The sequence below is a fragment of the Parasteatoda tepidariorum genome, chromosome 12, assembly GCF_982258835.1.
Source record: "Parasteatoda tepidariorum strain Cologne lab strain chromosome 12, Ptep-v5.0, whole genome shotgun sequence".
NCBI lineage: Eukaryota > Metazoa > Arthropoda > Arachnida > Araneae > Theridiidae > Parasteatoda > Parasteatoda tepidariorum.
The window spans coordinates 12,868,345-13,012,523 of NC_141766.1; the positions used below are offsets into that span (position 1 = coordinate 12,868,345).

Genomic DNA, 144,179 nt, shown 5'->3' on the forward strand with positions numbered 1-144,179 from the left:
GTTTATCTTTTATTTTCATTAACTTAGAAAGAAAAAAAACAGTAAAGGAACACTTGTTCCTTCACTGGTGTTTCATCGTTTGGTGATCCAGTTAATAAACAGTACTTTATTATGCTATGATGCTTTAAAAAAATAAAACGTAACTTCAATAACTATATTTTGAATTCTCTTTCTCATAGTGAGAAAAATAAAACTATTACATGCAATTAATTCCACTTCAAACATATAAATACAAACACTCACCTTATAATTTTTTCAAAGAAACAAGGTGCTGCAGAGATAATAACAAATTCAAAAGATTTTTCAGAGAAGTCTATTTGACCAGGTAATCCAAAACATTGCTAGATGACTTCCTATTGTTTGGCAGTAAGCTATTGTTACCAATCAATCTACAGAAAAACTTTCAAATTCTTTTTTTAAATCGATATATAGGAAATGTTCCTTCACTGGGTCGTGTTCCTTCACTGGTTGGTTTACCCTATTGCTTATAAATATGTTTTGCATGTACGCTAGTGCTTTTGATGACTAGTTTTTTTCCCTTTTGTCTTCTTTTCGATAACACTTGAAATGTAATATCTAAGACTATTGTTATTTCTTGTTATAGCTCGTTATTCATGTGTTTAAAATTGCCTAAAAAATGATAACAGTATTTATATTTATTAGTATTTAATTTGATAGACTGCATGCAGGGTAGGACAGGCCATAGACCTGAAAAAACAATCGTCCTTTGGGCCCCAGCCAAAGTGCGGGGCTTTCTGAATCCATGTTCCTTTAAGCAAAAAAGAAGCATTTAAAAAAATCAATATTGCTTTCAAACATACTTTGTCGTAATTTTTTTCATTATTAGCATAATGAAAAGATTATTTATTTAGAATTTTATTTGATGAATACGTCTGAAGTAGTAAAACGTCACAATATAAATAGCTACATGGAACTGTATCCTCAGCCTAATGAATGTGTATAAAATTCTGAGTTTACAAACTTTTGGATGTACAAATCAGAGCCCCACCTACAAAAGTTTGAGACCAAGGGGCCTCTTACAAATCAGCTCCCCTTTAAAAATATGAAGAAAAAAAAGAAAAAATATTTCCACACAAAATGATACTTCATCTTCGCAACAATGAATTATGAAACAAAAAAAACGCTTACAATTACGGCATACTATGAATAAAATTATGAGTTAACAGACTTTTGATTGTACAGGTCGGGGCCCCACCCGCAAAATATTATAAACCGAGGGTCCCTTAAAACCTCTCCCCCCCCCTCCTATAAAATAGGAAGAAGGAAAAATACTCCTAGGTGAAATGATATTTCAACTTCGCATTGATAAATTATGAAACATAAACATACTTAATTTTGCGACATAATGTGCATTAAATTCTCAATTTACGTACTTTTACTTGTGAAAACTATCAAATGTAATATAACTTTTACTTGTGACCTTTTACTAGTTAAATATTTCTCTCCCTTCCCTAAAAATGGAAGGAAGAAAAACACTTCTTCCCAAAGTGATGCTTCACTTTTACAATAATGAATTATGAAACAAAATCACAATTAATAATGCGGCATGATGATATGCATTAAATTCTTAATTAGCGACCAATTGGTTGGAGGAACCGAGGTCTAACTTACAAAATGCTTAAAACCATGAGGATTTTAAAAGTCAGCACCCACCCTAAAACTGATATAAGGAAAAGTACTTCTACGCAAAATGATACTTCAACTTCGCAATGATACGAAGCAAAAGCATACTTACTATTGCGGCCATAATACTTATTACTGCTTAACATCTTAATGACGATTATTAATTTCTGTTTAATATTTTAACATTAAACAGAAAAAAATCTATATTATGAAATTGGTGAAGATTGGTGAATTGAGATTGGTGAGGAGTCCGGGAGCGATGGGGAGGGGGGTGGACCGATCAAGACCCATTTTATGACTGATAGTGCCCAACTCCAATTAAAAATTTATAATGTCCTACATAAATCAACCTGTAAGATCTCGATGGCGGATAGAACGGAAGCTCTAAAGATAGTCAACGACCTGCTTGTTGTCATCAGCAAACAGGATGCCAACCTCGCCGTCAAATGGACAGTGTCTTGGACCAACTAGACACTACTGAAAGCGCAATCATGGACGTGGCATGCACCGGTGATCGCACTTATGCAGACGCACTGAAGCACAACAAGAACAACTTGTACAGAAATAACAAAACACCAAGAGCCAAGGACCACATTATCCTCATTAAACCCACGACCGGTAGTACGACTTCAGACAAAACCAAAAGTGACATCATCAGGGCCTTGGATTCGAATAAACTGAAAATAGGTGTTAAGAGATTGGTCAAAACAAGGGAAGGCGGCGTTCTAATCCAAACTAACAGTGAAAAGGAATTGCAGATATTTGAACAAGAATTTAACAACAATGACATAAAAGAAAACTACAAAATCTCATCAAAACCAAAACTTGTCAATCCGTCCATAGTCTTTGGTGTCGACGACGATGACAAGTGAGGACTTTCTGGAGGCACTGGTTAACCAGAACGACATCATAGAGAGTGAAGATGTTGAAATCAAATTCCCCCTACGAGGCGGAAAAAACGGAAACAATTGGGTCGTCGAGGTTAAACCAGGACCGTTTAACAAAATAATAGAAATGGACAAAATTAACATCAGATGGCGACGGCACTTCTCCCAGGAGCATCTTAGAATCAGGCAGTGTTTCAAGTGCTCCGAACACGGACATTTAGCCAGGGACTGCACTATGGAGAAGGTTTGCAGGAACTGTTCGCAGCGCGGACACCAAGAGAAAGACTGCACAAACTGTGAGCACTGCCTGAATTGTGCAACAGCCAATGTTAAATACAGGACCACACATGTTGTTAACCACAGCCCATTCGATAAAAACTGTCCACAAATAGTACGGGCTAGGGACCAGCAATCCAAAAGAACGAATTATGGATAATCGTCATCAATCACCCTTACTATTCGGCCACCTCAATCTCAATCGATCCAGGGCTGTAAATATCCAACTTAGCCGGGACATCTCGGAACTAAAGCTTGATATTGTAGGCATTAACGAACCATACTTCAACCTGCAATCGATTATCACTGACTTGTCTAGTAATATTAAGATTTATGCATTTGCCGATAAGCCAAAAGTGGCCATACTTATAAACCGCACTGACTTAGAGGACTTTAGTGTCTACAGCGAGCAGTGTATTCAAGCCATCGGCTTCACCTATGGCTGTAAGAAATTACTCTTCGTTTCTATTTATATCCCGCCTAATGATAATTTTGAGCTTCATATCTCAAAACTCCAGTCCTTGGCTGCCCGTTTTACTGACCGCTCAGTGCTTATCACCGGCGACTTTAACGCTAAATCACCTATCTGGGGAGGTAGCACCGTGCACCGGTCTGGACCAGGGCTACAATTTATCAATTAATTTGATTTTATTATTTTGAATGACCCAAATTCTCCCCCTACCTACTGTACATCTCTGGGTCAAAGCTGGATTGACCTCATGATCACCAATGATACACACTTTGGCCACTATAGTGTTGCAGACATCATTACTGCCTCCGACCATGAGCTCCTCACTTGCACCTACACACCCGATACAAACCCGCAAACCTCTTATAACCAAAACAGGGTACCACGCTATCATTATAATAAATTAAATTGGATTACTCTCAAAAGCGGCCTAACAAATCTTCCAGAGCAATATGACCCCAATACAATAAACGATAAAACTGAACTGGAAGCTTTCATCACTGACGTCACGAGTGATATCGCAGCGATTTGTGGAAGGGCAACCCGCAAATCTAACGGCCAGAAAAGGAAGATAAATAACTACTGGTGGACTGACGAACTAGCGATAACTAGAAAGAGAGTGAGAGCCATGAGGCGGAGGTACCAAAAATGCACGGAGGCTGCTGGAAGACAAAAATTTCTAGTTGATTATAAATCAAACTTAGCAAAATACAGAAAGCTGATTAGACTTCAAAAAAGAATAGGGATCAAGAAATATGTCGAAAGTTTCACAACAGAGTCGGCTTTTGGGAAGCCATATAAGATTGCAAAAAACTTGAACATCAGATCACAAGAAAACATCCATACCGTCACTTGTGATAGGAACGAAACTTCCGACTTCAAGACCTCAATTATTAACATTCTGAACCATCATTTTCCAATGATGCATAATCCAGAGGTTGATATCAGACTCAGTGGTACTGATGCGGACGAATTCACTGTACCTGAAATTGAACATGCTATCAGATGTCTTAAACCTAACAAATCTCCTGGTCCTGACGGCATTCTAGCTGAGGTGTACAGAGAATTATACTACTGCAATAAATCTTGGTTTAGGGCAATGCTCAACAAATGCTTTCAACTAAGAATTTCCCCCACATGTTGGAAAACCGCCCTGGTATGCCTTATCCCCAAAGAGGGAAAAGATCCCCGACTACCACAGAGCTATCGACCTATCTCCCTGCTCTTTACCTGGGGTAAGATATTAGACAAACTATTAACAGAACGTCTAGTATATTTCCTGGAATCCAACAATAAGCTAAAGTCCAACCAATATCTCTTCAGGAGAGGCAGGGGGACAGAAGAGGCCTTAGGTGCAGTGGTTGATTTTGTAGGTCAGGCTAAAAGTGAGGGGAAACATACCGTGGGGGTAGCCTTGGACTTCGAGAATGCTTTTAATACAGCTAATTGGCAAGTCCTGAAGTACTGTCTTAATAACCTTGGGCTCAGTGATTCGGTGTTGGCACTTGTTTACGATTTCCTTAACAACAGACATGCCTGTTATTATTTTAATGATCAATTTGTTATTTTACCAATTAATACAGGTGTTCCACAGGGATCATCACTGGGACCAATTTTATGGCTAATTTTAATTGATTCTCTTTTAACCAGCTTTGATTTTAACGATTGCAAACTACTGGCCTTTGCTGATGACGTCTTCCTTTTAATGAAGCACACCATTCTTTATAGTCTCGATAAGCTGGGGACCGAAATTATTCAAAATATGGTTAATTGGGCCGGAAGCCACAAATTAAAATTTTCACCCGACAAGACAAAACTTATAAACCTTCCCCAAAGACGCGAAATGTATAAAGAGAACACGTCGCTTAAAAATGGAGGGGACCAGGACGGCCTATGTAAGATGCGACAGGACATTGAAATACCTTAATGTAGAGCTCGATCCTCGGCTGAGCTGGATCCCACACCTGGAGTATCTAAGAACAGATATCATCACGTTCTATGACAGACTAAAACAGTTCAGTGGAGCCACATGGGGACTTATTCCGAATATCTTGAAATTGATATACCTGCAGGCTATTGAAGGGAAAATCATTTATGGTGCCTCCGTGTGGTATAAGAATAAAGTTAAAATAAACCAGAAGCTCCTAACTATCCAAAGAATTCCATTGCTCAACATCACTAAATGCTACTCTACAACTAGCACGGAGGCACTACAAATACTTGCAGGAGTCATACCTATTGACTTAAAAATTAGAGCAACTATTTCAATTAAACGACATACCTGGTCACCAGAGGAATTTAACGACAGCGATTATCAAACAGATGAACTTAAAAATTATATCCCTTACTCAGTCCCTGTGTATGACCCTACGAAGTTAAAGATCGTTAGTAGGGGTTTCGGCTCACCGAGGGGCGTTGACTACGAGTTCTACACTGATGGCAGTAAGAAACAGGTGACCAATGAAAGCACAGGCGCTAATGAAGATCGGGTGGGTTGTGGTTTCCTGGTGAAACTGGATAACCATATTATTTACGAACAGACCGCATGTTTAAATAATGAGTGTAGTATCTACTCCGCCGAACTTACGGCAATCAAATTGGCTACCCTTTGAGCAAACAATAACAATATTGAACAATACACCATCTTTTCCGACTCTAAGTCCTCGTTGCAGGCCCTTGAAAACCCAACCCTAACAGACCCCCTAGTAGAAGAAATTAAGGCAATTGTCCAAAACAAACAATGCTTATTCAATTGGCCCACTCGGGGGAGCCTGGCAACGAGGAAGCAGATATTTTAGCCAAAAAGGGCACCTTATTGGGCGGGGTGGACTTTCACTACACCATAACAAAACCCCAGGTCAGACATAGACAGAGGCAGATCAGTAGGATGTTATGGCAGGACAGGTGGAGCAGCTCTGCAAACGGGAGACACACACACTATTTGATACCTACAGTTAACGAACGTTTTTTATCCAGCGATTTTTATTTTAATCAGTTCTTAACTTCCCATGGTGTATTTGGCGATCACCAAGCTAGGATGTTTCAAAAATCCTCCACGTGCAAATATTGCGGTCACTATCAGACTATTAAACATCTGATGCTTGACTGTCAAAAATTTGCAACCATTAGGGGAAATAGTTTTGACAGAAGAGGCGACATAAGATCTTGGTGCAGGACTAATAAACATAGGCAAATTATTAAAGACATCATTAAACGCACCCTGGAGGACGCACTCGCCCCTGATGACATTTTGGATCCGCTCTACACGAACTAAACTCAATCCCGGTTGTTGGGCTGCCCGCCTGTACGTTTCCCGTTATTTTGACAATGTTTTGTTGTTTTATCTATCTCATTAGCTTTTTAATTCTGTTTTAATCTATTTATTCACTACATTGTGCTTTTAAATGGCTTATTTACATTGCCTTTCCTTGCTTTGCAAATTTTAGAGTCGCCTTTTAATTGTATTTGATAATTGTTTGCTTTACCACTTTACATCTTTATCTCCTTTTGTTTCACATTTGAGATTTTCTTGACTCCTTACGCCTTGCTCTGTCTTACCTGTTGTCAATTTGTCATCGACTGTATTGGTTCTTTGACCTGTATTAACTTGGGACCTCCGTTTACCTGTGACCTTTTAATGTTTTCTTGTGTTCACTTCAGGTACACGTTTTTTAATGGTTCACTTCATGTTTTACTGTTCTTGAATACATCAGTAGTTTATACTTTGCGTCATTTATTAACCTGCTACAATGTTAATGATCGCTTTGGTTTAGCGACGACCCAACTTACTCTGTATTATTACTCGTTTTAATCCTATGTACTGCCTGCACATGATGCATTGTATGTCATAATGCACTTTCCTGCGATGTATTGTAAAATTTCTCATTTGTGTCTTTGATTCACTATAAGGGAGGTCCCGTCGGCTAAGGCACTATAAGGCGGGACTCTCGGAGCATTTTAATTGTTTTACTGCCCTTGCCATCAGACTCTGTAATGTTTTCGTATTTTTGCACTTTTTGTATTTTATGTACTTTTTCTGTTTTTCTTGATTTTAATAAACATTTACCCGTATGCCCTAAATTGGGACAGGTCGGGGTAAATATTTCATATTTTATGAAATTTATACAGCCTTAACAGTGGTAAATAAAAAAAAATGATAAGCTTAAACTTCTTGAAAATAATTACATCATTCAGAGTAAATTTTACGTAATTATTTAGACATGCGCACAGAACAGATCAGATGGTCCCCCTGCCCAATGTATTTTTAAAATCTTCAAAGCTAACTTACAAGTATTTATAAACTTTAATCAAATTTAGTTAAAATTATTTTGTAGTTCTTCCTTCTTTTCTTCCTATTCAAATCTTTCTTCACTTATTCATTTGACTGATTTCAAGGTAATTAACGCCTTTTCAAGAACGAAGGGAAAAAAGAAAGGAAGTTCAGGAGTTGTCACTGTGTTTTTCGGAATTCAGGACCCCCTAAGAAATTGCTTAACTGATCAGATCAAATTTTAAAAACGTTTAGGTCAAACTTAAATGGAAAAAGTACAATGTTTTACAATTATAATTAAATTTTCTCTCACACATAGTGCCAAGAGGGAGCGAGAGGGTATTTATTTAGGAACATTTTTTAATTAATAGCAGGCATATCATTTTAAAATTTAAAAATAAAATTATTAAAAATTGAGCAAGATATTAGCATGTTAAATATTTTTTTCATATTGTACATGTTCGGAAAAAACTAAAAAGAAAATTTTTTCGTCTGAATTTTGTAGTGAATTGTATTTGGTATCTCGTGAAAAAAAAAACCCGCTTCGAATATCTTGAATAAATTATAAAAAAAATTATGGTGCAAAATTGTGAAAAACAATTCCATCCGCTATTCTCCCTCATGCGCATGCGTAAAAGAATTACTTTAAATGCTCATATTGTGATATTTTACCTTCTTTCCTTCACCTGATGCTTCCCAAGTGATATAACTCAAAGAAAGGGCAATCAATTTGTAACACGAAAAAAATCTATTTATTAACAATTGTAAATGAATTTAAAGAAAATGAAACATAATTAAATCGCTAAACCAAAACTACTAGCATACACCTCCGCTCTCCATCAGAGCCCTACCTTCTCTGTTTGTTTTTGTTTTTCTCTTTTCTTTTATGGAGGGTGGCGCCACCAGACATCACACCCCCCACCTAAAATTGGATCTAGGCTTTCCAAAAGAATTAGATTCAATAAAAAAAAAACAATGTCTGGTGATGTTAACTCCTTAGCACTCAGTATACTTAATCAGTTCACAAAACAAAACACTATCCTGGAATACAAAAATATTATAAAGTTAGATACACATATGAAACAAATAATGTTCAGAAAAGTTTTTCTCAAAAGTGTTCACAGTTCAAAGTTTTTCAGTTTCTAATCTAGACAAAGCGTCCACGTTTGTCAACTTCGCACCTGGACAATGCGTAATCGAAATGTTATACTTCTGTAATGCCAGAGCCCATCGTTGAAGCTTAGATGATTGAGGTGCATTCTTAGAAACAAAAGTCAACGGATTATGGTCCGTAATCAGTTCTATAGGCGATCCAAATATCCAGGTCTCGAATTTCTTTAAGGTGACAAGGGACTTTCAAAGAAGCAAAAATTTGTGAAAAAAATCTATATTTTACATTTTATATTTCTGAAATCTTGGCATTTAACTGAACATTTAAAAAAAAAATTTCTGGAATAAGAGCAAAATTAATGAAGTTATGACCATTTCAGTTTTGACCACACCCCTTTGTTTACCTTTTTTTGAATGCACGTAACTGTTAAAATTAGTTTAGTTTAAAATTAATTTTAAATTAGTTAAATATTTTGTTAATTTTTTTAAAGAAATTTAAAGTATATAATTATTAAACTATTTCATTAGACAATATTTATAGGTATTTATATTAAAAACAAGAAATATTTGTTCAGAAGTAAAATTTGCAATGAAAAAGTAGTAAATGTCATTTTTCTCAAAATGTCTTTTTTGACAAATTTACAAATTTCAAACTGTTCCAGCGTAATGAATTTTCATTCTATTGACCTGAGAATTTAATGCTATATATTGATGAATATTATTAACATTTTGTTGGAAATGTTTTTTGAATTAAGTGAATAGAATTTTTTTTATACATAATATTTTATAGAGGTATGATGATTTTTTCCTAAAAATGTAGGTTTTTTACTGTTTTTTTAATGTTATTTGTTTCTATAATAAAAAATAAAAAAAGTACTCCCAACAATTTTTTCAATATTACCTAATATGTAATATTTTAAAAGAATTTTGTCATTTTGACAAAATTTCAGACGCGTGGAGTAATATAAAAAAACATAAAAAATTCAAAAATTTTAATTTCTTAATTTCTTAAATTTTGAAATATTTCTTTGAAATTTTGTATAAAAGTTGTTTTTAACAATATAAATGTATTCTGAAAATTTCAGGCAAATCCCTTCATAATTTCAAAAAAAAAAATTGAAAGCCCCTTGTCGCCTTAAACTCCAAATGACGGCGTAGGCCTCTCTTTCGATAGTTGGCCAAGCTTGCTGGGCTTTGGTCAACTTCTGACTGGCATAGCTTATAGGATGTAGCACACCATCCTTACGTTGAGACAAACAACCACCGATCCCTGTCGATGACGCATCACACTGTATCACAAAAGGTACTCCGAGTACAGGAGTACTGAGGCTGGTTGCCTCCATAAGACAACGCTTCACGCTTTGAAATGCAATTTCGTGGTTTTCCTTCCAAGTAAGTTCTTCCGGACATCTTTTCTTCGTCAATTCCGTTAATGGCAATACTACTTCTGAATAATGTGGAATGTAATCTCGATAATAATTACAAAGTCCTAAGAAACTCTTTAACAGATGCTTTGACTGAGGCCTCGATAGTTTCTGAATCGCTGCCACTTTATCTGGGTCTGCACCATGGCTGCCGGATCCGACGATGTGTCCTAAGTATTTGATATGAGTTCTTGCAAAGGAACACTTTTTTAAGTTTACAGAAAACCCTAATTCTAAAAGCTTTTCAAAAATAATGTCAATGTGTACCAAATGTTCATCCCACGATTTTGAATAGATAGCAATATCATCAATGTACGCCCTTGCAAAATCTTGATATTTCACAAGTGCTTGGTTCATGACCCTCTGGAAGGTTGCTGCGGCGTTTCTCAATCCGAAAGGCATAACTTTAAAACGATACTGTCCTCTATGAGTCTTGAAGGAAGCTAAATCTTGGCTCTTTTTTTCTAATGGTATGGCCCAATAACCCTTGAGCAGGTCAACTGTTGATATCACGTTGGCTTTCCCAATTTCAAATAATAAATCAGTCTGATTTTCCATAGGAAAATCGTCGGGTATTGTCACTGCATTTAGAGATCGAAAGTCAATACATAGTCGAAGAGCTCCGTCCTTTTTCATGACACACACTATAGGATGAGAGATTTCAGCATCGCTTTCTTCAATTAAACCTAGGTCTAACAATTCCTCAATCTGCTTCTCAACTTGGGGTTTCAATGCTTCTGGAATTCTATATATGTAAGGCTTCTTCCTTTCAGCTTCGTTTATTCTTATCTTGTGTTCTCCGACTTTAGCAATTTGAACTTTTTTTGAAAATACAGTTTTGTACTTCTCTAACAAATGTAACAGTTCTTTTCTTTTATCATCCTCTAAATGATTCAAATTAATCTCCTCAGGATAGGAAAAATTTATAGAGTCGTTCATACTAGGTGTGGATTGGATCTCCCCCATCTCATCTTCCCTCTCAAATACTACACCCACTGCCTGTACTCTACAAATAAATTTCCTTATTTTATTTACATGTACGTTCTTAATACTTCCATCTACCAGCTTTACTTTATAAGAATCGGGATTGCAACGTGCAACTATTTCTGCGGGTCCCGTCCATCTCGCATATAATTTGTTACTAGAATCAGGTATCAGTAAATATACTTGGTCACCTGGGTGAAACTCTTTATATATCGCTCGCCGGTTAGCATATTTTGCGTAGGACCCTTGCCTAATTTCTGCTACTAAAGATGCCTCCTCTGCAGCCTTTTCTAAGTTCAATTTTAATTCCTGAAGATACTCGATCGCGCTCTTTCCTATATTTAAGGGCAGTGGAATTTCCCCTGACCATGAAGATTTTAATACTGCAAGTGGTCCCCTCGCTTCTTTCCCGTACATCAACTTAAATGGTGATACCCCGGTTGTCAGTTCGGAATCTCCCTATATGCAAATAATAAGTAAGGTATATATTTATCCCAATTTTTCGGATCACTACGAATAATGTAATGTAACATGCGCTTCAAAACTTGATTATATCTTTCTACTAAGCCTGAAGATTGTGGATGTCCCGGTGTTGCAAACCTTGGGGTTGTACCTAACCTATTATGAAATTCTTGTGTTAATTTCGAGGCAAAATTTGTGCCCTGATCACTCGAAATTACCCTAGGTATTCCCGTTCTCATAAATATTTCTAATAACGCATTGCAAGTAGCTTTTGCTGTTATCGTTTTTAAAGGTACTGCCTCAGGCCACCTAGAATGCAAATCAACTAAACATAACACATATTTATGTTTACGAGCTGACGGAGGATCGATCGGACCGATAATGTCACATATTACCTGGTCAAACGCAAATTCAGGTCGATTGATCGGAGTAATAGGTATTTGATCACTCCCCCTCTCCCTACTCCGTAACTGACAATCTTTACAACTCCTACAATACTCCTCTATTTCTTTTGACATGTTTGGCCAATAAAATGAAAGACGAATACGCTCTTTTGTTTTTCTCATGCCCAAATGATTTGCAAAAATTGATTCATGTGCTAATTTTAATATTTGTTCCCTTTTTACCTTTGGTACAACCAATTGTGTTACCTGGTCCCCTGAAATTTTTTCTTGGTGATAAAGTAAGCAATCCATGATTAAATACCTATTTTTATTTTGTTTCGCATCTTTAAAAGCTTCACGTAAAGTATCACAATCCCTTTGCTGTTTTTTAAAAATCTCCGTCTCTGAAAGTTGACCCATATTTTCCTCTTTATTTTGATTCTCAGATTCAACGCAACAGATCATTAATTCATTGTTTTCACTTTCCAAACCCTTTAACATAAACATCTCTGCGTTCCCTGCCACACCCTCTGATATTTCTTTCCTTTCATGACGTAACGGCGACAAAGTTAGAAGATTGTTTTGCTTTCCCCCCTCATCAATATTCGCTGCCTTCAACATCTCATATACTACTGGCGTCAAAATGCAAGGAACGACTAATTTGTCTGTTACTGAAAATAATACATCTGCACTACTGCTTAGATTATTAGGATATTCAGATTTTAATGAAATCGAAAACGTTTGTAAATCTGCTACTATATTTTCTCCAAATGCTGATATTAAATGAACTTTCGTGCAATCATTATTTTTTAAATGTAACGGAATTTCGTTTGAATTTAAAATTGGCATGTCTGCGGCACTATCAATGAGGGCTTTAATTTCTTTTCCTCCCAAATAAATGTATTCATATTGTAAGGGTTGAGATTTAATTGAATTGGGGTCAATATACTCAATTTTAACTCTAGCGATTAATTTATCTTCCGTTTTGGGTTTACTTACAGCTGGGTCTCTTTTTGATTGAATTGTTCCCGTTTTAGTTTTTTCCCTGTTAGGACAATAACGTAAATGAACGATTTGTTTACATAATTTACATTCTTTTCCCGAACTCGTATTTTTATCATTAAAATTATTTCTCATATGAGGTGGGACATATTTTCCACCTGAATTATTTGGGAATCCAGTTTCTATCTGATTACGGAATTTGTTTGTCGGTTTATCGTATAACTCTGAAAAAGTTCTACCTTTCGAAGTGAACCAATTGTCACAGAGCTCCGCTATTTGTTTCGGTCGGAACCACGTATCTAACTGCTTAATTTTAATATAACTTCGCGCTTCTGGGTCTAATGCATTCAATATTCGGTCGCTGACTATTAATTCATTAAGCATTTCAAAATCACTAACTTTTCTAAGTTGGCAGTAGAAATCCCAATTTGCTCTAATTCTACTCGCGAATTGCATATGATTCTCGTTTCTTAACCTTTTAGCGGACAAAAAATTTTCCAAACATACTTCTGGTGTCGGTTGAAACTCTTTAAGAATTATATTCTTAACCTTTTTATATTCTTTCATCTCCTCAACGTTTACATACGTTAATAAATTCGCCGCTCGCTCGCCTAGCAAATTAAATAAAATTTCAACTTTAAGTTCTTCATCGACATTTTTAATTTTAAACGCCTTTTCTAAAGAGGTAAAAAATAAATTCCACGTTTCCGGTCTACTTGGTACAGGAAGAGTTAATGTTCTTACGCTTTTTATGAGAGATTCTAATGACTTAGAATTCGCGTTTAGTCCATCCACACCAGTATCGAACCCTCTACCCTCCGCTTGAATTTTAGCTCTTTCTAATTGAGCTCTCTCAAGTTCTAGTTTTGTTTTTTCGCGTTCTAAAGCAGTTTGCTCAAGTTGTAACGCTGCTTCTTGCTCTACTTTTAGGCGCTCTTTTTCTTGTTCTGCTTTTAGGCGCTGCTCCCTTTCCAATCTTTCCGTGACTGTTGAATTTAACAGTTCCGAAACAAAATCGTTGTCTGCTGTATATTGTGAGCTCTTTTCTATTAATACCTTTAAATCTACAATTCTGTGACCTGGCTCAACCTTTTGCCCTAACTCTTTAGCAACAACAGCTAAATCTTCTTTCTTTAAACCTTTTATACTAAACATATTTAGTTACTTCCAATAGACAGTTCTTCAAATTAAACTCAGCAAAGTCTATTATATATTTCTCATTAAATCACAGTTCATGCACTAACAATCAAACTTGAGATTTCAAACAAAGCCTACCTCATTTTTCGCTCTTCTCCTCTAAGCAAGCTCTCAGGTTCATCGAAAGAGAGCGTGTGATATTTTACCTTCTTTCCTTCACCTGATGCTTCCCAAGTGATATAACTCAAAGAAAGGGCAATCAATTTGTAACACGAAAAAAATCTATTTATTAACAATTGTAAATGAATTTAAAGAAAATGAAACATAATTAAATCGCTAAACCAAAACTACTAGCATACACCTCCGCTCTCCATCAGAGCCCTACCTTCTCTGTTTGTTTTTGTTTTTCTCTTTTCTTTTATGGAGGGTGGCGCCACCAGACATCACACCCCCCACCTAAAATTGGATCTAGGCTTTCCAAAAGAATTAGATTCAATAAAAAAAAAACAATGTCTGGTGATGTTAACTCCTTAGCACTCAGTATACTTAATCAGTTCACAAAACAAAACACTATCCTGGAATACAAAAATATTATAAAGTTAGATACACATATGAAACAAATAATGTTCAGAAAAGTTTTTCTCAAAAGTGTTCACAGTTCAAAGTTTTTCAGTTTCTAATCTAGACAAAGCGTCCACGTTTGTCAACTTCGCACCTGGACAATGCGTAATCGAAATGTTATACTTCTGTAATGCCAGAGCCCATCGTTGAAGCTTAGATGATTGAGGTGCATTCTTAGAAACAAAAGTCAACGGATTATGGTCCGTAATCAGTTCTATAGGCGATCCAAATATCCAGGTCTCGAATTTCTTTAAACTCCAAATGACGGCGTAGGCCTCTCTTTCGATAGTTGGCCAAGCTTGCTGGGCTTTGGTCAACTTCTGACTGGCATAGCTTATAGGATGTAGCACACCATCCTTACGTTGAGACAAACAACCACCGATCCCTGTCGATGACGCATCACACTGTATCACAAAAGGTACTCCGAGTACAGGAGTACTGAGGCTGGTTGCCTCCATAAGACAACGCTTCACGCTTTGAAATGCAATTTCGTGGTTTTCCTTCCAAGTAAGTTCTTCCGGACATCTTTTCTTCGTCAATTCCGTTAATGGCAATACTACTTCTGAATAATGTGGAATGTAATCTCGATAATAATTACAAAGTCCTAAGAAACTCTTTAACAGATGCTTTGACTGAGGCCTCGATAGTTTCTGAATCGCTGCCACTTTATCTGGGTCTGCACCATGGCTGCCGGATCCGACGATGTGTCCTAAGTATTTGATATGAGTTCTTGCAAAGGAACACTTTTTTAAGTTTACAGAAAACCCTAATTCTAAAAGCTTTTCAAAAATAATGTCAATGTGTACCAAATGTTCATCCCACGATTTTGAATAGATAGCAATATCATCAATGTACGCCCTTGCAAAATCTTGATATTTCACAAGTGCTTGGTTCATGACCCTCTGGAAGGTTGCTGCAGCGTTTCTCAATCCGAAAGGCATAACTTTAAAACGATACTGTCCTCTATGAGTCTTGAAGGAAGCTAAATCTTGGCTCTTTTTTTCTAATGGTATGGCCCAATAACCCTTGAGCAGGTCAACTGTTGATATCACGTTGGCTTTCCCAATTTCAAATAATAAATCAGTCTGATTTTCCATAGGAAAATCGTCGGGTATTGTCACTGCATTTAGAGATCGAAAGTCAATACATAGTCGAAGAGCTCCGTCCTTTTTCATGACACACACTATAGGATGAGAGATTTCAGCATCGCTTTCTTCAATTAAACCTAGGTCTAACAATTCCTCAATCTGCTTCTCAACTTGGGGTTTCAATGCTTCTGGAATTCTATATATGTAAGGCTTCTTCCTTTCAGCTTCGTTTATTCTTATCTTGTGTTCTCCGACTTTAGCAATTTGAACTTTTTTTGAAAATACAGTTTTGTACTTCTCTAACAAATGTAACAGTTCTTTTCTTTTATCATCCTCTAAATGATTCAAATTAATCTCCTCAGGATAGGAAAAATTTATAGAGTCGTTCATACTAGGTGTGGATTGGATCTCCCCCATCTCATCTTCCCTCTCAAATACTACACCCACTGCCTGTACTCTACAAATAAATTTCCTTATTTTATTTACACGTACGTTCTTAATACTTCCATCTACCAGCTTTACTTTATAAGAATCGGGATTGCAACGTGCAACTATTTCTGCGGGTCCCGTCCATCTCGCATATAATTTGTTACTAGAATCAGGTATCAGTAAATATACTTGGTCACCTGGGTGAAACTCTTTATATATCGCTCGCCGGTTAGCATATTTTGCGTAGGACCCTTGCCTAATTTCTGCTACTAAAGATGCCTCCTCTGCAGCCTTTTCTAAGTTCAATTTTAATTCCTGAAGATACTCGATCGCGCTCTTTCCTATATTTAAGGGCAGTGGAATTTCCCCTGACCATGAAGATTTTAATACTGCAAGTGGTCCCCTCGCTTCTTTCCCGTACATCAACTTAAATGGTGATACCCCGGTTGTCAGTTCGGAATCTCCCTATATGCAAATAATAAGTAAGGTATATATTTATCCCAATTTTTCGGATCACTACGAATAATGTAATGTAACATGCGCTTCAAAACTTGATTATATCTTTCTACTAAGCCTGAAGATTGTGGATGTCCCGGTGTTGCAAACCTTGGGGTTGTACCTAACCTATTATGAAATTCTTGTGTTAATTTCGAGGCAAAATTTGTGCCCTGATCACTCGAAATTACCCTAGGTATTCCCGTTCTCATAAATATTTCTAATAACGCATTGCAAGTAGCTTTTGCTGTTATCGTTTTTAAAGGTACTGCCTCAGGCCACCTAGAATGCAAATCAACTAAACATAACACATATTTATGTTTACGAGCTGACGGAGGATCGATCGGACCGATAATGTCACATATTACCTGGTCAAACGCAAATTCAGGTCGATTGATCGGAGTAATAGGTATTTGATCACTCCCCCTCTCCCTACTCCGTAACTGACAATCTTTACAACTCCTACAATACTCCTCTATTTCTTTTGACATGTTTGGCCAATAAAATGAAAGACGAATACGCTCTTTTGTTTTTCTCATGCCCAAATGATTTGCAAAAATTGATTCATGTGCTAATTTTAATATTTGTTCCCTTTTTACCTTTGGTACAACCAATTGTGTTACCTGGTCCCCTGAAATTTTTTCTTGGTGATAAAGTAAGCAATCCATGATTAAATACCTATTTTTATTTTGTTTCGCATCTTTAAAAGCTTCACGTAAAGTATCACAATCCCTTTGCTGTTTTTTAAAAATCTCCGTCTCTGAAAGTTGACCCATATTTTCCTCTTTATTTTGATTCTCAGATTCAACGCAACAGATCATTAATTCATTGTTTTCACTTTCCAAACCCTTTAACATAAACATCTCTGCGTTCCCTGCCACACCCTCTGATATTTCTTTCCTTTCATGACGTAACGGCGACAAAGTTAGAAGATTGTTTTGCTTTCCCCCCTCATCAATATTCGCTGCCTTCAACATCTCATATACTACTGGCGTCAAAATGCAAGGAACGACTAATTTGTCTGTTACTGAAAATAATACATCTGCACTACTGCTTAGATTATTAGGATATTCAGATTTTAATGAAATCGAAAACGTTTGTAAATCTGCTACTATATTTTCTCCAAATGCTGATATTAAATGAACTTTCGTGCAATCATTATTTTTTAAATGTAACGGAATTTCGTTTGAATTTAAAATTGGCATGTCTGCGGCACTATCAATGAGGGCTTTAATTTCTTTTCCTCCCAAATAAATGTATTCATATTGTAAGGGTTGAGATTTAATTGAATTGGGGTCAATATACTCAATTTTAACTCTAGCGATTAATTTATCTTCCGTTTTGGGTTTACTTACAGCTGGGTCTCTTTTTGATTGAATTGTTCCCGTTTTAGTTTTTTCCCTGTTAGGACAATAACGTAAATGAACGATTTGTTTACATAATTTACATTCTTTTCCCGAACTCGTATTTTTATCATTAAAATTATTTCTCATATGAGGTGGGACATATTTTCCACCTGAATTATTTGGGAATCCAGTTTCTATCTGATTACGGAATTTGTTTGTCGGTTTATCGTATAACTCTGAAAAAGTTCTACCTTTCGAAGTGAACCAATTGTCACAGAGCTCCGCTATTTGTTTCGGTCGGAACCACGTATCTAACTGCTTAATTTTAATATAACTTCGCGCTTCTGGGTCTAATGCATTCAATATTCGGTCGCTGACTATTAATTCATTAAGCATTTCAAAATCACTAACTTTTCTAAGTTGGCAGTAGAAATCCCAATTTGCTCTAATTCTACTCGCGAATTGCATATGATTCTCGTTTCTTAACCTTTTAGCGGACAAAAAATTTTCCAAACATACTTCTGGTGTCGGTTGAAACTCTTTAAGAATTATATTCTTAACCTTTTTATATTCTTTCATCTCCTCAACGTTTACATACGTTAATAAATTCGCCGCTCGCTCGCCTAGCAAATTAAATAAAATTTCAACTTTAAGTTCTTCATCGACATTTTTAATTTTAAACGCCTTTTCTAAAGAGGTAAAAAATAAATTCCACGTTTCCGGTCTACTTGGTACAGGAAGAGTTAATGTTCTTACGCTTTTTATGAGAGATTCTAATGACTTAGAATTCGCGTTTAGTCCATCCACACCAGTATCGAACCCTCTACCCTCCGCTTGAATTTTAGCTCTTTCTAATTGAGCTCTCTCAAGTTCTAGTTTTGTTTTTTCGCGTTCTAAAGCAGTTTGCTCAAGTTGCAACGCTGCTTCTTGCTCTACTTTTAGGCGCTCTTTTTCTTGTTCTGCTTTTAGGCGCTGCTCCCTTTCCAATCTTTCCGTGACTGTTGAATTTAACAGTTCCGAAACAAAATCGTTGTCTGCTGTATATTGTGAGCTCTTTTCTATTAATACCTTTAAATCTACAATTCTGTGACCTGGCTCAACCTTTTGCCCTAACTCTTTAGCAACAACAGCTAAATCTTCTTTCTTTAAACCTTTTATACTAAACATATTTAGTTACTTCCAATAGACAGTTCTTCAAATTAAACTCAGCAAAGTCTATTATATATTTCTCATTAAATCACAGTTCATGCACTAACAATCAAACTTGAGATTTCAAACAAAGCCTACCTCATTTTTCGCTCTTCTCCTCTAAGCAAGCTCTCAGGTTCATCGAAAGAGAGCGTGTGATATTTTACCTTCTTTCCTTCACCTGATGCTTCCCAAGTGATATAACTCAAAGAAAGGGCAATCAATTTGTAACACGAAAAAAATCTATTTATTAACAATTGTAAATGAATTTAAAGAAAATGAAACATAATTAAATCGCTAAACCAAAACTACTAGCATAAACCTCCGCTCTCCATCAGAGCCCTACCTTCTCTGTTTGTTTTTGTTTTTCTCTTTTCTTTTATGGAGGGTGGCGCCACCAGACATCACACCCCCCACCTAAAATTGGATCTAGGCTTTCCAAAAGAATTAGATTCAATAAAAAAAAACAATGTCTGGTGATGTTAACTCCTTAGCACTCAGTATACTTAATCAGTTCACAAAACAAAACACTATCCTGGAATACAAAAATATTATAAAGTTAGATACACATATGAAACAAATAATGTTCAGAAAAGTTTTTCTCAAAAGTGTTCACAGTTCAAAGTTTTTCAGTTTCTAATCTAGACAAAGCGTCCACGTTTGTCAACTTCGCACCTGGACAATGCGTAATCGAAATGTTATACTTCTGTAATGCCAGAGCCCATCGTTGAAGCTTAGATGATTGAGGTGCATTCTTAGAAACAAAAGTCAACGGATTATGGTCCGTAATCAGTTCTATAGGCGATCCAAATATCCAGGTCTCGAATTTCTTTAAACTCCAAATGACGGCGTAGGCCTCTCTTTCGATAGTTGGCCAAGCTTGCTGGGCTTTGGTCAACTTCTGACTGGCATAGCTTATAGGATGTAGCACACCATCCTTACGTTGAGACAAACAACCACCGATCCCTGTCGATGACGCATCACACTGTATCACAAAAGGTACTCCGAGTACAGGAGTACTGAGGCTGGTTGCCTCCATAAGACAACGCTTCACGCTTTGAAATGCAATTTCGTGGTTTTCCTTCCAAGTAAGTTCTTCCGGACATCTTTTCTTCGTCAATTCCGTTAATGGCAATACTACTTCTGAATAATGTGGAATGTAATCTCGATAATAATTACAAAGTCCTAAGAAACTCTTTAACAGATGCTTTGACTGAGGCCTCGATAGTTTCTGAATCGCTGCCACTTTATCTGGGTCTGCACCATGGCTGCCGGATCCGACGATGTGTCCTAAGTATTTGATATGAGTTCTTGCAAAGGAACACTTTTTTAAGTTTACAGAAAACCCAAATTCTAAAAGCTTTTCAAAAATAATGTCAATGTGTACCAAATGTTCATCCCACGATTTTGAATAGATAGCAATATCATCAATGTACGCCCTTGCAAAATCTTGATATTTCACAAGTGCTTGGTTCATGACCCTCTGGAAGGTTGCTGCAGCGTTTCTCCATCCGAAAGGCATAACTTTAAAACGATACTGTCCTCTATGAGTCTTGAAGGAAGCTAAATCTTGGCTCTTTTTTTCTAATGGTATGGCCCAATAACCCTTGAGCAGGTCAACTGTTGATATCACGTTGGCTTTCCCAATTTCAAATAATAAATCAGTCTGATTTTCCATAGGAAAATCGTCGGGTATTGTCACTGCATTTAGAGATCGAAAGTCAATACATAGTCGAAGAGCTCCGTCCTTTTTCATGACACACACTATAGGATGAGAGATTTCAGCATCGCTTTCTTCAATTAAACCTAGGTCTAACAATTCCTCAATCTGCTTCTCAACTTGGGGTTTCAATGCTTCTGGAATTCTATATATGTAAGGCTTCTTCCTTTCAGCTTCGTTTATTCTTATCTTGTGTTCTCCGACTTTAGCAATTTGAACTTTTTTTGAAAATACAGTTTTGTACTTCTCTAACAAATGTAACAGTTCTTTTCTTTTATCATCCTCTAAATGATTCAAATTAATCTCCTCAGGATAGGAAAAATTTATAGAGTCGTTCATACTAGGTGTGGATTGGATCTCCCCCATCTCATCTTCCCTCTCAAATACTACACCCACTGCCTGTACTCTACAAATAAATTTCCTTATTTTATTTACACGTACGTTCTTAATACTTCCATCTACCAGCTTTACTTTATAAGAATCGGGATTGCAACGTGCAACTATTTCTGCGGGTCCCGTCCATCTCGCATATAATTTGTTACTAGAATCAGGTATCAGTAAATATACTTGGTCACCTGGGTGAAACTCTTTATATATCGCTCGCCGGTTAGCATATTTTGCGTAGGACCCTTGCCTAATTTCTGCTACTAAAGATGCCTCCTCTGCAGCCTTTTCTAAGTTCAATTTTAATTCCTGAAGATACTCGATCGCGCTCTTTCCTATATTTAAGGGCAGTGGAATTTCCCCTGACCATGAAGATTTTAATACTGCAAGTGGTCCCCTCGCTTCTTTCCCGTACATCAACTTAAATGGTGATACCCCGGTTGTCAGTTCGGAATCTCCCTATATGCAAATAATAAGTAAGGTATATATTTATCCCAATTTTTCGGATCACTACGAATAATGTAATGTAACATGCGCTTCAAAACTTGATTATATCTTTCTACTAAGCCTGAAGATTGTGGATGTCCCGGTGTTGCAAACCTTGGGGTTGTACCTAACCTATTATGAAATTCTTGTGTTAATTTCGAGGCAAAATTTGTGCCCTGATCACTCGAAATTACCCTAGGTATTCCCGTTCTCATAAATATTTCTAATAACGCATTGCAAGTAGCTTTTGCTGTTATCGTTTTTAAAGGTACTGCCTCAGGCCACCTAGAATGCAAATCAACTAAACATAACACATATTTATGTTTACGAGCTGACGGAGGATCGATCGGACCGATAATGTCACATATTACCTGGTCAAACGCAAATTCAGGTCGATTGATCGGAGTAATAGGTATTTGATCACTCCCCCTCTCCCTACTCCGTAACTGACAATCTTTACAACTCCTACAATACTCCTCTATTTCTTTTGACATGTTTGGCCAATAAAATGAAAGACGAATACGCTCTTTTGTTTTTCTCATGCCCAAATGATTTGCAAAAATTGATTCATGTGCTAATTTTAATATTTGTTCCCTTTTTACCTTTGGTACAACCAATTGTGTTACCTGGTCCCCTGAAATTTTTTCTTGGTGATAAAGTAAGCAATCCATGATTAAATACCTATTTTTATTTTGTTTCGCATCTTTAAAAGCTTCACGTAAAGTATCACAATCCCTTTGCTGTTTTTTAAAAATCTCCGTCTCTGAAAGTTGACCCATATTTTCCTCTTTATTTTGATTCTCAGATTCAACGCAACAGATCATTAATTCATTGTTTTCACTTTCCAAACCCTTTAACATAAACATCTCTGCGTTCCCTGCCACACCCTCTGATATTTCTTTCCTTTCATGACGTAACGGCGACAAAGTTAGAAGATTGTTTTGCTTTCCCCCCTCATCAATATTCGCTGCCTTCAACATCTCATATACTACTGGCGTCAAAATGCAAGGAACGACTAATTTGTCTGTTACTGAAAATAATACATCTGCACTACTGCTTAGATTATTAGGATATTCAGATTTTAATGAAATCGAAAACGTTTGTAAATCTGCTACTATATTTTCTCCAAATGCTGATATTAAATGAACTTTCGTGCAATCATTATTTTTTAAATGTAACGGAATTTCGTTTGAATTTAAAATTGGCATGTCTGCGGCACTATCAATGAGGGCTTTAATTTCTTTTCCTCCCAAATAAATGTATTCATATTGTAAGGGTTGAGATTTAATTGAATTGGGGTCAATATACTCAATTTTAACTCTAGCGATTAATTTATCTTCCGTTTTGGGTTTACTTACAGCTGGGTCTCTTTTTGATTGAATTGTTCCCGTTTTAGTTTTTTCCCTGTTAGGACAATAACGTAAATGAACGATTTGTTTACATAATTTACATTCTTTTCCCGAACTCGTATTTTTATCATTAAAATTATTTCTCATATGAGGTGGGACATATTTTCCACCTGAATTATTTGGGAATCCAGTTTCTATCTGATTACGGAATTTGTTTGTCGGTTTATCGTATAACTCTGAAAAAGTTCTACCTTTCGAAGTGAACCAATTGTCACAGAGCTCCGCTATTTGTTTCGGTCGGAACCACGTATCTAACTGCTTAATTTTAATATAACTTCGCGCTTCTGGGTCTAATGCATTCAATATTCGGTCGCTGACTATTAATTCATTAAGCATTTCAAAATCACTAACTTTTCTAAGTTGGCAGTAGAAATCCCAATTTGCTCTAATTCTACTCGCGAATTGCATATGATTCTCGTTTCTTAACCTTTTAGCGGACAAAAAATTTTCCAAACATACTTCTGGTGTCGGTTGAAACTCTTTAAGAATTATATTCTTAACCTTTTTATATTCTTTCATCTCCTCAACGTTTACATACGTTAATAAATTCGCCGCTCGCTCGCCTAGCAAATTAAATAAAATTTCAACTTTAAGTTCTTCATCGACATTTTTAATTTTAAACGCCTTTTCTAAAGAGGTAAAAAATAAATTCCACGTTTCCGGTCTACTTGGTACAGGAAGAGTTAATGTTCTTACGCTTTTTATGAGAGATTCTAATGACTTAGAATTCGCGTTTAGTCCATCCACACCAGTATCGAACCCTCTACCCTCCGCTTGAATTTTAGCTCTTTCTAATTGAGCTCTCTCAAGTTCTAGTTTTGTTTTTTCGCGTTCTAAAGCAGTTTGCTCAAGTTGTAACGCTGCTTCTTGCTCTACTTTTAGGCGCTCTTTTTCTTGTTCTGCTTTTAGGCGCTGCTCCCTTTCCAATCTTTCCGTGACTGTTGAATTTAACAGTTCCGAAACAAAATCGTTGTCTGCTGTATATTGTGAGCTCTTTTCTATTAATACCTTTAAATCTACAATTCTGTGACCTGGCTCAACCTTTTGCCCTAACTCTTTAGCAACAACAGCTAAATCTTCTTTCTTTAAACCTTTTATACTAAACATATTTAGTTACTTCCAATAGACAGTTCTTCAAATTAAACTCAGCAAAGTCTATTATATATTTCTCATTAAATCACAGTTCATGCACTAACAATCAAACTTGAGATTTCAAACAAAGCCTACCTCATTTTTCGCTCTTCTCCTCTAAGCAAGCTCTCAGGTTCATCGAAAGAGAGCGTGTGATATTTTACCTTCTTTCCTTCACCTGATGCTTCCCAAGTGATATAACTCAAAGAAAGGGCAATCAATTTGTAACACGAAAAAAATCTATTTATTAACAATTGTAAATGAATTTAAAGAAAATGAAACATAATTAAATCGCTAAACCAAAACTACTAGCATACACCTCCGCTCTCCATCAGAGCCCTACCTTCTCTGTTTGTTTTTGTTTTTCTCTTTTCTTTTATGGAGGGTGGCGCCACCAGACATCACACCCCCCACCTAAAATTGGATCTAGGCTTTCCAAAAGAATTAGATTCAATAAAAAAAAAACAATGTCTGGTGATGTTAACTCCTTAGCACTCAGTATACTTAATCAGTTCACAAAACAAAACACTATCCTGGAATACAAAAATATTATAAAGTTAGATACACATATGAAACAAATAATGTTCAGAAAAGTTTTTCTCAAAAGTGTTCACAGTTCAAAGTTTTTCAGTTTCTAATCTAGACAAAGCGTCCACGTTTGTCAACTTCGCACCTGGACAATGCGTAATCGAAATGTTATACTTCTGTAATGCCAGAGCCCATCGTTGAAGCTTAGATGATTGAGGTGCATTCTTAGAAACAAAAGTCAACGGATTATGGTCCGTAATCAGTTCTATAGGCGATCCAAATATCCAGGTCTCGAATTTCTTTAAACTCCAAATGACGGCGTAGGCCTCTCTTTCGATAGTTGGCCAAGCTTGCTGGGCTTTGGTCAACTTCTGACTGGCATAGCTTATAGGATGTAGCACACCATCCTTACGTTGAGACAAACAACCACCGATCCCTGTCGATGACGCATCACACTGTATCACAAAAGGTACTCCGAGTACAGGAGTACTGAGGCTGGTTGCCTCCATAAGACAACGCTTCACGCTTTGAAATGCAATTTCGTGGTTTTCCTTCCAAGTAAGTTCTTCCGGACATCTTTTCTTCGTCAATTCCGTTAATGGCAATACTACTTCTGAATAATGTGGAATGTAATCTCGATAATAATTACAAAGTCCTAAGAAACTCTTTAACAGATGCTTTGACTGAGGCCTCGATAGTTTCTGAATCGCTGCCACTTTATCTGGGTCTGCACCATGGCTGCCGGATCCGACGATGTGTCCTAAGTATTTGATATGAGTTCTTGCAAAGGAACACTTTTTTAAGTTTACAGAAAACCCTAATTCTAAAAGCTTTTCAAAAATAATGTCAATGTGTACCAAATGTTCATCCCACGATTTTGAATAGATAGCAATATCATCAATGTACGCCCTTGCAAAATCTTGATATTTCACAAGTGCTTGGTTCATGACCCTCTGGAAGGTTGCTGCAGCGTTTCTCAATCCGAAAGGCATAACTTTAAAACGATACTGTCCTCTATGAGTCTTGAAGGAAGCTAAATCTTGGCTCTTTTTTTCTAATGGTATGGCCCAATAACCCTTGAGCAGGTCAACTGTTGATATCACGTTGGCTTTCCCAATTTCAAATAATAAATCAGTCTGATTTTCCATAGGAAAATCGTCGGGTATTGTCACTGCATTTAGAGATCGAAAGTCAATACATAGTCGAAGAGCTCCGTCCTTTTTCATGACACACACTATAGGATGAGAGATTTCAGCATCGCTTTCTTCAATTAAACCTAGGTCTAACAATTCCTCAATCTGCTTCTCAACTTGGGGTTTCAATGCTTCTGGAATTCTATATATGTAAGGCTTCTTCCTTTCAGCTTCGTTTATTCTTATCTTGTGTTCTCCGACTTTAGCAATTTGAACTTTTTTTGAAAATACAGTTTTGTACTTCTCTAACAAATGTAACAGTTCTTTTCTTTTATCATCCTCTAAATGATTCAAATTAATCTCCTCAGGATAGGAAAAATTTATAGAGTCGTTCATACTAGGTGTGGATTGGATCTCCCCCATCTCATCTTCCCTCTCAAATACTACACCCACTGCCTGTACTCTACAAATAAATTTCCTTATTTTATTTACATGTACGTTCTTAATACTTCCATCTACCAGCTTTACTTTATAAGAATCGGGATTGCAACGTGCAACTATTTCTGCGGGTCCCGTCCATCTCGCATATAATTTGTTACTAGAATCAGGTATCAGTAAATATACTTGGTCACCTGGGTGAAACTCTTTATATATCGCTCGCCGGTTAGCATATTTTGCGTAGGACCCTTGCCTAATTTCTGCTACTAAAGATGCCTCCTCTGCAGCCTTTTCTAAGTTCAATTTTAATTCCTGAAGATACTCGATCGCGCTCTTTCCTATATTTAAGGGCAGTGGAATTTCCCCTGACCATGAAGATTTTAATACTGCAAGTGGTCCCCTCGCTTCTTTCCCGTACATCAACTTAAATGGTGATACCCCGGTTGTCAGTTCGGAATCTCCCTATATGCAAATAATAAGTAAGGTATATATTTATCCCAATTTTTCGGATCACTACGAATAATGTAATGTAACATGCGCTTCAAAACTTGATTATATCTTTCTACTAAGCCTGAAGATTGTGGATGTCCCGGTGTTGCAAACCTTGGGGTTGTACCTAACCTATTATGAAATTCTTGTGTTAATTTCGAGGCAAAATTTGTGCCCTGATCACTCGAAATTACCCTAGGTATTCCCGTTCTCATAAATATTTCTAATAACGCATTGCAAGTAGCTTTTGCTGTTATCGTTTTTAAAGGTACTGCCTCAGGCCACCTAGAATGCAAATCAACTAAACATAACACATATTTATGTTTACGAGCTGACGGAGGATCGATCGGACCGATAATGTCACATATTACCTGGTCAAACGCAAATTCAGGTCGATTGATCGGAGTAATAGGTATTTGATCACTCCCCCTCTCCCTACTCCGTAACTGACAATCTTTACAACTCCTACAATACTCCTCTATTTCTTTTGACATGTTTGGCCAATAAAATGAAAGACGAATACGCTCTTTTGTTTTTCTCATGCCCAAATGATTTGCAAAAATTGATTCATGTGCTAATTTTAATATTTGTTCCCTTTTTACCTTTGGTACAACCAATTGTGTTACCTGGTCCCCTGAAATTTTTTCTTGGTGATAAAGTAAGCAATCCATGATTAAATACCTATTTTTATTTTGTTTCGCATCTTTAAAAGCTTCACGTAAAGTATCACAATCCCTTTGCTGTTTTTTAAAAATCTCCGTCTCTGAAAGTTGACCCATATTTTCCTCTTTATTTTGATTCTCAGATTCAACGCAACAGATCATTAATTCATTGTTTTCACTTTCCAAACCCTTTAACATAAACATCTCTGCGTTCCCTGCCACACCCTCTGATATTTCTTTCCTTTCATGACGTAACGGCGACAAAGTTAGAAGATTGTTTTGCTTTCCCCCCTCATCAATATTCGCTGCCTTCAACATCTCATATACTACTGGCGTCAAAATGCAAGGAACGACTAATTTGTCTGTTACTGAAAATAATACATCTGCACTACTGCTTAGATTATTAGGATATTCAGATTTTAATGAAATCGAAAACGTTTGTAAATCTGCTACTATATTTTCTCCAAATGCTGATATTAAATGAACTTTCGTGCAATCATTATTTTTTAAATGTAACGGAATTTCGTTTGAATTTAAAATTGGCATGTCTGCGGCACTATCAATGAGGGCTTTAATTTCTTTTCCTCCCAAATAAATGTATTCATATTGTAAGGGTTGAGATTTAATTGAATTGGGGTCAATATACTCAATTTTAACTCTAGCGATTAATTTATCTTCCGTTTTGGGTTTACTTACAGCTGGGTCTCTTTTTGATTGAATTGTTCCCGTTTTAGTTTTTTCCCTGTTAGGACAATAACGTAAATGAACGATTTGTTTACATAATTTACATTCTTTTCCCGAACTCGTATTTTTATCATTAAAATTATTTCTCATATGAGGTGGGACATATTTTCCACCTGAATTATTTGGGAATCCAGTTTCTATCTGATTACGGAATTTGTTTGTCGGTTTATCGTATAACTCTGAAAAAGTTCTACCTTTCGAAGTGAACCAATTGTCACAGAGCTCCGCTATTTGTTTCGGTCGGAACCACGTATCTAACTGCTTAATTTTAATATAACTTCGCGCTTCTGGGTCTAATGCATTCAATATTCGGTCGCTGACTATTAATTCATTAAGCATTTCAAAATCACTAACTTTTCTAAGTTGGCAGTAGAAATCCCAATTTGCTCTAATTCTACTCGCGAATTGCATATGATTCTCGTTTCTTAACCTTTTAGCGGACAAAAAATTTTCCAAACATACTTCTGGTGTCGGTTGAAACTCTTTAAGAATTATATTCTTAACCTTTTTATATTCTTTCATCTCCTCAACGTTTACATACGTTAATAAATTCGCCGCTCGCTCGCCTAGCAAATTAAATAAAATTTCAACTTTAAGTTCTTCATCGACATTTTTAATTTTAAACGCCTTTTCTAAAGAGGTAAAAAATAAATTCCACGTTTCCGGTCTACTTGGTACAGGAAGAGTTAATGTTCTTACGCTTTTTATGAGAGATTCTAATGACTTAGAATTCGCGTTTAGTCCATCCACACCAGTATCGAACCCTCTACCCTCCGCTTGAATTTTAGCTCTTTCTAATTGAGCTCTCTCAAGTTCTAGTTTTGTTTTTTCGCGTTCTAAAGCAGTTTGCTCAAGTTGTAACGCTGCTTCTTGCTCTACTTTTAGGCGCTCTTTTTCTTGTTCTGCTTTTAGGCGCTGCTCCCTTTCCAATCTTTCCGTGACTGTTGAATTTAACAGTTCCGAAACAAAATCGTTGTCTGCTGTATATTGTGAGCTCTTTTCTATTAATACCTTTAAATCTACAATTCTGTGACCTGGCTCAACCTTTTGCCCTAACTCTTTAGCAACAACAGCTAAATCTTCTTTCTTTAAACCTTTTATACTAAACATATTTAGTTACTTCCAATAGACAGTTCTTCAAATTAAACTCAGCAAAGTCTATTATATATTTCTCATTAAATCACAGTTCATGCACTAACAATCAAACTTGAGATTTCAAACAAAGCCTACCTCATTTTTCGCTCTTCTCCTCTAAGCAAGCTCTCAGGTTCATCGAAAGAGAGCGTGTGATATTTTACCTTCTTTCCTTCACCTGATGCTTCCCAAGTGATATAACTCAAAGAAAGGGCAATCAATTTGTAACACGAAAAAAATCTATTTATTAACAATTGTAAATGAATTTAAAGAAAATGAAACATAATTAAATCGCTAAACCAAAACTACTAGCATACACCTCCGCTCTCCATCAGAGCCCTACCTTCTCTGTTTGTTTTTGTTTTTCTCTTTTCTTTTATGGAGGGTGGCGCCACCAGACATCACACATATATTCCACAATTTTTAACCATTTTTTTTCTCCGCATTTTAAAATGATAAGCTTGTTATAAGTTAAAAATTGCCCCTAAAACTTTTATTTTTGATGTTTTAGGAAAAAAACGTAGGACAAAAAATAAAAAATAATTTTCTTTATAAAAATGTCCATATTTCCATAAATATTTAAGCTAAGTATGCGAAATTCTATGCAATATGTTTGAGTTAATAAGTTAATTGTTAAATTTTCTAGCATTAAATGATATAATGCTTGTTTTCGTTTGCAATTTATTGCCGGTCCCTCAAATCACCTCTGAGGGTTTCAAAATTTATTACAATCTTGAAAGTTATAAAGTAATCCTTTAGGTATTATTTGAGAAATTAAAAAAAAAATGTCAAAAACTGGAAGTGTCTCATTTATTATTGCACGGTAGTGTGTATTTAAATTTCCTTAGTTTTATTTCAGAGTTATTTCATTTGTTATAAACTGTTAAGTACTTCGATGAACATAACTGTTCCGTGTACATTTTAGAAATATCCCAAAAAATTTTGTCAATAAATTTAAGTAAAATTAAATTTTTTGTCAATCAATTTAAAGAAAATTAAATTAAATTTTTTGTCAATCAATTTAATGAAAATTAAATTAAAATTTTTGTCAATCAATTTAATTAAAATTAAATTAAAATTTTTGTCAATCAATTCAATTAAAATTAGATTAAAATTTTTGTCAATCAATTTAAAATTCATAAAAGACTATCCTGATTCATCACAACAGAATTAAATAATAAAAATGTAATTTTTTTAATACAAGTGATAAATGGTATCGAACGAAAAATGAACACTTTTAAAATGTTTTGAAAAGGAATTTCTTTTAAATATTTTGCGCTACATTTACTGTAATTCATGGTTTGTCATTTTTTTAATAATTTCCTTTTTTTTAAATGTTACTTAAAGACTATCTATGAGTAGTTTTTCTACAATTCATTTTTGTCAAGAATTCTAAAAAAAGTGTCGAACTCGCAATTATGGAACAATCTACATGCAATTAAATTGCGCAATAAATTAATATTTAAAAATGTGTGGTGAAAAGGATGCTGTTCCTCGCCCTGTTCAGTTCCCAGCATGTGAATACATTGAGTCACAATAATTTACAAATTTTGCTCTAAATAATCAATAAATAAGTTTTAATAATAAACAAACTAAAATAAACTGTCCAAAGAAATTCCATATTTAATTTACTTTATGATTTATAAAATGTTGTGTGTAAAGATGACTAAAAATATTATAAAATAACTGTGGATTTTTTTTAATTACAATTAATAATCAATAAATACATTTTTAAAATTAATCACTCTGAAAAAAAAAAAGCTATCTTAAGAAATTCCGAATTTAATCTACTTCATATTTTATAAAATCAATACATTTTGTAAAAAATAAATATTTTTTTAATAGTACACACTAAAATTCTGTCAAAAAAGTTCCTTATTTTATTTATTTTATAATCTGTAAAATGGTATGTACAAAAATGCTTAAAAATATTTTGAAATTACTCCAGAATATGACGAAATGACGTTAGCATTGGCGCCCAAACCTCTGACTAAAGAGAGAGTGAGGGGGGTAACGTCTAGTGTTGAACACATGTGCTTTTGGAAGAAATATAACTCTTCTCTCTTATCGTTTCTTCTAAGTCTTTTTTCTTGTTTCAAGTCTCTTATTACTCAAGTTTCTTAGTTAAATTTGTTAATGTATACAATTATTCATATTAATTCGTGAGTATTCGCATCTAATATTTATTTCTGATAAATCATAATAAAATAAATTTTCTCGTAAAATTAAATAATTAAGAATTCGTTTCTTCTCTCTCAATATGACAATCATAAGTTTTAAAATTTAGACTGCAGTGTTTGAAACTGTTTGACAAAAGTTTTTGAAGTATAATTTAATTACTTCATTATCCTTACAATAATGTTATTAACAGAGGCGTCCTGAATTTATTTTTTCAGGGGGGGGGGACTCTCAATTTGCTGAATGAAATTTTTAATTTGATCAAATCATAAATACGCATGTAATTCATTTGCTTTAATAAGAAAGAAAAAAAAAACATTTTGTTGCTAACGCATTCACAATATGGTAAATTTTTTCATCAATATATTATTGATTTAATGATTTTATACTTGATTAACCTAGTCAATAAGCCTCAATTGGTCAGTACTTTTATTCTTTATTTCATAATCGTAGTTGAACAGCCAACCCAATTTTGGGTTTACGACTACTAAAGTTCAACTCCGCAGCCTTGTAATTTTGAACCCAATCCAGAAGACAGGGAAACTCCTAGATCAGTACCCCCAGAGGTATGATTTGTATGGGAACATGGAGGACTTCGTGACTTGACCGATTTAACGTGCATTAGTCACCATTTACTTCACGGGGAGTCTTCGCCGGGCCGGGATCGAACCCACTACCTCTTGGACATGGGCCAAGTGGCTTACCAATTAGACTATCCCAACTCTTGGTTAGTAGGTAACTTGGTGTTTTATAACCGTCGTTGAACAGCCGGCCCAATGTTTTTAGGCTTACGACTACTAACATTCAACTCCGTAGCCTTGTAATTTTGAACCCAATCCAGAAGACAAGAGAAACTCCTGGATTAAGTATGGGGGGGGGGATTTGCCTTCGTGGTGGACTTTTTGATGGAGCTATCCCAAATTTGTGTAACAAGGAGAGGAAAACCACGAAAGCCCCCCACTGTTAGCCTGACGGCAAGGGGACTGTAACCCATGATCCGTCTACCACTGAGGATATTTTACGTCTGCTCAGTGGTCAGTGCATGCCGGATGCGGAATTCGTATTGACTGGGATTCGTCCCGGTCCACGTCATTGGAATGCGAACCCTCTATCCCCTGAGCCATTTTGGTTAGTAGTTAAGGCACTTAACTGTTGTGATGAACTGCGGTTCAATCTGCAGTAACTGTCCAGCTTGTCTGGAAAGTACAGACGGCCCATGCGCGATGCTACCCACATTGCTCCAATCAGATCGCTAGTCACGAAATTATGTAGCCTTAACTTTCAAGAACCTCTGACGGTCCAAATGAGGTGTTGTGATGTGGGAATGCTTTGCTTTTATTCCATGCAATTACTTTTATTCCATTTGATAAATAAATATTAAAAAAAAAAGAAAATAAATTAATTCACAGCTAAGATGAAGATGCAATAATATCCAAACCGAATAAAAAATATTTTGATAATTATCAAATCACCTCGAAAACCGAATCGAAATAATATATTCTATCGTACTTTAAAATTAAAATATAGTTTCAATGGCAAATAAAGACAAAAAGATTTTAAGAAAAAGAAAGAGATTAACGAAGAAAATTGAAAAAAATAATAAGTTTTATTTACTGCGCATAAGTCGGAAGTTCATAGAACTCATAACATAAGTCAAAAATATAGAGAAAACATGAAAAAATACAAAGATTTATTTAGAAGAGGAGGAGAAAACTAATTATTCAATAACTAATTATTTGATAAATAATTATAATGAAGTATTTTAATAATTTTTCCTTCTTCTTTATATTTTTTCCATGGTTTCTCTAGATTTTAATTGACTTATATATATATATATATATATATATATATATATATATATATATATATATATATATATATATATATATATATATATATATATATATATATATATATATATATATATATATATATGTGTGTAATAACAGGGCTCCAACCCTGTTATTAGTGTTGTATTTAGCTTGAAATAATTGCAGTCATAAGCCATCAGACGTTCTAAACAGGTTTATTAAATGTAGGCTGGCATGGCTAACAGTTGACGTCCAAGCTCCCTACGGGAGGGGAATGGACAAGACTCCGGACAATTCCGGCACAGCTTATTTGGATCACATCATTATGAAAAGGACACGCAAAACTATGCGCTCTTACGTTTTATACTAACATAGATTTGGAGTAAAAAGGCACATTCGTACATTCCTTGTAACCTTACGCATTAAGGAAAATCATTTCTGCTTCCTTATATGGAATTGAAAAAGGGAACGATTCTAAAAATAACTCTTCCCTTGAAATATAAATCTATTTATATTTCAATGGTATGTTTTCAGCCTTGAATTCCCAAAATAGAATAGCTTTACGCTTATTCTTTAACAAAGACATTTTATGAAAACGAAAGAGTTTTAATTCTTTTATTAATACAAAAGCATTTAATTCTTGTATTACATCCCCCCCAAAAAAATTTTTTGGTGAGTCAAAATAAAAAATTTAGAAAACTTTAAATTTAAAATTTTTAGGTTTGTACGACTGTTCCTTTTTCCTTACTACAAACATTTTTTCAATTAGGTAAAGAAGAAAAAAATTATTTACAATGACAAAAATATTAAAAACATGATTATGCAATTTATCTATTTAGTAACTAAACAGAAAGAAAAATTAAACATTTATAAAACTAATCTACTAAAATTTTCAAAAAAAATTTTTTCACACAAAAATATACAACATTTTATAGAAACGAACTGGACAACAAGTGTCATTAAATCAGAATTTAAGATTCTGTGTGGTTAAATGATTATTTACTTGATGAAATAAAACTATTCAACTAAAAATTTTCAAAAAACATTTTCACACAAAAATATACAACTTTTTATGGAAAACGAACTGGACAACAAGTGTCATTTAATCAGAATTTAAGATTCTGTGTGGTTAAATGATTATTTACTTGATGAAATATAACTATTCAACTAAAATTTTCAAAAAACATTTTCACACAAAAATATACAACTTTTTATGGAAAACGAACTGGACAACAAGTGTCATTTATTCAGAATTTAAGATTCTGTGTGGTTAAAAATACTTCCTAAGCTTTGATACATGTATTTTTTCAAAATTTTGTTTACTTAAATTTCTTTTCATTTATTTTGTTTTTGTAATCAGTTTCTTGGTCATTCTTTCCTTTTCCTATTTTTCCTTTTATTTTTTGTTTTTGTTACCCTTTACATATTTTTTCGTCGATATTAACCTGATAATGAACGCATCCATTACCTAGATCTATCTTCGAATCATTTGAACTTTTTGGACATTCTTTCTTTCTATTTTTTGATGTTTACTTTTACTGAAACATCCTTAACATTCATTTTTTCGATGCTTACTTTTTTGAAGCATCATTCTTTTCTTTTTTCGATGTTTACTTTTTTTGAAACATCTTTTTCACCATTTTTAACCATAACATTTTGAGAATTATGCTGCTTAATGTGCAAAGATAAGTTGTCACTTTTAGAATTAGCAGAGATGATCAGTCTCTTACCAAATAGAATAACAACTGGCCCGACACAATCAATAAACAAACAAAAATCCCTGCAAGTCTACAACCCTACTAAAGCATATGGTAAATCAGTATCAAGTATAAAACTTTGCTGAGTTAAAAATTTGGCCTATCGTAATAAGGGAGTCTCACAAATTTTGTTAAGTGTTAACTGTCCGTTTGTTTGGGTTTCACATTTTTTTAAAATAGGAATATTCATTTTTGACCAAGTCCGAAAAATTAAAAGAATTTCAAATTTCTTTAAATTTTTATTTGAGAACTCTTCATTGTTAGGTTCAAAAGAAAGTTTTGAAAAATTTTACTTTTTATGAGGTTAAATCTTGAAAAATCATTAGAAAACAAAAGTTTAAAAAAAAATTTAATTTAGTTTGCCGTCACTAGTTTAATTGACGTTTGAATCACATTTATTTTTTTTTTCTTCAAAAACATTTTAAATGCACTAAACAATATTATATCAATATTATATATAAAAAAAATATATATAAACACAAGAAATTCAATCTAATCATAATAATACTCTATTCCATTATTCAAAATAAAATATTTAGATTACTACTCATATCTAATATTACTAAAATTTTTAATCACAACATTGAGAAAGAAAAAAAAAATGAGAGAGAAAGAAATATATATATCTACAGTAAATCCTTTCCATTAGCCACACTTTTCTCCCTTGACTTTCATCTATTTTTCTTTGTCGAGAGACAAAAAAAAATATCACTTTTTTTTCTTCTTTTTTTTTATTTTTTTTTTTTTCGCGCACTTAAATCGTAGCAATTCATGAATATTCATGATTAAGATTCGCGCACATTCACTTTTTATTTCACAACTTGAGTAGAAAGAATTGTAGGATCACTCGGTGTCGAATCACTACTTTGGATGATGTTTCTTCCAACTTATAGGCACTATGGAATTGTAGGGTCATCGGATGGGATACTTTCACTGGTTTCAGGGGGACACTCTCCAGCATTCCAGGCGCGACGAGGTACCAGTAGTACGGGTGGAAAATCGCCATCCTTCCTTCCTTCAACGTTTTTTTCACTGCCGATTTTTTTCTCCTCCGGGGGTGATGGAAAAATTCAACGTAGCCGTCACAGCCGGTCCAAAGATTTCCTCAGCAAGCAACTATGCTGCCGGTTTGTAATAACAGGGCTCCAACCCTGTTATTAGTGTTGTCTTTAGCTTGAAATAATTGCAGTCATAAGCCATCAGACGTTCTAAACAGGTTTATTAAATGTAGGCTGGTATTGCTACAGTTGACGTCCAAGCTCCCTACGGGAGGGGAATGGACAAGACTCCGGACAATTCCGGCACAGCTTATTTGAATCACATCATGATGGAAAGGACACGCAAAACTATGCGCTCTTACGTTTTATACTAACATAGATTTGGAGTAAAAAGGCACATTCGTACATTCCTTGTAACCTTACGCATTAAGGAAAATCATTTCTGCTTCCTTATATGGAATTGAAAAAGGGAACGATTCTAAAAATAACTCTTCCCTTGAAATATAAATCTATTTATATTTCAATGGTATGTTTTCAGCCTTGAATTCCCAAAATAGAATAGCTTTACGCTTATTCTTTAACAAAGACATTTTATGAAAACGAAAGAGTTTTAATTCTTTTATTAATACAAAAGCATTTAATTCTTGTATTACATATATACATATATATATATATATATATATATATATATATATATATATATATATATATATATATATATATATATATATATATATATATATATATATATATATATATATATATATACGAAAAAAAAATGTATATTCCCCTCGATTTGAAAGAAAAAGGTGAAAGGGAATTATTTTCAACAAATCTTGTATTTTTTATTCGATTATAGTAATTTTCGTTAAATACGCCTCAAAACCAATTAAAATTACATTAAGTCCAGAAAACGTCGGCAACAAGAAAGATTATATAAGCAGGAGGCAAACTTCCGTAAAATACCAATCAGATTAATAAGGCGGGTTGACACGATCAAAGTACTTTGATCAAAGTAAGCGCGCGCAATCAAAGTAAGTCATAAAAGTAAATAAAACAAAAATGGGAACTGCGAAATTTTAGGGAAAAGGGGAAATGCGAAGGGGTAAAGGGAAATGCGCGCTTACTTTGATCAAAGTACTTTGATCGTGTCAACCAGTGTCAACCCACCTTGAGTAATAGCTGTCCGCGCTCTCATTGGCGAGATTGTAATGCGCCAAGCGTAGCTTTCTAGCGTTCTTTTCTCAAGGTGGGTTGACACGATCAAAGTACTTTGATCAAAGTAAGCGCGCGCATTCACCAGTAGGGAAATATTTTTGGGGAAATGTGACGATTTAGAAGAAGTTGTTTTTGTTTACAGGGAATATGTTTATTTTGAATGTTTCTTTCAAGAAATTTGGACATACTAATAGGATTTGAAAACTTCTCTATATTATCGGGTAAGTGAGAATTTCTTCATTTATAATCAACTATATGTGCTTTTATAATGAATATTACGTTTTCTATTTTAAATACTACTAATTATATCACATGCTAATATACGTTATACTCATGTATATATGATATCTTTGTGTAGTTAATAGATTATTAGAAGTATTTCTGAACTGAATAATCAGAATAAACACAAAATATGTATTCCATGCCTAATAGTTCATTTATTCCCGATCTGTTTGTGCATTAATAATTTTTATTAAAGTTTATAAAATATTTAGTTTAACATTTTTTCAGCTCTATCATTTTATAGTATAATTGATTGCTTAACTTTTATTACTGTGTAGATATTAATACTGATTATTTTCTGTCAAAATTTTATATAAGTAATTGTTGTTTTTGGTTACTTTCTGTCTATATTTAATTAAAGAAAAAATTGCTTATAGAGAAAATTTTGTGTCATGACAAGTGTGGAATTTAAAAAACATGGAGATCCATATGTCTCATTTAGGAATTAGATTAGTTGTTAATTCTATATTGAAATTCAGTTATTTTAAATATTTGTGCATCTCTAGCTTAATATTAAGATCTTTTTACATTGGTTTGATCTTTATACAAATTTGCTTGAGAGTTTTAAAATGTCTGTTTGTTTGACCTTATCTTTTTTGCCAAATGTCTTATGTTTTATTTGACCACATACACTCTAACTTACTTGACACTAAAATTGTTTCAGACAGAGAATATCTTATTTCCATGTATAATAATTAAAAGTTATTTTCATGAGTTATCTTGATGAACTATAGAAAGTTTTGTTGTTGAATAAAAATGTTTAATATTTCTTTAGTCAACTTCATTTTGGACTGTTCGTGATGCTTTATGCTATGCTACAGTTATTAAATTGAAATCCTATGGACTTGCTTTTATTACTATTAACTTATGTAATAGAATAGTAAATTTTTTTTGTTGTTCAAAGTACATTATTTGCTCTAAGAAAGAGCAAAAAAAAATTTCTTTTTCTCTTTCTGGAAACATACAATATGCAAAATCTTAAATAATTTGATTAAAATGTGCTAGGTTTACGAACATAGATACAATACTTAATATATAATATACAGTGTGTTCTATAAACACCGCTTTTGATATGTATTTTTATAATCCTTATCAAAAAGGAAAACAAAAAGTGTGTATGTTACAACTAGTATAAAAGTATGGGGAAACCATATGCACTATTGAAATCTGACTATTTACATTTAAAAAATGTAGATGGTATTAACATCAAAACAGGTTTAATTGGGTGTTGAAACTTGAAGATGTGTTTTTTATACAGTCAAATGTGTCTTGTTGTATATTTCTTTTTTCTTTCAGAAAAGTGATTTGTCATTTTTCTGTGTTTATTTTTTCCTTCCTTAAATACTAATTCGCTAATACTAATTTTTTGATAAGGTATTTGAAAAGACATATTAAGAGCAATCCTCATGAAATACCACATATATAGCCTATGTCTCATTGTGCTCATCAGATTCAAGTTTTGTCAAAGTAAATTGAAACTTTTGATTTATGCATTATATAAATATTGTTTTAATATTAATGAAGAGTTGATACTAATTTTGTTACTTGATTGTTCAAAATATACAAATACTTCATTCTCCTCAAAAATATACAAATTGGAAGTAACAGTCAACACAATTCAAGTGCTCATTAATAGGCAGTTTATTTTTGAGTAGTAGGAAGTTATTTCTTTTCAAATTTAGTAAAGTAGTAACTTTGTGTATTGTGAGTATAGTTTAAATTTATTTATTATTTTTTCTAAATGAATATTCAATAAAGACAGTTTAATTTTATGTGGTGTAGACCATTTTGAAACACTACTACTATTACTTTTAAACAATTTTACTGAAATATATTAAAAAATTCAGAATTTTTTTATGTTTGAAGTTTTGTTAGAATTTTGTGAAAATTTTAAGGGGGAGTAGTCGAAATTGTATTCGGAAAAAATTTTATACTATTAGTTGATTGTATTAGGAGAAGTTGATGGCGTAGCAGATGTTAATCACTAATTCCGTAGAAGACACAAAAAAATCGAATGATAATAATGTAATGTAGCAGTATAAAAAAATTAAATCAATTGTAAAGAAAAGATTTATGAACCTTTTATTTATTTGCTTTTTTTTTTTTTTTTTTTTTTTTTTTTTTTTGAATAATGTATTTTTTATCTCTTACAGGTTGACAGAATGTATTCTTCATCTCCTCTTCTGCATTTAAAATAGCCTGTATTATATCACAGCCGGAAATAATTACAAGCTTTCATTTTCTAAAAACAATAAACAGAAGTAGAAAGAGCAGTAGTGAAAGTGTTCAGAGAAAAATGTTTTGACCTTAGGAAGCTTTCATAATCATTTATAACTTTTTATCTTAATTTACTTAATTACCTTAATTAATCTTAATCTTATCAGGACTTTTATAATCTTAGTTATGTATTACTTATTTTTATTCTAAAAATTTTTGGGGGTTATTGTGGTAGCAATTTAAAAAAAAAAAAAAAAAAAAATTCTTGTACTGGATCTTTTATTGGGTTAATAACATTTTACTATGGCCTATTCAAAACTGTTATACAAAAGTTTTTAAATATATTTTCTAAACATTAAATCTGAGGAAATTTGCTATTATATATTCTTTGTAGATTAAAATTCAAATTATATTTTTATTATTAAACAGTTCAAGATTCTTTCTTTAAATTTAAACTTCTTCTAATTGTTTTATATTGTAAAATTTTAATGTTGATACTGCATAATGTATATGCATGTTACATAAAATATTTATAAATCTTTGTGACAGTTTCCTTCAATCTTTTTGTTCTTATTCTCTTCTTTTTAAGTACTAGAAATTAGTCAAAATAGTTTATGGGTGAGAGCTTATAAATTTCTTCATTCATAGTTTCAGTGTATTCCATTAAAATTATTTCCTTAAACTAATATGTTTAATTTACTATAAAAATTATTTCATTCAATATATTGTTCTTTCCCATTTCAAATGATTTGTAATCCAATGATGTTTTTACCAATAAAATTTTTTAAACTAAGAACTATTGCTTGTATGTGCAAAAAAATAAAATTAGATTTCAATGGAGTTGTATAATAAATTTTATAAATAGTATATTTTTCTGTATTAGATGTAAAAGGCTTCAGCATGCAAAATTTATAGAAATCAATACTTTTCTTGATGTAAAAGTTACTCTATAAATAACAATAATAAACGATGTAGGAATCAAATAGCAAATGCCTAAAGTTATTGAATATCAAATAATGTTTCTAGAACTTTCTGGAAGCTTTTTCTCAAGTTGCTAAAGTTTCTCATCAAATATCACTGAAATCCAAATTTATTTACATTTATTGAAACAGTCTTTTCGTTTTAACTATTTCAATTCATAATTTAAAATCAACAAGTCCAATGGATTACCAGTAGGACCAGGTTTTACTTTTGATATATGACGAGGGATGTCAGAGAAGAATGATGAAAAGTTAAGGTTTATTTATGTACAGTTTATTTTTCTAAAAAAAAAATTTTTTTTAACTCCTATATCTATTTACAATATCAGTTGTTAAAAAATTTGGCTTTAAAAGAGCATGATATAGCATAAGCTTTTTTATAAAGAGTTTGATAATAATTATTACAAAATAATAGCTTGCATAAGGAATACAAATTGAAAAATTTGTTTGAGTAAATTAACATTCTTTAATGATGGTAACAAGTGGTATATATATATAACACAATAAAAAACAAAAAGGATTACGAGAATAATAAAGAAAATTAAGAAAAAATAATAGCTTTATTTGCTACACAAAAGTTGCTAGTACATAGAATTAATAAATTGCATCAAAAATACAGAGAGAAAAATATAATAAAAATTCATGAAAAAAGAAGCTATTAAATGAAAAAAAAAATTTTTTTATTAAAAAGAATAAATTAAAAAGCCGGAAAGCAAAAACAATAAAAAAATGTAATATATATTTTTGTTTTCCGACTTTTTAAATTTTTTTTAAATAAAAACGATTTTTTAAATATTTAAAACTATTTTAACCCAATTAATTTAAATAATTAAATTAATTATTTAAATTAATTGGGTGCTTCAAAAGCAATCAAACTGGTTTTGATATTCTAATTTTTGCATACATTTTTTTAAATTTTGAATAAAATTATAATAGCCACCAAGGTAGACCATTTATTGGAGAAAGAAAAGACATACAGATGGAAAAATACACATGCTAATACCAACAAAAGATAATTCGACTCCTGTGCCCTTTGCATTCTAAGTGTGAAACCCGCATCAGAAACTAAATAAGAAAGAAATATGGAAAAACTATCAGCACTTGTGTGCTTTATTTACGTCGCACAACAGCTGCACAATGGGCTACTGGCGACGGTCTGGGAAACATTCCTGAGGATGATCCGTAGACATACCATCGAAATTTTGATCCTCCACAGAGGGAATGGCTCCCCTGCTTTAGTAGCCCGACGATCTACTCGCGAAGTCAAGCACTTTACAGTAGAACAGTTTAACGAGGACCAATACCGCTTGCCCTGGGTCCCTACGCAGGCTGCTCAAAGTGGTCAGTCCACCCGTTTGATGACCGCAGCCAGTGATGCTTGATTGTGGTATTCTACTGGAAACTGTGTCTTTACGATCAGTCCACAGCGGGACTACTAGCACAAGTATTGTACAGAATGTAATGGAAATGGTTCCTCAGAGATCGCTAGCACAATATTCAAAATTTCGCTTTATGTTACCCTCCAAATTCACCTGCTATTTTGTATACAGTGAGAATGGGCTTGAGAAATAATTATTTTGAATTTTTTCTGTGATTAACTTGATTGTAACCGCGAACGTGAAGTTAGGATCGAGCTTTCTCACCCCACGAAACTGGAAAAATTCTATTTAACGCATCTTTGAAATTGACCCTTATCATTTTTAGAATCCTCTTTGAAAAATACGTCATGGATAACAATCAATTACCGATACCCACAATTGGCACAATTATCGCTGTTTGAATCAAAGTAGAAATTAAAGTTGAACACCCATCAAAGTAAATTACGTCACATCCAGAAAGATCAATCACTCGACCAAACGGACGTCACGGTGAACGTTGACATCACTGGTCTAGTAACTAGTTTGTACTCTATATCCACGCCCTCTAGTGAACTGCGGTGCTTGTTTATTGCAGCTGTACATAATTTGTTCTTTTTTTATTTGATTTTTATAAGTTGTAATGATTAATAATAATTGATAACATTCAGTCTCTTTGCCAGAAAAATCTGAAATTCGCAAATTTTATGACACATTTTTTTTCCAGATTTTTTTAAAGATTTATAATTCGTAAATTTTAAAATTAAAAAAAAAAAAAAACTAATATGTTTTTAAAATTTAATTCTTTATATCATTCTGAAATTCAAATATTTGAAATAAAATAAAACACACAATTTATGTACTTACAAAAAATAAATAAATAAATAACATAAAGAACATTTTAGTAAACATTCCAAGCTAGCCTGTTAGCGTACAATTACACTGGTTATCATAAATTAAGGAAAAATCACAAAAATAGCGATAACTCTTTCAAAAGTAAGCCAAACCGTGCAAAATTTGCATATGTTGTCCACTAAGAGTAGCTGAGTAAAATTGCAATATGCAAATTAGTGGCGCTGCACTCGGCTTACGTCATCTGCCTGGAGCATAAAAGTCCAAGTTTGAGAGAAAGCACACAAATTTTACTGTGATTGCGACATTGAAAATCTGAGATAGCCAATTCGTAATAATGACCTCTAGGCATCATTTGCCTGAAGAACTACGATGGAGAGCCATCGGGAGACTAGAGGCAGGGCAGAGTCAATCAGAAGTGGCCAGATGGCTAAATGTGAGTCCATCTGTGGTTCATAGACTTTGGAGGCAATTTCAAACCACAGATTCGGCATCTAGGAGGTTCAGTCAAGGACGACCAACTGTTACGACCAGTGCCGATGACCGATATTTGACATTAAGTGCACGCAGGAATAGAACCGCTACTCCGACACATCTTAGATCCTCTCTTGCTGCAGCCACCGGAAGGTTGGTGTCAACGTCAACTGTGCGCAGAAGGCTCCACGAAGGTGGTCTGTATGCGAGACGACCAGCCATTTGCGTGCCGCTCACATCACGCCATAGGAGAGACCGTTTGCAGTGGGCCCGACAACATGTCCACTGGACGTCAGATCAATGGAGGCCTGTTCTCTTTACGGATGAGTCCAGGTTTAGTCTAGAAAGTGACAGTAGACGTTATTTGATATGGAGAGAACCTGGGACCCGTTATCATCCATCAAACATCCGTGAAAGAGATGCATACGGAAGAGGCAGTGTCTGTGTTTGGGGAGGCATATCCTTAGGAGGGCGCACATACCTCCATGTCTTTCCAAGGGGAACCGTGAATGCTCAGGTTTATCGAGACAACATCCTTGATGCTTATGTGCGCCCATATGCCGGGGCAATTGGTGATTGCTTCCTGTTACAGGACGATAATGCAAGACCACACAGAGCTCGCATTGTTGATGATTATCTTCAACAGGAAACAATTACTCGCATGGAGTGGCCAGCTCGATCCCCGGACTTGAATCCTATCGAGCACGTTTGGGATGCTCTAGGGAGGCGTGTATCTGCCATCAATCCGCCCCCTCAGACCCTTGCCACGCTTGCAACTGCTTTACAAGAGCAATGGCTCTCACTTCCTATTGAACTGATAGACCGCATAATTGAAAGCATCACACATCGCTGTTTGTGCTGTATTGCTTCTAGAGGCAATCATATTCCATATTAAAGGTACTTTTTCTATTGCAAACCGATACTTCCAATTTGTTTATTTTATACATGTGCTAATTTCTATACTACTATTAATGTCTGATAATTTCTTTTTATGTTGTTTAATACCTTACTATGTGTTGTATATTGTGGGTAAGTTTCATAAAATTCCATGTGTAATTTCTTGAGTTATCGCGATTTTTGTGAATTTTCCTTAATTTATGATAACCAGTGTAGTTTGCTAGTAAAGCGTTTTCTTGGTTTTCATTTGTGTGTAATGGAAATTCTAATTATTTTCATTCAAAAAGTTTTTCAAAGTACGATTTTACTCCTCTATTTCAATAACAAGGTACTTTGATATCTGGGTCGTGTTAAAAGTTAAAAATATAAGAAAAGTATTTCACAACATCCACTAAGATGAGAAATTGTCTGTCAAGGATGATAAAAAAATTAATGGTTAAAAAAATAATTCATTGCGATAATGAACATACAGCTGTAACGTTATTATTGTTCAGTTATCTAAAAGATTTCTTCGTGGTTTTCCTTGCATTTAACGCAACATTTGATTTGTCTAAATTTTAATTTAATTTTAAATAATATATAGGTTACTACAAAAGCTTTTATAAACATGATTTTACTCTGATATTTAAATTGCAAGTTACTTTGATATCTGGGTCGTGTTAAAAGTTAAAAATATAAAAAAAAGTATTTCACAACATCCACTAAGATGACAATTTGTCTGTCAAGGATGATAAGAAAATTAATGGTTAAAAAAATAATTCATTGCGATAATGAACATACAGCTGTAATGTTATTATTGTTCAGTTATCTAAAAGATTTTTTCGTGGTTTTCCTTTGCATTTAACGCAACATTTGATTTGTCTAAATTTTAATTTAATTTTAAATACAATATAGGTTACTACAAAAGCTTTTATAAACATGATTTTACTCTGATATTTAAATTGCAAGGTACTTTGATTTCTGGGTCGTGTTAAAAGTAAAAAGTGTTTCACAACATCAACTAATATGACAATTAGTCTCTCAAGGATGATAAAAAAAATTAATTGTTGAAAAAATAATTCATTGCGATAATGAACATTTAGCTAGAATCCTATTACCGTTCAGCAATCTAAAAGACTTTTTTGCCGTTTTTCCTTGCATGTAACGCAAAATGTGATTATTTCTATTTAGCCTTAATTGAAATAAGTTATTTTCATAACTTTAATGATTATGATTGTACTCCAAGTAACTTATGAGTAATTTTGATTTCTGGGTTGAATTAAAAATAATAAGGACGTTTCCTTATATTCACAAAGATGTTAAGCCACCTATCAAGGATGGGAAGAAAAAAAATTATTGATTATTTAAAAATAACTTCTTTTAGATAATGAGCATTTAGCTGGAATACCTATTACCGATAAAAACAATCTGAAAAACGCATTTGTAGTTTTCTTTAGCATGTAACGCAAATTTGATAATTTAATTTTATAAATTATCAATAATAGATTATTTTATAACTATAGATTATTTTTATAACTTTCTTTTATAACTTTAATAAAATAGATTATTTTTATAACTTTCATAAGTATATAATTGTAATTCGATACTTAAATTGTGGCTTATTTTGTTTTACTGGTTGAGTTAAAAAGAAGAGCTTTTCGTTTATATTCAGCAAGTTGATACCTTATCTATTTCATAATTTTATAACCGTCGTCGAACAGCCGACCTAATTATGTGCTTACGCCTACTCATGTTTAACTCCGTAAATTCAATTTTAAATCATATCCAAAAGACAGGGAGAGTCCTTTATAAAGTATTGAGAGAAATTTGCCTCCATATTGGACTTCTTGATGGAACTAGCCCGCATTTACGTTACATTTTGAGGAAAACATCCCACGGTTAGCCTGACTTCAAGGAGACTCCTGATCTTCTGAACCACAACGGCTAGGCCTGATTAATAATAAAAAATGGCTGCTTATAAAAAAATAATTTCATTGAGATAAAGATGAACATATAGTTGAAATCCTATTACCGCCAAGCAATCTGAAAAACATTTTCTAGGTTTTCCTTTGCGTGTAACGCAAAATTTTATTACTTTAATTTCAACTTAATCTTGGTTAAAATAAATTATTTTTATAGCTTTTATAAACATTGTTTTACGCCGATATTTAAATTGCACGTTACTTTGATTTTTGGAATGAGTTAAAAATTACAAAAAATATGAAGAGCATCTCGCTATATTCACCGAAATAATTGACTGTATGTCAAAGACGCTAAAAAAATTATTTATTATATAAAAAAAATTCATTACGATTACTGAGCATTTCGCTGGAACTCCTTAAGCGTCAAGCAATCTGAAAGATATTTTCGTGGTTTCCCTTTACGTGTAACGCAAAATATGATTGTTTTCTTAAAAAAAAACATTCATAAAGGCAGCAATGTTTAAATATTTACATAAATTATGAATTATTTTATCTATATTCCTTGTAAATCAAAACAAAATGAAGAGCATTTGATTGTGGGCAATTAATTAGCAAGGTACATAGTCTTACGCGGACATTAAGTAATGAATTGGGAGATTTTGATACTGATATATATATATATATATTATAATAATTTGAATAATTATTTGTGCAAAGGCATTAATAAAGATCGGAAATTAATAGATAATACAATCGAGTTCATAATAAATACTACGAATAATTATTTTCATGAAAAAGATTTTTATTTTTAATTCTCATCGGAAAATTTAACAAATTTACGGTTGCATGGCTTTAAAAAAATGTGTCATTGATGTGCATTTTTAATGATTACGATTTTAAAACAATAATAGTAAACTTATAAAATTCAAAGGATTTTAGTTTCGAACTCCTTCTGTTAAATCATATTTTTAAATATAAAAAAATGCTAATATAAGCATCTATACTTCAGTTATAATAGAACCAGACGCTTCAAACTAATAACTATGGATAAGTAAATATCCTTCCTTCGGTTTTAATTAATCTAAGTTCTGAAAACCAAAACTAAACAAAACCGAAACTATAGTATATAATTGCTCGTAATCTGAATGATCTCTGCTTTTAAAGCTTCAATAAACAAACAAATAAATTATGAGTAATGAATAGACATCTTTAAGCAATATACAAAATAATATACTGGTTTACGGAAATGAAAAAGTTTTAGAATTTAAATTAAATTGCTTTTTAATGATCAACACTGATTACGCGCAATGCAAAGGTACGGCGGGGATGTCGGAAAATAATCACTACGACGACGCGAACGCCACTTTTTGTGCGTAAAACCGGTCTGTCAAAAGCGTGTTGCTTTTCTAAAACCCCCCCGGGAAAGTTAAATGTCCTTATCCCCTATATTAGTCCCTGGTCACATCAAAGTGAGAGACAATTACAAATACAGGCAACATTTTATATATTTATTTAATTTCAAAAGCAAATATTTTCCTCTTTTCATTAATATAATCACATGGTTGGTTAAAGTACCTATATCAGTGTCTAATAAAATATGATTTTATTTTTTAAACTTCATTAAATAATTTTAAAATTCGAATGAATTTTAAGAACACAGAGGCCGAGATTATTTATTTGATATATCATACTCTCAACAACAGTGCGTGACTTTTTTTCCCCTTCGCATTTTCCCTTTTCCCTAAAATTTCGCGGTTCCCATTTTTGTTTTATTTACTTTTATGACTTACTTTGATTGCGCGCGCCTACTTTGATCAAAGTACTTTGATCGTGTCAACCCGCCTTCATTCAATAAAGAAAAACCAAACGTTACAGTCCAGTTGACTCTATTAGCTCCGACAATAGCAAGATTAAGTGGTAGATGTTAACAAACAACTATTTTTGCAGAAATTTTATTTTTTCGTGACAAAACATACAGTAACGTAATAATAACACAAGGTTGCTTCAGGTTTATCCTTATGTTACTCCTCTATTTTAAGAAGTTATCAAAAATTAAACCCAACATATTTACCGTAAACCGGGGCGAGTCTACCCATCCAGGGGCGAGTCTACCCATCCAGGGGCGAGTCTACCCATCCAGGGGCGAGTCTACCCATTTTAGTTTTATTTAATTTTCACTACTTTAAATTGCAAATAAAAATTTTTTTACCGACTGAGGACTTAGTTCAGACTCTAAGGAAGATGGCGCTGTAGTAGTTTGATCCGTTTTTATTTATTTGGTGTCTTTTTAACCGACCTGTTCAAACGTTTTTTGAGAGATTCGTATTGAAAATCAGCAAACTTTTAGCTGGTGCTCCGTAAGTATATTATTATTATTACTATTTTCACTTTGGTTAAGTGATAAACTTATCTAAGACTAAGATTACATTAATTTTATATGAAAAAAAACAAAAAGAATGTAAGTTTTGCTGTTGTAAACAAAAAGCCAGAATTCGAGGGGCGAGTCTACCCATTCGTATTTAGCTTTAATAAAGCATAATAATATAATTTAGAACTTTGTTTATATTAAAATTAAGTCATTTTAAATGAATTTGAGTATATTATTTTAATTCTGCATTGATAAATTTATCATTAATAAGAAAATTTATAGGTTAAATATAAATGTAAATATAAATTCATTTTACCTAATTTTTCAATTTTTATATTACAAAATTAACTTTTTTTATTTAATGCAAGTTAAATAAATTATTATTTATAAATTATTATTACCTCCCAAAAGAATGGGAAAATGATTTTTCATGATTCCCAATGTTTGAATTTCGATTTTGTTAATAATCCTTAATTATTATTATTTATTAATTATTTAATTGTAAATTTATATTAATTTTAATTTATTTTTATCAACAATAATCAGAAAATTTTTTTATTTTATAATGTTAATGATTATAAAAACAAAACTTTGATCAAAATGTGATAATCGATCAAATACTCAATTTGTGTTATTTTATGAATAAAAAAATGGAATTTATAATTAAGTTATGAATTTTTACTTCATAAATATCCTATATAGTAACTAAAATAACAATTTAATAGTAAAATTTGATTATTTACAATGTTAACATTCATTTTAGTAGAATGGGTAGACTCGCCCCATACGAGAGATTTGTCAGCAGTTCTATAAAAATATACAGTAACAGCGTAACTGTTAATATTTTCTAAAATCGATTTCACGGCTTTAAAGAGGGATAAATAGCAATTCTGAAACACCTATTAAAAGCCTTTTTTCTTTAATATTTAAAAAAGTTTGACCACTTGAAAGTTGACAAATTGAAAAAATGGGTAGACTCGCCCCGGTTTACGGTATATGTTTCTTATAAAAATAATAACATTTTATCAATATTTTTTTTTTATCTTCTTTCCCATTTATTGCTCATTTACTCCTCTCCAACAGCAAAAGAACTCTTGATTTGAATTTGCATGTTATGAAATAATTCAATTTATAGTAAATTTGTATTTTGGTTTGAAATATTTTCCATGGGAAAAAATCAATCATAAAAACTTGTTAAGATTTTTCCTTTGGCTAAGATTTATTTAAGTTATATTATAAGCTATATTTTCCCTTAATATTAGCCTATAATTTTGAAGCTCGATCAGAAATTATATCAAAAAGATATAATAACAGAGAAATTAGGGGCACCAAATGGTGCATAATATGGTTCCCTCGACAAACCACGGAAATTATTTACCAATCTTGGTATAAGTTTGGTTCACGGTTAAACGTGCAGCAATAAGTGGTTTGAAACATCAATTGGCTAATCCCGAGGGCCCGTGGTTCAAATCCCGGCTGCGAATAACTTTTAAAAATTATATTTAAGAAAAATAATTTATTTTTATTTATTTTATAACATGGTAATGTAAATAAAATATTCCTTTACTTACTTTATTTTAGGTGAGCTTTTAATAAAAGCGTTAGAAATAAGAAAATGTTTGTTCATCTTCTGAATATATATAATGCCACAGATATCACTTGATATTAACCTGTAATTTTGTAACTCGTTCAGATATATTATTCTATATGTAATATACTACCACAACAAGCAAAATAATTATAGACAAATTAGGGGGTGCTGAATGCAGTAATACCCAGTTAAGCATGTAGATTGTAGAAATAAGTAGTTGGAAGCAACAAATCCGGTGGAGGTCAATTTCCTAAAAATAATTTTATGAAAAATAAATTTAAGAAAAATAATTTTTTTATAATAAAAAAAAATAAATTTAAGAAAAATAATTTTTTTATAATAAAAAAAAATAAATTTAAGAAAAATAATTTTTTTTTATATATTTATTTTACAATATGGTAACGTACATAAAATATTCCTTTACTTATTTATTTTAAGTGCGTTTATAATAAAAACGTAAGAAGTAAGAAAATGCTAGCTCATTTACTGTATATATATAAGGCCCCATATTTACCCTTAATATTAACCTATAAACTTGGACAGATATTATATTATGATATACTACCATACCGACAAAATATTTATAAGAAAAATGAGAGGGTGCACAGTGGGGTATACATGGTCCCCTGACAAACAGCAGAAATTACTTTAAAAGCTAAATTGTAACATAAATAAAATATTCCTTTAATTATTTTTTTAGCATGTTTATAATAATAGTGTTAGCTCATGTTTTGTTCAGATATAATACCCTATATTTCTCTTTCTTAATGCTAGTTCAGATTTTATTTATTAATATAATATACTACCACACCAAGTGAAATAATTATAGACAAATTAGGGTGCCCTACAATGGAGCATTATATGATTCTCCCGAATTACTTTAAAAGCATAATATGACTCAGAAGATTTTTAAAAATTAGATCTAAGAAAAATAAATTTATTTATTTATTTATTTATTTTACAATATGGTTACATAAATAAAACAACCCTTTACTTTTTTCGAGTGCGTTTATAATAAAAGCGTTAGAAATTAGAAAATTTTTGAATTTTCACTCTTTTACGTAACAAACTTAAACTCGAAATTACTGGATAGGGGTAGATTGAAAATTATTTTTTCTTAAGTGATGCATGGTCATCATGTAAGCATGGTCATCATAAAGAAAAAAAAAAATCGAATTTCATTAAATTATTAAGGCGTTTTGATTATGAAAACAATTTGCTGGGAAGTTCAGGAAGTATATAAGATAAATGGTCATGGAATAATTAATAAATAAGTAATTAAATAGTAACAAAAATAGATTACTATTTCTGTACAATAGCGAATTTTCTGTCGATTGGCTGAGTGGTATGCTGAAAAATTACATTAAATGTGAGCTTCAATATATTTATTTCATTAATGTAATGTTAATACAATATTTATTCGTTATTTTAAAAGATATTTTCTAAGTTTTATAAACTTTCAAGATAAATTTCCAGTTGATACATCTTCAAAACAATACACCACTTGAAAGATGCCATGCAAAGCACGAAACACGTTATTTTGGTTTCTTTTTTTTTCTCTCTAAAACTCGTTCTCTTGCACTAACAAAACACCAAGGACGAATTTTTTTGACATTTATTATTGTTACTGGAATTTTTTGAAAAAGAAACAAAAATCTGTTAAATATAGATACACACACAGATATACATATTTATATATTCTTCCACTTCCACGAAATTTAAAACAAACAAAGTTAAAAATATTGTAAGACTTCGATGATCAAAACTAAAAACTGGTTCGCATTCTGAAAAAAGATTTGAATGTAATATCGAAAAACAAATCAAATAGTGCTGCCCTCTAGTGTAGAATTGTATTTTTAAAGTATCAGCAGAATTTAATAGCATTGTATTTTTTTCAAGATTCATTATTGATGGTATTAATTAATTGAATTTCATTCCTCAATAATGAATAATTGTGTTCTCTCAATAAAAGCACCCGAAAAATATCCGTTATAAATGTTTAGTAATTTTATTCAAGAGTGGGTCAAAGGATAAAGTGAGATTTCATTGGCTGTTGAGTTAGTGCATGAAAACTAAAGTTTAGTGGGACCATTCACTAATAACGTTAATGTTAAAACATCTTTATCATTGAGAATACGGACAATTTCATAGTTTTATTTCATGCCCTCTTAAACTTGTATACAAAACCACGTGGGTAATTGAAGCGTTGATTGATCTGTCATTTTAACTTACTTTGGCGCAGATTCCAGGCGGATTACGAAACTTGGTCTTGTTTTCTGTCTGAAGTGAGTCAGATAAATAAAATTTCTTTAAAATTAATGTATTAGTACGATCATTTGGCACTTCAACGGCGAGTAGGCAACATGTCGGTAGCATCTATAGCTCGTTTCTCAATAAAACGCTTATTTAACTCCACCATTTTCCACCGTCGAATTGCATCTTATGTTGATCGTAAGTTAGTTATTAATTTTTATAATTATAAATGCATTTTATAAACAAAAGCAGTGGTTTTGTGATGATTTCTGAAATGTTTTTATTATTTACTTCTAGCTGCTTTTGGTCTTGAAGATGAAAAATTAGAAATTCAACGAATTGCTGGAGATTTTGCATCCAAAGAAATGTTTCCTCATATGGCTTATTGGGATGAAAAGGTTAGTCTTAATTTACTAATAATGACTTTAAATTAAAAGGGTTATAAAAATACCTATACAACTCCAAAATCTTTTCTCTATTTGTTGATTGTCGTACGAAATTTAAAGTATAGTTTTAAGTTTTACTTTATTAGTTTGTAAAGTGGATTATTTTCAATACTGTATTATAATGTTGTTTATTTTTTAATTTAAATGAGAGGCTCAATATGTATATTGAAACCATATTATTGTCAATGTTGAGTGTTATTTATCATATGAGGTGGAAAATTAAAATATGTTGGCAAATTCACTTACTTACATTTTAATACACGTTATTACCTTAAATTATGAATCTCTGTATGGGTTTTTATTTTAATGTAAACTACCAAAAGTGTAAATTTTTCATTGTAAAGTATAAAAGGTAGAAAAACAAGGGTGCCAAAGGTTTTTGTTTTTATAGTGTAATAGTGTAACACATCTTATAAAGTAGAAAAGATAGCACTCTATTATTGAAATTGTGTTAGTTCAATGTATTATATGTGTATTAGCTCAAGAAAATATGTGTATTAGCTCAAGAAAATATGTGTATTAGCTCAAGAAAAGAGCTTACATATTTATATTTCAATTTATAAGAGTAATTAGGTAGATTATAGAGTTTTGTTGGTAATTTATTTTGCATTTCATTACTAATTAAAAAGATTGAGGCATAAGCCCCATTTTTGAATTGTTTAATTTAGCATTTTCAATGATAAATAACCACAATTTTCATTTAGGCAATGTATTGTTATCTGGTGTAAATTCTAGAAACTTGTCAAACGTGTATTTTTAAATGATACGAAGGAACAGTTTGATGATACAAAAGTGTGGCTTAATCATTATAATGCACCCAGCCTTTCAATTGCAATACTTTTTAAACTATGTTAATTCAATTTTCTTTATTAATGATGAGTTTTTAGAACTATAGTTTTCTGCAAAATTAAAAAAAAGTTCGGAAAATTTTAATGTGGGTTAAATTTATTGCCTTAAAAAGAAGGGCTAAGAACATTAAATATTTTTAACTGAACTTGTAGTATGTTAAATTAATATTGCATCAACCTTATAAAAATGAAACTTTCTTTCTCTACATGTTAAAAGCAGTAAATAGGAAAAAAAAAAAAAAACATTGTGAATTTGTGCATTGCTAATTTGTTCACAGTGATAAGTTTTTTATTTTTTTATTTTTTTTTTTTAAACTGAAATTCATATTTTAAACTACTGCCTAGACTAAAGCCTGGCTGCTTTTTGCAAATTTTTTTTCTCTCTGTTATTTAATGTGTGATGATATTCTATGATATTAATGTATTGTACAAAAATTTCCTTAGATTTATGATAATACTCATGACAAATGCAATAAATTCTCTTATCTATAATTCCATTATAGACTGCATTCTAACAGTTAAAACTAAAGAACAGTATAAAAATAAAGAGTATGTCAAGTGGCATATCCACTGTGATTTAAAGTAGAGGGAAATCATTAAAACCCTACTTTAAAATTATTTGACTTAGACAATCTTGAACTTGGTTATAAATTTTAGTTGCATATTGGCATGATGGAATATTAACTATTTGATCCTGGTTATTTATTTTATTAATGCAATAGTACTTTAAAATTTTCCATGCATTGATTTAAATCTACCGTGAGTTGTCCAGTATTGATAAAATTATACTAGAAATCATTAAAACTTTCTGTTCAAAAAAAATATTATATAATTAAAATTAGTATATTTTATAATACTTTTGTGATAAAATTTACTTTTATTTCACTTTAAGTAGTGCAAATTACTTTTTTTCTCTTTTTTTGTTTGAGCTTGACTTTATTATAGAAAAGTTAAGAAAGGAATTAATTTTATGTAAGCTATATTTACATATAATATTTATTTGTTTTAAAATCAAAATTTTATCGAGTTAAGTTTGTAAATATGTTTTTTTATTTATTTTTTTATTTCATTCTTTTATTTAAATAGGCAATGCTCTAGACCTTTAAATTTGTGTTAAATCTAAAATCTAGTATGACTTACAGAAAAGTTAATGTACTATAGTATGTATTAAAATAACTTATTGCATTGAATTTGTGGTATGTGTAAACTCTAAAAGTGTGCTTAGTTTTTTAAGAAATACATTTTTGTCCTAAAGTAAAGCTTCATTTTATTTCTTCAAACATAACCTACTATTTAAATCAACCAATTTTACAAATGCTAATTGCAGGTGAAATATTTATATGCAAAATGTATGAAAATTGTATATTTTAAAAGTGTATGTATTTATCATGTATGTATTTATCAAACATGCAGAAAAAAAGCTTTATTTTCATAGACAGTAATTCTAAATTTAACTTTTATGGTTTCCCATATAATTCCCATTATATAAGGACATCCAGTAATGATGTTACACCACTTGTTAAGAAATTGTGATAGTTTTTAACAAAGAGAAGGGGGAAATGAAAGCAGGAAGTGTGACATCATTCATTATTATATAACTAAAGAAGTGTGACATCATTCATTATTATATAACTAAAAACATCCTTCATTTGCCAACAGATCATTATCAGATCTTTATTATCAGTTTAGATATGTATTTTTTTATTTTTACCCAGAATGAAAAAAAGAAAGGAAAGGAAAGGAAAAAAAAAGACTAACAATTTTTGTTAGGGTTACAAAGGGCGGAAAAACATATATTTAAAGTAAAAAATTAAATTTGAATTCTGATTTACAACTTAGTTGTTTATTTTTAAACTGCAAGCATAAGTTTTTAACATATTATTTTTATTATTGTTTGGTCTCTTAGATGTGCTTTTAAAAATGGTAGATTCCATAAAACAATACAGTAATCATATAATTTTTTAATGACAAATTGAGGGATCGTCCACCAAAAGTCCTGCACAAAAATGTCAAGTATCATATCCACTGTGCTTTAAAGTAGAGGGAAATCTTTAAAAACCTGCTTTAAAATTATTTGACTTAGACAATTTTGAACTCAATTACAAATTTTAATTATATATTGGTAGGAAGGAATATTAACTAATTGATCCTGGTTATTATTTTTTTTTAATAAAACAATACTTTAAAATTTTCCATGCATTGATTTGAAATTATCAGGAGTTTTCCAATATCATAATATTATACTGAAAATAATTAAAACTTTATGTTCTAGAAAATTTTGTGTAATTAAAATTAGTACATTTTATTATACTTTTGTAATAAAATTTACTTTTATTTCACTTTAAGTAGTGCATAATAATTTTTTTTTGTTTGCCTTATTTTTAGAAATAGTCTGATATATTCCAAAAATGATGTTTTTCTTTTTTGTTTTTTTAAAAAAAGAAAATGTTGTTCTGATTTTTTCTTTGTCCAATATGATGCCTGAGGTAGGATTAACAAATTTTTGATGGTTTGTTATAAAATATTTTTACAAATTAATGATAATAAATTGATTGGACTTTTATTTAGTTATAAATAATTATTCATGTAGTATTTTATAGCTAAGAATTATTCTGATAGTAAAGTTAAATTTAGGACTGTGCTTCTGTTTAACAATCTGTTATGACTTAAGTTGCCGGCAATTTTTCCCCCACAATTCTGATATAAATTTTCCGATCATTGGTTAGAATCTCATGAACCATGATTCATTATAGACAAGTATGGAAATGCCCCACGGTTAAAATCATCAATGATGCATTTTCTTAATTGTCTACAATGGATGTTGCTGATTTTAATAAAACTATCGACCATAAAAACAAGTTGAGCTTGATACTTACATAGGAAGTTTCTTTGTTTTCTGATTAAATTTACAGCTCTGAATCAAAATTGCATATATTTATTTGAAGCCTTAAATAATGCGGATAAATTGCTCTCTGTCAAGTTTGAAATCAATAAGCAAATTTATTAAAAAGCTTATGTCCAATATTAGAACTAGCATTAGATATTTAAATTTTATACATAAGCACACTTTACACCTTGATAACTTAACCCCATCAATAAATCAAAAACCATCTCTTAATCAATTTATTTGACTTCAGAAAAGTTAATTGGTATTGGGTAAAGGAATTTATTTTATGTCAGCTATATTTCCCTTTTATAGTTAGATTTATCAGTCACCATTAAATTTAATAACAAAACAGTCTTGGTGTTAAAAAAAAAAGGTACAATAACTATTCTAATAGTTTCTATGGATTTTTTTTTTAAAAAATAAAAAATTATTTTGGTAACAAGGAAAAAAATTAAATCAATTTTTTGCAGTGTTTTTCAAATGATGTAAAAAGATAAATGTTTAATGAAGTAAAAACATAAATACTTAGTTTTTTTTCTATTCATTTTTAATTATTTTATGCCAGATAAAAATAAATTTTAAAAATATTTTTGCTGTGAAATATTTTTCTTTTTTGAATTTTAATTATTTTTTGCCTTGACGCATTTTTAATAAATGATTATTATTAAAGCTTAAATCAATATTTTATCCAGTTATGTTTGTAAAAAAACTTTTTTTATTTTATTTAAATAGGCAATGCTAAAAAATGATATAGACTATTAAAATTGTGTTAAATCTAAAATCTAGTTTGACTTAAAGAAAAGTTAATGTTTATTACTATAGTATGTATTAAAATTACTTATTACATTGAATTTGTAGTGTATGTAAACTTTTCAACAAAAAAAAAAAAAAAAAAAAGAACGAAGGGGAAAAAAAAAGACTTAAAATAATTATATTTTTTTATTTCCAAACTGCAAATTTACGTTTTTGACATACAGTAAGACATATGATGAGGAAGAGGGTAGAGGTAAGGTGAAATGTGACACTTTCTTGCAAAGGAGAGGGAGGGTGTCAAAAATACCAAAGAGAAAGTGACATTATTTATAGACTATCTCATGAGGCCCTTTGTAGAAAATAAAGAAAAGTAAAAAGGAATCAAATGATTTCAATAAAAATACTAGTAATATAAAGGTAATTAGTATTATAATTTACTTTCTAAGTTCAAAGACTTACATGCTTAAAAAAGTTTTTTAATTTTTCTCTCTGAGGCAAGTTTTTATGTATGTTATGTGAAACCTATTTTTTTTTCGATTTTTTATTCAGGATTTCTTATTTGCATGTTACATTCGAGAAATATTTTTTTATACTCACTTTTATTAGCTGAAAATGTAACTGCCTGCATCACTTATAATTTAATGTTGACAAGAATTCGGTAGTATTATAGATTATTTTTATTAAAATCTATATTTCAAAATATAGGAGTTAATTTTTAATTTAAACTTATCAATTAAAAACATTCTACACTAAAGACGGTTATAAGATTCTATTATCTCTTAAATATTAATTTGAGAAAATTAAAAAGAATTTTATGCATTAAAAAGAACTTAAAAATTAAAACTGAATAAGCTATTGGTTGTTAGGCAGTTAGGTACTTTATGTTGGTATTGTTGTTAAAAACTGAGGAGAAACAGCCGATGTTTCGTTTTTCTTTCATTGCCATTTCAGAGAAAGTAAAGAAAGATTAGGTGTATGTTACAACTTTGTAGATGGCGTTTTGGAACTTTGAAGGTTCAAAAATTAGTATTTAAAAATTTCTTTGAAAAAATTGTCCTCACTCAAGGAAATCGAGAATTTTTTCTAGGTATTTAATGCGTTTGAAGGAAAATAGTTAGTTGAAGGTTAATAGTTTATGCGTTTGAAGGAAAAGGCAGATTTGTAGATAACGAGCTTTTAATAATTTTGTCACCTTTTTCCTCCCCAAACCTCTTTAACTAATTAACTCTTCTTATTTTACTAATTTATTTTGTAATGTTAAAGAAAACAAAAGTAATCAATAATAGGAAGTATAGATAACCTAGTGAACTATAAATCGATGTAAAAAATAAAAGTTAAATCAACTAGACTACATATTTATTAATAAATTAGAAATATGATATTAGAGAGAAATTACATAGTTAAACATTCGTATTGAGAGTGATTATTAATAGGACATAAAGACGTCTTAACCCCGCCCCGTCCCAAAAGGGGCATACGGGTAATACATGGTGACTATCGTTACTGCAATCCTCGAATCAGTCGGAGGACCCGGTGGTGCATGGACACGAAGTTCCATGGCCCCGAGTCACGCCCGACAAAAAGCAACACAGTCGTTCGGTGGACAGAGGAGGCCGAAAGGGACAATCCCGAGTCGGGTGCGGCGGTGCCATGCTCAGCCGCAGACGACTCACCAGGAGTGTGGCACTGAGAGACCGCCGCCACCCCACGACCCATCGAGGCATCCTCTGACTGGAAGATTCGGAAACCATTTTGAGCTTTAATTAAAAATTTACAATCGAAATAATGACCGACAACCTGTCGGTCTTACAAATAAAATGAAAATTACAATTGAAATACAATTTGAAAGCACCCGGAAAGGGTGGAGGACGCCATAGTCAGCTCACAAAATTTGGGGAATAATCAGTATGAAATCCTTGTTCTTAATACTGCAATAGCCCTTTGGTTGGATGGGCACGATCTTTGTCTTGCTGTGTGATTAACATTTAGTTTTGAGCCGTATTTTTTGTTTGCGAAGTCGCTTTCTTTTTGCACTCGTTCATCTTATGCCCCTCTTCACCGCAGTTTGCGCAGTTTTCTTTATTCAGACAATCTTTAGCCATGTGCCCGTATGTGTTACACTTGTAACACCTCAAGGGTCTTAAGTATTCTTTGGCCCGATGGACGGACCAACCAATTTTAAGTTTTGTCTTTCTCATAATTTTCTTGAAGACGCTAGGGTTCGTCTGGACAACACAGTGTTTCCCTTGTTTGCCTTTGATGGAGAAACAAACTTCGAATTTCCCATCGACCATTTCACTATTCTGATCTCCTAATTTTTCTTTGAGCTCTTTCTTACTAATTGTCTCATCTATATCAAATAAGATGACTCTAGGGAGTCTCATGGCTGGGATTTGACATTTAAAATCTTTATCCAGACCCTGCTCTTCAAATTCTTCTTTAATTTTCCTTGCATCACTCTTAGTCAACGTTCTAATTGCTATTCCGCCTTCTTTTAATTCCTTTGATTCCAACTTGAAGCTCAGTTGGGTCAATCTTTTCTTTAAGCGACTTTTCTGTTTCCTCAGAGGAGCAAGGCACTTGGGCGCACGACTATCACATGATCTGACTTCGCACTGGGGGCTCCCCTACTGATGCTGCTCTTTGTAATTTCAGCGTAAGTCCTTTTCATCTTTTTAGTATTTTTGCAGATTACGTTTTTTAAAGCATCTTGTGCTTCATCTTGGAGCCCCTTAGTGTACGCTAATACTTCACCTTGACTTTGAAATAAGTCGTTGTAGCCCATGGCAATTTTTGTTAGTTCAAACATTTTTATTACATCTAGTTTTTTGCTTACGTTTTGGCTGATAAATTTTAAAAATACTCCATTGAGCTCTTGTGCCTTTTTGGACCACTCTTTTCGAGAAAGGTCAAACGACTCTACAAGGTCCTCCGGGATAGAATCCCCTTCCTCAAGATCACTCTCACTCATAATGAGTCCTTGACTTAAAGTCCAAAATGATTTCAATCAGGTTTCTAAGTTAGACTCTAACTTCGGCTCCCAAGCTCCGATTTCGTCGCTCAAGCGAGCACTGTATATACTTAAAGTCTTAAAAAAAAAGAAAAATTTCTTTGAAGAATCAAATCGAAAATCGAAGCCAGATGAGCTGTTTTCGGTCTACCGTCCCCTATGTCTGCGTTAGCCACCCAAAGGTGTTACTCCCTCGTACCACGAAGAGGTGCAGAGCAGGTGCTATAAAGCTGATTTTGATGTTAAATGGTAGACCTTTTTAAGAATTCGACGCAGGGAATAGTCTCTCGGCCGTTGTTCCACTGCGAGTATTCGTTCTCGAATTACTTAGATAGCTCGTTCGAATTCTAAGGGACACGAGGGAATAGGATAGGACATAGCGTGCGTCTTCCACCAATCGTAGTTTGTGTCCAACTGCTCGCCATTTTTCTTCAGCTCATCCTTTTTCAAACCGTTGTCATTCGCACACCTGAAAGTTCGACGCCCAAGGGTCCCGCAGTGGACTGATCGTTAAGACACGGTTCCAAGCAGATCACCGAAGTCAAGCATCACTGGCTACGGTCAGTGTGCGGGTGGGTGACCACTTGGATCAGTCTGCGTAGGGACCGAGGGTGTGCGGTATTGGTCCTCGTTAAACTGTGCTACCGTAAAGTGCTCGACTTCGCGTGCAGGTCGTTGGGCTACCGAAGGGGGGGGGGTGAGGCGTATCTATGGAAGGAAGCGCCTATGGCAAATCTCGCACTGGCGCCCTTCCTAAAATATTTATAATCTCTTTTTTTATGCGATGCGAAATAAAAGCGTTGTTTGAAGTATTTAAGCCTTTTGGCAATATTGCAAAAAGAGCCGCGGTGGCTCAGGGGATAGAGCATTCACCTTCCAACGAGGTGAGCCGGGTTCGATTCCCAGCGATGACTGTTCGACACGATTTCCGTATCCGGCTTGCACCTATCACGGTGCTGACGTAAAATATCCTCTTTGACGGATCATTGGTTACCCTTGCCGTCAGACTAACCGCGGGAGGCTTTCGCGATCCTCCTCTCCATGTAACGCAAATGCGGATTAGTTCAATCAAAAAAGTGGTCCGCGAAAGCAAATTTCTCCAAAATGCTCGATACAGGCGCTCTCTTGTCTTCTGAATCGGGTTCAAAATTACAAGGCTACGAAGTTGGACATCAGCAGTCGCAAACTCAAACAATTGGATCGGCTGTTCAACAACGTTTATAAAATTTTCCAAAAAGATTGCATCGCAATTTTTTTTAATAGATTAATAAATAAATAAAAATTAACTACAACAATAAAATTATCTCCTTTTAATTATAATGCATTCAAGTGTGTTCGAAATCAGCATTAGTTAGAAATAAAAAAAAAGTCTGCTTTATCATATTTAAAGAAGATTCTCTTGCGTTTCTTCAACTGTCAATAACAATTCTAACAATTTGTTTAAATAAACAACAAATACAATTAGGTAACAAAAATACGCACGCACAACAAATGTCTCTGAATTAAAGAAGAACTATAACATAACCAGGCGATTACCCATTATTTTCAAAATTTAAACTGAATAAAATTAATTGTTTTTAGAAATAATCATGCTTTGCTAATACCAAAACAATAAAATCATCGAGATATACCAAATTCATTAAAGATCACAGTGTAAATAATTACGATTTGTTATGACAATTACAAATAAAATAGCTACAATCAAATTTTATAACTTCGTTAGCTTTTTATTTACAAAAAACCGATGGTCTTAATATAATTAAGTTTTACAAACATTATATAATAACCGATAATAAGAAAAAATATACATATAGTAATTAATACAGAACTCTAGACAAAATAGCGACAATAATACATTCTTTAATGAGAAATAAATTAGAGGAAGTTGACGTCTTAGTTTAAGAATATCTAGAAATAATTGATTTTTTAACAGTGAAAAAAAAAAGACAAAAAGTTAAGAAATAGACCAAAAAAAAAAATCAATTATGAAAAATTTTCTTCGCATCAGAATGGAACAAATTAGAGAGAAAGCAGAAAAAAATTTGAATCACAAGTTTGTAGACGTTCGGTGCGCAAAAAAATAAATAAATAAACGGACTACCCTGATAACTTTTGATATAATAATCAGATCTTCACGTTCTTCTCATGTCAATGGTTCAAGGAGGTGACTTAAAATATGCTAATTAATAAGTGCAGGGACAATATTTCAAGTTACGAAATCAGACACTAAAACGTACTTTCTCTGAATAAACATGCCATTTTTTTGACTGATTTGAATTTCTGTACCCCTAAGTATTGGGGGTAGTCACAATATGAGAAGTAACTCGAGAGCTTTTCAATCGAATTTTAAAAAAATTTTCCCATAACTATAAAGGTCCTTTGTTAAAAAATATCTTTTCGTAAATATTTATTATTTTATTTATAATAGTCGTAAAAAAATTCAATTGTTAGATGTACATTTTTTACATTAGTTTAAAAAATACTACATTTTAGCGAAATTGATCAAATAGTCAAATTTATAGTCAAATAGTCAAATTTATGGTCAATAGTCAAAATAGAAATCAAATTTTAAATATCCGACTTTTTTTTAATTCTATTTCTCAGGAATCCTAACTCCATATTCAAACAACATGAATTTAGACCAACCTGTATAACAGGGAAAAAAACTTTTTTTAAAAAAATATTCAAAATTAATTAGCTTTAAAATTTGCTTTTTAGGAAGAAGAGAAATATAAGTGATTGGAATATTTGAGGAAAAGAGGGCTTTTTTTGTATCTTTATGAAAATACATTATAAGAATGCGTATACTTCATTATTTAACAAGGTCTAATTTTTCAATATTTAAAATGCTTATTGTTTTTTTTATATTCTTAAAATAAGGATAATTATTTAATGAAAAATAATTATTGTGATTGTTACTTTATTGATTTTTTTTCAAGTAATATAATGTGTAGTGATATAAACATAATGTAAGTGATATGTATTGTAAAAGACTTATAAAATTAAAAAAAGGTAATTATTTAATCTAATTTTTCTTTTATTTTTTTTTTGAAAAGGGAAGAAAATTGTAATCTGAAATAAAATAAAAGATATAGGGGAAAGAAAGATGACAAAATTTTGCACCCGAGATGCTATGGAAGCGTGTTCCATAACTCGAAGAAAGGTTGATAAATATTAAATAAATGTAATTTAAAAGTACAAAACAAACATGTCTTTAGGAATTAAAAAAAATCAATTTGTAAGTAAAAGGATTATTGAAACTTACACTTAAAGCATTGTTCCTTAATATAACCCTTCAAAGAAAAGAAGGAAAAAAAACAAGTGGTTAAACTCAAAATCTATCTATTTATGAATAGAAAGAGAAACATTTATCGGTTGTTGGAAACTATTTGCTGAGCGTAATGAATGTTACGTAATAAACGCAAAATTATTTACTTATCGCAATTATTTTTCAGGAAAATTAAGAAAATATATTCCCACTAACATTAGAAATTCTAACATTCGTTGCTTTTTTTATTACATATTATTTATAATTATAATGCATTAACGAGTATTTAATTATACAATATATAATTATTAATACAAAAAATCTATGTGCATATTAAATGTACTGTCATAAAACAGTAACAATAAAAACTAAAAAATATTATAAATTCTAATTTTTAGCATTAAAAGGAGGGACAGCAAATGTCCCACTCGATCTACACATACAGAGATGCTAACTTGCAACTTAATGGGGAACTTCTTTCTAGTGGTAGCAAAATTTATGTTTTGATGTTTTATTCTTGGTTTATGTAAATCTGATTTAAAATTATATTTTCCGCCACTACGTATGTATAATTCGAAATTTTCCATGAAATACAATTTTACTCCAGTTACCTTGTGGTAAGAATTTCAAATTTTACCAATATCATCTAAAATTTTGCAAGGTTTAGTTTTTAACTCTCTACCACTTAATAAAATATTTCGGAAAAATCTTACATCCCTGCATATCGACATCATTTCTAGAAAATATTACGAACGCATATAACGGTATTAATAATTTAAGTATAATGCATTAATTTAAATATTTAGGAAATGATTACTTACAATCAAAGAAAATCCTTGTAGTACACGTTGTTTTCTTAAATCTATGAACCAACTATAAAAGTCCAGAAGCTGCATCAAAATAGATTATAAAAATCTAAAGACTTTAAATATTTGATTTTCTTGTCTTAAATCTTGAAACATTAACTAAAACGAGCAGAATTTTTTGTATGAGCACCTAACTACTTATAACGCCTGCCCTTTATTTTTCAAAATAGTGGAAAGTATTCATTATTAAATCGTTCCATTGGTTTAAATTATTTGTAGAGCGAGTCATCAGAGGAACCTCCTATTTTTAGTATTTCACACTTTAGTGGCGGTGATTCCCACCATGGGTGGTAAAAATCTCCTGTTGAGGAAGAATTTACGCTAATTTATAGAAGGGGCTCTACTTGAAATCTATTCAGCAAATTCCGAAAACGTTTTTCAAAGAGATTTTAACCCCTGATAAAATTTAAGATTTACAAGCATTTCACTACAGAATAATTAGTCTAAGCAAGACTGGGACACCCCATGGTTTTCACATCTCTCTGTCCTCTGGTCATCACCATCTGGCCATCTGGTTTTTCTGCCTGTCACCAACTTTTGAACTTCCAAAGTTTCTTTCGTTCGCCTTTCATTTTTTTAGTCTGTTGTACTACTAATTTTTTCATATAGATAAATATTTTAAATTTAAAGATTCAGCTTATATTATTATAATTTATATTTAACGTATAGCATTTTCAATTATACATAAATAATATCAAATAATCTAAGTAGAAAAGCATTTTTTCCAAATAAATTATTTTAAATTTAATTGACTGTCTAAGTAAACTATTTTAGATAAACGAAATCAATAAATATTATTTTTAGGATTTGTTTTCTGTTTTTATCATCTTATTATAAAAAAGGACACGATTTTAAACAAATACGCTATGTATTGCCGAGGAAAAAGGCATTGACTTATATCTATATATTTGCTACTCAAGAGCTATAACATCATACATAGTACTACAATACACATTCAATACAATTCTACAATATACATTCTTAATGCTAGTACCAGGGTTGGGTTTTTGACGTCAAAAAGTGGTTTTTGACATGACAAGGGTATAATACTGGTTTAAACCGTCAAAAACCCGTCAAAAATGTCAAAAACTGAAGTTTGCCAAGAAAATATATAAACTTCAAAACTACCAACAGTTGCCATGCATTATATTGAAATTTAATTATACTATAGGTAATCAGCAGGTTTTAAAATATTTTTTAATTAAAATTAAGGTAAAATAACAGATTTAAAATCTCAGAAATTTATATTCAAATGCATGTGCAGAAAAATTTTGCAAAAAATGTTTTTAAATACTAATATTTAAAAAATTTTTCTTCTTCTTTTTGATACTTAAGAAAATTAAAAGTTTATTACTATGCATTTTTGACATATAAGGAACATATAACTAATATTTATAAGGAACTTACAAGTTATGTTGTATAAATACAAACTTGATGTAAGATACAAGTGCATGAAAATTTTTTTTTAATATTATACCGAATATCTTTATTATCCAGTATGTTAATTTGAATTTAAAAGTAGTTATATTTATGAATAATGATAAATATAATTCATATTGTTTATTATATTTATTTATAATTATTACACTTATCGTTTTAAAACAATTTTTATCTCTTAATTTTTTTTTCTCCACTTGTATTAAGAATACAAATAATGCATATCTTGAAAGCAAGAAGTAATTATTCAACAGTTGAATATTTAGATATTCAACAAAACTATATCGTATTTAGCAAAATGAAATTCACAAGTATTTGGATAAACTTAATTTTCAGCATAGTAAATGAATAGGCTGAATATACTGTAAATCGACACTAACTACTCTGTGTATTTAACAGAAAGCACTTAAATTTGTATTGTCTTATGTTAAAAAGATTATTAAGAAGATTTAAAAGAATATTAAAAAGATTTTTCTTTAAAAGAAGATGTCTAATGTACAAAACTGCTAATGTTTATCTTTAAAAATGTCTAATTTTTAGTATAATCTATATTATACACTAAATTTGGTTTTAAATAAATTTCTTAATAATATCACTGCAGATTTTCAATAACACATGAAAATGAAAACATAATATTACCAAAGATGTGAGCTTTCAAAAGTACAAGATTTTGGTTACTATTCAAAATATAAGTGTTTCTTCAAAATTTTAAATTTATTTTTTCTAGAACACATTTAGAAACACTATCCTTTATAAAAAAATATATAAATTTTATGTATTAATTAAATTTTACATATGAATATAGGTTTTTGACATTTTCGACATTTTTGACAGTGAGGTTTTTGACGTGACGGTTTAAACCATGGTTTAAACTGTCAAAAACTGTCACATGTCAAAAACTTGCCAACCCTGGCTAGTACATATTCCATACTTTTGTAATCTAAATTATGTTATTAAGTTAATTATTTTACTTTTATATGTAACCATGATTTTTTGTGGCTATTTTAGTGTTTTTTTTTTCTCCCTTGTGCAATATTATAGTTTGACTCTGAGTTACAGTTTCAATAAAGTCTTATAAATAATGTCTTGCTTGTTTATAATATTGGGAACTTCAATATTTATAACTCTTACTCGTGAATAACCCTTCTGAATGAACATTATTAAACTGTTTATTTTATCATCGTTTATACCTGGAAAAAAAAATTTTTTTTTTCGTTTTCCTCAAAAAATTTCACGTTAAGTTTGTGCTTTATTTTTCGTTTTTAGTAGGAAAAATGAAATTAATAATGCACTAAAAAAGTAAAATAAATAAAATTCCCTGTAATTTTCTATAATAAATAATGAGCTTACATTTTGTCTTTTCATTTTATCAGCGATAACTTAAATTCTTTCTATTACAGCTTTGACGTATCGTGAAGCAATAAGAAGCTACATTTTAGAAAAAAATAAGTTTAAATTCCTTTTAATTTAAATATGGGAGCCGCGATGGCTCAGGGGATAGAGCGTTCGCCTTGCAATGAGGCGAACCGAGTTCGAATCCCAGTTGATACGAATTCCGCACCCGGCTTGCACCGACCACAGTGCTGACGTGAAATATCATGGAAATATCCTCAGTTGTAGACGGATCATGGGTTAGAGTTCCCTTCCCGTCAGGCTAACCGTGGGAGATTCTCGTGGTCTTCCTCTCCATGTAACGCAAATGCGGGTTAGCTCCACGAAGGCAAATTTCTCCCATTTATCGATATAGGAGTTCCCTTGTCTTCTGGATTGGGTTCAAAATTACAAGGCTACGGAATTAGGTCGGCTGTTCAACGACGGTTATAAAATTAAATATGGGGCTAAAAGTCTTTTTGTCAAAGGATTTTGATCGACATTAAATGTTAAATATTTAGGAAATTCTCTGAAATTAAAAATATTTTTATTGGAAAGTATCAAAAAGTTAGTAAAGAGAGTTATAATTATAATTATTAAAAACTCTGCATTATTCTTAAAATTACGATATTATAATTAAAATTTGGTTTTTGCCGAAATCATCGTAAATATAATAGTAGAAAAGTAAAAGCTACTTTTAATTACTGATTTATTTTAGTATTTATCTTGAATGTATTCATGAATATAAAGTTTTTTTTATTTATTTCGAATCCTCTGTTGCTCAACTTGAAAGTATAATGAAAGAAAAAGTGTCTAGTGAATGAATGCAGAAACGTGTATGAATTGTTATTACACAGACGTCAAGTTGTTTAAAAAGAGGGGGTATGTGGAATGTTTTTTTTCTTCTTATTTCCCCCATTTTTTTTTAATGTTGAATCCAATATAACAACTTAGATTTCCCGCGCTTTTCGAGTTATGTAAAAGCGCTGGAAACCTTGGCCCTCCTATTATCCCTAACTGAGGTGGTCTATGAGTTTTCAAACGAAGTTATTAAAAAAATGAAAAACAGTGGGAGGTTAAAATTGTTTAACGCTCGTCACCTACTTTGTTTTTATTATTAGCGGTTCCCTTTCATATTTCACTCCCCCAGTTATAAAAAGAGTTCCTCGAAAGACCTCGATGTCTTCTTTTCGAGCCCTCGAGGAAAGGTTAAATGTTGGATGCTTTTTTTAATTCTGCCATAACTTGAAAAAAAAATTAGTAAAATTTTTAATTAAAAAAATAATCGTTGATGTTGATTGATTTTGCGCCTTTTTGAAATAATGCGCCCATGGCGTTCGCCATACTTGCCATACCCTAGATACGCCACTGGCGCCATCCCCTCCGCAGAGGATCAAAATTGTTATGGCATGTCATCCTCCGGGATGTTTCCCAGACCGTCGCCAATAGTCCATTGTGCAGCTCTAGTGCGACGTAAATTAACAACAACATCGATACCCAAGGCGCATTCTCGCTATCGCGATATAACTCACTACAGGAAGTAATTTTGAAAAACCGGGAGATATAAGGAGAAAATAATTTCTTACTTGTCTTCAATCTATTTTCTATGGATGGGGTTTTCAATATAAATGTAAACAATAACAATCTCGAGTTCCATACCTGCTCTAGTTCCGGTTAAAAAGTTTGCAACTGTTTACTACAGCTTATTCCGCGAGGCGATATTTTCTAACGGATAATTTTGTTTTCAATAATAGAAGTAAATTAGATAATTTCTGAGCTCAAATCTGCCGTAATTCGTAAGATATTGATGTTATCAAGTAATTCTGGTGAGTTTGAAGTGAAAATATGTTTTAGTTATTTATAGATATGTTGTTAAAAAGGGTGACATGGTTGCTAGATTTTGAATAACTCGCTTTTTTGGCAGTCGTGATTTGGCCTCTTTCTATTTGTTTATTACTGTTTGTTCTTGTTGCAAGCTGTGCACCATCTTGCGTTAGTGTTAGCACCTTTAGCATTGTAAACACAAGTATTGTTCGCATTGTAAACCAATTAATAAGTAATCAAATACCACGTTTGCAAGAATCTCAAAACACAATGATCACGTTGTGAGCTAAATGGCTTTAAAATACACCAGAAACAGCAACCCCGAAGTATAGGAGGTATGGAGTACGATCCTTAGTGTAGAAAATGATTCATGCTCAGGAATTTCACTACTGTATGTATATTAGGGTGGTCGTAAGAAATGAAAGTTCGAATTTCTTTGTCAGCATCCTCTAAAAAGGTGCCATTTGCTATAAAACTGTAATTCTGAAAGTTTCAGCTCAAAAAGCTATTTAGACCCCGCCCCCGAGCGTTTGAACGAATCGTGATTTTTCTCAATAAATAGGATGTTTTGCGCTATAAAATTCGAGTTATTAAATATAAATCTGAGCTTCTTTTGTAAGTAGATTTCCGCTTTTTATAAATGAAACTTCTTTGTCAAAGGATAAAATGACTTTTCCTAACCCCACCTGATGAATAAAGGAAAATTGTATGCAATTGGTAAAAAAGTTTAAGTAAGAAGGCATAAAAAATAATTTTTTAAAACATGATGGACATAAATTATGAAATTGAACAAAAACATATTTATGAAAAAAAGACCTTATTTCAGATAATTCAGACATTTATACAAAACACAGCACCATAAAATATATTAAAAATGGTAAATTTAGTAATCACAGTGAATTTAATACTTATTAGCTTAAAAAATAAAAAATACAGATTCAAAGAGTTAAAAGTAATGGAAGAGTAACATTTATTCCAGTTTCCTAACTGTATTCTTTTTACATTTCATGTTCATTGTATCAGTATAGTTTTGAAGGCATTTTCACTTCTTCAAATTAAAGAACAAAAGCAACTTATTGAGAATTTAAGTATCACAAGTGATTTAAAAACTTTGATATGGCAACTTTTAATATTTCTGCTTCTAGTTTTTCCAAATTAAAGCTTTAGAAAATTTTCGGACTTGATACGGAGCTACTGTAGCATTTATAGCATTAATCTAAACTTTTAAATAGATGATTATTAATATATATATATATATATATATATATATATATATATATATATATATATATATATATATATATATATATATATATATATATATATATATATATATGTAACATAAAAAGCTTTTATTAATCTTTTTATGTTAGTTTCTTTGCTATGAAACAACTCCTACTTTATTCCTAATTAATTATTCTATTCCAAATTCTTTCTCACACTTTTAAAAGCCACATCCTGTTCTTAAATCTATTTTTGGCTCAACTATGCATTTAATTAAGAGCAGGACATATCTCCCTATGCTTTGTGTGGGAAACGCTAGATTTCTTTCATAAACCAATAGTAATCCTTATCACTTCCCTTTTCCCCTCAAATATAACAAAATAGAGGGAAATTCCTTTGCTACTTTCCCTAAGATAAAAACTTAAGCACACAGTTTTTGAGTGCGATTTTGAGCTCCGCCTTTGCTAGAAAATGTCTTAAATATACTATGTGAAGTTAATAAAATATTTTTTGCCTTCCAACTGCTATCTGCGTGGCCTAACATCACTCACCATGACTGCTACCCTTTCATATATATATATATATATATATATATATATATATATATATATATATATATATATATATATATATAAGGCCTATTTCAGGAGTTTATGAAAATAACAATTTTTTGAGAGCAGAAGATTTTTGTATTCCACTTAACATGATGTATGGCACCTGAAAGATATTTTGTTTTGATCATTGATGGATATTTTTTTGGTGTTGCAAATTTTATAAATGTCAAGCACAATTACCTGAATACTTACAGTCCAAGAAGATATATTTTTGGTTTTGCAGTTACCTAGACGAGCGGTTCTCAAATGATATTTCGCTGAACACTTAGGTTACATTGAAAGGTTATAGGGGTTCCGAAAGTTAGGATAACATTATCAGTTGCGAAACCCTGCAATAAAATTTATATCCAATTAATTTTCCATTAGTTATTTAATATTGATCTGATTACTATTCTTAATGTTTAGTTTCGTCCTTTATTTTATCGCATTTCAGCTGATTCATTTTCAGTTTATGCATGCGACTCATCAAAATATTAGAATAATCAGTTTTCTTATCCGATAAAACGAGAACACAATGCATATATATATATATACAAGCGATATATTTTTTTAGGAATGTATTTTCAATAAAATTGCGACACAAGCTTGACATTTGCTCATTTTTTAAAAAAAAAGATAATTTAAAAATATTATTATTAAATCTCAAAATGTTAGAATATTTAAATTAATTGGTCCAAATTATTGGAATATAATACGATAATATTTGCTTTTGTTTTACGAGTAATAATAAGTTTTTTAGATTTATTGTTGACGATTATTTTAAATATACTTTTTTGCCTACATTATGTTTGAATTCGTTTTACAAAGGGACGTGTACGCGATATTCTAGAATCAATAAAGCTACGAGTTAATAACTTACATCGAGATGCTAAAAATCAACAATACTTAGCCAACTATTTGAGTTGTCTAAGTCTTTGAGTTGTGTAAGTTTGATCAAGCGTTAGCAGAATCTTATAACACTATTGGAAGTTTAGAAATAATCGTTGCAATGTTAGTCGAAAACCGAAAACTTCAGCCAGAGAGGACAGAAAATACGCATAGTTACAAAAAAAAAAAAAAAAATCTTTTCTGGAGTGTATGATATTTGCATCGGAAATGGAAAGAAAGAATTAATATTTATAAACCGACAACATTAAGACGACTTCATAAATTTAAGTTTTAATCTCGTGTTTCAAAAACAAAACTACTTACGACTGTAAATCAAAAACTTGCAAGAATGAGGTGGTGCTAATCAAAAATGTTATGGGACTTGGAGGATTAGAAAAATATATTATTTAATGACGAAAGTATATTTGTATCGTATTGCAATCAAAGCGTTCGAGTTTGAAGGATAAAACAAATAAAGAGAGTGCTTATTACGTTCTGTAGTATTTGCAGCTAGTGTAAGGTATGGAGTTGTGCAAATGGACCTGGAAAGATCCCCAAAGAAAAAGTTAATTAAATAATTCATCAAAATATTCTCGAGCACTATATGATTTTATCATCTTAAGATTAAGAGGAGGATTTAATTTTTCAGCAAGATTTAGCTTCCCCTCATACATCAAAACCTACTAAAATCTGACTGAAGCAGTGCTACCGTGGTCAGCTAATTCACCCAATTTTTTTTTTTTGTCGTATGCGTGTTTAGGCAGTGGGGGTGCGATTGTTCCTGTTTTTAAGTGGCGCCATCTATGGCCAGGAATTCGACTTCTGCCACGCCATTCACACAACCACAACCCGTTTATAGGGCGGGTCACATTCACACACAAAGGAGAAAGGACATAGAACACACAGAGAGAGAAAGAAACATCCATGCCTTGCCCGGGATTAATTCACCAAATCTTAATGCAATTGAAAATTTATGGGATATAGTAAAGAAAAAACTACAAGGAGTTGCTCCTACAAGCGAAACTGAGCTGGTGCCGAGCATTAAATCTACTTGGGCTAATGTAAACAAAAAGTACTAGGACGAAAACTTGTTCCATGCAAGATCATTTACATTCAGTGATGCTACATGCGATGCTACAAAATATTAGTAACTTTCTTTCTCCGTTAATTAAATTGTAGTGATTAAAATGAAATATTCTAATATTTTTCACCACATAAAATTTTATTCTATTGGGAGTACAAATTAGTTCGGTCCATTTTTTTTGTGGTCAAAAATGCATTTATTTCAGAACAAAATGAATGCACAGATTAATCAAAGTATTGTCTATCGCTGGCTACTACTTTTTCCCACCTGTCAGGCAATTTTCGAATTCCATCTCGAAAAAATGTCTCGTCTTTTGAGGCGATCCAAGTTAGGAGCCAATTTTCGATTTCTGTTAAAGTAGTGAACTGGTGACCTGCCAAATCATGCTGCATCCGTCGGAACAACCAGTAATCAGAAGGAGCAAAGTCCAATGAATACAGCGGGTGTGGTAAAATATCCCACTTGAGCGTTTCCAAGTAGTTTTTTACGACTTTTGAGACATCAGTCCGACCGTTATTATGCAGAAGAATAACTTTGTCATGTCTTTGCTTGTATTCCGCCCTTTTTTCTCGTAATGCACGGCTCAAATGAATAAATTGTAGCCTATACCAATCGCCCGTAATGGAATCACCAGTTTGTAGCAGCTCATAGTATACAAAACTATTCACCATTTATCATTCACCATTTTCCATTCTTTATTCACCATTAACCATTCTTGAAACGTCGAAACCATTCTACATGATTTATCAGTTGGAGCATTGTCAACATAAACTTCTACAAGCATCGATGCGCTTCAGCTGCACCTTTCTTCCAATTAAAGCAGAAACATAAAACCTCCCGCAAATGGTGCCTCATTACCGCAAAATTTGACATATTCAGCAAAGTAAAAAACAAGGTTTTTGTTTAAAACTCAAAGCGATATAAACTGAATATTATTGACAGATGTTTAACCTCTCTGAAACCACTGAAACCAGCTGTCACTATATAACATTCATAACAGCAGAGCCATTTTTTAAAAACGGACCGAACTAATTTGTACACCCAATAATATTTTGATTTCTTTCAAAAATTGTATAATTGTATAAATTATTTGTTAATTAATTTGCTAAAATTGTATAGCTAATTTGTTTTACTTTGATTTTTTTAATGTCTAAGCAATACAGTGAAATATGTAGATTTAACTCGTTAAATTTGTAACTAAGCAAAAATAAATTAAGCAAAGTTAGAGATTTTTAGTGTCGAAATTTTCAATTATTCAAATAGTTTAAATCAGAGCTCAATTTTCTTGCAAAATTGGTGGCCTAATGTATAAATTTTTTTTGTTTGCTTTAAATCACTTATTACATAACGTGCAGAAGTCCTAAAAATGAAATTTCAAAATCAGGAAAGTCATTTTATATGTTCGAACTTAGCACGTAGATCTTCATAGGCCGTAATGCAATTCTACTATTCATTTCTCTCATTCTAAATAAAATTTTATAATATTTTGATGCTTGGATATGGGTACTCTTTTGTTACGATATGAGCAAATAAACGAAAGAATTTTTTTCTTTCGGTGGTTCAAGTACTCTTATATTAGGGTTTCAAGGCGTGTTTGTTATGATTTCTTAACCTTTCTATCGTTCGCTTATTTAGTTTTGAATAATCTAAGAACTCGAAGTCTGTTCATTTCAAAATTCTTGCGGTTGAAATTTTAAAAGTAAAGTAAGTAAAAGAGTGCCAAAGAAATATCCTCTACAAATAATAACAGCCTCGACATCCTCTACTAATAAAAACAACAACAAGTCGCTATCTATTTGATAATATTTTCTATTTTTAGATGGACCTTATTTGAACACCTGTGCAATTCCTTCTGAAGTCATGACTAAATTAAATATACTTAACACGATTTGTGTATTTTCTACATTACTTTATCCATGGATGGATTAACCGCTTTTTGGTGTTATCTACGGTCTAGTAAAAGATAAACTGCAATTCGTTCATAAAAGATTTTGTTCCATGATCAGTGCTAGATAATGCTGTACAATTTTTTGTCAGTGGGTCAGGTATTTTGAGGTACCCAAGTCTGTGCTCGCACAATAATTTTTCCGTCTAAAACTTTGTTTCGTGACCTTCCGTCCTCGTTATTTACCTGCGGTATTTTGCCTGATTTAGATTTTCCTTAATATTTTAGTAAATTATAATATTTTGTAATTACAAATTATTTTTTTAAGAAACGCTAATTTTACTAAGCACCTAGAGCACCTTAATAATTTTAGATCAAGTGATGGCATTTTGCAATGCTAAGATTAATAGTGACTAAATAAACATACTTTTTTTTTCTTTTTACGAATTTCTATTTCAGAAGCTTGGAAGGTTATCTAGAAAATATGATTGCACTAATTTAAACGGGAAAGTGGTCAGAGGTTAGAGCGGTCAGTAGTTCATAATTTGCCATATCTCTCTTTCTGTCTGTCTGTCTGTTTAAGAAAATTAAAGCGTTTTTAAGAAATTATATATATATATATATATATATATATATATATATATATATATATATATATATATATATATATATATATATATATATATACCGCGAACGTGCGGTATGTATGCATATATATATATATATATATATATATATATATATATATATACACCGCGAACGTGAAATTTGCAGGACGGATAAAGCATATTGTGGTAGGTAAATGATTAGCTTATCAGTGCATTCATGCAAAGCGAGTGCCGGTAGCGACTCCTACAATGTGTGTAAAAGACAATGTTGTTTGACTCAAAGCTTCTCATACAGAAATTGAATTTGAGCGTTGTTCTGGGGTAAAAAAGCTTTTGTTATGTCTCGTGTAAATGCCTAGCAGCACGTGTTTGAGTTTAATCGAGGTCGAATTGTGGCCTACCGTGATTGCGGTTTATCATACCGAAGTATTACTGCTCGCGTTGGTCGAGATCCCACGACTGTTAGCAGAATATGGAATCGATGGGTTCAGGACGGTCATATGGAACGCTGTGCAGGATCTCAGCGGACCCCATCACTAACAGCCGAGAAGACAGACATGTTATCCACATGGCCTTAAGGGATTCTACAGCTACGTCACGAACCCTGAGTCAACAAATGGGGTCATTTGCAAGACAACAAGTGTCTGCACGAACAGTTCAACAACGTTTGCAGCAGCATGGACTGTCAGCATGGCGACCATGGCTTTGGCTACCCTTGACGCTACATCACAGGCAAGAGCGCCTCCAATGGTGTGATCAACGACGAACCTGGACACAGGAATGGCGTGACGTCGTCTTTTCAGACGAATCCAGGTTCTGTATACAGTATCGTGATGACCGCATCCGTGTTTGGCGACATCGTAGAGAACGCCCATTGGCAGCTTACATTCGACATCGTCATACTGGCCCATAACCTTGAGTAATGGTATAGGGTACCATTGGATACACGTTTCGATCACCTCTTGTTTGCATTGCCGGCATTTCTTATCTTCGAGTCCTGCATAACGCAACGTTGCAGCAGGACAATGCACGACCGCATGTTGCCCACACTGTCCCGACATGTTCACCTGTTGTCCTGGCCAGCACGTTCTCCTGATCTCTCACCAATTGAAAATGTCTGGTCAATGGTTGCCGAACGACTGGCACGCCACCACTCGTCAGTCATTACAGTCCATGAATTGTGGCATAATGTTGAAGCTGCATGGAATGCTGTAGTACCCGTCCATGCTATCCAATCTCTTCGACTCAATGTCCAGGAGAATAACTGCTGTTATTGCTGCCAAGGGAGGTTGCTCTGAGTACTGATTCCTCAAGATCCAAATATCCTGAAAATTTAATCACTTGTTCTTCCAACTATAATGTATGTCCCCAATAAATATCATTCTGTAATTTGCATTCCTTCCCGGTGTAGCAATTTTAATGGCCAGTAGTATATATATATATATATATATATATATATATATTTTGATTTCTGACCCTCAAAATAAGAGCGCGTATCCGCACACCGAAAAGAACTAAAGGGGTTATTTTAAGATTGATCTTTGGCATAATAATATGTAGTCAAAAATCTCGCCAATATTATCATTGAGAGCCGCGATGGCTCAGGGAATAGAGCGTTCGCCTTCCAATGAGGTGAACCGGGGCTCGATCCCGGCGATGACTGGCCGATACGAACTCCGCATCCGGCTTGCACCGAAAACAGCGCTGACGTGAAGTATCCTCAGTGGCAGACGGATCATGGGTTAGAGTCCCCTTGCCGTTAGGCTAACCGTGGGAGGTTCTCGTGGTCTTCCTCATTATGTAACGCAAATGCGGGTCAGTTCCATCAAAAAGTCCTCCATGAAGGCAAATTTCTCCCAATACCTGATCCAGGAGCTCCCTTGTCTTCTGGATTGGGTTCAAAATTACAAGGCTACGGAGTTGAACATTTGTAGGCAGCATTGGTCGAACCCTAAAATAAAAAAGGGAATTGAGGAAATAGTAAGAAATTTGTTTAGTAACAAGGCCCCTCCCTGAATCCTGATGGTCTCTTGCTGCCTATTGTTAGGAAAGATATACTTTAAATCTCTTTTTGATTTACCTGCTATGGTTTGATTTTTACTTGAATTTTTTCCTAAACTGTTTTTTGCGTTTTAATTTCATGTCTTTTGTCAATCTCTGCCCTTATGTGATTCCTCATTGATTTTTTAATCACTTGTGTTCCTAGAGTAGATGTCTTTTTTTTGTTGTTTTGTTTTTGTTGTTTTGTTTTAAAGAGAAATTCCTGGAATTTGATACCTTAAGTATTGTTGTGCCAGCTGAAATATTTTATTCTGAGTTACAAACATCTTATATTTAACCATGTGAAATTCTTTCCTTTTATTAACTTTGCACCCCTACTGAAGATGCGACATCAATATCTCTTCTGATTGATACTGTTTATTTTCTTTGTTATGTTTGTTTGTATTTAGTTTATTTCTAAGTAACGCTGTTTTCTGGATTTCATATTTAATATTCTACCTATTTGTTAAAACGCTAATTTGAAAATTTTGAATATGTTTGCTTATGTGATTGAACTGTTGCGCGCACTTCGAACTTTCGGACTGTTTCCGGATGCCCCCTTAGGGGGGCGGGGCGGGGTTAAGCTAGTTATTAGTAGTCGTATACACAAAAATTGGGTCGGCTGTTCAACGACGGTTATAATATAAAATAAAATATTATTATTTGGAGGCCGGGATAGCCTGGTTGGTAGAGCGCTGGGCACATGTCCGAGAGTTTGTGAGTTCGATCCCCGCCGGTCCAAGACTCCCAGTGTAGCAAATGGTGACTGATGCACGGTAAATATGTCGAGTCGCAAAGTCATCCATGTTCCCGTAACAAATCAATATCTCTGGGGGTACTGATCCAGGAGTTTCCTTGTCTTCTGGTTTGGTTCAAAATTACAAGACTAAGGTCGGCTGTTCAACGACGGTTATAATATAAAATAAAATATTATTATTTGGAGGCCGAGATAGCCTGGTTGGTAGAGCGCTGGGAACATGTCCAAGAGTTCGTGAGTTCGTTCCCTTCCGGCCCAAGACTCCCAGTGTAGCAAATCGTGACTGATGCACGTTAAATATGTCGAGTCGCAAAGTCATCCATGTTCCCGTAACAACGTCTCTGGGGGTACTGATCCAGGAGTTTCTTTGTCTTCTGGTTTGGTTCAAAATTACAAGACTACGGAGTTGAATATTAGTAGTCGTAAACCCCAAAATTGGGTCAGCTATTCAACGACGGATATAAAATGAAATAAAATATTATTATTGAAAAAATCATTCTTTCCATCTTTCGTAAGAATTAGGTGCGCATGCTCCATAAATCGAAACTGAAAAGAACTAGATCACTAGATCGCTCTTATAGTGACTAATATCGATGTCTGTATGAACTTGTTTAAGAAAAGTAGCATGTAAGTTACAAGCTACGCATTTCCCATTATTATGTGTCTTAATATATCGCGCACAATTCATTTATCAATCCATTATTGTCAATTGTCGTTTTATTCTCGTCGCTCGATTTCCTAGTAGAGACATTTTATTTTATGCTCTTAAAGAGGGGCTTGGATAGCCTGGTCGGTAGGGCGCTGGGCCCATGTCCGAGAGTTCGTAGGCTCGAACCTCACCGGCCGAAGTTTCCACGTGTAGTAAATGGTGACTGATGCACGTTAAATCTGTCGAGTCGCAAAGTCTTCCACGTTCCCATAACAAATCAATAGCTCTGGGGGTACTGGATTGGAGATGGATCGTTCTCTGATTCAGATCAAAATTACGATCTGTGAATGAATGAATGGATGTATGAATGGGTCCGCCCTATAAACGGGGGCGACGAATGGGTGTGGCAGAAGTCGAATCCTTGGCCATAGATGGCGCCACTGGAAAACAAGAACAATCGCACCCCTTTGTTTTAACAGGCATACGAGAGAGAAAAGTGGGTTTTAATTTTTGAATTATTAAAATAAAGAGAATTTGGACATTTCCTACTGGAGCTCCTACTGATAGATCATCATCACTCCCATAAGAAAGGGGAATCAGAAGAATTTTGTGAAACTACCCTGATGGCAAATTATCTACTTCTTTATCCCTCTGCTAATGTGCCCGTTTGAAACTTTTATTTTTATTCGTAGACAAAACAAAGACATTTAATCAAAAAAGAAGTTATATTTCGAGCTATCACAAGTTTTTAATTACAACGGATAGAAGACCTGCACCAAGGAAAAGCGAAAATATTATTCGATACCTTGCTGTGTTTTGCTTTAGAGACTGAAATGAACTTGCTGATTCTCTAATCTTTTTTTTTTCTTTAAAAAAAAAAAAAAAGAAACAAAAAAAACTTAGCGATTTTTGGCATATTGAACGTGCCATTGCACGTAAATATATATGAAGAACGAAGGGCATTATAAGGATAAGCCAAAGTTTCATTTTTTTTTTTTCAAAAATGTTTTTTTTTTTTATTTTCTAAGGAAAATTACGTTTTCTATTTAGACTGTGTTTCTGAGTATTTTGCTGTTTTCTAGTTATAAATTTAAAAATTTGTAATAATACTTAATTGGAGACAATAATGCAGCAGTTTGATGAAAAAATTTTACCTTTGATTAAAAAAAATGTGGCTTATCACTATATTGCATCAAGCCTCTATTTTTAAACTTTCATAGTGTGTTTCTTAAATTTATGAACACATTTGTTGTTGAAAAATATTGTATGACGAAGATAAGTTGCTAATTTTAAGTAACTATTTTGTATATTTTTGTAGGAGATATTTCCTGCTGAAACATTACGAAAAGCTGCTGCCTTAGGCTTCGGTGCTATATACACCTCTGAAAAATATGGCGGGTCTGGTATGACACGATTAGATGCATCAATAATTTTTGAAGCATTGTCCCATGGTTGTGTTAGTACAACAGCCTACTTAACTATTCACAAGTGAGCGTCATTTAAGTTTTGCTCTTTTTTTAAATTAAGAAGAGAACTAACTTTCAAACTATTTTGTAATCAAAATAATACAGCTTGAAATTTATTGTTAATGAACAAAAAAAGCTAACTATGTGTATAAATACACAAGTGGACGACCTTTGTGCTAAAATACAAACCAAGGCAAACAACGTTAAAGGGCACAAAAATATTTATAAAATACAGACAGCTGTTTCGGATGCTCAAAGGGCAACCTTCATCAGTGCAACAGAGGTTGCCCTTTGAGCACTGATGCTTTGAGAGGTTGCCCTCTGTTGCACTGATGAAGGTTGCCCTTTGAGCATCCGAAACAGCTGTCTGTATTTTATAAATATTTTTGTGCTCTTTAACGTTGTTTGCCTTAGTTTGTAACTGTGTGTATGCTATACTATGTCTTGCATGTTTGTTAAGAGAACATTCATTACTATTTAGTCCTCCCAGGTAGTTTATCTTAAAAATATATTTAGAATATAATAAGTAGATTCAAGGCGTAATACCATGACCCCGGGTATTTTAGTGAACATTACTACTTTGTTTAGCTTGCTTTTCTCTCATTCCTTTTTTTCATATATATCTTAACCCTAACTAAACATACCCTACCAACCTTAAGGTCTGTTTACACGGTCTAAGTTCTTGAATCCGAGAAATTGAAGGAATTTCTCTCTCCAAGAAATTGGATGATTCGAATTTCTTGGAGATAATTGATTATAAAATCATACTTACATGACTTTAAAGTTACTGAATAAATTCAAATAAAATCATAACGCAAATGGACCATAACATATTAATTTATTTGGACTAAAATATATGAAAACAAACGACAAAATGACATCTGATGCCCGTTTGTTGACGTCACAAAACTTAAGAAGCTGATTGGTTAAGGGAGGAAAAACTTGGCTGGAAAGTAGAACATGCTCTACTATCGTCCAAGGACTTGGATGATAGTTTACACAATCCAAGCTCAAAACAAGGTTCCATCAATTTTAATCAATCTTCGTCCAAGAACTTGGATCGTCTAAACAGTCCTTAAGGAAGTCAAGTCAATTCGAAAAGAATTTAGAGTTGTAATAAACATATCTTATATCCCACGGAAATCTGACCATCAAAATGTAGGAGATAGCTGAAATCTGTAAATATAATCTACATCAATGGTCGAAAAACTCAATCATCTGAACCATTTATTAAAGGTTCAAGGATTGAAATCTTTTTTAAGTGTCTCATTCTTAAATTTAAGTGATATCTGTAGGTATTTGTTATCCAATTGATTAGGGTACTTTTGATGAAGGGATTTAATTTTTGACTATGTCAACCTTCATCTGAGGGGATTTAATTATAGACTATGTCAACCTTCATCTATCAAAGGGTACCTCAAGATAGAATCAAGTTAACATGTCTTAGATACTAATGAATTGGTATTCAATATTTAAAGTGGTAGTTACGCCACATTACTCCCCTTCTAGAATTTTATCTTTGATGGAATTCGATAAACGAATACCACTAGTTGATTCATGCTGTTTATTTATTTATATAAATTTTTGCTAATTATATTTTTTTTCATAGCATTTCGCTCATTAATTTTTTTTGTTTTATAGCATTTTTCTAAGTTATTTATTTTTCTTTCATTTTTTGTTTATAGCACATTTCGCTCATTCCCCCCCCCTTCATATTTGGTTATATCATTTTGCTCGTTATTTTTTTCTTCTTCAATAACTGTTTATTTACCGGGAGAATTTATTTACTTCACTGGTTTTTTTTAATTCTTTCTTTGAACAGTATTTTTAAGAAAATCAACTGTTTAATGTGGATCATCCATCAATATTGGCAAGTTCTTATCACGTCCGGAGGTCACCAATGAGGGGATTTAATTATAGACTAAGACAACCCTCATCTATCAAAAGGTACCTCGTGATAGAATCAAGTTAACATGTCTTATATACAAGTGAATTGGTATTTTATTATTTATAGTGGTAATACCACTAGTTGATTTACCACCTTGATCAAAAAGTTCCCGGAATTTATTCAGAAAATTAAAAATGCAAGTTTATTCATCTAAATCTATATTGTCCCCTTTAAAGTAATCCATCCCCATCGACTGCAACACACTTACATATGCCAGCTCTTGATTCAATCCTCGAAACATTTTTTATATTCGGTTTTCGGTATGTCCATCAGTGCTTCCTGCGATTTTTATTTTGATGTACGCCATTACCATTTGATGAACGCCATTCACTTGCCTGATGTCTGGATTGCGTGTCGTACTCATAAATAAACCCAAGTCTCGTCTCCAGTAATGATCCTTTTGCTAAATGTGGGATTGGATTCAGCCTCGCAAATCATGTCTTTTTCGACGTCAACACGGTCTCTTTTTTTGCATGAAATTGAGGTCTTTTGGCACCAACTTTGCTGCGACACGACGGAAACCCAAATCATTAACCGAAATGTCTTGGACAGATCCATAGGCAATGTTCAAGCCGTCTGCTATCTCTCTGATGGTTAATTTGCGGTTATTGACCAACATTTCTTTTACTTCATCAATGTTTTCGTCGGGTTTCGATGTTGATGCTCTGCCACTGCGTTCATCATCCGTGATTGACGCACGACCACTTTTGAACCCTCGTGCCACTGGTAAACGACCATTTTCTTTAGAGAATCGTTGCCGAAACACTTTTCCAACGTTCGCGCAGCATTAAATCCGTTTTTTACGCAAAATTTAATACAAGTTCGTTGTTGCAAATTTAAATCCATTTTTAAAATTGTAAAAAATCACCAACACAAGCAGAGATAGATGTACTCTTGGCTACGTAACTTTTGCAAATGTCAAGCTATGGCGCTAAGATTTAGAGGGAATATCAACAACAAATATACCAACTTAACAAAAAAAAAAAAAAGAAAAGAAAAAAAAACGGAACTCAAATCGGAACGATGGTAGCTCCTACCGGGGGTTATTCCGGGAACTTTTTGATCAAGGTGGTATGCTGTTTTTACTTTTTTTTTTACCATTATTTATATCATGTTTGCTCATTATATTTTTTCTTCATTTTTGTTTATTTATATCATTTCGCTCATTTTTTTTCTTCATTTTTGTTTATTGACCGGGAGACATTTTCATACCTGCCAACTTTTATTCTTTTCGAGGTTGATTTTCTCCAGTGGTAGTAAAATGGTATGTAAGTTACAATTTTAGGCAGAAACATAAGTTGTATTTTGAGAGGGCTTCTGCGAACTACCACAGCAGTTTTCCATATATACTTAATTTTTTTTTAAAGAATAGTGGTGATCAAAGAATTTATAAATTTAGTTTATAAATGCAAGGAATATATGGAAAGCATACATTTTACTACCGCTTTAAATATAAAAATAAAATTTTACGCCAAATGCGTAAAAGGTGGCAGGTATGCATTTTATTTACTTCACCGAATTTTTTTCCTTTTTTTTTCTGAGCTCTATATTTTAAGCATATCAACTGTTTAATGTGGACCATCCATCGATGTTGGCGAGTTCAAATCACGTCCGCAGGTTACCATTGAAGGGATTTAATTTTTGACAGTGTCAACCTTCATCTATCAAAAGGTACCTCAAGATTAAATCTAGTTAACATGTCTTATATACTAGTGAATTGCTATTTTAATATTATAGTGCTAGTTATACTCAGGGCTAAAGAGGATAGAGAATCTATTCTCTTTAGCCCTGAGTTACACCACACTCTTATGTTGGATTTTCCGAAGAACATTCTCAATTGAATATCTCATTTCAGTGCATTCACTGAGGCCTTTTATCCACAATTGTCTTGTGTTCTCGCTTTGTGTATTTTTTTTCATTAATCACTCCCTAAAACTAACTTAATGCTTTAATATTTAAGGCTTAGTTAAACTGTATAGGTTTGTTGAGTAAAAGATGATATTTACATTTAATAGCGATACTATTTATTGTTAAAATAAAATCGCAAAAGTTCCAAAAACTTAAATTTTGAAAATGACGAACAAGCCCTTATGGCCTTGCATCTTCGCCTTGGAAAGTTGGTGTATGTTGTTGCTTTTAATTAAAAACTTGATTCCAAGCTCTCATCAATTAGAAATAAATAAATTCTCCTCTCTCTATTTACTCTTGATACGGTTCATGCTTGAAAATGATTGTTTGCATGAATATCTAAACCCGAATAAGGAAAGATCGGCAATTGATAGTTTTTTCAGATGATTATATGCGCTGAAAATCTGCATTTTTTCCTTCCGTTTTTTTTTTAAAGCAGCCCACTTATGCTTTGAAATAAGTTCCCATTTGTTTTCTCAATTCTTTCTATATCAGTGCTAAGACGCTCTAACTAAATTCTTCTGGGAGGGGGGGGGGAGATGTGTTTATCCAGTGATAATGCGTCATGTCTGTCTCTTTTAATAGTTTGTTGTAGATACTAATAGTAATAAACCTATTTTTTTTATTGGCTTCTTGTTTTTGAAAATCTGCTCAAACTAAATTCTTCTGGGAGGGGGGGGGGGAGATGTGTTTATCCAGAGATCATGCGTCATGTCTGTCTCTTCTAATAGTTTGTTGTAGATACTAATAGTAATAAACCTATTTTTTTTATTGCCTTCTGGTTTTTGACTTTCAAAATAAGAATCATAGCAGTAATTTGAAAAATTTATGTAGTTCTTTAATATTATTTTTATATTTCTTGTTTTTCGTTTCTTTAGAATTAGTTATATAGATCAATTTTTTATGTTTGCGCTTAGTTATAATTTTTTTTATTAATTTATAATTTACTGTGAAATGATTTCACTGATTATTTTTTATTTAATTTAAGTGTAATAAAAATGCTCTTTAAATTATTAGGAATGAAGCATTTTGATTCACTTATTTTCTTAAGTCTTTTTTTTGTTTTTTTGTTCATCTTTCTTATTGTTCTGGTAATCGAATATTACAAGTGTTTGTTAAAAATTTAGTATGTGAACAGCTCTAATTCTTGAAAATGAGTGTTTAACCAAATTGTTTTAATTTACTTGGATACTTAGTATCAAAATATTTTATCATATTCGTTTTGTTTGATATTCAAATTTCAAAATGTTATTTAGTTTAAAAGACAAATAACTTAAACTGTTCATTAAAAACATTGATTTGTCACTGGATGATTTTAAAGTTATTTAAAATGATTTTATACGTAATGCAAGGAATAATGGATAAATTCTTGAAGATTATGATTTTCATTCTAACATGATACCTTACTACTTCATTTACCCCTTGGCAGAATCACGTCGCAGTACGTTACTCAGTACTTGAAGAAAGATTTTCATTTGGAAAGTAAAAAATTTTGGTTTTCTTTTCAGCATAATTTTTCTTTCGAAAGCCCTTCAGAATTTTATTCCAAAGATATCTTTCTTGCTCATCCGAGGGGAGAGAAGTGTTCGTGATTTTTCTATTCTCCTTTGAAAATAAAAAATGACTCCTTTCAGCTTGAATTTTAAATTGATTTATATATATATATATATATATATATATATATATATATATATATATATATATATATATATATATATATATATATATATATATATATATATATATATATATATATATATATATATATATATATAACATAAAAAACTTCAATTAATCTTTTTATGTTATCCTAATTAATTATTCTAATCCAAATACTTTCTCACACTTATAAAAGCCACATCCTGTTCTTTAATCTATTTTTGGCTCAAGCATGCATTTAATTAAAAGCAAGACATTTTTCCCTTTGCTCTCTGTGGGATACTCTCGATCCATTTGATAAACCAATAGCAATTACTAAGATTTCCCTCTTTCCCTAAATTGAGATATTTTACAGATTTTACTTTGCAAGATTTCCCCTAACATATAACCAAGGAACTCAGCTATTCTTTTCATTTTAATTGTACTTTTACCATAGGGAAGATTTTGCAAATGGATAATTTTTAAAATTTTTGGATTGTAATTAAAAATTTTTAGCGAGGGGGGATGTAACAAAATTTTTTTTGGATTGTAACTAATTATTTTTGGCGAGGGGGCATGTAGCATAAAAAGCTTCAATTAATCTTTTTATGTTATCCTAATTAATTATTCTAATCGAAGTACTTTCTCACACTTTTAAAAGCCACATCCTGTTCTTAAATTTATTTTTGGCTCAAGCATGCATTTAATTAGAAGCAGGACATTTTTCCCTTTGCTCTCTATGGGAAACTCTCGATTCATTTGATAAACCAATAGCAATTACTAAGATTTCCCTCTTTCCCTAAATTGAAACATTTTACGGATTTTACTTTGCAAGATTTTCCCTAACATATAACGAAGGAGCGCAACTTTTCGTACACACTTTCATGACTGCTCTGTCTAATAATTAATAAATAAATTTTGTACCCTTCTTCCCGGCCTAAGACCTGTTTTAATCCTTCCACTCGGCAACGACGTTATATATATATATATATATGTAACATGCTAGACTACAGCCTCTCTGTTAGTACGCCAGATGTCGCTCTCTTTAACGAAAAGCAACGAACTTTCTCGATGTAAATGAAGAGTTAGTCAGTTGATGTAGTTTCTAAGTGAAACTGGTTGTCTTTAGGTAAAACTTGGAACCTGTGTGGTTCGAACCTAATTGCTTAAGAGTCTAGGTGACTCATGTTATTATTGAGGAATAAATACTATTGTTATTGTTATTGATCATATGGTTGATTGAATTAGTTGATGATAACCATCATCGCATTATGGTGTAGTTTGAAGTAACTCGGCATATATACCTGACATATATATATATATATATATATATATATATATATATATATATATATATATATATATATATATATATATATATATATATATATATAATTTATATATATTTTTAAATTATTTATATATATGATACTGATTAATGAGGCATTTATATAACGTTATAATTTCAGTTTTATTTTATCATAATTCAATATAAAGATTATACATTATAATGTGATTTTTTTTGCTCCATAAATTGTTCATGTGCTAAAGTCATGGCTGCTGTCATCTAATATTTCGTTTGTTTGCGAGAGTTGTTTCGTCTTCCGATAGGCACTGTCACTTCCTTTTTTTAACTCTTCTTATTCTTTCTGAAAGGTTGACGAGTGTTCATCTTCTCTGAGAACCTCTTCTCTGGAGATCTCGATGTTGTCGTCGTCGAAGTCGGATACTGCTGGGACCGGGCTGTTTCTAGCTTTGCTGATGTTGCTTTGTTCACCATTGATTGGGAGTTTTCGGGGGGATTTCACATAAGCCAGGAAATTAACTGGAGCGAGACGTTTCTCCGATTTGACATTTTTTAAATATTTTTTCGAAGATTCTATCGTTATCAGATCGCTGATTAGAGTTTAGTTCAATTAAGCCGTGATAGTGTAGTTTTTTTTATACTCACACGTGCTGTCAGGAACATGCTCTGATAAAATAAAATCTTTTTTTGAAAAGCGTTTTGAGGAGGGGGCAATCGTCTAAACGGATCGCTTTGAGTATTCCGAAAACTATTATCCGATAATCAAATTTCCATTCGGATGCTGAAGAATTACCTCTGTACAGGTTCCAGGTTAAGGTATATTTTGGAAGAAACTGCACTGAGATTGGAAAAAGAGGAGATGATACTGAGTTAGTAGACCCTGTAAGATTTAAATTTTCGTTAACTCTCCATCTTAATAAACATTTCTTAAGGAAATACAAAAAAAGAAATAATTTGTAACATTTGGAGATCCTGTGAGAGTTAGGCGCACCTCTCTTGGCGAGTGGTGGCCATTTTGGTGATGAGATGTTGAGTTGGATCCGAGAAGTGAAGATGGGAACACTGCTTTGAACGTTCTCTCGCTCGATATCAATTTATATCTTACACTCTATAACATAGGTTCCCAAAGTGGTCCAGGTGAACCCCCAGGGGTCCATAGGAGACCACACGGGGGTTCACGAAAAATTTTCTGGTTTTCATAATAAAGAACAAAAAGTTTGGCTTGAATTTACCTATCAACGTAAGCAGGTTGCATCATTCACTAGGTAGGTACTCAAAAATATTTGAGACTCAGTTCAAACACAGAATTGAATAGAACAATAGATAATAGTACACCACATGTCGAGACTTGCAAAGTGCCGTCCGTGCGCCAGCTTGCATTTAAATACCCTGCATGATGACTTCAGAAATAGATTTGAAGATATTCTGACGATGGAAATACCACCATGAATCATAACCCCATTTGATGAAACGGAAGAGGCGAATGTGGTATTACAAGAGGAGCTACTTGAGCTCAGCACCAACTGAAGGTGAAATTTAAAAAAGGCTATCAAACATTTTGGCTGCAGGCAGAAATCCCCGAAAAACGTCCTGGGCTGTGGGAAATTGCGAGAAAATTTTTGATAGCGTTTCCCTCGTCATATCTTGTAGAAAGAAGTTTTAATGCCGTTACCAACCTGTTAACAAAAAAAAGGAGTAGATTGAACATCACAGAACGGGGAGATTTGAGATTACTTCTTACAAAACTGAAGCCAAATATTGATAATTTGATGTCAATTCATCAAGTACATCCGTCTCATTAAAAGTATGACTATTTTTTATTGTTGATTTACATTTCAGAGTTGATTGTTGATTGTTTGTAATAATAAATGTTTATAATTTTGTATAACCACAAGTATTATTTTAATAAATAGGACACAAGAAAATGTGCTACTTTCTTTTTTCTTCTTAATACCCCCAATTTAGGGTGATTAGTTTTGGGAATACAGTAGATGTAGCAGCAGGGGGTCTACCGAAAATAGTAAAACTTTGAAAGTGGTCCACGAGAAAAAAAAGTTTGGGAACCTCTGCTCTATAACAAAAAAATCGACGCACCAAGGAGTTGTCCGATTGAAACGAAAATTGGTGGATAGAAAGACAATGTACAGAATAGTAAATGATTAAAATTTCAGAACAATTGAATAATTTATTGCAGAGTTACAGTAACAAGTTCAATAAGGTGTTGACCCGCCTCTAGCCTGGATACAACCTGCCACACGGCGTGGCATAGACCGATAAAGCTCCCGGATGGTTTCTTGCGGTATTTCCTGCCAAATTCGATCCAATTGTCGAACGAGGTCGTCAACATTCCGTGCCAGATGCAATCGCCTTCTCATCATATCCCAGACATGCTCGATGGGAGAGAGATCTGGTGATCTGACAGGCCAAGGAAGAGTTTGACAAGCTTTCAGACAGTTCATAGCAACACGTGCCGTATGTGGTCTGGCATTGTCCTGCTGAAAAACCAGCCCAGGACGCTGCAAAGGGAACGGTAGCAAAACAGGTCTTAGGATGTCGTCGACGTACCGCTGTGCAGTAAGTGTACCTCTAATGACGACCAAAGGAGTCTGGCTGTCAAAGGAAATGGCACCCCAGACGATAATGCCTAGTTGAGGGCCGGTATGGTGTGTAATAGTGAAGGCAGGACCCCCCCCCCTGCTCTGTGCGTCTCCAAACACGTCTTCGATGATCGTCAGGACACAGTTGGAAGCGGGATTCGTCGCTAAAGACTATACGTCCCCAGTCTGCATCATTCCATCCATATCTGTTCAAAACATTCATGCATACGAAATTTCAAAGCAATCGGATGATTGCTTCTTGGTGCGTCAATTTTTTTGTTTTAGAGTGTATTTGGTGTTTTCCCTGAATGTTATGTTTGTTTGTATTTTTGTGTGTTGCGGAAATGAAAAGATTTAATAAAGAATAGATTTCCAATCCTGGAATATTTCTTTGCCACACACTACAACCCTTTTGAGCGTGTGATCTCTGTCCCGAACGCACTTCCTTTTTATATTTATCTTCAAGGTTGTTTTCCTCTTTAACCGCTGCCTTCTCGTTCCCGTGATATTAACGGGCTGGAGTGTTCAGTAGTAATGCGCCAATAAGAATAAAACTAATTCATTTCTTTTGCCCGGAAGACATTTTATTTCTCATTTTTCACACCATATAGCAGTACCAGGATATTTTTAAGGTAATTGTAAATAGTTAGTTTATTTTAAACTAGATACTAGCACTAATCAAATTATGTGTATTTGGCAAAATAGACACTTCTATGATCGTTTTCTTGAAAATTATCCGATCGTTAAGGGGCTAGACATGACTCTGTCTTCTTCATCTTGTTTGAGCAGGTGTTTTCTTGAGCGCGCGATGTGATCCGTTGGTTATTTTTAAATTTTATGATCTTTAAATTTTATGATTGTCTGGGATGAACAAGTGTCATTCGGTTATAAATAATTGATATCAGTAATTAATTTCGTAATTAAATTTGTTCAATTATTTAAATAAATAGATTTTTTTTAAATACTGAAAAGCCTGCTTAAACATTCCTCCCTCCTATCCTTTATGTTTGTGTTGCATGGTAGGATGGTGGATAGTACATGAGAATATAGAGCTAGGGATGCATCCATCCCTCCTGTCCTTCAGGGTAGAAAGGTGGATGAATAGAGGGCCCTGCCTCATCACCTCATCCCATTTCCCCCCTCTATGTATCCCTATGTAATATAAGCTGTGTGTGAATATATATATATATATATTCAATCCGAAATCGTGAAAGTTTAAAAGATTGTTCGCTCAAGAAACTATGGTCTTCCTTTCATTTTTTTAAGTCACCATATTTTATGTTTTAATTACATATGACTGTAAGTAAGGATTTTGTTGCTAATTCAGATTTGTAGCAGAAAAATTAATTTATCATTACGGTACATTTGTCACTTTTTTTTTCTTCAGTTTGGTTAAAATTAAATTGATTTAATATTTTAAATATATTACCCAGATGAAAAATTTAAATCACTCATTTGAGTCTTTACTTTTTCGCTCACAACTTGCGTCGATTAAATCTTAAATATATGTAGGGTTTTGATTACTTTTTTTTGGTAATTATTGCTACGAATTTTAACTTTTTTTAAAGAAAATCTCGATGTCTTTTACTTCTCAGTTATTACTATAAATATTCTTGTGATTTTTTTTTTATTTTTTTTTCAATACCGATATTATTACAGCACGCGATTGGCAAAGTTAAAATCGCGCATTGAAGAAATCACTCTTTGACGCACTTGGTTTGCACCGATATCATCGATAATCCATGAGGTATTTCAATCGTTTGTTCGACGGTTATTGTCTCGCAGTGGAGGACTGATCGTTAGATCCTAGTGGAACACCGAAATCAAGCATCACTGGTTGCAGTCAGTGTGTGAGCAGGAGACCACTTTGATCAGCCTGCAAAGGGACTGAGGGTGTATGGTATCAATCCTTGTTAAACTCTGAAGTGCTACCGTAAAGTGCTCGACTTCGTGCGGGTCGTCGGACTACCGAAGCAGGAGAGTCGTCCCCTCTGCAGAGGATCAAAATTGTGATGGCATGTCTTCAGATCATTTCCCAGGGATGTTTCCCAGACTGTAATCAACAACACATTTTTTTAAAATTAATATTGATAATTTTTTATGCAATTTTATTACCCGCAAAATTCAAGTCGCTCATTTTGATTATTTACTTTTAATGTGACGATTTCTTCTTCTTCTTTTTTTTTAAAAACTTTTTAGCAGTTTTTGCTAGTGCTACTGATTTTCACATTGTTGGTATTTCTCCACGCATTTAAATAATCAGTTTTTGACACGCTCAATTTATGCCAGTAATATTGTAAATCCATGTAGTGTTTCGAATGCTTTTTCTGCAGTTATTGATAATTCTTTTTACGTGGTTTGTAAATATCCCGATGCATTTTAGACAATGAGGGAAATTCTGATCTCGCATTTGAATATTTACTTTTTGATGCAATGATTCTATCGGTTTTTCGTTCAGTCATTGCTATGGATTTCCACCTAGTTTTTAAAATCCATCTTTTTTATTGCAATTTTATTTAGGACTACAACCGAATTACGAAACGCAACAAACATTTGAGTAATTTCTTTTTACAGAGTTCGATTCTCTTGATTTCGACTTCTATCTTTTTTTTTCAGTAATAACTATCGAAGGATTTCACAGTCTTTAATTATTTTGGTTTTATGTAATTAGGATTTACAAAATTCAAAAAAGGAAATTATCAGTGCTTTTTTCTGCCTCCAGGAAGCGAGAATATTGCCCATAGTATTAAAATTAAGAAAAAAAGAAATACATTAACAATTAAAACAATTATATACAGTAATACGAGTAGGTGGTTTTTTTTAAAAATTTTTTCACTGTAAACACAATGCTTCTGTTACTTGAAATTAGTAATTGTTATTATTAAAAGTATCTTGCAAAAAGATATAAGTGCTTGGGAAGTATGTCATAGAAAGCCCAAAAAAATTCTTCAACGGGGTTTTATCTATGTAATAGTATTTGTTTTTTTAATTCAACTTTTAATTCTTTGTACAATGAGCAATTATACAGTGAGCAATTCACAATAAATATATTGATTTTTGTTTTTAGTATGTGTGCATGGATGATTGATCAATTTGGAAATGAAGAGCAGAAGCAAAGATTTTTGCCACCACTTGCAACTATGGAGAAGTTTGCCTCTTACTGTTTAACTGAGCCTAGTATGTTTAAAAATGCCTTATAATAACCTTTTATGTCTACTTTTTATTAGCCTTTGAATATATCCATTTCATCATTTGATAAGTTAAAAAAAAAATTCATGAATTTCTTGATCTACATGAAACATACTGAAATTATTAGCCTTAGTATTTGTAAAAGGATTTAATAAAGATGTAAATTAATACTTTTTATCTATATAACCGTCGATGAACAACTGCCAATGTTGAACACCGTAGCCTTGTAAATTTTAAACACAGTCCAGATGACGAGGGAACTCCTGGATCAAGTATTAGGAGAAATTTGCCTTGATGGAGGACTTTTTGATGGAACTAACCTACATTTGCATTACATGGAGAGGAAAAGTATGAATTCCTCCCACCGTTAGCCTAACGTGCAAGGGGATTCGATCTCAAAAAAGTGAAATGCAGAGGGCATATTGATGCGCAAAGAGAAAATGTGACATCACCTTAAGGAGGAACAACACTGCAAAATCCTTTGAAAAAGGATTTTTTGAAGGATATTTGCAACGTTTGGGTTAAATTTAATAATTTTTTTTATCAAGTTGTACATATTTTCATCTTCAATTTATCATGTTACAAATATAACATCTTTTAAAAATAAGCACTTATGTAATACAATATATATAACTTATTTCTTAAAAGTGTCCATAACTTGCTGTACTCATAAGTTGAATTGCAATATTAACGCTTGAAATTAGTATTAACCCTTTCATTGCCATCTATTTTGGTGAAATTTGTTTAAAAATCAATGCTTTTTTAAATAATGTTTTAATTTATAAAAATTCTATGTTAATTGTTATAAATACAAACAATCGAATGAACAGTCCTGTTGTCAGAGAAAGATATTCTTATATCAATCTTATTAACTTGCTGGTAAAGATTGGGAATTTTAACCATATATATATTTTTTTTTAAGTGTAATACTAAAAAAATTTCCTTGATGTTGGAAAATATTGACTCTTCCATTATATAGGGAAAATGTGACCATTTTTTTGTTTTTTGATGAGTGATTTTAAAACATTTTCCGAGATGGTGACAAAGATTCTACTTACTGCATTTACATGCTCGTGCATATTATACATATCTGGCGTAAAGCGTCACCTTTATTAATTACCATTGTTTTATTCAAGAGAGAAGATGAACAGAGGAGGAATTTAATTGACGACTAACGAAAATGTAGGTGTATAGAAAGAAATTTCTTTTGAACAATTTTTTTCTCAAATAACAATAAAGAGCTACTCCCTAAGCAATCAAAATGTTGAGTCTCATCCTTGAAAACATCATTTTTAATTTAGTTATTTTTAATTGTTTTAAAATAAAATTAGAAAAATTATCTTATATAAACTAAAAATAATGAAGAAAACATCTTTCAAAATTTAAAGAAATTATTTTAAAAGTACATCACTCTCTTCAGGAAAACATTGATTAACAAAAAGAAAGACATTGATTATCGAAACTTACATAATTATAATCTAAGATTGCATAAATCCATTTTTTTCAATTCACATTTCCAAATGAAGATTTTGTTGAAAATAACAAAAACTCTAGACATAGTAATTTCGTTGAATTTCACGCATAACATTTTCTCTTATTTTCACTCATAAAAACGTTTTTTTTTTTTTTAAAGAGCTTTGTATTATTTTGGTTGTGGTGATTATAAACACTTTAAAGTTTAAAATTAGAGATAAGTTATTTATTTTCCATCCTTTTATCCACTTTTCTTATATTTTTAAATGAGAATTTTGTTATCAATAAGAATAGAAAGTCTGAACGAATTTTGTTAAAATCATTTTAATTTCTCATTTTTTTTAATATTTATTACTTGTTATTTCTCAGAATATGTATCCAGAGCTAAAGTGCACTATAATTTTTTAAAATCTTTATTATCTTTACAAATACTTAGATAGTGGAAGTGATGCAGCTTCTTTGAGTACTACTGCTAAGAAAGATGGGGATTATTATATTTTGAATGGGAGCAAAGCATTTATTAGTGGAGCAGGAGATAGTGATACTTACGTGCTTATGGCAAGAACTGGAGGAAAAGGACCTAAAGGCATTTCATGTATAGTTATTGAAAAAGGCACTCCTGGATTAAGTTTTGGAAAGAAGGAAAGGAAGGTTGTTATATTTATCTTTATCTTATGGTTAGAAAAATATTAATTACTTTTAGTTTGTATTTGCTCATTATGATGTATAATTTATGCTATTAACGTTTTTGTATTGATAATTATAGAGAATTTTTAGATGTTTTCTCTTAAAAAATATCTAGTCATGGAGTTCTTAATTTTTTTTTTTTTAGAAAAAGGTTTAAAGATTTTCTTGAAAATTTTAAGTGAGTCCAAATGTAACTTCACCCCAAAACTGGGAATTTGACACCCTATCAAATTGCCGGATTTCACTCTTCCATTTTCAACTGTAATTTGCGCTTGCGCTAAAGGGGATTGAATAAATCAGTTTTTTTTATCCAGACTGACCATCATTAAGTGCATCCTCAAGATTATATTCTTAAATGTTTCTGGAGTGTTGTCAATTTCATGTTTGAGTTAGGAACTTGAAACTTCTGCCTTGATAGTATTGACATGTTAGTTTTTTTTTTAATTCACTTTTGTTTCAGAATTTTCATTGTTCTTGATTTATTATGACAAATTATTGTTTTATTATTTTTGATCATGCATTAACTATTAAAAACAAAATATTTTTTAATTGTCTGCTATGTTTTTATCTATTAAGGAAACTATAATTTTTAATTAAATGAATTTTGATTCCTGAGAGGTGCGGTATCATTTGCAAGTTTTGCCTGAAATGGAATCCCATCTGCTTTTGTTAAAAATCATCTGATTTCATATATAAAAGCAGAAGATAGTATATACTTAAACATACAATTATCTATTAATAAATTAAGATTATTTTATGACTCGGATTGCAGCTTTCTTTTACAAGTGATACATTTCTGATTCTCTTACGTTTTAAGGTCTTTTTTTCATGTTTTTTTCATGCACAATAAATTTTGTACTAATAAATTAGTTTTTTTTATTCATAAGTTTCAAGATAAGACTTTTTTTTAAAATTCAAACATCATGCCTTGTTCAGGGTTTTAATTTTTATGTTAGCACTTCTTTTTATTATGGTTTCCATTTCATTAATTTTAAGTGTTTTTATTTCATTTGATTAATTTTCCTTGTGTTTTATCATTTTTTCTTTTTCGAATAGCTAAGTATGAAATATATTGCTTTTTTTATCACTAATTTTGTTTTATATTAGTTACTTTGGTAATTATGATAAATCTTTAGTTTATTATAATTTGATTTTATTTAGTTTATTATAATTTAGCTTAACTTCAATTAAATGAATAACTTCAAATAATTAATTATTTGTTAGTTTCTTTTTGTGTTGGTTTAGTATTTATCATTAAAATAAGTTTTTTCTAAATATTTATTTTATTAATTTTGTGGTTTTATCATCGTAATTTATATTTTCTTTCTGTTTATCCATCTTATTTATAATTCATTTTTTTAGGAAGAAAATCTTAGCATGTTGCCTTTTGATAGTTTTTCTCCCCACTTTTTTCCTTTCTATTTGTAAAAATCTTTGTCAATTGATAAAATTGATTTAATTTCAATTAAATATAGGTTATTTACATAATATTTTTATTTAGTTTTTTATTATTTTTTAAGGATGACTTAGTTGTTGAAAAGTTTTTATTTTTATTTTATTGATTAACAAATTCTACTTATATTTTTTGTTTCTTACATATTTATTTGATATGTTAGCAAAATTTATCTAGTGCTTGCCTGTTGATAAAAAGCATTATTTTTTAGTTATTAACTATTTGACTTAATTTAATGAATATGGATTAATTTTAATTAAATGTGGATTGTTTATTTATTTGCTGGCTTGTTTTCAGGATTGTTTGATAATTGATGTTAAATATATGCTTTTTTAAAAATTATTTTCTTTTTAAATTAGTATCTCTCAATTAAGTTTTGCAATCTTATTATTAGTGCTTATCTTTTCTGTAGTTTCAAGTAGCCTCAAACTCAAGTGTACCCCTTGGCCACAAAATTCCAGTTCAACTGTGTATGAAACTTATTTTGTTGAGTTATTTTAGACTGCAATATTGATTTAGGTTTTTTTTATGTTGTTAATAACCAAAAATGTATTTTGGTGTATTTTTTTTGTAATTAGTGTTTTTGAATTATTTTGAAACTATAGCTTGGATGGAACTCTCAACCTACTCGAGCGGTAATTATGGAAGATTGCAAAGTACCAATTTCAAACAGAATAGGTGAAGAAGGGCAGGGTTTTAATATGGCTATGCATGGATTAAATGGTGGTCGTATCAATATTGGTAAATGATAAAATTTATATTAAAATAAGTATTTGAAATCATTTATTGTTTTAGTATATCTGGTCATCTTAATTGTTTCTTTATGCCGGTCAATATGCTTTTTTCTGGAGGCACACAAATAAAATTAAGTATCATAAATTGGCCATTATGTCTCAAGATCAGTTGTATAACTGAATGTTTTAATTTATTTTTGTTTACTATTTGCTCTGCATTGCATACGTGTCAAAACTATTTTATTTTCCTGGTAGACTTTTGAGGTTTTATGTAATAATATTTTTTGAGAAAGTTCTAACTTCATAATAAAAATAAATGTTCATGTTTTAGTAAATGGTATTTTAATCAAAAGTCATAGTAGGCAAAATTACTAGAAATGAAAATTAAGTTATGTTCCTAAAATAATAAAATTTTGAATATTTTGCTCACTGAAAATTTTAATTAGGTTGAAATGCATGCCATACTATTGAGCATTATAATAAAATAGCATAAATTCAAATTAAATTGAATTTTTCTTCGATTCTTGTACTTTTTTTAAACTGTAACATAATTCACTTTATTATCAATCAGCATAATCTGTGAATTGTATTCTATATTATGGTAAAATTAACAAATAATGTTATTTGATTGATGATAATATCCGATTTCCAGCATCTTGTTCACTTGGAGCTGCTCAGGCGAGTTTAGAAATAGCTTGTGATTATCTCAAAACAAGAAAACAGTTTGGAAAATCTCTTTCAGAATTTCAGGTTTGTAACTTTGCCCTTTTTTTAAAAAAATAATTAGCTTTTATTTCTGAAGAGAATATTTTATTTATTTTAAGAACTCTCTTTTTTTGTTCTGTGATGTTATACAAAAATATTTTTTTCATACCAAAAATTAAATTAGAAAGATTTGCGGTCTGCTGTCAACTACATGTTTGACAAATAATTAAATGCAATAACAAATAATTAATGACAAATAAGTATTTGAGTTCTTTTCACCTTTATTGAATATTTTTTTCTTTCAATTTTCATAAGCTCTACTTTTAAATTATTTAAAAGACAGTCCTATGTATAATATATTTTGTAATCCTATGTTATACATTTTGTCTAAACCACAGTTAGCAGCTTTTGACCATGAAGAATGCTTGTATGTTAACTGCTTTTTAAATGTTTTTTAGTTAATTAATGATCCATTTAGTTAAAAGAAAATTTTAAAAAAACATTCAGTGCTTTAAATCAATGAAATATGAAAATTTTAAAGAATGATTTATATTTTGTTTGTGTCTATAAATTTGTAAGGTCTTATGTATTAAAAAATTGGATTGTTACTTATAATGATCAAATTAAATGCAAAATATCATTTATCAATTGCAAATACATAGACAGTAAAAGCTAAGTATATAGAAGTGGCTTTTTATTAAAAGTTAGCTATTAATTTTCAAGTTACCATTGAAATGCTAATATTAAAGATACTAACATTATATGTTTATAACAAGTTAAAAATACTAGCCTTCAACTAACACAAAAATTTTATTTTTTTTAGAAATACATTTTTCTGCTGTTTATGTAGGCAATATTATCTGGAAAAGGCTTGAATTGAAGAAATTTTAATTTAGCTCTGGTATTAATACAGAGGAGCAAAAAACAAACATTGTTTCATTCTTACTATTTAAACCCTATACTTTTATAAATCAATGTGTGGGAGAAAACAAGCTAAGTTCAAGCTTTCCTGCCATAGAAATTTTTGCCTTTCCTGAAGTACAGATCCTCATAATTAAGTCTACAGTCAGTTGACAGAACCAATCCAATCTATATATGTATTTTGAATCTAATGATAAATATGTCAGTTTCATTTTTAGTCTCATAATTTGTATTTTAACATTAAATATGTTAATTTATTAACAACAAGCTTACTATGATGACAATTTCATTATGCTATTATGATTTTAATTATAACAGACTTTACTGCTTTTTTAATTTACAGCATAACAGCTTTCTTCTTGCTCAGATGTCTTCTGACATAGTTGCAGCTCGTTTGCTGGTTCGAAATGCAGCAGTTGCTCTTGAAAAAAAAGCACCTGAAGCTGTATCACTATGTGCCTCTGCAAAATATTTTACTACAGAAAATTGTTTTACGGTAAATTTTTAAATTTTTCAGAGCCTTAAAGTAAAATTAACTTGTAATGTGTAACCTATTTGATATTGTCTCAGGACAACTTCTCTGCTGACTTAGAAGGTTTTCTTAATTATTTAGGAATGAGTTGTTGATGGGTGTCTTATGTAACTAATATAATATATGTATATAATATACAAGTAAAAATTACGCTTTGGAATAACTTTTTTCTGTTGCATAAGATTTATAAACAGATCGTAGGATATTTTTGTGTTGCTTATTTCCAATTAGCAATCAGTTTCTCTCAACAAGCTACAGCTTTTATTTAATTTGATAAAATATTTGATAAATAATGATTTGATAAAACCAGGATTCTTTAAAATTCACTCAAGTGAATACTAAGTGTCCCCTACTTTTCTGCTACAAGGAGAGTGGCGGTTTTTCTCTCTCAAAGGAATATACAAATGTATGTTCTTTATAAACCTATATGCTCTTTGTAAACCTATATGTTCTTTATAAAATTGTGCATTTAAGCTAAAAATAAAATATCATAATTTAAAAAAATTAGCTAAGATCAAGCACTTGTATAAATTCAACAAAAGATTTGTTCCTCTGTTTCAATCTTTGCTCCCATATTATTAAACATAAAGCTCTAATATATATATACAGGGTGATTCTAAAAAGATACGCAAAATTTTAGAAAGTGATAGTACACACCCGAGCTAACAATTTTTATCAAAGAATGCATGGTCGAAAACAAAACGCAAAACCGCTAGAGACGTCAAAGTTTATGTACTTATATGAGGCAAAAACACACAAAGAGCGATGAAGTTAAGTTATAAAAGCAAATATAATGGCATGTGATTACAATAAGTGTTCAAAACAGTGGCCGACAGCTACTATGCACGTAGTACAACGGCGAAGAAAAGATAGGCGAACATTCTGAAACACACCAGGCATATCACGAATATTCCCTGCAGCGGCCGAAAGCTTGGCGACAAGTAACGCAGCACAGTAACTCGCAACAGGAATGGAGCTTTCACGTTTGCATCAAACAACTTTCCAAATGCGCCAGCACCTTTGCGTTTTGTTTTCGACCATGCATTCTTTGATAAAAAAATTTTTGCTTGGGTGTGTACTATCACTTCCTAAAATTTTGCCCATCTTTTTAGAATCAATATATATACACACACACACACACACACACACACATATATATATATAACTCTAATAACCACTTGTTACAGCAATTATGTTATTGATTTATGTCCCAGAGATATCTTTTATGATATACAAGTTACCATCAGAATATACTAGTTATACATAAAATACTTGTATGTAAAAGATATTATTTGTATAAGTATTATAACTTGAGAAAAACAAAGATTAAAACTTGTTACATACATCTGAAATACTGATAGACAGAACATTGCAATTTTGAAAGGTGAATTACATCAACAAATTTGAATTATGTGACAACTCTTGTTAAAGTACCTAATTGAGAGCAGAGATATACAGATCAAAAGTTATACCCTAGAAAGCAAAATAACCACAATACATAATTTTTTACCTTTATATATGTTTTCCTCGTATGTGAGATTCTGAAAAATAAACTGAATAACTTTTGATATCTTATAAAATTTCCTCTGTGAAGTTGAAATAATCTGGATTTTAGGGAGATGTAATATAAAAATGCTTATATATGCTTGTATTTGTATATATGCATTATATGTGTGTGTGTGAAACTCCCCGGTTTAAAAATAGTCTAAAAACACTTAAGGTGTAAATAATTGACATGGAGATGGATTTTTTTACCCTTATCTTTCAAGAACAATACCATTAGCATTTCTAATTAGTTTTGAAATATTTTTATTAATAATTATTTCTAGGAAAGTGTTTTTGTTATTTTTTTTCTTTTATTAGGTTCTCATTTTATAGTCTCGATATAGGGGAATGTGTGTAGCTTGGGGAAATTGTGTGTTGCTAATATTTCAGAAGTCCCCAGTTCCTTGGTATGGATACATAGACCCCGTTCTCACTTAAAAAAACATATAATTATATACACACCATTAGCTAAAGAAATGCAATACTTTCATGTATTATTCATGAAGCATTTCCGGTCTTTTTTCATGTTTACTACTTTAGAAAGAGGAAAAAATAAAATAAAAGTATTTAAATTAAACATAAATATGTTAATTATAAATAACTAACATAGTAAAAAATTACTTTAGTTATTTTTTCGTCGAACTTATTGCAGTTTTACTTGGAATAATTTTATTTACTTCTAAATATTACGTAAAATTAGTAATTCATTAATTATGAACTGATTCTAATTTAAGTACTTAAAATAAATTTAATTTCATTAACTAAACTTAATTTTAATACATTTATTGTTAACTGAATTTTATTACATTTATTGTTAAAGATTATCTGAAATAATATTTAATTAATATTTCATTAAGCATGCTCTGATACCATCCTAGAACATAATCATAATATCGATGTGATGCTTGAAAGGGCAAACACTTTTAAATTTTACTTATGTGTTTGAACTCATAAGTGTAATGAAAAAAAATTCAATTTCAATTCTTTAAATTTGTTTTAAATTTTTATTTAGGATAATTTTGTGTCTTTTACCTTACTGGTGTTATTAACACCTAGTTATTAACATTTCAATTGAATTGTATGACAGTTTCGTATTTATTTAAGTGCAATACATTTCATTATAGATAGTCAATAAAGCATTGCAAATGCATGGTGGCTATGGTTATTTGAAAGATTATCCTGTGCAACAGTATTTGAGAGATATAAGAGTTCATCAAATATTGGAAGGTAAATTTTACTAACATGTTTGTTAATAAGCTGTGTGATTAATTTTTTTAAATTAAATTTTTAATTATTTTGTGTAGTAAGATAAAAAATTGTTTGTTAGTTTTGCATTTCTTTTAAAATTATTTTGTTGCTACATTATTTTTTCGTTTAGCTTATAAATTTTCATAATATCAATTATTTCTATTAAAATGAGTATGGGAATTTAAGGAACCATGTTTTCATTAATCACACATGTTTTTATAATCATAATGTTTATTAATTTTGCATACTCAAAACTTTATCTTGAAATGATGTTAAAACATTATTTTAAATGAGGCAAAAGCATTTGTCAGGACAATCACATTAAAAATTATTAAAAATATGAGAGTGTTTTAAGATAGATAAAAAATTTAAGGGGAAAATTAATTTTTTTTAATTTATTGAATCTGATGAAATAGTTAATGACCGACTTGGATCATAATGATTTACTTGGATCATTTTTTGGAGAAAGTGTTTTTTTTTTTAAAACAATTTTTAAAGTGGGATATACTGTATTTTTTAAAATATTTTTTAATAATATTTTAATCCCTCTCTCACACTCAATTTTTTTAAATATACAAATTTTGAATTTTATTTTTAAAGGTACCAGTGAAGTTATGTTACTCTTGTTGTCTCGTGATTTGCTAGGGGTAACTAAATAGTGAGTATTTATGCCTTTTTAACCCCTTCAGTGCCTTTTGGTACTGTTTGCTTTGTCTATTTTTGTCTTCTTGCTTCTCACTTTTTCTAAGTGTTTATTTTCTGTGGAATAGGGAGGTAAAATTCTGCAAGGAGCTTAAAAAACAGAAGAATGACTGGTGATTATTGTCCATCTTCTAAAATGCAGATGAAACTGACTGATACATTTTTTTAATAAAATAAGCCGCAGGGATATTTTTTGCCAAATTTATTTAAATATCTATATTATCTGTTTCTGTATGATCTCTATGTGATCTGTTTCTGTAAATCTACATGATCTGTTTTATTTTATTTTGTTTAAAGTTTTTTTGAGATGATTTTATAATTTTCTTGAAGCAGCGTGCCTTATCACTAACTAGGACAAAATAGTTTATATCTTATTTCAATTTGTAGATGAAGCTAGAAATTTAAAAATTAATTTTAGTATTTAATAGTTTTTAGCATAATATTTAATAAAGATTAATTTTTTTTTAAATATTCTTTATATCTCAAATAATCACTCAGCAAAAAAAGAAAAAAAAAAAAACTTTGGGAAAACATGTTTTTATTTTTTAAAAAGACTAAAAATCTAATGGTTTAAGTGAATAGCTATGATAATGACTGAAACAAACTATTGTGTGTGCTAGAACAGTAATAAGAGAGTTCTTCAAATTTAATTATCAGTAATTGTTTTAAAAATATTACTGTGTTTAATTCAAACGTTTTGATTAAATTAGAGCGTTTAAGAATATTTCATTAACTTTAGTAGAGTATCACAGTAAAAAATATATTATGATTCTTTTTTTTAAATTTATTTTTCAAATAAATAACCTATTCTGTAATATACTCTACAATAATACTTTTAATCATTGGTTCTATTTTCTCTTTTATTATGCAAAAAAATGTGTTATAAGTTCAATTTTGAATTTTATTTACTGAGGAAATAATTTTTTTTCCATTTTAATGTGAAACTTTTTTGCTGTAAGTGAGTTAATCATAGCTTTTCGATAGGCATATTGCACTAAAGATATGTAGTGCTGCTTGAATTTATTTAATAAAACAAACTTTTATAACTTTGATAAATATTTTTTTTTGTATCACTTTTCTATATCAGTCATATGAATTGTTTAGTCTTTTTAACTGCTTCCTACTAATATTATTAATAATAATGATAAGTGTCCCAAAATTCGTGCAAAATTTGAATTTGGCACCGTTTTTGTGATGAAATACTGACGATCAAGAAAAAAACACCTTACAGTTTAGGATTATCAAAAATTGAGCACTTCATAAAAAAAATAATGTATTTTCATTGTTTGAACAATATTGAGTTATTCCCTAGTTTGGTTATCTTCTGTTTTGATGATTAGAATTGCATGTTCCAGATTATGCAATTTAATGCTGTAAGATCTCTCTCTTTTTTTTTTTAAGGATTATGTCAATAAGCCCACAATCACCCATGTCTTAAATTAGAAAACTAAGTTTTTTTTCCACCAAAATTTAGCTATATTTATCAGAACCATATTTGAGAATTTCAATTTGATGTAAGAGTGTATTTGTTCTAGCAAAATTGGGAATATTATTTATGGGATATCTTATTCCATACTAAACCCTATACTACTATATACTTTATGAGTCAATAAACAAAATGTTACATTTATTTAATTAAAAATCTGTGTTTTCATCCAAATTACATTTTTTCGAATTTTAGTTGACCCTTTAATAACGAATCACTGTCATGCATATAATAAACAAACTTTTTATTTCAAACTTCTTTAGGAAAAGAAAATGCTGATTTTTTAAATGGAAAAGATTTATTTACATTTCATGGAAAAAAATTATACTCTATTGCTTTTCGAGAGAATTAAAAAAATCTAAGTATTTTGCTGCTGCCAGATCTGAAAAAACTCTTCAAATCAATGTGCTTGTATAAAAACATTTGTATTTGTTATTATTTCATGTTTTGAGAAAAAGTGTTTTGAAAAAAAAAGTGTTAATAATCTCAAAATATATAATACTAACAAAATACATATAGAGATAAAATAATTCATTTGTTTAAAATGCATAAAGTGGTCCATAAGTCCAGATAATAAAATATTGCACGGAAATTAAAAGAATGAGTTGTGTTTAGCTTTATATCATTTTGTAAAGCAATTACATAAATAAGCCTTACTAACAACAAAGAATATTTTTGCTGATATTAATTTGAAATAGCTTATCAGCTAAACTCGAATAAACTTGCTTTTATCACATTTTATATATTTTGTCATTATAAAAATGCAAAATATTTGCAGATTTTTTTTTTTTTTTTTTTTTTTTTGCATAAAAATTTTATTAATGAAGTGCAAATATCTTAAACATTAATTTTCTTTTTACTGTAACTGCAGAAAATATCCCTTTCATATTTTGATGTTATATGAAATACCATAGCCCAAGCACTATCCCTTGAATTTTGACTTTAAGTCAGAGTCATGTTATTCATTATTCCTTTATTCCTCACGTTACAGCACAAATTTCAAAATTATATATCTTTTAAAAATTCTTGCTTCTTTTTGATCGAAAAATTTGTTTTGAAGAGTTGATAAAATTGTGTGTAATATCTATTTGTTATGTAAGAAGAAATTAAATTCTTTTTATAATTTTGCTTTACTTTTTACAAGTATCTTTGAAATACTAATACATATTTTTGAGCAACTTATGGTTTTCTGAAGTAGATGTAAATGTATACATACCAGAATGTTTTCATTTATTTTTGAAATTTCTAATTTTTAAGATAAAAGTATTTTTAAAAAGGCAAAAAATATTATTAATTTTAATAATTAAAGTATAGACTATATTTTTCATTATTTGAATATATTATGCGAACATTGGATATGTTTTCCTACTGATTTATATTTTTATACATATTTCGAAGTATTTTTCAGTTGCTTTTATCAATTTTTCATAAGATTATTATCGTTCATTATTAATTATTCATTGTTTATTTTCTGTCTTTTTATTTCAATGTATTCTCTTCTTTTAGGATGTTACACCTTCCTTTTTATACTAAGTTTTGTGAATGTATGTTTTTCTATCAACATAAGTTGTTCATTTTTGTTCTTTTAATGTATGTAATTAATGTAACTCATTAGTTAAGTTGTATTAACTCTGGATACCCAATAAATACTTATTTTTACAAGCTTTGTTGTACATAATTTACACAGAAAAGTTGCTGTAATAGTGTTTAAATATTGAATTTAATTTTATTTCTATGAGACTAGTCACAAACATTTGGTTTACGTTCCCCCCCCCTTGATTTGATGTTAAACTAAACTTTCATAATATTAAAAAAACTGGACATTTTTCAAATTGGTTGAAACTGCTTTTGAAGCTTGAAAAAAATTGGTATATTTCTTGACTCTTCTATCCACAACTTCTTTTCTTTCCTTCAACTTCTTTTCTTTTTCTTTATTTCTTTAATTTTGTTAAATTTTAGCCAGAATTTGAAAAGAAAATGTAAGTGAAAAGTTTAAAAGTAGCAGCTTTGTCTTATAAGCAATCACCCTATGAAAGAAGGAAAAATATTCATGATTTTTCCTTATTTTGATTCGATATAGTTTTCCTAATTTAATTATAAAATGCTATGTTTCCTTTTAAGTCTTCTACTAATTTATACTTAATTTATTAAAGAGATTTGAATAATATATTATATTTAACGAATATCATTTTTTATAAAAACATGTTTCTGATTAAAAGTGGTTATAAATCTGTTTTTTTCTTAAAATATTTTTTAATTTTAGCTTTTAGTTGATTCATTTGGTAATTGATACAATTTCAATAATATACTTGCGTATCATAGATGTGGAATAATATATTTATAAATTTCTTCAATACATATTTTGTAATTAAGCAAAAACAACTTAACTGAAGATATTAATTTAATGAAAGGTATTTTCTTTTATTATTATATTAATTCTCTTATATTAATATAATAAAGGTACCAACTATTGTGACATCAACAATGATTATCTGAAATAGTTGATGTTTTAAAAATCACTACAAAGAGCATGGAGGTACCAGACATATAGAACTGTCGAATTCGTAGTCAAAATTTTTAAGAATCTTAAAATATTTCTATCTGCTATATCACCTTAACGTCATAATTTTAAAATTGAATTACCTGGCTATGTTTGATTCACAGAACTATTCAACCAATTATTTCATTATATTTTTACATTTCTCAAATTCTCATTTATTATGCTACCCGTAGATTCCCCCCCCGCCCCCGATAATATACTAATCTATTTCGTTTTATTTTCATTAGTACTTATAGTTTTCCTTTAACGTAACACTCGTTCTTGATAATTGTCTTTTTTTTCCTTTTCAAATCTCAGAACTATCGAAAGTTAGCTGAGAAAAATTTAAGAACATTTTGTGTTATATTAAAATTACTAGGTGTAAATTGTCTGACTGATCGTATTAATTATGCTCACCCTTTTTCTTGAAATTATTTATGTATTAAAAATATCTATATTTTATTGTTTCTTATTTGTTTGATTTGTGAATTGTAAGCACATAGTAATGCAACTCAAAAATCTACAACTGTTTGCTTTGTTTTTTAAATGAACAAATTCGAACCACAATTCTATTTTGACATTTTTTATTCAACTGTTAACTTTAAGAAAGCTTTTCTTTAAAAATGATGATATTGAAAAAATATCATTTTAATTTTAACATTTTAATTTAACAAAATTTATTTTAACAACTCAAAGAAGTTGTAAAAATTATTATCAACTTTACTACAATTCACAAGATATTATTTTAGTATAATTTTTTTATCAGGAAAATGCCTTATTTTGTTCAATAGCAAATACTGAAAATGGAAAATTGTAAGAAGATTCCAAAGCTGAACTATTTTTAGCATCACTTCCAAAGTCTCTAAATTTAGGGTGTATTTTTTCTATTAAAAAAGGATATGTTAAGACATTTTTAGATTACATGTTATGTTATAGTTGTAATAGGTATTTTCAATTGTTAGTTTTTAACCCTTTCATTGCATATCTCTGGATTTCCTCGTGCAAGGTAGAAGTAGCAAAATTTGCGCAACCTGGCAATTTCTGTGAGGATGCCTTTTTCCAGTCTATTTAATTGTGCAACCCGCTTTTTTCCCATTCATGGTTTCATTTCGTCTTTTCTGTGATGTTTAATTGTTTATTCAAATCTGGGATTACAGATGGAGCTAGTTGACGATATTTCTGAAAAATATTCAAACCGCTTTTTTCAAATTGTGCTGTTTGTTGCTTAGAAAAAAAATTTAAAAATCACAAAGAAACTCAACTTTGGCACTGAGAGGTAGGACTTAGTCTTGAGCCCTGTTTCGAAGTTTATCATACTAAACTTAATTTCTAATAAATGTTTTGTAAGTATTTTGCATAATTTTAATTGTATATAAGTTTTACCTTTGTATTTCATTAAATATATCATAATTCAATCAAGATTAATTATCAAAATTTTCTTTTTATATTATTTTTTTTATTTTAATTTTCCTGTGCCAACAATCTTCTTTATGACCTTATTCTATATTGAAAAGACAAAACTTGTACAAAATTTTTTTGAATATTTTGACTCTAAAATATATGTAGATTTGAAATATGTTTTAAAAAATACAAAATTTCAAAACCCATTTTGATTAAAAATATAATGCAGTGAGTGGGTTAACATACTTTTTACAGAAATACTTTTTTACACGGATACTTTTTACAGCTATCCGTGGGAGGGTTTCCTTTACATGTAACGAAAAGTTCCATCAAAAAGTCCGGCAATTTTCTCCCAACACTTGATCCACGAGTTCTCTTGTCTTCTGGATTGGGTTCAAAATTACAAGGCTAGGAATTACATTAGTAGACGTAAGTCCAAAAATTAGGTTGGCTGTTCAACGATGGTTATAAAATAAAATGTGTACCAACAGAAGACACTCTGTCTCCTCTAATTACGAATAGTTCGCCTATTACTCCTGAATTCGGAAACCGCATCGTCCATGGCTCAGGTTAACAAGGGGCGCGTTCGTGGCTTAGGAAGAAGGGTTCAGAAAGAAAAGTTTACTAATCTCCAAATGGACCTAAGCGTGTCAAACCTTTGAGAACCGACTTAGTACAATTTCTTCTCCAAGTAGACCGAGTATTAGAAATGGCTGTTCATCATGAAGTGCAAATTATTGCACTTCAAGAAACCAAACTTAAACTCACCTTCCTATTTAACATAATAAGTTATCACATTTACGTTAAGACAGATCGAATAAGGGTGGTGGTGATTTTGTTTTCTTGATACGGAATGTTAATTATAAAGATATCGATATTTAACTACCTCAAAGTGACATCATAGACTTGGAATTGCAGGGTATTTCAATAAATTGGTATTGTGAACCAATAAATATCATTAATGCTTACTTACCACCTGACGGTAGATAATTCTCTTGGGTGACCTGAATGCAAAAAGTATTGTGTGGGGATGCACTGCCAATAATTAGAATGGTTTAGAATCACTGGAATTTGCCGATGATAGTGCTTTTGAATGATAAATCCCTACTCACTGTTCTTATAGCTATGTTACTAGTGAAGCTTTAGATGTAACTATTGTTGGTTCTACTATGTTTACCGTTAGCAAATGGAGGGTTTTCGAAAACATTTGAAGTGATCATTTACCCATATTGTTTGAGTATAATTCATTATCTAGAACGTCTAAAAAGAAATCTTTGTCTGAAAAGAAATACTCGAATTTTTAAAAATCAAATTTGGAATTATTTCAAACTATTATTTCTGATATTATCAAACAAACTTTTTTCGCTGATGATTTGGAAAAAGAGTTGACTTTGTTTTGGAGAAATTATCTAAAACGTTGCCACAGCAGCTATCCCAAGAGGTAATATTAAAAATTACCAACCTAATTTTGCATTTGTCTTATCCTTACTGAAGCCCCTTACTAATAAACGAAACATGTTTTTCAGGGAGCTGCTTTTAAAGGATTAACCGACTTAAATATCTAAATTAAACAATTGATGCAGAAATTAAGCGTATCTGTGCAATCCATCGAAGAAAGAGATGGATTGAAATATGTGAAGGCATCGACGCTAGAACTCCAGACTCAAAATTATGAAAATTGGCTAAAGGTTTTGTAACAGTTAAATTAAAATGTAGAATTGGTGCGAATAAAAGTAAAGTTATTTATGTATTATTTATTAAAATGGATGGGTTGCATAATTGGATGTATTTCTGGATATAGTCATGATTAAAAATAGTTAAATGATTGAAATGTCATGAAAAACTAATTAAGGCCGAAATATATAAAAGGGTAATTAAATTAAATTAAGGGGAATGTGATCGTTAAGGAAAGTGGTTGTACAATGCTAATGTGGGATAACAATAACCCAAAAGGTTCACACAAAGTGTGAGGTTTGAACAAATTGGATGATTTGGTATCACCAAATTTGGAAAAAGGGCGAAACTAAAATAAGTTAAAAATTAAAGATAAATAAGATAAAGTCATGCTATATCCAAACATAAATATGTGATTTAATACAGTAAGCTGATGTCTCCAATCAGAAAATTACAAATTCTCTTAACAATAAAAAAAGGTACTCACCACCCACATACAGGAGGACATGATAAATCATGAAAAAAGAGGCAAATAATTTCTCGAGCACAAGATTAAATTATCAACATATCATTTTATTTAATCCACATCTACCAACACAAGAAAGGCATTTTATTGAAATGGGTGACGGGAGAATTAAAACACAGAAGGCGTCATAGATAAATGCTAATTATAAAAGAACGAGTAATTTAAAGGTTAAAATAAATATGGAAAGAAAGCTTAAATTCGAGAAGGTTTTTTTTTAATGTTAAAGAAAATTAAAGGTATAAAATGTTGATTTTAAATTTACAGAAATTGATTATAGTTATGCATTTAATTTAAGGTAAAGGTTAAGAAAAAAATGTGAGAAGAAAAGGTAACCTGCCCAAAGGCTCGAGAGAGAGAATCGTTTTTAAAAAGTGACTTAAAAATTCCTTAACTGGTATAGGACCAGAAAAATTACGGCCAATTAAATTTAAAGAGGCGGAGAGTTTGAAATTTGAAGGAAGGAGATTGGTTAGTTAGCCCCCCTAAAATTAAAGGAAGAAAAAGAAAGGCGTGAATAGAGGGGTTGGTTGACTTTCCCCACAGGAAGAGCGATGACCGCAATGACCATGAGAAAGGTCAACAAGAAAGTTAAAATTGCTAAATTGAAAAAAAAGGAATAACATTTAAAGAAAAATTAAAGGCTTAGGTAAAATTGGAAATTAAATTGTCACATTACATTAAGTGTAAATGTGACAGGTTTTATTGTGGAACAATCTCAAATTCAGAAATCAGACTCATAATTTATATTTTGTTAATCGCAATTTCTCAGTATAATCTAAAAGCACGTCCCTCCAATATTTTTCCAAATTGCAAATTTTTCCGCAGTTGATTGCAGAATTAAAAAAACTGAACAAAAATTAAGATTATTATATTTTTATCCACTATTATATTTTTCTTTTTCCCGTTTATTATTATTTTTCTTTTTTACTTTGTTTGGTTTATTCTAATGCGTTCATCAAAGATGAAATGTTACTTTTAAAACGAGAAAGAGATTTTAAATAATTGACTTAATAATCATCTATATTTTTGTTTAATGTATTAACTAGTTGATGCTAGTAAAAGCAGACGAAGAGAATATCGATCTATTTTTTTTAAGAAAAGGTTGTTGATTACTAATTAAAGCTTCGGTATTGCACCAATTTTCTGGAATGTACTCGTCCATAAGTTTGGTTTTTCAAAACAAGATCGTTTGTTTCATTTAAAATTTGAATTTTAACACTCATAAGGAGAAGTTCTTTTCTAAACTTGCTATTTTTCTTTTCCATTTAAAAAAAAAATTGCATTTCTCTTAGGGTAAGAGAAATATTTTCTATTTAAGATTACAGAAAAATTATTTATTTCAATTGTATTAATAACATTAAGGTCTAGTAAATAAAACATAATTTTATTTTACAAATTTGTAGTTTCTTTCTTTTTAACTAGTCATTTTTACTGGTATACTTATTAATTTTATCTGGATAAAACATTAGTTATATAGTAGATATTTTTTAATTCAGATGTTAAATCAAAACAAAACAGGGCTTTAACAACAATAATAATAATTGCAGAAGGAATAACCCTGCAGACAATACAGAAGAAATAAAAAAATCATGTCTTTTCAATATAACAAATATCGCTTTCAATATAACAAATTTTTTAAAAGTTAAAGCTTCTATGAGAGAATCTCATTACCATACAAATATTTATACTTAAAGGAGAAATAAAAGGGTATAAATAAGTATGAATAATAATTCAATCTAAGCCGTCACTAATCTAGCCAAATATTTGAATTAAAATAAAGAATAGAGTAAAAAATGTCTTGGTGTTCCTCGTAAATTCAATTGCGGCACCTTTTTCTTTCTTTTTCATATTGATTAAGGTTTTGTTTATTCGACATTTATTTCCTTTCTTTGTTCATTTTTAGTCTTTTAAAGTTTATATTTATGTATGTTGTGCTCACCTTATACAATATCAAACCGTAAAATGAAAATTGTTTGGGAAATACTGTTTTGTGCACAGTTCGAAAATTAAATTGCCCGAAGTGCCCGTGATATGTATTGTTTTCTCTTATATGCCTGGTCAAGTTTGTTAATATTTAGCGATATCGTAAATTGCTGATTAATCCAGTGCTAAAGAGAATAGAAGGGCTAGTTCACTCCGCTCTTAGAGCTGAAGCTACGATTTCCCTCCTCATGACGTCACTGTGTCCACAGATCTCGGAAGATCGCACGCAAAGATATTATGATAACTTTGCATCTTTCTCTTTGTAAAAATAAGTTAAGACTTTTTCTGGTTATTAGCTTTCAAACTTTACGTAATTAACACATTATTTTCATTCATAAACATAGTTTAAAAAAAACTTTCTTGGCCATTATATTAAAAAAATACCATTTTAAAACTTATAAAAATATTTTACTAGTTGGCGAAAATGACACTATTAATACTTTATTTTTTAAAAGTTCAGTTTTAACTTAATTATTAAGAAAAATTAAGGCATATATCGACACTTTTTTATCTACATATTCTTTTATTACAATAAGTTGTGTTAAATTTAGAATCCCCGATTTTAAAATATGCCGTTAATAGCAATTTGTTCATACTTAATCATTAGGAAACATCAACCTTAAACGCTAATTACTGAAACAAAATAATAATTTAGGTTCATAATGACATTAGAAATTTTACAATTGTTTATAGATATTTAAATTTAAGATGATATAATTTATAGATATTTAAATTCGAGAGAATATAATTTTTAAAAGAATCATAAATATTTAGAATAACTACATTAAAAAAATAAGTTATGAAATTAGGAGAATTTCAGCTGTACACTATATATTTTAATTATACTTTTAACTTACGTTTTAATTTTCTTTGACTTTATACATTTTTTAATTTTTTTCACATGCCTTTCTTTTTGAAGTAACGAGGTGGTTTCTTTTTAGATAACGAATTTTTATAAAAGTTCTTAACGATAGAAAAAATGTATTGCTGTTTTATATTAACTGTGTCATTTCGGAATCCATTCTTTACATACACTGGTTATCATAAATTAAGGAAAATTCACAAAAATCGCGATAACTCAAGAAATTACACATGGAATTTTATGAAACTTACCCACAATATACAACACATAGTAAGGTATTAAACAACATAAAAAGAAATTATCAGACATTAATAGTAGTATAGAAATTAGCACATGTATAAAATAAACAAATTGGAAGTATCGGTTTGCAATAGAAAAAGTACCTTTAATATGAAATATGATTGCCTCTAGAAGCAATACAGCACAAACAGCGATGTGTGATGCTTTCAATTATGCGGTCTATCAGTTCAATAGGAAGTGAGAGCCATTGCTCTTGTAAAGCAGTTGCAAGCGTGGCAAGGGTCTGAGGGGGCGGATTGATGGCAGATACACGCCTCCCTAGAGCATCCCAAACGTGCTCGATAGGATTCAAGTCCGGGGATCGAGCTGGCCACTCCATGCGAGTAATTGTTTCCTGTTGAAGATAATCATCAACAATGCGAGCTCTGTGTGGTCTTGCATTATCGTCCTGTAACAGGAAGCAATCACCAATTGCCCCGGCATATGGGCGCACATAAGCATCAAGGATGTTGTCTCGATAAACCTGAGCATTCACGGTTCCCCTTGGAAAGACATGGAGGTATGTGCGCCCTCCTAAGGATATGCCTCCCCAAACACAGACACTGCCTCTTCCGTATGCATCTCTTTCACGGATGTTTGATGGATGATAACGGGTCCCAGGTTCTCTCCATATCAAATAACGTCTACTGTCACTTTCTAGACTAAACCTGGACTCATCCGTAAAGAGAACAGGCCTCCATTGATCTGACGTCCAGTGGACATGTTGTCGGGCCCACTGCAAACGGTCTCTCCTATGGCGTGATGTGAGCGGCACGCAAATGGCTGGTCGTCTCGCATACAGACCACCTTCGTGGAGCCTTCTGCGCACAGTTGACGTTGACACCAACCTTCCGGTGGCTGCAGCAAGAGAGGATCTAAGATGTGTCGGAGTAGCGGTTCTATTCCTGCGTGCACTTAATGTCAAATATCGGTCATCGGCACTGGTCGTAACAGTTGGCCGTCCTTGACTGAACCTCCTAGATGCCGAATCTGTGGTTTGAAATTGCCTCCAAAGTCTATGAACCACAGATGGACTCACATTTAGCCATCTGGCCACTTCTGATTGACTCTGCCCTGCCTCTAGTCTCCCGATGGCTCTCCATCGTAGTTCTTCAGGCAAATGATGCCTAGAGGTCATTATTACGAATTGGCTATCTCAGATTTTCAATGTCGCAATCACAGTAAAATTTGTGTGCTTTCTCTCAAACTTGGACTTTTATGCTCCAGGCAGATGACGTAAGCCGAGTGCAGCGCCACTAATTTGCATATTGCAATTTTACTCAGCTACTCTTAGTGGACAACATATGCAAATTTTGCACGGTTTGGCTTACTTTTGAAAGAGTTATCGCTATTTTTGTGATTTTTCCTTAATTTATGATAACCAGTGTAGTTGTTCATTTACTTTAGGGAACACGCGGAAAATTATATTTTTTCCTTTTGTTTTTCTATCAGAATTTTTGCAAGTTGCAATCGCGCAAACTGGCATTTCGTTAATAGTTTTAAAATTTCGTAAATTCACGGCAAAAACTGAGGAAAGTCATTATGGAAAATAACAAATGTCTTAGAATATGTCACAAAAAGAAATGCTCCAATATTAGTTAGAGCTAGTAATGCCGAACGCTCTGTTCTTGAAGTAAAAGTGCGAGCTTTGCGCCAAAGTGACGTCACTGGAGAAAATCGGAGGATTGGCGCGGCGAGAGTTTCTTCAAAGGAGTGAACCAGCCCTTCTATTTTCTTTAGCCCTGGATTAATCTTCCCTCAAATTTTCCTCGGAAATCCTCGGAATGGGCGAATCAAGAGCACCGAAGGGAAAAATAATAAATAAAATCGATTATATTTGATAAGACCTAAATATTACTAAATTTAATTATCTATATAAGAATTTATTGAACAAAGGTTTATAATTTTTTACTTCCCTAGTAAAGCGTATTTTTATTTTTAAAAAAATTCTAGCCACATAATATAAGAGCACACATTTAGTGCTTTGTGCTTATATTTGGCATATTTTTGAATAATTTGATTCGTATGTGCATAAATATCAGTTGTCATAACTGTCTAAAAATCAAAGTAAATAATTGTCTACTTTTTTATATATATTTTCAAATAAATATTTTGGTTTTAAAGTGCCTTTCTTCTTAATTTAGAACATTTCATTTTTGAATTGTAACACTAAATATCACTTACTTTATTTCATTCACTCCCTAATGTCCGTGAAAATGTTATAAAAATTGCTATCTTCTTTTAAAATTAAGCGTTCTTATGTATTTTGTTAAACTTAAAAATGCTTATCTATCAAAAATAAAGTTTCCTTCTTTTCGAAACTATAAAAATCCATAATTTCTTATAATATGTGACAACTGTGTTTTCAAATCAATTTTTCGCTTCATATCTTATTTTTCCTAATATTTTATTTCACTTACTTTCTATTTTTAATGCAACGAAATATGAAATCGGAAATAGTCTTAAAAAGGGTTCATTTAATTTTTTCAGAGAAATATATTCTTTTCTATTTCAAGGAAACTTAGAAGCAGTTATGCGTTTTTGCAAGGATATTAAAAGTTTACGACATGCTCTCGGGGTGGTAAATTCTCAGGGTCAGGAATGGGCCGCCCGTGTGAGATAAATTTGCAGGAAATATATGAGTGCCCAGGCCCAGCACAGTAAAAATGCTAAAAAAAAAAAGGCAGATACTTATTCAGATGAGAATAAAAAATTTTTATTACGTTTTAACTTCCAAACTTCTTTAAAAAAAGTTTTGTAAGTTAAATTTTAGAAATTTGACAGTAAAACATATTTCTCCCTCTAAAATATTATTTCAAAAGTCTTTTGCCTTCACCCATATTTTCAGACACGGTATCTCATTTGAGTTACACTTAATTGAAAATTCAAATTAATTTGCTATTTGAGAGTAATTTAACTACACCGCGTCCAAAATGATAGAAAAAAAATGAGAATTAAAAAAAAACTAGTCCTACCACTTTATAATTATATAGCAATTTTTATTATAGTTATAAATGAATTTAGTAAGAACTAAGATTTATATAATTTTCATATTTAGATAAATTCAGTTTTCAGATTAACAAAACTATTATTTTAACACGCTAGATGTCGCCACCAAAAACTTAGAGAATATAGCTCAGAAATTAAAGGAAATGATTTTTGCTATCTTAGGTTTTATCTTTCAAAAAGTGATGAAAAACAAAAATTTTAAAGTTTATTTTCATCAATTTATGAACGAAATGTTTTAAAATATACGAAATTGTTAATTTAAAATTATTTAATATACTATTTAATTTAAAGTTATTTCGTAATAAAATAGAAAAAATAATAAAATTAGAGTAAGGATTTATTTCAGCGGTATATTTCTCTAAGTCAAAAATTTTATATTTTGAATTTACGCGGTGTTTTAATAATGACGAAATGTTTGGAAAATTATTTTGGTCTAAAACGTAGAAAAATAAATATATTTGTCATTCATGATTGAAATTTTTATAAGTAAAGTGGAAAAATAATATAACAATTATTTTAGAAATACTGTACTGACGTGCTCAAAAATTGAATTTTTTATGTAAATAAAATATTTCTGTTTCTTTCTTTTAGTTAGCTTCTCCGTCTCAACGTTTTATTAACTTTTCTGAAAAATTGACATTAGTTTCATATTCATATAGTGATTTAAATGATTGTTAGCTGAAAATTTCTGTTTTGCATTGAGTGTCATAAAACACATTATTTTGTATAAAAATACGTAAATAAATGAATAAATAAGCGAATAAATAAATAAAAGAATAGTGAAGGAATAAATAAATAGTGAGAGAATAAATACATAAAATAAATGAAAAAACAAAAAGAAAAGTGATCCCCCCAAAAAAACATTTCTAAATAGCTGATCCTTGTGTAGATTAATATTCGCATCATGCATGTGTAGATGGAAAAATTCCTGTCATTTGAGACGCAAAAGATAAGTTCATACTTTTTCATTATTACATATTTTTATGCAATTTTGTAGGATTTATTAATAAAAATTCTTTGAAATTGTCACACATTCAAAAGTAAGATAAACAGTTTAAAAATTTACTAAGAAATTTCATGTTAATTTAAATAAGAAAGTTTACTTTTAAAAAACTAAATACTTTGATTTTCTTCTATGCTACATTAATTGGATGTGTTCTCATAAATTCATTTTTATCTAATATTGCAAAGTTGCTTTTCGCTTAGCTACCTTTTCGAGGAGATTTTTAAGGTGATGTGCAAATAAATAAATTTTGGAGGAAAGACCGAGATTCAGAAGTAAATTTGGATAGATAATTAGAATGCAGGTTTTTATGAGTACTTTCCAAATTTTTTTTTCTGAACTCTCTGTGCTTTTTTTCTTATATATTTAATTTTGTTTCCAGGATTAAGATTGGAAATTAAATTCGTTTGAAAAGCAATTTGAAAACATTTAAATTAATTTTTTTATGTTATCTCTGACAAAAAAAAAAAAAAAAAGAAAAGAAAGAAAAAAAGAAAGGGACAAAAATTAAAAAAGTAATATCCAACTCAATTGTAATTTAGAGGAAGAAAGTTTAAAATATGATTAACAGACTTTAAAGTTTCGGAAGATGCTACTTATTTTTAAATTGATGGTAACTACATGAGATATTCTCAACAATCAGTATCTTATGCATTTCTAAATTTCTCGTGAATTTCATGTCTACCCATTAATTTTAAATAAGAGCAAATTAAAGTTTCCAAAGTATAATAAAATGAACATTAATAATATACTAGAAAAAAAAAAGAAATTAGGTTTCCTTTCAAATTTTTGTTGTTCTTGTTGTCGTAGGCCGTTAAAGCAAGAGTTGCGATTGTTCTTGTTTTCTAGCGGCGCCATCTATAGCCAAGAATTCGACTTCTGCCACACCCATAGATCACACCCGTTTATAGGGCTGACCCATTCATCCATCCATCCACAGATCGTAATTTTGACCTGAGTATGAGAACGATCAATCTCCATTTCAGTACCCCCAGAAGTATAATCTCTTATGGGAACATGGAGGACTTTGCGGTTGGCTTGGTCGCTTAACTCCCAGCGCCCTACCAATCTGCCAACCAGGCTATACTGGCCCCTCAAGTTTTCGTAAATATAATGGATGGTGTTTTCAATAGAAATGTAAACAATAACAATCTCGAGCTCGGCACCTACTCTAGCTCCGGTTAAAAAGTTTGCAGCTGTTTACTACATGTTATTCTGATAGGCGGTGTTTTCAAACGAATAATTTTGTTTTCAATGAAAGAAAGAAATTAGATAATTTCTGAGCTCAAATCTGCCATATTTCATAAGATATTAATGTTAATATGTAATTCTGGTGAGTTTGAAGTGAAAATTTGTTTTAGTTTTTTAGAGCTATATTGTTAAAAAAGGTGACATGGTTGCTAGATTTTGAATAACTCGCTTTTTTGGCAGTCTTGATATGGCGTCTTTCCATAAGTTTATTACTGTTTGTTCTTGTTGCAAGCTGTGCACCATCTTACGTTATTGTTAACACTTTTAGCATTGTAAACACCAGTATTGTTAGCATTGTAAACACAAGTAATAAGTAATAAAATACATTGTTTGCAAGAATCTCAAAACACAATGATGCCAAATGGCTTTAAAATACAACGAAAGCAGTAACCCGAAAATTTAGGCGGTACCGAGCATGCAGCGTTCCCTAGAGTAGAAAGCACAATCCATATGTGAGAGTCGCGATGGCTCAGGGGATAGAGCGTTCGCCTTCCAATGAGGTGAACAGGGGTTCGATCCCGGCGATACGAATTCTGCATCCGGCTTGCACCGACCACAGTGCTGACGTGAAATATCCTCAGTGGTAGACGGATCATGGGTTAGAGTCCCCTTGCCGTCAGGCTAACTGTGGGAGGTTCTCGTGGTCTTCCTCTCCATGTAACGCAAATGCGGGTTAGTTCCATCAAAAAGTTCTCCACAAAGGCAAATCTCTCCCAATACTTGATCCAGGGGTTCCCTTGTCTTCTAGATTGGGTTCAAAATTACAGGGCTGCGGAGATGAACATTCGTAGTCGTAAACCCAAAAATTGGGTAGTCGGCTGTTCAACGACGGTTATAAAATAAAATAAAAATATTATATGTGAGTTCTAACCAATTTTTTTTACAATCACATAGATCTCAGAACTACTCTACGAAACTACGTTACTACATCACTGCGTTTTTAGGTCAATTAAGAAAATTTAAAAAAAAATTGAATTATTCGCTGAAAGAGATTATAATTTCTATTTTAATTTATATCAAAAATAATTAAAACTTGAAAATACTTAAAATTACCTCAGCAGAAAATTACAGTCTTAAAGGGAGATTTTTTTTAATAATTAATTTCATAAAACTAATTCTAAGAAGTAATTATTTTGAGTTAAATCGATTAATGAAATTCTTTGTATCAATTAAGAGAATTAAATTTTACACTGAAGACTGGAAATAAATCGGTCGAATAGTTCCTGAGGAATCGAATTTAAACATATGACTGTTTTAAAATTTGAAACTAATCGGTCGATTGCTTTCCAATTTTGTCATATAAAATCACATTCTTTAAAATGGCGGAAAAATTTGCCACCTTTAAATTCAAAATTGTTTCGACTATTGTCAAATAAAATAATAAAAAACAATTAGTATAAAATATTTTTTACTTGGTATTATCTTTACGTAACGAATTTTATTATTGTGTGTAAAAATTGTTCCATTTTTTGAAAGCGTTTTCGAAATATGGCGAAATACGCAATAAGTAAAATTAGCATTTAGGGGTCAAAACTTTTGATCGCCTTAACTATTGGGACCATCTTTCCCAAATTGCGGCTACCAGTATGTTTTGAGGGTCAGAAATCTAAATTCGAGAGGTATCCGGTCATAATATTTTGTATGGTCCGGTCATCCGGTACGCGGTGAAAGTTAAAAATTTTACTCTACCGATTCCGGAACCCGTTAAAATTGGAATTATAACGCGACCGGGAGCAAAACGTATAATTTTTATCGAACAAATATTTGATTAGATTTAGTTCGATTAAAATTTATTGCCCACATACATAAAAACAAATATTTATATTTTTAAATTCATTAGTTTAAAATTTTTTTAAAAAAAAAGTTTCTAAAAAAATCTTAAGATTTTTTTTACCCCTTTAGATTTTTTTTTATCCCTTTAACTTTTTTACCCCTTTAGATTTTTTTTATCCCTTTAACTTTTTACCCCTTTAGATTTTTTTTATCCCTTTAACTTTTTTACCCCTTTAGATTTTTTTTTTATCCCTTTAACTTTTTTACCCCTTTAGATTTTTTTCATCCCTTTAACTTTTTTACCCCTTTAGATTTTTTTAAAAAGAAATTTGGGGTCACTGTACGGTATGATTAACTTTTCTATGAACTTCTAGCTAGAACTAGAGACTTCTGTAAATTAGTATGCTTTTTTTATTTGATTAATATTTTATTCATTAAAGTAGCTTCTGTTAAACGTTGGGTATTTTAATAAAGTGACAATATATTGAATAAAAAATGTTTTAACTATCGGGATTTTGATTTTTAATAACCCAATAAATGTAGGAATTTTATTTACGTCGCACTAGAGCTGCACAATAGGCTATTGGCGACAGTATGGCTAACATTCCGGAGGATGATCCGAAGACATGCCACTACAATTTTGATCTTCCGCAGATTCCTTCGGTCCCGCAGTGGACTGATCATTAAGACAAGGTTACCATCAAATCACCGAAGTCAAGCATAACTGGCTACGGTCAGTGTGCGGGTGGGCGACAACTTGGATCGGTCTGCGTAGGGACCGAGGGTTTGCGGTATTGGTCTTCGTTAAACTGTTCTACCGTGAAGTGCTTGACTTCGCGTGCAGGTCGACGGGCTACCAAAGCGGGGGTGCCATCCTCTCTGCAGAGGATCAAAATTGTGATGGCATGTCTTCGGATCATCCTCAGGGATACTTCCCAGACCGTCGCCAATAGCCCATTGTGCAGCTCTAGTGCGACGGAAATGAGCTACAACAACAACAACAGCAGATTCCTTCGCTTTCAAGAAAGACGCTTTCTAGTAAAAATTTATTTTCCGATATTATTCGTACATGATAATTTTCAATATAAAAAGTAAATCAACTTATACTGAATAAAATGTTTCCGAGTGGGTTTTTTGTTGAGTGATATGAAAAGGCTTTAAGAAACCTTCTCTCATCAATTTATTAATTAAATTTTGATAAATCAATATTTTAGACTTTAACATGCGTTCTTCTTTACCCGCAAATAATGCTTTAATAATGCTTAAATTATAATAATAACATTATAATAATTAATGTGTTATTTGTAAGAAAATATTCATGTTTTGTTTGCAACTGTTGTCTACTATACTTCAATAAATTGCTAAACACGCCGAAATAATAAAAACGTATTATTGTATTTACACATTTGCTAAAGCAAATTCAGAATGAGAGTAATATACATATATTGGTTTCAATTTTTTTCCCATCATAATTTTGTTAATTTGGTTCATAATTCATGAAAACGAATCATTTTCCTTTCTCGGAAATTTGAAAACGATGAACTTTCTTCCAAAAGGCGGGTTTTATTTTTTAATTAAATCGAAAAAAAAAAGCAGAAGACACTCAACCAGCATGCCTGAAAGTCAAAAACAGAAAAGTGCGACTGTGCGAATCATCAAAAGAAATTCTCATATCAATCTCTATTAGAAAGGCCTAAGCGTCAGGCTAAGGTAATTTTGATAGTTTTTTCTTTTTTTCTACAACTAAAATAAATAGCGCGGTTGTGACGAATTTTCCACGAATGGTGTTCGTATACTATACATATAACTATACTATACATCGTATACTATATTATAACTGTTGCTGGTCTTTTATTGTTGTTCTTTTCTATTTTCTTTTGAAATCAACCCCTAATATCTCCATTGAGGGAAGAATTCAACCACTTAGGGGAATCACCCCCTAGATTGGGAACTATTGTTCTAACTTAGCAGAAGCAAAATACGTATTTTAATTATAATAAAAGGACGACCAGGTGGCCGAGTGATTAGCGTGTCTGACTGCGGAGCCATTGGCCGCGGGTTCGAATCCTGCTCAGGGCATGGATGTTTCTTTCTCTCTATGTCCTTTCCTCTTTGTATGTGAATGTGACCCGCCCTATAAACGGGTTTGCGGTTGTGTGACGTGGGCGACGCTGCTCCACCGCCGTGGCTTCGCCACAGGTGCCCACTGGGTAACGAGAAGAGAGTAGCAGTTCTGGCATTTCTGTGGCCAATGGGACAAACCCCAAGTGCCCGCCATTAAGAAAAAAAATTATGATAAAAAGTATTAGAAATAATGTTAACGTTTCACCATATTTATCTTTTAATCAAATATTATTGGATCGAATGATAAAAACCGGGCGAGAGAAATTGTTATTGTCGGGTCCAGGTAATAACCGGGTAATGAAAATATGACAAGGTAGGTAGGGTAGCTAGTTTACAATCCAGTGGCCTTTAACTGTAACGACTCACTCGCTTTTTGGAGATTTTCCTCCTGGCTGTAGTTGGTCGCAATTACAATGCAGTATGTTTATTTCTTTCAAAATTTGTTGGTCACCTGAACTAAAAAAACACAGGAATAAAGTTTATTTTTATTTAAGAAAATGCCAAACAGAAGAGCGGGTTGAAGGATTAGAAAATCGCTGTCGGGTACCTGGTACATCAATCCTTCGAAAAAATTCACTCAGAATAAAAATGTGTGGTAAAAACTATCAGAATATGGAAAAATTTACCGTATTTCTGGCTATATGGGAACGCCAAAAAGAACGGTAATTTTTACAGACGTGCTTTGCTTATGACTCTTTGATAAAATTAACAATAAGATATGGTTTCAGGGGTCTGTTTAGAAGAAATTTGGGTCCGTTAATGGACCCTTCACAAAATATCTTTTCATAAAAACGGACCCTTCACAAAATAATTTATCTTTTAATCGGACCCTTCACAAATTTGTTTTTCTTTATTATTTTTTTTTGTTAATCGACTAAACCCTTCCCTGGGGGGGGGGAGAAGGACGGTTCGAAATGAACGAAAGACGTTCGATCGTTTCCCAAATCGAACGTATTCATATTAAATTATATTTTTTTAAAAATAAATAATTGATCAATTTATATTTATTCATAAAATTCATTAATAGAATATTATGTAAATAAAAATTAATTTCGGGCAATTTTTTAAATAAAATATTATAAATTTAGGAATTGTTTAAATTTACATAATGCGTAACACATTAAAAGTTATACATAACTAAGTTGTGTTATTTAAAATATGTCAATTGACATTTTTGAAAATGTGAGTGATTTTGTTTCTATTATTCGTCCAAAATGAATATTCTGTGTTGAGCAGTATAGGTTAAATACCAAATATTTGTATGTTGCATCTCTAATTTAGTAGCAGCAATTGTTGAGCAGAATCTTGTATCTATTTACAATTTAAAAACTTCTTGAAAAGTTTTTCAGCAATTTTTGCAATATCAGGACCCTATTTGCACAAATTCACAAAAGCAAGACCCAGGCTGTAAGAATGTGACTTAACGCTTATTTTATATTCTCAAATTATGAGTAGTTTTTTCACAATTTTACAAAAACAGAACCTTTCACAAAATGTCTGGATAGATCCCTGGGCTTTAATTACCATGCTGTTCAGTAGTAATCTGAACCAAAAGTCAGTAATTTTAATAGTCCTAGTGTAGATTGTGAAATGACGCAAAAATGTTAAGCTTGATAACTTCTATTTTATTTAGTAAACACTGGATAACTTTGTCTCTCTTCGGTTAATTTTTTTTACGTAAGCTATAGGTTGATATATACCAACATTTAGAAAACCAAAATGTTTATTTGTTAATGCCTGGACATGTCTGAACTAAATCAGTAGCTTTTACTGTTATGCATTAGGGCTGTCCTATCATTCTAAAATGGAAGGGTACAGGTAGCTGGTACGAATCCCACTGTATCCTTGGATGCATCTTTCAATTCATATTAATTTACCGTAGGGACAGAGGGAGCGTGGTATTGGTCCTTGTTAAATTGTTCTACAGTAAAGTGCTCGACTTCGCACGGAGGTCGTCGGGCTACCAAAGCAGGGGGGGGGGCATCCTCACTGTAGAGGGTCAAGATTGCGATGGAATGTCTTCGGATCATTCTCAGGGATGTTTCCCAGACCGTCGCCAATAGCCCATTGTGCAGCTCTAGTTCGACGTAAATAAAGTACCTACTTACCTACCATTTGTAAGACTATAGTGCGGCCTTCAGGAGAACTCCTCCAGACACCCGTCTCGCGTTATGGCGGGTACTATGGTAACGAGGAAGGGTCACTCCGAATAGGGGTGTGGGGTGAATAGTTTTGTCGTAATCTTAGAGTAGGTCGTCGTGAATAAACCAATCGACACCTTCTTTCCTCCATTTCACCCCCATTACAAGTGTGCTCTCGCTTGTAACCATAGCAGCAGACAGCCCCAGACGTTCAGCCAGGAGGAGTTCTCCTCCAAGCCGCTCTATACTACTTCCTGAAGCCACAAAACCAAACACCGTATTTTGGAAAATAAGATTAGAATTTTGAGAGTAAATTTGCCCGTTACTTAATAATTTATAAAAAATTTCCGCTTCAAATAAGCAACCAATGGGATCTGGAATATAAAAAGTATCTGTTAAATTTTTATTATCAGGAATTTGCCCTTCTACATTTATAAATTTAACTGGAGATAAATTGGTAATTCTCTCTGCAATTAACAAATTTAATCTTTTATGAAAATTACTTGAATTCGATATTTCCGCGTTCACACAATTTTCAACACACATAGAACAATCACTTGGCTAAAAACACGTGGCTTTAAACGTGGCTAAAATCACGTGGTAAACACACACACACATTTACTTTTTGTTTTCTTAACCGCAATTTATCAGCACATTGCCTGCTTAAAAGATGCGTCATCGCATCGATTCAACACCAAGTAAGCATATCATTTCTCGCCTTAAGCCAAACGTATCTCGAATAAAACATTTAACAGTACTAAAAAAAAAGTGTTTTATTTTTTTCACTTGGCGAAAGAAAATAGCGAAAAGCGAATTAGCCTTTTCAGAAACCACAGGCGCCAATGATGTGGTGGAGACAGGGGGGGCCGGAAATTGAAGGTATTAAATGCTCTAGCATTCTCGGTGAGCGATGACCCTGAATCTTGCGGAGTTATTCGATTACTTTCATTTTGGTAATTAATTTTTGATCTCTGAAAATAATAGTGTTTGCCTCACATCTCATCTCGAAATCAAACAATTTTCTTTTTTAAGCACATAAAACATAAGCTCTGTTTTTTTAACCACCTCAATTTACTCGTCGACTGAAAGTTATTTAAACTTAGTACGAAAAGAAATTTTGTAGTTTTCAAAACAAAAAGGACGTTTAGGTTCACTAACGTCAGATAAAATGGCACTCGCAAAATTTTTGTGAACTTTTTTTCTCGAATGTGTTTTTAATGAATTTATTTTGCCTAAAACCCGGACTTGTGAAATTTTTATTCGAAATTTTTGATGATATAAACAAGTTCAATTCGTTACCTAAATTTTGGTGTTAATGCTAATACTGGTGTTAATACTCCCTGTTTAATACTAATGTAGCTCATTTTGATCAAAGGAATTAAATGTCTGATCCAGCTACAATTAAATGACATAACTCATCACTTTCATTAACGTTTCCCAATTTACTAACTCTGATTAACGTTTCTCAATTTACAAAATTTCATTAACGTTTCTAACAGTAAATGCAATCATTAAGGGTAGATGCAAATGGAACATAGTTTTCAATCGCTAATTTTTAAGCTTTACGGAATTTATTCAGACTCTCCTGAGGGGAGAAATTGTTGTTGTTGCTTCTAATGCCACTTGCCACACGGGCAAGCCTGCTTGGTGAAACCGAGCAAATTTAAAGCAGAGTGCGCGTTTCTTGTTTTTCAGTGGCGCCATCCTATGGCCAAGAATTCGTCTTCAGCCAAACACATGTCACAGCCCGTTTTATAGGGCGGACCCATTCACACATCCATTCATTCATCCACAGTTCGCAATTTTGACCTGAATCAGAGAACGATCGAACTCCAATCCAGTACCCCCAGAGGTATTGATTTGTTATGGGAACATGGAGGACTTTGCGACTCGACAGATTTAACGTGCATCAGTCACCATTTGCTACACGGGGAATCTTCGGCCGGCGGGGTTCGAACCCACGAACTCTTGGACATGGGCCCAGCGCCTTACCGATCAGGCTATCCCGGCCTGTGAGAAATTGTTTCAACACTAACTTATTCATTTTTTCATAATTTCCAAACTCTTCCTCTTTAACGCAAATCATTAAATTTTCTACTTTTCCCTCAATATGTTTAACAAAATCTCGGCTTCACAGTTTTAGTTTTAAAAGAGAACAAATTAAACGCTTCTGAAAGAATAGTAAGAGTTTTCACACTTTAAATTAAATTTTCAATGCTAAAAGTATCAAAATATCTGTTTTTTTTTATTTAAACCTCTTCTAGGGTAATTTATATCTAGCGTTAGTTAACTCTCTATTAAGCTGGTTTAGCTTCATTTTCTTACATTCTAATTTATCTTGCTCAATTTTAGAATTTCCCTGTTCAATTATAGATTTTTCTTGCTCAATTTTTTTTCTTCCTTTAATCTAAAATACAATTTGAAGAAATTCTTTATCAGATTTAAAAATGCAAGAGGGTGCACTTGCACCCCCCTAGTTTTTTTTTTTGAAAACAATTAAAGAGATACAGAAAAACAATTTTGTTATAAAATTTTTTTATCAAAAATATTTTTATTCAAAAACAAATAATTAGTTTATTATTGATACATGACAATAAAATTTTTTTTTAATCAAACAAGAATTGTAATCGTCTTGTTTGCTGTCCAAATCTGTTTATAACTTTTTCAACGAATTCTGAGTCATCTTTGATTCTTTTCTTATGCACACTGAGCATGCGCAAACTTGGCAGATATCTAAGCTACATATTTGAATTTCATTTTATAAAATATAAATAATATTATATTTTCCATTATTTATTTAGTTTAACAAAGGTGTTTAACGCAAACTGACTTCTCACAACTGTAAAACTTCATCAACACAATAAATACCAATGTTAAGCGTGCACAAACACGTTAGTATACGAAATTACTGTTTGTAGTTACAGTCAAACCCAGCTATAGTGAGCCTTCAAGGGACCAAAATTTCAGTTCACTATAACCGGGAGTTCACTATATCCGTTACGCAGGCAATTTCACTAATGGTTCCCAAACTCCTCCCTTTTATTACATTACATTCAAATAAATGACTGAAAAATATTATGTAGTAGCAAAAAATGTGTTATTTTTCATCACTCTTCGTCCTGCTTACAAATAAAAATTATTAATCTTTGGCTGATGATCAATCCTCAACATCAAATATGGAAGCACTTCCCGACTCTCAGATAATTTTTCCTGAATTTCTGTTATTCCGCTTTTTAAACCTGTCTAACCTGAGATTCGAGCACATAAAAGTAGTTTCTATAGATGGTTTTAAAAATCGGTATATGTATTTATTTTAAAGTAGAAATTTCAAAATTATTACAAAGAAAATGGAGATGGGGGGAAATCAGTCGAAGACAGAAAAAAGTTCATTATATCCAACTTCCTCACTTTTTTGGTTCACTATATCCACTAAAAATAACATTGTGCGTGTATAGCAAGGCACGGGACCGAGCATTTCGTTCACTATATCCGGGAGTTCACTATAAACCGTATTCACTATAGCGGGGTTTGACTGTATTTGTGTTTCAAAGTCAGTAGCTATGCCAGCGCCATCAGTACAGTTTCTCGTGGCAAAACTTGCAAGTACAAAAAATTCGTACTTTTTTTTAAATATCTTGTAAACTATGAAGAAATGTATCTTGAAAAAAATTAACAGATGAAAGTATATGTAATAAACGAAACAAAATGTAATAACAGAATATTTCAAATTTTTTTTGGGGGGGGGGTAGTTTGTTAAAGGGTTGCACCCCCTTTTATATTATTCTGCCGACACCCTTGCCGTGGAGTACAATAGTTTTTATTTTTCATATTTACTCATTGCACTGCTGGCCACATTACACTGCTGGCCACATGAGGGCGTTACTAATAGAATAGCGCTTATGGTTATATGCGGAATAATATCCGTATACGGACTATGATGCCCGTATGATATCAAAACCGTTAGATTATACAGAAATTTACCTCCTGGTAAAATGAAGTTAACATGTCTTATATACTAGTGAATTGGTATTTAATTTTTATAGTGGTAGTTACACCACATTACTCCCCTTCCAGAATTTTATCTGTGATAGAATTCAATGAGCAAATACCACTAGTTGATATATGCTGTTTCTTTTTTATTCATATATATTTTTTTCTCATAATAATTTTTCTTCATTTTTGTTTTTATTTATATCATTTTGCTCATTATTATTTTTTTTCTTCATTTTTTTTTGTTTATTAGACGGGAGACTTTTTTTACTTCACCTGATTATTATTATTATTTTTTTTTAGAGCTATATTTAAAGCAAATCAACTGTATTATGTGAACTATCCATCGATGTTGGTGAAATAATATCACTTCCGCAGGTCACCATTGAGGGCATATCGTCGTTGCCAACCTTCATCTATCAAAAGGTACCTCTTGATAGAATCAAGTTACAATGTCTTATATATTAGTGAATTGGTACTTAATTTTTATAGTGGTAGTTACACCACACCTTTGTAATTTAGGTGTGGTTTAATACTTGATCTATAAAAAAAAATTAATGTTTGAAAAGTTATTTTGTCAATTCATTGTTTGAACTCACAAAATAATGTTTAATTTAACTGTCCCTGAGTGAATCTCTGAATTTTTAAACACTTTATTGTAAGATGAGGATAACCAACCCAAATAAGGTAGCAGATTTTTACTTAAAGTTAAATGGACAGTTTCTTGTTTAAACAAAAATGCCAAGTTTAGAGAATTTTTAACCTTTCTTCATTACAAATATTTTGCTGAAACTAATTAAGGTTCCAAGGCTCTTTCGTCATAACGCTTGTCGCAAATAATAAGCTATTTTCCACAACTGTTTTTCATTACTTTTAGGCTATGTTTATCCAGTGCCTTCTATACTGAAAATAGTGCAAGATAACAATGCGATGAAAAGTTTTGTGATAATTACCACATTCCAATTTGAAAAGTTATTGCATTATTTGAGCGAATAATATGCTATTTTCATAACAGCTGTGTGATTGCATTTATGAACATGTTTAGCCTTTTACGCTAATTCTGATGCTTTAATATGAAGAACAGTTTTGTGCAAAATAAAAAGTGATAATAAAAGTTATATCAACGCTTCGTTATCATAAAGCTTTTCAAAAGTAGTGAATTAATTTTAAAATTTTTTCATTTAAATGAAAAAATCTCGACGATGTTTAATAGATTTCAAAATATTAAAGTTATTTCACAGATAATTCGTTTTCCTACCACCTTTCGCTACAGAGTTTCTTTCCTTCCAAAACATTCTTTGTCACTACACTCCAAGGAAAAATAAATCCCTGAAAATCCATCACTGCTTCATACTTATTTGCATAATGAATAAATTTTTAAGTTGAAAAAGAGAACACTAACTCAACTGCTTTCAAAAAGCTAATAGTAAAGTTAAATACAAACAAAAACCAAAAATCTGGTCAATAAGTATTTAAAAATGATAGCCATGATTATCAGACCTATAATGAACCTATGCACTTCTGGCAGATGAAAAATAATTCCCTCTGGCTAGTAATTCTAGCACATTGATTTAATTTGATAGATAATTCTCATGACTGATTGATTTTCTGCTATTATATTTTCTCTCATTTGATGTAACTTTTAGTTTAAGGCTACTTGAGGGCGATATGCGATTTCTTTGAAATATCCTCTCGGTTTGATTGATAACTGTAAACTTCTGATACATACAGTCACAGTCTTAGCTGTTTTAAGAAAGCTAGTTTAAGTAGCTGTTTTAAGTAAGGAGGTTATCTTCTAAAGGTACGCTTTCTTTAAAAAATTATGAAAGATTACTTGACAGGTATATAAATAGTTATAACTGCAGGAAATTAACGGAGTAGTTTTACCATGTTTTGGATCTAAGAACTCTGATTAATTTCTAAACGAAACAATAGAGGAGGGAATTGGTTTATATATATTCTCCGAAAAATCGTTTATCATTATTCATTTAAACTAATTTTATAATAAAACAATAAAATCGGTTGATATAAACGAGTATATCTGTTCCGCAACAATCCACCATTCCAAATGGAAATGTATTCCTTTGGTCACCGTTTCTTCACAAGGCTACCGCAGTTTTTTTATTAGATGTTTCGATTTTAACCGTTATTATTTTTAAATTTTTTCAGTCAGCAACGCGAGCTATTTTGAGTGCTTAAAACATGTCTACATTTTCCACTCTAATTTTTGAAGCTAATCAAGTTTTTCCTTTGACAAATAAATAAAATTGGTTCTTTGTATCATATCATAGATCAAATTTGTACAACATTCATAAGGTGTTAACCTGTACCACGTTTTTGTAAAAGTTGCACCATACCATTGTATAATCAAATGCGAGAACAATTAATTTATATGCTCCAACTTGGTGTCATATTAAGGTTGTAGTAAATTTGCACGATATTAAAGTTCAACACATTCCAAAATTTGTTACAATGCATTGATTGGTTGAGAAATTATCAGAGCCCTAATATTTTTTGAACCCACTGTAAATTTGAACGGTTCTAAGCATTATGGGTTATCTCCCCCCTCCCACACTCTTTATTTGAACATCTAAAATTAATAATTTAGGAAATTTTTGTATGGTATAAACACCAGAAATAAGCTATAAATAAAATATAGTCTCTCCCTCAATATAATATTAATATTATAATTATTAGTTACTGTTGAGCGTCGGGCAGTTTATCCCTAATTTAAAATTTTGATTTCCCTAAAGAAATCCCTAACTGTTTTAGTGTGTCTTCGTTTCACTCACCTTAACCTCAGTTATACAGAAAGTGGCTATTGATTGCTGTTAATAATCGGATTAATCAAGGTAAGTGAGTGGCCCTACATTGATTTTTTTTAAGGCTAAATGAAACTGCCGGTACACTTTTGCGCATTATATCATGTCCATATCTTTCATAATACTTAAGTCAGGCTTACGAAATTTTGTGCAATCGTTGTATATAAAAACCAAAATAATTGTTGCAAGTTAAAAATGTATTGCTACAGTTTTTGATGTAGGGAAATTGCTACAATCTATCTAAATGTATTGCTATATTTTTTGACAGAAACACTATTTTCCGTTTGTAATTTATTGTTGGTCCTTCAAGCCTCTAAAAGCTTTAAACTTCGTTGATAAGTGTGAGAAATTGCTTAATATAAACACTTCTGAAGTTAAAAAATGATTAAGTATTTCTTGAAAAATATGAAAAAAATGTATTAGTATATAAGGGTATCCATTATTTTGTCCCCCCATGTATATATATATATATATATATATATATATATATATATATATATATATATATATATATATATATATATATATATATATATATATATATATATATATATATATATATATATATATATATATATATATATACATACATACACACACTTAAACCCCGCTATAATTGACGAAATGTTCACTCCCGTACCTTACTATGCACACATATTATTTTTTGTGGATATAATGAACCAAAAGAAGAGAGAAAATTGGATATTATGAACTTTTTTCTGCTTTCGACTGATTTTTTTCTTAATTTTTACGCAAAAGAAATTTCTCTTAATTTGTACGCAAGACGAAGAGTAACAAAAAATAAAAGTTAACACATTTTTTGATACTACATATTGTTTATAATCATTTTTGTATTTTTTTATTGGTAATTTATTTAAATAATGTGTAATAAAAGGGAGCAGTTCGGAAAAAGTAGTTAAAATTGTTTGCAGTACGGATATAGTGAAGTCCTGGTTATAGTGAAGCTAAATTTCGATCCCGTGACTGTTCACTATAGCGGGATTTGACTGTATATATATATTATGAAAATGATCACGGATTTTAGAGATCTTTCTTGCTCATAACTCTTGGTCATGTGCTTGTTAAAAAAAAATCAATTCTACATTTTTCAATTTTTTTTAAAATAATTAATAAGCTTAAAACTAAAATAAATTGAATAATTAATTCCACTAAATTCAATTTCGCTTGTGATATTTTCTGCAGATTTTGTGTGTGTAAAATTACTAGTAGCCTTATAATTTTTCCGCTACAGAAAAATGGAAATGAGAAATGAAAACAAGATTGCTAAACAAAAAAATTCTCCTCGCCTCTATTTTTCATTCATCTGTAAAGATAAAAACGATAAGGCTACATGTAATTAAAACAATTAAATAAAACTTAAAAAACTATTCCTCTAAGGGATTAATTTAAAACTTCTAAAGTAGTTATCATACACTGAAAACTTCCTGGTAAACAATATGAGAGTAAGAAAGTGATGTAATTGAAATAATTGACAGATCATGACTTAGAAGCGATCTAATTCATTGTTCATGTAAATATAACTAACTAAGCCTGCTATGCATACAGTAATAACCAGAACTTTTAATATTCAGGTAGTGTTTTATGAAGAAAACAGGTTATTGATTAACAGAATGGAATACCACTTAATATCGCTCTTACTCTTATCTCAATCTTATCAATTTTATCTTATTTTGCTTATCACTGATGTAGCATCTCAATTCTTATCAATAATGATATTAATAAAAGGTGTCATTAAATGCATGCGTGCTTATAGACGCTGTAACTAATTAATGTGTAGAAAAAAATACAAAATGTAAGAAAAATGTTAATATGTAGAAAAAAATATGTTTATTTTAGTTTCATGTAAAGAAATATGTTGCTATTAGATGTAAAACCATGGAAACTTTTCGTGCTAGACAAAGTATTGCTTATGGAGAAAAGTTTAAAAGCATAATAGAAAGAATGCAGTATTTTCAAATATAATTGAGATACGAATATGAAAATGACATATGAAATAGTCTTAAATACATAATAATAATTTATTAAATTTTTTTTTCTCTAAAAATTAACATTGCATTTAATTCATCAAAATAAAAAAAAAGTCATTTTTTTTTAAAATATGCAAATTTAATTATTAACGAAAACAAAATTCTAATGATTTTCCTATTCAAATATATCTATCTATCTATATATATATATATATATATATATATATATATATATATATATATATAAGATCTTAAAAAAATAAACTTTGTTTATGCTGCTGTGCGTGAAATGAATAAGAAAATGAAAAGCGTATTAAAAAAATCTGCGTTGTTATAATTGTTAAAAATAAAAACTTCTCAAGATACAAAATAATTAAGCTATCAAACTTAAGTTGTTCAGAAGCAATAGTAAGATAATAAAAGAAAAATACAAAATTGGGAAAGATAAAAGTGAAGCTTTTGATGAAAGTATTTGTTTAAAAATATTATATATCTTACTTGCCTTAGAGTTGATTTTTCAATAAAACAATGAATAGTAAGATGATTTAATAACAAATTGTTTCGCAGTAAATTGTTTGAGAATTGCGTAGACTTTTAACTCATATTTTTAAAAAAGTGTAAATACCAAATTTTCCTATTTTTTTCTCTCTGAAAAATAATCTTAAGCTTAACAAACTAAAATGTTCTACGAATAAAAATTGTTTTAACTTAGAAACAACCAATGCTAATAAGCGAAATCAACTTAACTTAAATTATTTGTTCCACTTATTCAAATGAAATTAGAAACTTAATTGAAATAAGTATTATAAACGTATGACATCAAACTACTGGAAAAAATTGGACAGAAACCAAATATTTTTAATGCAGCATATAACAAATTTACTTAAGCCGCTTCACTGGGCATAAAAGTTATTTGGAAACCTAAAATGAAAATTCCAACACGATTATGTTTCAGCGCAAGCTCTCAAGTCCAAAATGGTTCTAGGAACATTTTACTTACTTTATTACAACTCCAGAATAGTTATATGATTCACTAAGATATTTTTTTTCTTTTGGTCAATCTTCGAGGTAAGTGTGTGTGTTAAACCTCATAAGACATTGACATTCATAAAAAATGAAAATAAAAAATCATTGTGCAATGAATGGGACAAAATTGAGCTGCTGTCCGTAACGGAAGTTTATGTATACAAGGGTTGTACAAAATAATGGAAACACCCGTATACAAATTCATTTTTTTAATATTTCTTAAGACGTACTTTGAAAACCATTAAAACTTTAGAAGTGCTTAAGACATGCGATTTCTCATCCGTGTCAATAAATTTAAAAAGCTTTTCGAGGTTTGAGGGACCATCAATAAATTGCGAACGAAAAATAATGTTTTTGAACACCCTATGCCAAGCAATATAGCGATACAAATGCAACTTATGTCAATTACGTTGGTTATTATATGCAATAAATTCACGCAATTTCGTAAGCTTCACTTAAATATTCATGAAAATATGGACATTTTTATAAAAAACTAAAAATTTTTTTTACTTACGTTTTTTACTGTAACTGTTGAAATATTCAATAAAATGCAAAAAAATGTTTAGAGTAATTTATAATTAATAACAAAAATATCATATAAAAAAAGTTCGTAAAAAACTGCGCAAGATATGAGTTTTTAAAGTAATCCTTTTATACTGCTCTTGCACTGAAGACATTAAAAAAAATTTTTTTCTTCATAAATTTGTTTTAAATTGTATTTAGTAGCTTCTAAAAAACGTCCGATTCGAATATCTTGAAAATTTAAAATGTTTTCTAAGTAGTGTTTGTTAATTTGGAAAGAAAGCTTTAAGGTAAGGGATTTTCCACAAATTTAAGTTTGTACTATAAAAAAAGATTTATTGGAAATGACATCGGCATTATATGGGACTACAACCTATTGAATTACGTTTTACTTCGCATATTTTGTCTCCCATTATCATCACATCTTTTTGCCCGGACTATCATTTTATGGTATTATCATTTGCTATTAGATTTTGTTTTATATTATAAATTGGTGGAAAATCCCTTATCATTTAGAACTTTCATAAAAAAAGTACAAAAGCTACATGAAAATTTGCTAGACATATTTTACATGTTCAAGCTAATCAAATTGGACTTTTTTCATAAGGTACCAAATACGATTCTAAACTAATTATGAAAATTTTTTTTAAAAAATATTTTCGGCGCATGCGCACTATGAAAGGATTACCTTAAATACTCATCTCTTGTGCAATTTTTAACAATTTTTTTTTTCAAATTTAAAAAAGAAATTTTTTATTTTTAATAAAAAATTACCCTGAAAACTTCGTTTAATTTTATTTCATATTGTAGCAGCTGTAAGAAAACAAAGATTAGTTTTTTAAATAAAACTCTCTATATGAACATATATAAAGGTTGATTATTTTTCGTCTGTAATTTATAGCCGGCTCTCAAACCTCTAAAAACTTTTAACTTTATTGATATGTATGAGAAGCCACATGACCCAAGCACTTCTAAAGACTTTAAGTATTTCTCTAAGTCTTTCCTGAGAAATATGAATATATATATATATATATATATAAATATAAATATATACAAATATAAATATATAAATATGTATATATGAATATATATTTATATATAAATATAAATATATACAAATATAAATATATAAATATGTATATATGAATATATATTTATATATAAATATAAATATATACAAATATATATATATGAATATATATTTATATATAAATATAAATATATACAAATATATATATATGAATATATATATATATATATATATATATATATATATATATATATATATATATATATATATATATATATATATATATATATATATATATATATATATATATATATATATATATATATATATATATATATATATATATATATATATATAAAGTGAAACCTTTATTTTACATTTTTTGTCTGACAAGCGTAAAAAAGAGCACAAAGCGGTAAAATTTAAGATCAAGGTAAAAAAAAATACGAAGTAAATTTTTCATAAAAAACTGACACTTACGAGATAAACTGTTAGAAAAAATATATAATCTTTACTTTTTTTTAAAGATACAATTTCAGTACTATCACTGACAATATTTACTATTGTTTGCAAATTTACAAATTTACTTTTTGGTTTTCATTCGCAAATAAATATTGTTTCAGAGTTTTATGTTCTGAAATTCTTGGTCAATTGAGGGTATGCCCTCCTATATTTTTTTGCTCTTTTTCATTTTCATCACTATCATCGGGAGCAGGCATTAAATAAGATATCGAAGGAATTGAAAAGTAATGGAATGTGTGTTGCAGTCGATAAACAATTCGAAAGATATTCAGACATGCAATGAGGAACCTGCGTGGTATTTTTTAATTTTTTAAAGCAGAACTTCTTGCCATTTCATGACGATAGGCATCAATTCCAGTTCAGTGAGTTTTTAAGTTATTTTGTAATTAATATTTAAAATCACGCGATTAGCCACGCCCCCTGAAAAGCGGCTAGCTTTCATCTTGACCGATAACATCAGAATATAGGACCAATACGACTCCCATAATCTTGCGAAACAGTGAAAGCGCGTGCCGTACATAATAGTAAAACTTTGATAAAAATTCTCAAAAATAGCTCCTAGCACTTACAACAAGTATTGTTTTATACCACGATGCAATACCTTAATATTTAACGCACCATGCAATATATTTTTAAGGTATCAAAAGGCGAAAAATGACAGAACTGATACAAAGCCATCAAGTATGAGGACCAAAAAGAAAAAAATAATAATCGTGAACTGTCTTAAACTTTACTATTTTGTTACAAAGACTATTATGCAGTATTTTTGTAATATTTTAATTTTATGAGATCGTTTTGCTTCTGATGAAGCTTCTCTGAAAAAATAATTCATTACGCTGAATTAAAATGTCCCTGGCCGAATTATTAGACGCACTATAAGATTCTATGCAAAATCTTAATTATCAAGTGATACTATTCAGCATTATTGTTCTTATGCGGCTGAAACCAGTTTACACTCGCTTATTTTCGTGTAACAATGGGTTAACATTGTAATGCAATACGTTAAAAATAAATACAAATAGGAAGTATATAAAAAATCTCCTGAAAATCCATTACACGTATGTTTAAATATAAAAGTATTGCATATAAACTCGTGCAAACATGTAATTATAAAGAAACTACAGTGCGTCTAATAATTTGGTCTAATTATTATAATATACTAATATAATAACTGATATAATAAATATTCTATATTTATATAATATATCGTCTACTTTAACCAATTGATGCACGAACGTGCATACAAGTGCAAACCGGTTTCAATCGGGTAAGAGCAATAAAGCTGTATAGTATCATCTGATAATTGAGATTTTAGATAGAATCTTATAGTGCGTTTAATAATTTGGCCAGGAACTGTATATATATGTATATATATTATTAAGCAACCTTACGTTTTGCTTTAACTTCCCATCTAAAATATATGTTCTTTTGCTTTTTACTTTATTGAAATCGAAATTTTAGAGTTAAAAATAATTCTTTTTATTTTCGTGTAGGTTGGGGGAGGAAAAAGTTAAAGAGAATTAAAATAAAAAAAAATGGAAGGGGCTTAAAATTGATTGCATACTAATAATGAAATAAAATATCTTAGAAGTGAATAATAAAAAAATAAGAGAGACATCTTTTTTGGAGAAAATTAGAAAAATTATTTCCTTAAAAACTTTTTAATTAAAAATCCTATACATTTCCAACTCCTCTGCCTGCGATCGAACCAGTATGGAATTGTTAAAACAGTTCATACTTCAATGTATCTTAGGAAAAATAAACCAGCATTGATTAAAAAATTATTTACTTCAAAAGTTATTAAAAAAATGTACAAGTTAGGAAATTTTTTTGTTTTGCATTTATCAATATAATTTATTTCGTCAAAAGCACCTACAGAAATTTTCTCAGGAATCTGACAAAAAAAAAAAAAACAATTCCACAAAATATTTCAAAAACCTTGTTTCAAAATTTTTTTATTTCATTTTTGAAATTTTAAAAAACAATTTTCATAATTTATTCATTGTCACTAAATCAACAAATTTCGAAACAAAATGTGCAATTTTAACAATATTTAAACTTTAAAAAGGAAAATTTAAAAATCGTGCTTCATTTTAATTCTTCAAGAAAAAGTAGCATTTTAATTACGTTACGCTTTAAATTCTTTAAACTTTCTTTGGTATGAACCCGCAAAAGAAATTGCTATTTTGCTTTTATAGTTTTTTTTTGTTTTTTTTTGTTGCAAATTTTGTATTAATTTTATTTTGTGAATATATTTTAGCTAATAGCATAAATTTTTAAATACAGCTTTCGAGTCCAGTTTATTACACATAAGAAAAATTATTACAATTGAATAATTATTTATTTTTTGTTGTTCTTCAGGGGAGAAGATTTTAAGAATAAAAAAATTATAAATAAAAATAAATAAAGGGGTTAAGAATTACTATTTACATCTCTAGTTACTAACTAGCAACTTAAAATTCTAAATATGTATTTAATACATCCCTGGGATCAAACAAGTAGGTGAAAAATTTCGAAACAGTTCTTATTTCTATGTATAGACCAGTTTACTTATAACACTTTAGAATGACAAAATTGATATTTTTGAATAAAACATATCAGTTCTCAAACCAAATATCCTTCTCTGCCTGGATTATATCAAAAAGTTTACACAATTTTATCAACCAAAAGAAGAAAATGAAAAAAAAAAGATTAAAATAAAACTCCATTGTGAACATCACTTCACCCTATGACAAGTTTTGGTTCGGCTTATTCCGTTAAACCAGGATGTGAATTCTGACGTCCTAAGTAATCCCCGCCTCTTTTTGAGTCACGTGACGTTATTTCCGTTTCAAGCTAATTTTAAGCTATGATTTTTTTAAAAATCAGGTCAATTTTGAACATACTGAGCTGGTTTTCGAGAGTTATAAGTTATAGACCATTCAGAATATGATTACCTATGATTATGATTACCTAACTAGTTGTTTACTGTAAAGTTTTTTAAATGACTGGATAATTCCAAGGTTCAAAGGTTGCTTTCTTTAACCACCCTTTCCGTGCCACTACCCTTCTCATTCTTATTAAAGGTTGGAATCCCTCTCACATCAATCGAAAGAACGTCAGAGAAGCTACAAATCTCTAATAAACAAATATCCTTTAAAAAAAAAAACTGAAAAAGTTTGTGCGATTTATAAATATGCTCCACGTAGTAATTGTGTCCATGTTCATTTGAATTTTTCCTCTCTTTTTTTTTTTTTTTTGAAAATTTGGTTTACTTGGTTAGGCTAAAATTTTAATAAGCATTGGAGTCTTGTTAAAAGTATGTTAAAATTTTGCAAATTATTTGTATGGATTTTGCGATAAATTTTGTGCAGAATTATATTTTCTAACCCTGTAAAAAATTTTGAGTTTTGAAGGTCTATATGTAAATATGAAAAATAATTATGGTAGTTAAAATGTTGACTCATAAAAATACCTACAGTTTACGCGCACAAAGGTTTTAATTAACTGGTAAAATTTAACACGTCAATTTTAAATAGCACGTAAAAGTAACGTGCTATTTAAATTAGCGTGTTAGAGTTTGCCTGCGTATTTATTAAATAGAAATATCATTCCTCATAAAAGTTTTAATTAGTAGCAGAATCCCTCCCCTAAGTTCTATGTAAAAGCTATTTTAAATTATATTATTCGATAATGAGTTTTATTTTATTCAGGCTACATAAGTATTTTAAGCCAACTAAATTTTTGAAATGATTTTTTTCTCAATAAAATGCTTTACAAACTGTAAAAAATAATTTTTAAAATATTTTTTTGTATTCAATGAAATATATTCTATGTAGTTTTTTTTAAAAAAAAATACTTCAAAAATCACTTTAAATAGGTTACTATAATATCATGGAAAGTTTCTTATACAATAAGTGCAGTGTTAGAAATATTGGATTGTACAGAACCATAATATCGCACAAATTGTTGGCAAATTTTTTACAACCTTAACAATGAACCGAGTTGAACTATATTATAATGCAGTTTAATCCTTCGTATACTTCAGTGATGTCCAACTGGCAGCCCTTGAAACCTTTTTTTGTGGCCCGCGAACTGAAATATATTAGTTGTCATTTTTTTGCGGACAGTTTTCGTAAAAAATCTATATGGGTTTAAAATACTTTTCTCGTTAATAAAAATCTAATTTCTTCGTTTCTGTGAAATTTAACATACCAACAGTGCAAAATTTTTTTTTCTCAGGGTTTGCTTCCAAGAAAATATTTATTCAAATACAAAAATAATCGTGCATGTTGCTCTTTTTTATTTTATTTTTTTTGTATTTCGTTAATATAATTCAGCATGTGTGTATCAGAAATTTTCCAGAAGAAATTCTCCGATTTAACTTTTCTGAAACCACTCATTTTGGACGAAAATATTTACACAAACCTTTGCAAATTTTAAATTTAAAATTCAAATTTTTATTCTCTGGTGGTTGCAGCAGACAAACCTCAATTTTCTCATTGAACATTTTGTGTGCTACTATGCAAGTTTTAATGCCAACCATTTTAAAGTTTTATGTCTTAACAATTAGATATCTGTTGCCCATTAATTGTTTAATACACAGGTGCACATTAAAGTTATTGTAGCCCGAATCTTTTAATATGCAATTAAATATTTTTAAAAATCTACTTCTATTTTTATTTGCAATTCAATACTTTTTTTTTTTTTGTACAACTTGATAAAAATCTGACCGTAATATTTAATATTCCTTCAAACATTTAAGAGTCCTACATAAATTTTGATAAAGTTGCGGCCCGCCATTTGATTTGTGTTTTTAATTGTTGCCCCCGGCCTCATGTAAGTTGGAAACCCCTGGTATACTTGATTGCACAATACTATAAAATCGCGCAATCACTTTTAAATTTAACAATGTATGATTCAACCTAAAAGGAAGAGCGTTTGTAGCAAATTTGAGCGATATTATGGTTTCTAAATTATAGATTGAACCAATTTTTCAAAGAGAAGTCAAGTCAAATAGTTTAATCCTTCTTACACTTAATTACTCAGTCCATCTTGAATGGAAGCAATGTTAAATGTAACAATGTTGCGGCAAATTTACACACCGGAAAATATTATGGTTCATTTTTGAACTGTCATTTACTTGAAGTGTCATATGCATAAAACAAATTACGAACAATACCAGTATTCAATTCCAAAAGAATATTCTTGATTATGGATATCTTTGGAACTAAATTGTAGATTTAGTTCCAAAGTTCAATCTATAATTTAGATTCTTTGGCTCTAAATTATAGATTGAACCAATTTTTTAAAGAGATATCAAGCCGAACAGTTTAATCCTTCTTTCACTTAATTACTAAGTCCATCTTGAATGGAAACAATGTTAAATGTAACAATGTTGCGGCAAATTTACACACCGGAAAATATTATGGTTCATTTTTGAACTGTCATTTACTTGAAGTGTCATATGCATAAAACAAATTACGAACAATACCAGTCATCAATTCCAAAAGAATATTCTTGATTATGGATATCTTTGGAACTAAATTGTAGATTTAGTTCCAAAGTTCAATCCATAATTTAGATTCTTTGGCTCTAAATTATAGATTGAACCAATTTTTCAAAGAGATATCAAGCCGAACAGTTTAATCCTTCTTTCACTTAATTACTAAGTCCATCTTGAATGGAAACAATGTTAAATTTAACAATGCTGCGGCAAATTTACACTATATACCGGAAAATATTATGGTTCATTTTTGAACTGTCATTTACTTGAAGTGTCATCTGCATAAAACAAATTACGAACAATACCAGTCATTAATTCCAAAAGAATATCCTTGATTATAGATATTTGTATTTTTGACATTCAAATTGTAATGCAGATGCATCAACACATAAGTTTTAATATTAGTATAGCTGTTACGTTTCTAAAAACTACATGTGAGTGATATTTATGTAAATGAATGCGTGACAGTAGATTATATGCACTTGTCAATGTATGATTCAAGTTATTACATTATGGTTTAAGGGTCCAATATTATGGCTCTACGATTAACCTTTTATTTCAGAGTTATACTTGAGTAAAAAATAAGTCCTTTTTACCCACTTTTTGTGATTGCTGCAAATTATCACTATATACTGGTTTAAAACACTAGTTCAATTTTAAACCAATTTTTTGAAAGTGAGTAATTCATCTTAAAAAATGCGATCTGTCTTAAACAAAATACTTATCAATGCGAGTCGACAATTCCAAGAGAACAGAAAATAACATAATATTCTTGAATAGTTGACATTTGTTTTTATACTTCAAGTCATAATGCAGATACCACAAATTATATTTTATTATTAATATAGTTTTTTCAGTAATTCATCTTAAAAAAATACAATCTATCTTAAACAAAATACCTATCAATACAAGTTGACAATTCCAAGAGAACAGAAAATAATATAATATTCTTGAATAGCTGATATTTGTATTTATACTTCAAGTCATAATGTTGATACCTCAACATGTATGTTTTATCATTAGTATAGTTTTTTCAGTAATTCATCTTAAGAAAGTGAGTAATTCATCTTAAAAAAATACTATCTGTCTTAAACAAAATACCAATCAATACAAGTCGACAATCTGAAGAGAACAGAAAGTAACATAATATTCTTGAATAGCTTATATTTGTATTTATACTTTTAGTCATAATATAGATACCTCAACATATATGCTTTATCATTAGTTTAGTTTAATTTTCAATAATTCATCTTAAAAAAGTGAGTAATTCATCTTAAGAAAGTGAGTAATTCATCTTAAGAAAGTGAGTAATTCATCTTAAGAAAGTGAGTAATTCATCTTAAAAAAATACTATCTGTCTTAAACAAAATACCTATCAATGCAACTCGACAATCTGAAGAGAACAGAAAGTAACATAATATTCTTGAATAGCTGATATTTGTATTTATACTTTTAGTCATAATATAGATACCTCAACATATATGTTTTATCATTAGTTTAGTTTAATTTTCAATAATTCATCTTAAAAAAGTGAATAATTCATCTTAAGAAAGTGAGTAATTCATCTTAAAAAATACAATATGTCTTAAACAAAATACCTATCAATGCAAGTCGACAATTCCAAGAGAACAGAAAAATAACATGATAT

General features: G+C 31.2%; 1 protein-coding gene and 1 long non-coding RNA gene across 3 annotated transcripts; both read left to right on the forward strand.

Moving 5' to 3' along the window:
* The first annotated feature begins 37,459 nt into the window (after positions 1-37,459).
* On the forward strand, positions 37,460-40,924 carry LOC147800950 (uncharacterized). Its single transcript, XR_015430774.1, has 2 exons — positions 37,460-37,656; positions 39,871-40,924. It is a non-coding gene; the product is annotated as an uncharacterized LOC147800950 (long non-coding RNA).
* Positions 40,925-52,191: 11,267 nt separating this feature from the next.
* On the forward strand, positions 52,192-105,101 carry LOC107449514 (isobutyryl-CoA dehydrogenase, mitochondrial). 2 transcript variants are annotated; one of them, XM_016065056.4, is made up of 11 exons: positions 52,192-52,803; positions 52,903-53,003; positions 80,362-80,531; positions 92,974-93,083; positions 95,005-95,219; positions 97,314-97,449; positions 98,095-98,192; positions 99,412-99,564; positions 102,270-102,372; positions 102,994-103,051; positions 103,164-105,101. In XM_016065056.4, coding segments are annotated over exons 1-11 (1,233 nt in total). In that variant the 5' UTR covers positions 52,192-52,715; the 3' UTR covers positions 103,165-105,101. The 2 variants fall into 2 exon arrangements, with proteins under 2 accessions (XP_015920542.2, XP_042910826.2); XM_043054892.3 differs by having other exon boundaries at positions 52,390-52,803; positions 104,845-104,943.
* Positions 105,102-144,179: the final 39,078 nt, after the last annotated feature.

Coding starts and splice junctions, on each gene's coding strand:
- LOC107449514 (XM_016065056.4), top strand. CDS start 52,716: ATGTCGGTAGCATCTATAGCTCGTTTCTCAATAAAACGCTTATTTAAC. Junction 99,565..102,269: donor CTACAGAAAATTGTTTTACG/GTAAATTTTTAA, acceptor ATTTCATTATAG/ATAGTCAATAAAGCATTGCA. Junction 102,373..102,993: donor AGTTCATCAAATATTGGAAG/GTAAATTTTACT, acceptor TTATTTTTAAAG/GTACCAGTGAAGTTATGTTA.